Raw genomic sequence first — 144179 nt, forward strand, 5'->3', positions numbered from 1 at the left:
CATAACAAACTGTCCATGATAACCATGGCAACGTGACGCCAGTCAAGTGTAAACGATAGGACCAGAATGAGCGCACGTCATCAAGCGCCCGCATCCGGGTAGGCGCAACTCACAATGACTTGGTAACCATACCAACCCAATACACAATCACGCGTCATAGACCACACGCGATTGGGCCGGAGCAGGCACACGTCACCAGTGCGCCTACGTCCGGACATACACGCCAGTGGTAACTATGACAATAATATCCAACACATTAGAGGACACCGTCCGGGGGCTCGCTGGATAGGGAGCTCCCCGGTTGGACACCTTCTCCCGGCTGACTTCCGGGGGCGTATTATATTACTATAGGTATAAAAACCCTATGCTCACTCAGGTTGGTTGGCCCTGAGGAAGCTAAAATCTGCGAAGCGCGTGCCGGCTAGCGGTGCGCGGGCAGATGTTTGTAACTGTTTATTATTTTTCTTACTTATGCATTTTGATTATCTGTTGAATCGTGCTATGCCGCAATAGCCCTTCTAAGGGCGTTCACTGCAGTCAGCTACGGTCCACTTGGAGGCGACTCCATTGGACTAGCACAGTGAATAAATACCCAGCAGGCACTGAACTCCACCGTACTGACTCCTATACCAGGCAGATTGTAGCCGATAGGAGTTTTAGTTATTACCTAGTTCAGTGCCTCCATACTGGACCTATATCATTAGAAATAGTGACTCAGATAGTGACTCTCCCTAGGGAGTTGGAGTGATTTTCACCCATACACTGTGAGATTGCAAGGTGTATGCCGACTCACTTCTGATTGTCACCTATTAATCTAGAATAACGTGCCACACTCCAACTGACACGAGTGTATTTGCGGCAATCAGAACATCCACTATCAAAGGCATATTGCCTGTTTATACTGCTCACACTTGGTCTGTACAGTGATAACAGATCAAGAGCACACTGTTTTCAACAAAATCAGCACATATACTACAGTATATGACAGACATCTGCCCGCCACCTTAGTTTTTAACAATGTGTCACCCCACCCTTATCTATTATATGTATGTATTTATTTTATCTCGCAGTTCTTAAAAGAAAATAATAAAAGTTATGTTTTACTCTGCTTTGGTGCACCGACATAGGACATCTCTCCCTCTTTTTTCTTGTTCATCCTGTATATGTAGCAGAGCGCTGCAAATCTGAGTCACCAAAGAGTGACTTAGATTTTCAAACACTAAAGAAATAATTTGTTGGTCTCATATTTGACTCAAATTTGCATATATCGAAATACATGCTAATGTGTTATTAATACCAATTGTTGTCTCACCTTTCATTAAAGCTAGTTTTAAAAAAAATGGGTTCAATATGATTTGTCAACGGCTAGGATCCCGACAGTCAGTATATCAACATTGAAATCTCGGCCACCGGTATGCCAACAGGGGGAGTGCAGAAAATCCCCTGGCAGGCTTGCTGCACTCTCCACGCCCCTGTTTGTCAGGATCGTGCAGTACTGGCCCTAGGCATGTTCCATAGGAGCGGCCACGCTAGTTGCCACCCTTAAAAGGTGTGCCATTTTTATATGTAATGGGCATTGCAGTGTGTGGCATGTGTAATGAGCATCACAGTATGTGCCATAATGTGTAATGGGCATCACGGTGTGTGGCATATATGCCGCATTTGAGGGGGGGTGCTACAAATATTCTTGCTCAGGGTGCTAGTACACCTCAAGATGGCCCCGAATCACGACTGCCGGGGAGTTGAACAGTCAGGATTTCTGCTTTGGCATTGTGACCGCCAGAATCCTGACTTGGGAAATCAACTGCTACCCTGAAAAAACACCTTTTCGTCACCATACCCCTAGGTCAGGGGTTCCCAAACTTTTTTGAATCACGGCACCCTAGAGTTTCAGATTTTTTTTCACGGCACCCCTAGGCCAAAAATAAATTAATTAGATTGGGTTTATATGCGATTCTTAGGGTGAGTTATGTGGTAAATGGTAGGATTTGCCTCTGTTTGTACACATTTTATGATTGGCAGCCACCAGCACTGGTTTTGCTCATAAATAACTAACCATTAATAATTTGAGCTAGTCCTGGTCCACCAACCCAGGGCACCCCTGCATGAGCTAGTCCTGGTCCACCAACCCAGGGCACCCCTGCATGTGTCCTGAGGCACCCCAGGGAGCCACGGCACACAGTTTGGGAACCTCTGCCCTAGGTGATGATTCACTAATTTCTAAAACTTCCAACTTCCCCAGACTTGCATACTTGCTGCAGAGTTGGAGACTTTGGATTACATTTGGAAATGCCCCTCTAAAAATCCTTTGTTTTCCACTCGGGGGGGGGGGGGGGGGGGGGGGGGGGGAGCGCGGGGACACAAAATGGGTTCTCCTAACTTGACTTGAGGCAAAAAAAACAGAAAACATCCATCAGCCGGCAGAAACCATGGTTAAAACTGACGGTAAAACCAAACATTCCTAAAGACCGCCACAAATCATGGTGAGTAGCTACTCCTCAAGTTAGGGTTCACTGCCATCTTGAACTCTAATGTCCTCCAAACCTCTACTTGCCCAGTGCCCAGATGTTTTTATGGACCAATCTGCTTCAAATAAGCCTCTGCCAAAACCACAGAACAAATACTGTTGCCTGAGAAATGACCAATCAAAACCCAGCATCCTCTACCATCCATAACAGGCTTGGAGTGTTGCAGTTTGCACCATACACCATTCTGGCAAACAATAACATGGGATGCCAGCATAGGCAAAACTGCTCTCCTAGTAGTGGACATTAGTTTGCCCACCATGACATCCCAATGATAAGCCATAGCAAAAGCCAGCCTAAGCAAACAAGCTTCATAACGTGGCACATTAAACCCAAACAATTACTTTCTACATTTACATTTTCATATTGATAGGGTGCCAAATATACAGAGGAGTGGTTCCCAACCTCGATCCTCAGGACCCCCACACAGTGCATATTTTCCATGTTTCCACACAGAATCCCAAGTGAAATAATTAGCTCCACCTGTGAATCTTTTAAAATGTGTCAGTGAGTAATGAGTGCACGTTGGGTAACCTAGAAAAAGTGAAATGTGTATGGGTCTTGAGGACTGAGGTTGAGAACCACTGGGCTAGGGCATCTCTTGTCCAGCCCTTCAGGATTTGTGAAGGCAAAAAGGACTTTGTGACATCCTTTTCCCTGCGCAGGTGCAAAAAATATGAAATGCCTGCTAAAACTCTTTTCTTTGCCTCAGTTCTACCCACCGGTGTTCTATAAACACCAAACAAAGTCAAGATTTAAACTGTCTAAACCAGGGGTTCTCTAACTCGGTCCTCAGGACCCCCCACAGTTCATGTTTTCCAGGTCACCCAGCACGTGCACAGGTGCATTCATTACTTATTGACACATTTTAAAAGGATCCATAGGTGGAGCTAGATATATCAATTGTGATTCTGTGAGGAAACCAGCAAAACAGGCACTGTGTGTGGTCCTGAGGACCGAGTTTGAGAACCTGTGGTCTAAACTCTTACATATATCGCCTATGCGAATAAGAAGATTCCACTGCTCCCATGTGGACAGATAAGCTGAGTAAATTGCCGGTGACCAAAGATCGGTGCGGTTATCCCTCCATGGGGGCCAGATTACCTGCCATATAGAAAAAGGACAAGATTTACCAATGGCTTCAGCCTGCAGTGTCAGCTGTAGAAAACGCAACCAGTCAAAAAGATGAGAGGGCATCCGCAACCTCATTACTTAGCTTGTAATGAGATATAGAGGAATAACAAGCAATGGGGTAGCCCATTGTCGATTAATAGCGCATACTACCCCAAGATTGATCCACCAGAAAACCACATGCCAATTCGGAAGCAATCTGCACCATAGCTCCAAGGCAACTATTACCGGCAACAACTCTAACAACAACATGTTCCCCATCAAGCCCCCTTTGACCCATTCCACAAGTCATGGTGCTGCATACCTTCTCAAGGCACAATATGCACATAAACCTGAGGAACCAGCTGCATCTGTGAAAAGCTGCAGAACTGGTTTGGTGAATGATGATGCAATCCATTTGTGACTCCCATTAAAATGTACCAGAAAGTGTCCCAAACTATCAAATCTCTACAAATTTCCCTCAATAATCTTAAAAAATTATGAGGTTGTAAAATGACCATGGTTGCCCACATCCACGGGTTTAACAGAAGCCTCATGCACTACCTCCATGTCCTCCCTGCAGCTGGGTTGCAGCAGTATATCCATGACCCCAGCAGCTGACCCAAAGCCACATACCTGCACTGGAACAACCTCCCGCCACCCATCAGGCTATCTGATTCCCTTACCTCCTTCAAGCGCTCCCTCAAAACCCACTTTTTTCGACTAGCCTATCCCTCCTCCTAACCTCTTTTGATCCTCCTATCCTGCCTCCGTTCCCCTCCGTTCCTACTTATCCTATTGTATTTCGTTCGTCCACCCACCTATTTTTAGTATGTTAACTCTTATGAGCAGGGCCCTCCTTCCTCACGTACTCACCCTACCTCATTACCTCACCTGTGCTCCTGCCCTGTTCTTCCCTTCCTCTACTTCATCTTCAGTCTCCTCGACAATTTTGACACCTACTTCTGAACTGATGCTGATTTTAGTTCTACCAGCTATACCCCTACTTATACTGTATTTTTCAACACACCCTGTACGTTACCTTGTAATTAGTTTTTTTTTTGTTTGCTATGTACGGCGCTGCGGACACTTTGTGGCGCCTTATAAATAAACGTACTACTACTACTACATACCCCTGATAAACCTCGAGGCTTCATCTCCAGGTCATTGCAACCACAGACACAGCCGTAGTGGAAGCCCGACCATGAACAAAGGAGCCAGAGAGGCGCTAGATAGCAGCCCTATCACAAGGCTGCCCACGGCCTAACCAGACAGGACCATCCGACCTCCCACAGCATTTGGCCCACTTCCAAGAATGGCAATGGCCCTGTACCTCAGGGACTTTGCCGGGATTATCCCCAGGAATACCGTGTCCATTAATTAACCAGCTCAAAGAGCTGACCTGTGCATGATAACTCAGACAGGAAAAGGGGCACAATATGAATAGAAAAGCAAAAGGGTAGAGTAGAGAGGAAAGTAGATTTTGAAAGATATGGGTAACAAAAGAAAAGGAAGGAAAATAGGAAGGAATAAAGAAGGAATACAAAACACTGTAATTATAATATTCCCATAGTACTTCTCTGTCCAAAGACCAGAAGAAAGATACACCCTCTTTTCAGATTTTACCCCACAGCTACAAAAATAACCTTCATCAAATTAAAATCAGGTTATACTGTATTCAGGATTCCTCCCAACAAAATTCTGTAACTGCTGCATGGTGTAATTCGGGAGGGTTACAACACTACTGTCATATAGTAAAGCCATCTGTGTTCTTAAATTACACTTTTACATACAGTATTACACAAGATTGTTCTAGAACATTACAAAAATTTGGTTTAAACCATGTAAGGAAAGGTCTATCCATAGGAAAACTCTACAACCTTATTACATTTAGCCCCAAGTTTTGATTTAAGGAAATGTTCTTTTAAATGCAATCTGTGTCTAGTTTTGGATTGACGGCTACTCAGGAGGGATGCAGTTAAAATCCCGGCGGTCGGGATCCCGGCGTTCAGAATCCCGACGCCGGAATCCCGACCGCCGAAATCCCGACACTTTCTCCCTCAGTGGGTGTCCACGACACCCCTGGAGGGAGAATAAATAAGCGTGCCGAGCGTAGCGAGGCACCGGGCCCGCTGCGTGGTGAGCGCAGCGAGCCCGCAAGGGGAGGCGATCCACGTCCCCCCCTTGTCGGGATTTCGGCGGTCGGGATTCCGGCATCAGAATTTTGAACGCCGGGATCCCAACCGCCGGGATTTCATACTGAATCCACTCAAGAAATGCACAGGAAACAATGCAAACATTACATCTTACTACCATTTTGGATCACCTACAAATCACTTATATTTTCTAGTTTCTTCACCCAGAAACCTGTTTTTTTTTAACTTCATTTATAGTTTAAATGGAACACTAGACTGAGAAGATAACTTTTGTTAGATTGGGTAACTCTTAGGGACCATCGACCAACTAAGAAAGATTCTGGCATTAAGCAAGAAACCCCTAGCAATGAGCATGTAGTAAAGTGGCACAATGTGTTTCGGGCATCCTAATGTGGGCATCACGATATGTGGCAAAATGTGTAATGGGAATTACGGTGTGTGGCACAATGTGCAATAGGCATTATGGTGTGTGGCACAATGTATAATGGTGCAGTGTGTCTAAGGAGCTCTAGATGGCGCAGTGTGTCTAAGGGGCTCTAGCTGGAACAGTGTGGCTTAATGACTTTCTGTGACATACTGGGGGAAATTTACTAAAGGAAATTTGTAAAAAATAGGTGTATTTGTATCCAGAAATACACTTATTTTTGGCATTTACTATCTGGAAAATATGGCAATTCGTATTCGTACTGATAGCACATCAATATGAATATGAATTGCCGTATTTTCAGGATAGTAAATGCCAAAAATAAGTGTATTTCTGGATACAAATACACCTATTTTTTTTACAAATTTCCTTTAGTAAATTTCCCCCACTGTGTCTAAGGGGTGTAATAAGAATTTGTACTATTATGTGGCTATGCCATAAATTTTTGCCTATTTTTTTGTATTAAATGATACCATATTGTAGCTCCACCCACAATGTGAGGGGGCTAAAATCTATGGTTGCCTAACAAAAAAATTAGGATCGGCCTGGCCCTGGAGACACAGCAAAGAGAGAAAAGGTGGGCTGTGCTTAATAAAGGTTGAATTTACTATAACGTAGGATCTAAATTCAATTAGACTAATGGACCAAGCTGCTACCCTTACCCTAACTCTCCCCTCCCTCAGCTCAACTCTAACCACTCCCACCCCTATAGCCTTACCCTAAACCCTCTCTTCCTACAGTTTCATGCTAACCATGTCCTCTCTCAGCTGCACCCCAACAGATAAAGGATACCACAACCTACAGTAACTCTTCCCTTTACGCAGTCTAATCTTAACCCACTCCATCTACAGCCTAACCCTAACCACTCACCCCTCACAGACCAAGCCTTTACAGTCCCCTCTCACAGCCTAACCCTAAACATCTCCTCTCCCTGCTGTAGCTCAACTATCCCACCTTTGCAATGTAACCCTTACCATCCCTCTAACTGTTCCACCTCCTTGCACCCTAACCTAACATTACATTTTTGTTTCTCAAAACAACATTTTAAAAAAATATCTCAAATATAATAGGCCCCAAAACAGTCCCCATAATAGTAAATAGTTCCCAAAAATAGTAAATTTTGTTAATGATCACTTTTAATCACCCCTGTCTTGTTAAGGACATGCCCAATTTTGAGTGGCCACACCTACTTTTCCTGGGTACACTAAACGAGCACATCCTGAAGTGAACACAAAATGTTGAAAATATATGCTCACAAACTCTGTGCTCAACCACCAACTATCCATCCTCCGGGACTGGTACTCTGATTTCCGGTCACATTGCCTGAAGTGATGCGGCTTCCATCCCGGAGTCTGGATGGGCGTGCGTGGGACACTGCAACACAAAAAATACATCAAATCTATGGGGTTTATTCTAGTTCATTCTTTCTGACAAAATCCTTCTTAGATGGACAAAACCATGTGCACTGCAGGGGGGCAGATGTAACATGTGCAGAGAGAATTAGATTTGGGTGAGTTATTTTGTTTCTGTGCAGGGAAAATACTGACTGCATGATTTTACACTTCAATATAGATCTCACTTTGAAGAAAAACCCCACCCAAATCTAATTCTCTCTGCACAAGTTACATCTGCCCCACCCGCAGTGCACATGGTTTTGTCCATCTAAGAAGGATTTTGTCAGAAAGAATGGACTAGAATAACCCCCTATAAGACAGTGTTATCTAGTGATATCCAAGTGATCTAACATATAAATAGTGCCTGCAAATATGTACAACAACCATACTTTTATTAAGTGCACAAAAAAAATTAAGTAGTGCATGTGTATGAACACAAGATGTCCCTGTTGTGCGATCTTGCAGAATATTGACGTAAAAGGGAAAATATGTAAAAAGATATTAGAAAATGTTTTTTTTTTTTAAAAATAAATACAAACTAATACATAATAAGGTATTAACAATTTTACTATATATAATAAGTATTAATAAAATAAATACTGTATGATATAATAAATAATATTTGAACGTGTGTGTTTTGATTTTTTTATCTAGTTTTTTGTCTTATGCTATAAATAAATCATTATTGCTATAACTAAATAGTATAACATTAAGACAAAAAAAATACAGAAAAAAAATCTGAAAATATTGTAGACCGCATAAAGCTTTTTTTCACTTTATAGGACCTGGAGTTACACTTCTTTCTTGTCGTGTTTGTATGGGGAGATTTTGCTCTCTCAAGGAACGAGCACCCGGGCTAGGTAATATCAACCCCATTATTCAGAGGAGAGCCAGGTTGTGGAGAGTCGTGTACTGTATATTTATTTATTTTTTAACAGTTTCTTATATTGCGCATACATATTACGCAGCGCTTTACAGAGAATATTTGAACATTCACATCAGTCCATGCCCCAGTGGAGCTTACAATCTATATTCCCTACCACATGTACACGCACATGCAGACATTCTAGGGTTAATTTTTGTTGGAAGCCAATTAACCTATCTGTATATTTTTGGATTGTGGGAGGAAACCGGAGTACCCTGAGTAAACTTACGCAAGCACGTGGAGAATATACAAACTCCGCACAGTTAGAGCCATAGTGGGGATCGAACCCATTACCTCAGCGCTGTGAGGCAGTAATAATTTGATTTATAAAGCACTTTTTCTCCAATAGGACTCAAGGAGATTAACAGATACAGCAGAATGAATGTAATATATACATATATATATATATATATGAGTCACCAATGCTGTCTGTAGTACATAAAAGTTACCAACCAATGCGGTTTTTAGTATATGGGGATATGGATGCTGTTTGTATTATACAGGATCAGGATTACGATCAATCAAGTCGGGTTTAGCCTGCCACGGCGGGCACCACCGTCTATCTTGCCTCTGGGCATATGGTATGAACATACACCTCTGAATTTGATTAATAAATAAATGGTTTGGCTAGCAAATACGAAAGCAATGTCCTAATGTTCGATTTTTGCTCATATTCTATAGTTCATTTAAAAATTGTTATGTTGTGGTGTTCTATTACCATCTGCTGGTCAATTCTATGTATTAACTCTGGCTACAGACACTGCGCATCATTTCAGTGCTGCTGCCTGCAGTTACTTATGATGGAAACTGGCTGTCATAGCATTCATTTATTTCTGATGAAATCAGAAACTATGCGCCCAATTCATGTCTGTACACTATGCCAATTCTCACTGGGTCGATTATCAGCATACTGCACATGTTCTGTAATAGCCCTGCGCATGCACCAATTGAACCTTTGCATTAGTTTACATACATGAACTAGGCCCAGTACATACCTCCCATGACCTATGTAAAAGGGGCATGGTCTGTGGTCGTGGCATCCCCCATGGGGCCATGCCCCTCATTTTCATCACTACCGGGGGCATGACCATGTTCCCAGCCCCCCTGCTTTTCTTAATAGATGCTGTGACATCTATTCCTTCCATGGGACTGTCCCCAAAAAATGGGATGGCCCAGCAAAACGGGACAGTTGGGAGGTATCCCAGTATTTGAAAGTAAATTCCAGTTAATAAAGTATGTTATATTCAATTTATATTGAGAAATGATTCACATACAGAACAATCCACATATTTGTTTCACACATCTTCATTCATTAACCATTCAATTTAAGAGCACATCCTGGGCCTGATATACATGCGCATGCAAACCGCATGCAATCACCATGTTCATGTAGTTGAGCGATTATACTGCATGCAACTGGGCATGTGCAACAAATTGTGAAAACCTCCACCGTGCATGTGTTACACAGAGTAATAGAGGAATATAATTCTGTATTAGCACAGCACATACTCTATATACTTTCATATTATTACCACAGAAGTGACGGTACAGATGGAGCCGGGCTCTCCATCTGACTGAGACGCGCGTCTCAGTTTCCGTGCGGCGGGTGACGGGACCCTGTCCGTCTCCACTTCAGGGAGACGGACAGGGTTAGGGGGGGGGGGGGGTACGGGGAGGCGGTGGACAAGCCGGCGGGGACCCGGGGGAACTGTGCGAAAGGGGACGCGCGCGCGTCCCCTTTTGCAGATACAGATGGTGGGTGGCGGGGGATGGCGGCTGGCGTCACCGTCCATCTGTACTTCCTCATCTTTGCGGCCTCTCCTCTCCTTCAAACCACATAGTCAGCACCTCTCACAAACCTGCCATTTTCATCTCAAAAATATCTCAAAAATATTTACAGAATTAGACCTTTTCTCACTCAGGATGCCACTAAGACCATTATCCACTCTCTGATCATATCCAGGCTGGACTACTGCAATCTCCTCCTAACTGGTATCCCTGACAATTGCTTGTCTCCACTCCACTGTCTATCCTCAGTGCTGCAGCCCTGCTCATCTTCCTCACCAAACGCACTACTTCCACCTCCCCTCTTCTACAAGCCCTTCACTGACTTCCCTTCCCTTTCAGAATTCAATTCAAACTTCTCACACTCACTCACAAAGCCCTCACTCCTCTCCCATTTACATCTCTGACCTTATATCCCTTTACACTCCCACACGTCCCATTCGCTCTGCTAATGCCTGTCGGCTCTCCTGCCAACTTATTACCTTCTCCCACTCCTACCTCCAAGATTTTTTATGTGCTACTCCCTTACTCTGGAATTCTCCCCCTCAGACTCTACACTTCTCTACAGAACTTCAAATGGGCTCTTAAGACCAACTTCTTCACCAAACCCAGCAAACTGTCCTCCTAACTTTCTGTTCCTCACCCTGTCTACCGCTCCTGTGTCACCCCTGTCTGTCTGCCCCTCCTCTTTAGAATGTAAGCTCTCACAGGCAGGGACCTCTTACCTCATGTGCTTATCCTTTCTTACTTCAGTAGTCTTCAACTGCACCAAAGCATGCTGTTTTCTGCCACCTACTGTAGATACTTATGTTGCAGTAATCAGCTAATGTTTCTATAATCATTTACCCTGTACTTGTCCTGTATTGTCTTCGACTATAAGTCACTGTTTTCCTGTTTTGATTATGTGTACTTGTGTAATTGGGCACTGAGGACCCTTGTGGTGCCATGTAAATAAAGGATGATAATAATAATAATAATAATAATAATAATAATAATAAAGTTGTGGTGAGCGAAGTGAAGCAGAGCGAGGCACCAAGTCCGCGAGGGGACAATGGTGCTATTCTGAAAGCGGCTAACGTAACTGGCATAAGCTGTGGCTGCAAAGATGAGGAAGTACCGAAGTGACTTCTGGAACAGACATAAGAGCAGACACTGCAGAGTCCACCTCTGAATCTGGCAACCAAGTACATTTCTTAGTACATCTGGTACATCTTAGTACGTCTGGTGACTTGACAAAAAACTGTGGACTGACCCTGATTTGGAAAGTTTGGCACAATCTATGTCATCTGCACAATTATTGCTGTAAACACAGTGCTTTTATGCTTTTTACAGAAAATAGACATGGAACAGATCATGTGTCACAATCCGGGTAATTAAACAGACATTCTTACCATCTAAGTTCCTGTCCCGACTTTCTCTGCATCATAAACCTGGGTGTTATCGACAACCTGTGTGCAGTGTGGCTGTCCCATGATCTCCCCTATGTCTATCCAGCGCCACTGAATTAATTAATGGTGGCCAAGAAAAAATGGCTAATTATCTAAGTTCCACCCCACAACTGACATATGTAACCAAATATTCCCTAACAGCAAGCGGTATCCGCTCAGGCTTCTACATTGACTGCCCACCCATCCGGGTGGTGTCGCTGTCCCGGAGCGGGTGATCCAGCGAAGGCCTGTAGTCAACGAAGGTGAGCGCACCGAAAAACAGACCATGTACACAGAATCATCAGTTAATGAAGACCTAAATCAATTAACCTGTCATTCTTTCCTGCCAATCAGCCAACTCAATTAAACACCTACCCCCCATTAAGTCAAAAAGGGAGGGAGGGCAGGGAAATTTTCAGGAAAAAGAGAAAGACTCCTCCTTTTCCTGTCCCTGATATCTCAGCTAACTCTGCCATCTTCTGCATCCTCATTGGATCCAAGTCACATGCTTCCCTGGGTGCACACAGCCTTGGATGTTTAATCCACTACATGCCTATGGGAGACATTCCGTTATTCTTCTCTAGGCCACAAGTATGTTGCTCTCAAACGAACTTTCCCACCAGAGCCAAACATGAATGCTGTCATATTTGGTATAGTCACCTGTTTCCCCTGAGCCAATCGTGTGAGACCTGTTTCCCCAGGAATACTTCCTCAGCCAATCCCACATCCCAGTGGGTATAAGTATCATGGCAAACTCCGTTGAAATTGCTAGTGCTTCAGTTGTCTCCTACTGATACAGTTGTGTCTCTGCTGCTGTGTGTTTGCTTTCAGGTATTTCAGCTCCTGTGATCCTCTGCTCCTGAGATGGATACTTACCTTAACACCACTGGCGTAACTATGGAGGGTGCACGGCATGCAGATGCTATGGGACTCAGTGGCTTGGGAGCCACAAGGAAATCCCCTGCACCCTTTTGACTTATAGGGGGGTATTCAATGTGTAGGTCACGGTAGTCGAGCTTGCTCGACCGCCGTGACCCTGTCCCGTTCTCGGTCAGCTCGACCGAGAACATGCAGGCAAGATTCAATGTCCTGTCTGCAGTGGGATGAGAAGGGGGCGTGCACGCGAGTTGCGGCCGGGAAGAGGCGAGCTGCAGCAGGCAGCTCGTCACTTCCCGGCCGTTCTCGGCAAAACGAGCCTGATTGCTTGTGAAGTCGGGCTCGTTCTGCCGAGAAATCCTCGATCCCTTGAATATGGAGACCCGGCACAAGGCAGTGGAACCCTACACTGGCGCCATGTGCGGGGACAGGGAGACCCGGCACCGGGAAGAGGAACCCTGCCTTGCTGGGACAGCAATACCAGGTGCTGGGAAGAAAAAGCCCTGCATTGCTGGGGAGAGGGAGAACTGGAGACATACGCTGCTGGCAATGGGAAGAGGAAGCCCTGACAGAATAAGGTACACATTGAAAGTGTACCATCCTCTACCTCTCACCCTGTGGTCCACTATCATTCAACACCCTCTCCTTCTCTATCACACCTCTCATCCTCTACCCTCCTGTGGTACTCTACCACCGCTCTCATCATACAGATGGAGCAGCTCTCATTAGAGCTGCTCAGGGCGATTCTATCCCCAATTGCTGCTGTGCGTCATCCACCAGAAGGGGGCAGGCACATGAGATGCTCCCGCTCCCTGTTTTGACAGAGCCTGTCACCACCTGCAGCCCCCCGCAGCCTCCACTAACCCTGCCCATCTCCCTGAAGAGGAGACGGGCATGGAATCCGCTCCTCACTGCCAAGTGACTGGAGCGCATGAGCATATGAGATGTTCATGCGTCCCTGTCAGATGGAGCGCCTCTCTGCTAGCCTGCACCAGGTCAGGGAATCTGGTGAGAGGTGCTCCATCTATATATCGCCACTCTCATCCTCTATTGACCTCCTACTCACACCCTTGACCTCTCTCGACCTCTACTCCCCCGCACTGACCTCTATTTCACCATATCCTCCTCTACTCCCATTTCCTCGACCTCTTCTCTCCTCCCCACTCTTTGTCTCCTCCCCCTTTTTCCTCCTTTACTACCTGCCCCCACCTCCTCTACTCCCTCCCCACACTAGAATGGAGTGAAAAATCATAATTTTTCACTTTTTTAGAAATCAAAAATGCTTGGGTGTGTAAAATTTGTTGCTCCATGTACTTAGCATCGCCTAAAAATTTCATCAAAATCAGATGTCATCTTGAGGTGCCACAGAGTGTTTAATGTCTTGAAAAAAAGGTAAAAAAAAAATGCCTGTTTGCAAATGTAGACTGATATTACAGTGGTATTCAATAAAAATTACGTCCCAAACTGATTCACTTGAGGTGCCACAATACCATAAAATATACTGTTTTGAGCATTAAAATTGGTTATTTGGTTGTAACACTGGCATTTTTGCAGCTTGTCTAGAATACAGTATAATTTATTTTAGTTCATATAAACTGGCGGACAAAACCCAACCCGCAATTCGTTCCAAAGATGTCTGTAATGCCTGTCCCCAAATTAGCTTTAGAAAAGACAGTGAGGACAGAGTTAAAGTCAATATTATAGTTAAATTAAATGCAATTGCTTGTTTTTAATTTATTCATTCTCAATTTTTATTTGTTATGTCATTTATTCATGATTAAATGGTATAATAAAAGTATTGCTATTCATTCCTATCAATTTTAATACATATGAAAAGTCAATCCAATGGTATTTGAGTCTTTTATACTAAGCGCTGCCCCCTCCTTTTTTCTCTACATGTGTTTTTTCAGGTTTGACTAAACCTGTTATTTCTTGCATTGTTAAACAGCTCTTGCACACTGTGCCCCAATTGGCTTTCTTTCCATACTTCTCCATAAGGTGGAAAAGATATCCACCCATACAAATTCTGATTAACATGCTATAGCTAGTAGTCCATGTATGTTTCAATGTCGTATTGAGTCTTATTTTGACATAAGTATTTGTATTTTATATTGTTGTCTTATTTTCAGTGGTTTTAGCATGTGTTTTTGTATTTTTCCCTAAGGAAACTTAACTTACAGTAGTTATTGGTTAAAACTAGAAACTTGGGTGTGTCCTGAAAGTCCTATATAAGGCCCCAACATGCCCAAGCTCCTTGTGGGTTGTAGCTAGGAGTGGACTGTTTTATTGCGATTGCTGAGTGTGTATTGTGTTGTAAGTTGTCCTGTGGTTAGTGTTTGTGTAGTTACTTTATAAGTTTGTCTACATTTCTGTCTTCTGTGTATATTTTGTTTGTTAGTCTTCAGTCTTTGTTAGTGTGTGTGAGGGAAGGAGTGGGAGTGTGTTTTGTGTTTGTGTGTCTTTTTTTATTTCTAAGTGGTGTTTGTGCCGGAAGTATGTCTGCAAGTGAAGGTAGTGAGTTGTGGTTGGGGGATTTTCCTAAGACCTTCTCTGGTGAAGATGCTGATAGCCAGGAGACTCGGCCCAGTGGCAAGGAACACTGCATGGCTAAGTTCAGCCATGCAGAGAGTAGTGCCCTGGTGCGTGTCATCATGAAGTACCGACAGCGCCTCTTTGAGCGTGGTGATGACTTTGTGCACGTAAAATCCGCTATTTTGGACAAGGCTCTGTCTGCGGTGAATGTGGAGAGCAGCATTCATCGGTACTTACCCAGCAGCCCTCTGCCATTAATCCAACTTCAAAATTGTCATAGAGGTCTGATTGCCCAAGGATATGTGTCATGCAATGAGCCAGGATATCCTGCAAACAGATTCATGATCTTAAGGTTTGCATCACACCTGCACATTAGTACTTGTTCAACCATGATGGTTATAATAGGAACGGTGTGTATCCCGAGGTTGTCTCAGCAGAATGTGTGCGCAGTCAATCGCACCGAGGACATTAGGCATGACTGCGATGAGATGAAATGCTATCCTTTCATCATGCCACTCTCCTGGGTTGGGAAGCAGAAAGAGGCAGCAATGTGCGGCTCAATTCTAGCAAGCACCTGGGTATATACCTGGAAAGTGTGGACTGTGAGATGCCAATGCCTCTGCCAGTGACATGTTGAAAACTGCCAGTAGACAGAAAGTACAACACAGCCAGCAGTTTGTGCAGCCCGGGCACAGCGTGCGAGGGACCTGTTGGAGGATCTAGCTCTAGTCTAATAAGATCATACAGATGGAGAATGTTGGTACAATCGAGCCGGAACATCTGTATAACCACATCATGCGGCAATACGTCAATATAGGTTCAAATGCTCATTAAATAAATGAGGCCTACATGTTACCTGCTGTAGCTGCTGATCATGTTCAGTTTCATGACCATGGTGTCTACGTTGCTACACCTGGCAGGACACCAGGTATCCCACAGCCCACACTGCAATAACATCAAATATCAGATCTGCCATTTTTTCAACAAGCAGTAAAGTGTATGTGTGTGCTTAATGGCCTTTTATAAGGCACACATTTGTGCCTGGGATTATCTGTGGGCTAATATGTGATTGTTTGCACATGTTAAAAGTCCTATTTTGTGAAATACACCTGCAAATGAAGGTGTATTTTTTTGGAGTATTTTTTACAACTTGTACTAGAATACGCCTAGTATACGTTTGTATTTTGAAATACGACTTGATAGTAAATTAAAAAATTACATTTAATGTAAAATTCAAGATGTATTCTTTCCATGGCATTCACATTCGTATTCGTAAATACGAATATGAATGTGCCATGAATACAAATATGATTTGACGTATTTTCGGCATAAAAAATGGCAAAAATATGAATACGCCTTAAATAGGCGTATTTATTTATACGAATAGGCCTATTTTAGGCGTATTTTTATTAGTAAATTTCCCACAAACAGTTTTACTTAGGCTGAAAGTCAACACTGTTACAACCAGGTTCAGAACGGGGTATAAATTCAGTCATGGAAAAAGGAGGGGGGCTCCTTTTGACAAGGTAACTAGGCATGGTAGCAGCTTTTTGTATTCAGTCCAGGTGATCCCTTACGCTACTTTAGTTGAGCTGGCGCCTCAAGTTGAGGTGAGATGGGCAGATGGCCTTCTTTTGAGTTTCCATTAGATCCCCGTAAGAGCAGTGTGATCAGCTCTGTCCTTATGAGTCAAGTTAGGGTAAAGGATAGAAGCAGACTGTCCATCCTTGCCCATAAGGTTAGATGGCCCTAAGGTGATTTTACATTTTTGTGTTTTATTTTTGAGTGTCATTTACTAAAGTACAGTTCTTCTCCCCGCCACCATAGTTTAGAGGAGGAAAATGTTTAATTCAGTTTGATTCAAATAGGCCTTCCTTTTAAAAATAAAATGTGAACTCTTTTACCTCCAATACAGTTGGTTAACTGACCTTACTTGTAAAGTAAATAACACACATGAACATATATATGTGTGTGTGTATATAGTATGTATATATCGGGTGTTACATCAATGTTTCGTAGAAACCTGATGATGGGGTTTCTACGCCCAGAAACCTTGATGTAACACCCACATTTTTGCACCATAAACTACGTTTTGAACCAGTCTCCTGAGTGCCACCTCTATGTATCCTGTGTATGCGGTGTAGCTTGTTCCTCACCTGGGCTGGAGTAATTTGCTCTCCTTGGTATCCAACTCACAAGTGAGGAAGCGACCGTAAATACTATTTAGCACAATTTTAGAGGTTTTGTTGTTGGTTTATATATATATATATATATATTCACTTTGTATCCGCACTCCAAGCTATCTAAAAACAATGCAGGGTGCTCCTTATGGTAGCAGTCTCTGCTCCTTAACTATATAGAATGTCGGGCCACTTACGGGCCAATCAGGGCACTCTCCAAACTCAAATAGTCAAAAGGATTTTTATTTATACATAACCAAAGTTAAAGAGACCTCCGTCCCTTGTCGATGTTTCGAACGATTAAAGGCCTTTGTCAAGACGAATAGCAGCCAACATCCAAACAGCATACACACACCTGGCTTGTGTAACCATAACCATACTGTAACCGGGTTCACGGGGAGTGATGCCCCATCGTCCCACCACCACCAGAACCATCTGATCATCCAGCGACAGAACACCTGTCCTGTGGCCGACCCTCCTGGACTTCAGCCGGGATGAGTGTAAGAGGATCATACGGAAACTGGGTAATTACTCGCTCTTTAACCCCCGCTATTCTGGTGCAGTGGCACTTTTGTGTCTAGCCAGCGCTACTACACATGTGAAACAAGCAGGAAATCCCCTGTGGCATTGAGCATGTAATCACCCCATGGCAACTAGCAGAAAATACCCTGTGGCAATGAGCATGTAATCACTCCATGACAACAAGTAGGAAATCCCCACGTGGCAATGAGCACGTAAATGGGCATTAAGCTGTGGTGCATAATGTGTAATGGGCATTGCGCTGTGGGGCATAATGTGTAATGGGCATCTTAGTGTGGGGCATAATTATGGTGTGGGGCATAATGTGTAATGGGCATCATGGTGTGGGGCGTATTGTGTAATGGGCATTACAGGGTGTGGGGAGTATTGTGTAATTGCTTTCACAGTGTGGGATGTGATGGGCATCATGTTGTGCAGTGTAATGGCCATTATGGTGTGTGGCATAATGTGTAATGGGCATCATATTGTGGGATGTAATGGGCATCACGGTATGGGGTGAAATGTGTAACTGGCATCACGGTGTGTGGCATAATGCAGAATTGACATTACGGATAAACAGTGTATAATGATTTAAGTAGCCTGTCATTGTTTGGGCTTGATTTGTGAGGCATATTAGGTCACTGTGCGGGCCTTTATGTTTTTATGTGTGGCCTTCAGCCTGCCAACTTAAGTGTGGGAGGACAATGACCATTCCTGCGGTTACCAATGTTTGGTCATGCAGGTTGCAAAAGTGAGGTACCATATATACTCAAGTATAAGCCTACTTTTTCAGAACATTTTTTATGCTGAAAAAGCCCCCTCGGCTTATACTAGAGTGAGGGTCCCACTTGAGTAAGTGAGTTTTCCCAGTTTTTTTGTTGTATAATTAGGTGCCTCGGCTTATATTCGGGTCGACTTATACTCAAGTATACGGTAATTGTTTTACTGCTAGACCACACTCATTATAAGTAATGAGTTAATGCACATCTCAACCTAATAATTATCTCTAGAGTCTACCGTTTTTGATTGGTTGACTTGTTTGATAAATATTGGAGACCCATAGCTTTCTTTTCATTTCCTTCTGAAGAAACTGCTATATTCCTACAGCGGAGAAGTGCGTCAAGGATTTTATCTGGGCACATATCTTCTGCCTATTACCCACCCGGACTGTCTGCCACCTTTGAATTAACAGCCGGCACCTCCTCTAATCAGCTGCACATCGCCGGCACTAACTATCCACCTGATAATTACTGGAGCCACACACGGTGAACCTGCAATTAATCCCAGTCTGTGCAGCTCACTCCCTGCTTAATCATCAATATCGGCCCGCCGGCTCAACGCCGACCGCAGAGCGAGTGTAACTAGATCCGCACTCGCCACAGTTGTTGTACCATCTTCCGGCTGCCGTAGGAATTTGACACATCTCCAAAGAGGTATTGCCACTGTACATATTAAAAGGGCTAAGGATGACTCACCTAACCACGTAAGGTGGGCTAATTACTATACCACCATTTATCCATATTTGTCTCTCTAAATTACAGGATTCATAAGAACTGCCCATTCGTAATCACATTTTTATTTTATACTATATAACCAGAACAATTGACATATTCCTTTTTAATGCATCTCAGAGACTTCATCTATTAATTAATTTTCTCTGAAAACGTGCTACCACTCCGGAGTTGGTCTAGCAAAATATCATCAACTGCTAAATTTATTGATTCACTAAGATATGATATGCTGCATTGTTAACTTGAATTTACTATTGAGCTTTTATGTATTTTGCTTTTATATCTGTCATGCTTGGAGTACCTTGTGGATCTGTCTGAGGCCCGGAGAGTAGGGTGTCACAGTCTGGAGGAGACTGAATAGTAGCAGGTTTGATATAAGTCTTTCTCATAGAAGAAGCACCGGAAGATATGGCCAGCTAGGGAAGCTGCGGAGCAGGGGACCCAGCAGTACAACTGGGAAATGGGGGTAGAGTTCATAGACAACGAGAATGATAAATCCAGGAATCTTTACCAGGTGACTGGGCTGGACCGTGAAGAAGAAGAAGACTTGTCTGGGAACCTTTACCAGATGACTGGACCGGATCGTAAAGAAGAAGAAAAAGACTTGTCCGGGAACCTTTACCAGATGACTGGACCGGATCTTGAAGAAGAAGACTTGTCCGGGAACCTTTACCAGATGACTGTTGGCAGGCACAGATGACTGACAGCAGGTGTTGATGGCTGGCAGCAGATGCAGATGACTGCCAGCAGGTACTGATGGCTGACAGCAGGTGCTGATGGCTAACCGCAGATGCAGATGACTGTTAGCAGGTACTGATGGCTGGCAGGGGGTACAGATGGCTGGCAGCGGGTACAGATGGCTGGCAGCAGGTACTGATGGCTGGCAGCGGGTACAGATGGCTGACAGCAGGTGTAGATGACTGTCAGTGGGTACAGATGGTTGTCAAGAAATGAATGCTGAATACAAGTGCTGGACTCCAGGCAACAGGCGCTGAACTGCAGGGAATGAGCGCAGGATAAAAGTGCAGGATTCCAGGTAACAGGTGCTGAATTAGCAGGTAATACTTGCAGGATTCAGGTGCAGGATACCAGGTAACAAACGCTGGGAAACAGGAACACCAAAGAGCATAATCTGGAGCACAGGTTGAAGCTTCCTCCCAAGGGATTTACAACAAAGCACTGGCGTCTGTCTGCCCCAGAGAGCTCAGCTTTATCCCCCTGGGCAGATTCTGATTGGTGGGGCTGAATTGAAGACCGGTGCTATTGGCTGGCTACAACAACATGGCGGCGCCCGGGTTGGAGACAAACACCTACTGCTGGTTCCCCCGCCGGGAGCGCACACTGGAGACCCCAGGAAGATGGTCACGGCTGGGAGCGGTGAGCCCCAGTACCGGCCATGACAATGTCTTTATTTTTAAATAATTAAATTGGAATAAATAAATGCACTTATCTTATTCTTAATTTTTTTAGTGCACCATGCTGCTCTTTACGCTGCTGCCAGGCTGTGCATTATGGGGGGAATTTACTAAGAATATGAATACGATATTTCCTATTCGTTTTCTTAATATGAATGAATACGAATGCATACGGTTGTTTCAGCTGTATGAAAATTCATGTTCCGTAAACCAGCACCAGGCTGAAAGAGACGGGCTGGTATTAAAAAATCAGGAAACCATTCAAATAGGTGTTCCGCTGATTTTTTTTAAACCAGCCCCAGGCTCCAGGGCCGGGGCTGGTTCCCAAAATACAGTGGACAAAATGACTAGGGGCCCCCTGTATTTTATGAACCAGCCCCCGGCCCAACCAACCAGCAGGGTAATGCCACAGCTGAGGGGAGACTTTTTATACAAGTCCCCCCGGCCAAAGCATTCATTTCTACCGACCAGACAACCTGGCCAGGGGTCCTGGTGTAGAGAGGACCCCCCCAATAAAAGGGTCCACCCCTCCAGGACTTACCTGGCCAGGCTGAAACCTGGTGCTGTCCCTGGTACCCCTGGTTTGTGGGTACTGGGCTGATTGAAGTGTAAAAAATATAATTAACCATTGTCTAAAACTGTGGAACTATTGGCCGGCTTGCAGCCTAGCGGCTCCTGATTGGCCGCTAGGCCGCAAGCCAGCCAATAGCGGTATTCGGGGGCAGAGCTGCACGATGTAAGCAAAGACATTGTGCAGCTCCAGCTCACAACAAATATACTGTACTTGTGCATAAAACAAGGTTTGTGTACTATATCAGGCACTGACTTTGAATGCCAAGCAATCATTGTCTTGCACATATTTAGTGCCAGTTACATATCATGTCCTCAGTAGTGCTGTTACAGATGTCCCCAGTAGTGGTTTTAACAAAAAAAAATAGTTTTCACTTTCTGGAATGTAGGGTTTTCGGAATAATTTCGATAACGGATATTTGGATAAGGGATACGCAATATATACTGTATATATAGGAGCTGCACAACCTCTGCAAATAGAAATACAGTAATATATGCGGTGCCATCCATAGACCCCCAGCGTGGTTAAATACAGCAGATGGACGGCGGCACTCGACAAAAGTAAGGACAGGATACCAGCAGTTGAAATCAACGTTTTGAACCTCTTTTATTGGGTTCTTCTTCAGGATCCTGAAGAAGAACCCAATAAAAGAGGTTCAAAACGTTGATTTCAACTGCTGGTATCCTGTCAGGATACCAGCAGTTGAAATCAACGTTTTGAACCTCTTTTATTGGGTTCTTCTTCAGGATCCTGAAGAAGAACCCAATAAAAGAGGTTCAAAACGTTGATTTCAACTGCTGGTATCCTGTCCTTACTTTTGTCGAGTGCCGCCGTCCGTCTGCTACATATATATATATATATATATATATATATATATATATACGAATAGCTGGGGTCCGGCACACACGATAGCGCCTCAGCGCTGAACGAAGCAGTACTTCACTGGGTGCCCTCACTGGAGAATGTAGATAATTGTAGTTTTGGAGGTGCGGCACTCGCAGCAGGAAGAATAGGCTGTACGCTCAATCAAATTACAACGTTTCAATGTCGTTTATTTCGAAATTTTCGTCAGGTATACAAAAAGCTCAAACAGTACATACATTTATACCACCCCCGTGTGCGTGATCCAGCGTGTCTGCAGACGCCGGAAGATGACGTCAGACCCGTGGGTCTGCGTGCTCCCATCACCATGGTTACAATACATGTTTACAAAAAAGGAAAAGTGAAGACATACAATCAGCAATCAAGTCCACCGGCTGCATACTGTTATAATGGTATTCTATACAAAGAATTTAATAAGGCATCACTGGCAGATAAGATACATCGTGGTGTCAAAAATAAACAGCAATCATTGGCGATCGACAGGTGTCATCCTGTAGATAGAGCATAACATCAGTATACTTAAATGTAACTGCATAAAAAACCTTCAAGTACAATAAGTACATATATCAAACGGCACTAGAACCATCATAGAGAGAAGACCATACCATGGTCACATTGTTTATAAAATAATTCTCTGTCACAAAGTGCAGAGAAACAATGTAAGGACAATAAAGCAATAAGTATAATGATAATAGAAAAATAGAGATATGCTAGTCAAGTTTAAGAAAATACTACAGGAGTCAGGAAAATGGCAAAGAAAAATTCATACTAGCGCAGAGAGCATAGGCAGAATAAGTGGTTACAATACTATTTTCTGGTTAAACACCCAATACCCAGGAATTCATTTAAACCCCTGGGATAAATGGTGTCCAACCTGTGTATCCAACGGGTTTCACACTTGAGCAACTGTAACCCTCTGTTGCCACCCCGTATGTTTGGGGGCACATGATCTATCATTCGATATTTTAGCGATGGTAATGAATGTTTCATGGCTAAAAAATGTTTTGGAACAGGCAAGTCACATTTGCCACCAGCTAATGCCGCCCGTATTGTGGATCTATGGGTTGTGATCCTCTCTTTAAATGACCTTTCGGTCTTACCGATATATGATAAGCCACATGGGCATATTAATTGATACACCACGAAGCGAGATTCACAACTGAGTGTGTGCTTTATGGTGAATTTGGTGCCCCGTTGTGGGTGATAAAATAGCGGTCCTGGAATCATATAACTGCATACAGTGCAAGTGCACCTAATGCATCCTCTAGGCGTAGATTTCTTTTTTTGTGAAAATGCCGATATATCGGTTTTTACCAATATATCACGAAGGTTCGGGGCCCTTTGGTAACAAGACATAAGTCTAGAATTGGGGATGTTTATGTCCCTATCTGTAGCTACTATAGGCCAAAGCTTTTTGGAAACTTTATTGATGGTAGGGCTGGCATTTGAAAATTTTGTTACCCAGGGCATGATTTCTTGGGTAGGGCCAATGTTAGGGGATTTAGGAGTCAAAAGTTGTTGACGGGATACAAGAGCAACCCTATCTTTGGCTGCTTTAAGATCATGTAATTTATAACCCCTAGTAAGAAACTTCTTAATAAGGGTATTGATCTGGATATCTGCCTCAATAGGATCAGAAATGATAAACATCCCCAATTCTAGACTTATGTCTTGTTACCAAAGGGCCCCGAACCTTCGTGATATATTGGTAAAAACCGATATATCGGCATTTTCACAAAAAAGAAATCTACGCCTAGAGGATGCATTAGGTGCACTTGCACTGTATGCAGTTATATGATTCCAGGACCGCTATTTTATCACCCACAACGGGGCACCAAATTCACCATAAAGCACACACTCAGTTGTGAATCTCGCTTCGTGGTGTATCAATTAATATGCCCATGTGGCTTATCATATATCGGTAAGACCGAAAGGTCATTTAAAGAGAGGATCACAACCCATAGATCCACAATACGGGCGGCATTAGCTGGTGGCAAATGTGACTTGCCTGTTCCAAAACATTTTTTAGCCATGAAACATTCATTACCATCGCTAAAATATCGAATGATAGATCATGTGCCCCCAAACATACGGGGTGGCAACAGAGGGTTACAGTTGCTCAAGTGTGAAACCCGTTGGATACACAGGTTGGACACCATTTATCCCAGGGGTTTAAATGAATTCCTGGGTATTGGGTGTTTAACCAGAAAATAGTATTGTAACCACTTATTCTGCCTATGCTCTCTGCGCTAGTATGAATTTTTCTTTGCCATTTTCCTGACTCCTGTAGTATTTTCTTAAACTTGACTAGCATATCTCTATTTTTCTATTATCATTATACTTATTGCTTTATTGTCCTTACATTGTTTCTCTGCACTTTGTGACAGAGAATTATTTTATAAACAATGTGACCATGGTATGGTCTTCTCTCTATGATGGTTCTAGTGTCGTTTGATATATGTACTTATTGTACTTGAAGGTTTTTTATGCAGTTACATTTAAGTATACTGATGTTATGCTCTATCTACAGGATGACACCTGTCGATCGCCAATGATTGCTGTTTATTTTTGACACCACGATGTATCTTATCTGCCAGTGATGCCTTATTAAATTCTTTGTATAGAATACCATTATAACAGTATGCAGCCGGTGGACTTGATTGCTGATTGTATGTCTTCACTTTTCCTTTTTTGTAAACATGTATTGTAACCATGGTGATGGGAGCACGCAGACCCACGGGTCTAACGTCATCTTCCGGCGACTGCAGACACGCTGGATCACGCACACGGGGGTGGTATAAATGTATGTACTGTTTGCGCTTTTTGTATACCTGACGAAAATGTCGAAATAAACGACATTGAAACATTGTAATTTGATTGAGCGTACAGCCTATTCTTCCTGCTGCGAGTGCCGCACCTCCAAAACTACAATTATATATATATATATATATATATATATATATATATATACATACACAGGGCTTTAAAGCAAGGCCTGCTTGCTCTTTGGTAATATCTGTACATCACCTTTTAAATAAAGGGAATGTCTTAACCATATCCCAGTTAATCTCTGTGGAGATTTTTTTTATTTAATTGGTGATGCACAAAGTTTTCCCAAAGAGCAAGCAACCTTTATTTTTGCTAACAGGATACACTATAAAGCTAAATAAATTGCATGCAAAGAACACACCAAGATATACAATTACATGGGTGGAGAGCAGCTTATAGGTAAACCAAGATTTTTTTTTTAATCAGCTTAAAAAACTGAAATATGTATTTGCTTTACAGTAGTAGATCTAAGTACAGTGACAGGGGCTTTAGAATATGTTTGTGTGCATTCTATTTATAGTACCTGTATTCTATACTTGTCTACTTTGGAAAACTAGTTTCAGGGAGATTATAGTCGGCAATAGAAATTTGCACAGCATCCCATTAAGGGTGTGTGCCATGCTTCACCCAAAGGGCGTGGCTAGTTCCATATATGGGCATATATGTGCTTGCTTAAATGCTTGCTGCGAGATATTTCTTGATAACATTGTAACAATTATTGACTTGTAGTTCCAAGATACGGGGAACCCCTACTATTTTTGTCCCCTGTATTTTTGTAACTAGGACCGGTCCAAGAGCCTGATGCTGGTTTTTGAAATACAGGGGGACCCCAACACTTTTGTCCCTCGTATTTCTCAAACCAGGGCTGGCTCAAATGGCCCGGGACTGGGTATGCTCAGAGAAGGGGGGACCCCCACAGCATTTTTAGTTTAAATTTTGAGAAAGTACCATGCACAGTTCTCAATGATCTCTGCATGGTTCTTTTAAATACTCCTGCCAGAACCTAGTCTATTTTTGTGATGATTAAAACTCATACCCTATTACATTTGTTTATTTCATGTTTCAATGACAAAATATCTGAATACGATTTTTGAAGTGCGATTTTTGGTCAAGACAGAATGTGCGTTTTATACCACAAATTGCACACTATTAATGTGATTTTGTTGTGTTTTTACTAAAGAAATTGCACAATCTAAAAAAATTGCACTCTATTACACCTCACCCATAGTCCCTGGTGGCCCAGTGGTGACTAACCTGCTCCTGATGGCTGCAGTGGCTCCGGCACAGCTTCTGGGTCCCGGTGGTCACATCCTTGCTAAATCCAGGTCAGTCTTTCATTACACTAGTGCTTTGATATCTTCTATTCTTAAACCCTGATTCCCCCCTCTAGTGCCTAACCCCCCAACATTTACTGCCTAACCCCCATGCAATCTGGCCTATTGTCAACATGCTGACAGTGTTGATAAAGTATGTGCAGGAACAAGAACATCATAACAAAATTAATTTAAATACCTTTACCAGGGCGTTCGTGCCGCCAGTCGTCTCCCGCGGCGGGAAGCACGAAGGAGACCCGTGCATGCGTCGTTCCCTAGCAACCTGCAAACAATGCAGGTACTATGGTTACCGACCGTAAACAAATGTGCTCAAATAGACATATATGCAAACAATATGCTGCAGCCAATGAAGACAACATGCATAATAATACAAATATATAAACAAGAAAAAGAGAAAGCAAAAAGAACTGATAGGAAAAACCTCCAGCAACGGAACTACACAGTCATTAATTTCTTAACCTAAGTGTAAACTTCTAATCAATTAACATCATACAAGGGTTATAATATTTATATTTCTTCCCAAAATATATATATAATATTATTCAAACACCATCACTACTCGGTGTGAAAATATATATACATAATTAAAACCAGACTCGGTACTGAAAAACTAATGACTGTGTAAAAAACTGGTATTGGACTATGAACAGTGACCATACAAGTTTCTAAAACCAGATCATAGTAGCTATAGAAAACAAGAGAGTCCTACATTTTCATTAAGACCCCGTGGACTGAGGGTGTCATGGGTAAAAATCCATAGACTCTTCAGCCAGAGAAGTCGTACCGATCAGTCACCATGGGGCGGACATGATCGATTATGCGATATCTGAGAGTGGTGAGATTATGTCTGGCCTCGGCAAAGTGACAGACCACCGGCTGTTCACTATGCCCTGTCTGTATTGCCGATTTGATGGGTGAACGTGTGTGTTAAAAATACCATTAAAATAATTACTACAAAGAATAGGCTAAAATATATTATCTTTGTTACAATTCATATAAAAGAATCACATTTTATATGCAGCACTAGAATACAGTGACGCAAACACTACTATATTATTTGGTTGTAATTAGTACAGTATCTTAGCACTCCATGCATTTTTTACGTAGGTCTATAGTGCATAAAGTTGCCCATGGCTTAACATTTATTTAGCTCTACATTGATACAAAAATAAAGCTTCACACTCTAGACCAGGCATTCCCAACCATCGTCCTCAAGGCACACCAACAGTGCAGGTTTTAGTGATATCCAGGCTTCAGCACAGATGGTTTAATTGGAATCCCTCAGGTACTAATTAAGTCACCTGTGCTCAAGCCTGGATATCTACAAAACCTGCACTGTTGGTGTGCCTTGAGGACCGTGGTTGGGAATGCCTGCTCTAGCAAGTGTTTATACCCCAATTTAAATGTGGGGACATAAACATGTCCACCTCTCTAGCTACCTCATGTTCGGTTGTTTAAATACAGTATACGATTTGTAAAGCCACTGTTTTGTATTTTCGCTTTGGACACACTGACAGAAGTTATCTGTAGGTTGGGGTGGCCATTGACCATTCTGCTTAGCAACCATTGACAGTATGACCATATTGGCCCATGATTTATCCCTCATCTTCCATCCACCTCACACCATCATCCACTCTTTGCAGCCATTAACCCCTTCCCGACATTTGACGTATATATACGTCATGGCCGGGAAGTACTTCCCGACACATGACGTATATATATGTCATGACTTCAAACTGTCACTGCGTCTAGAGACGCAGTGACAGAGGGACGATGTCTGCTGTCCCTGACAGCAGACATGTCCCTGCATGCCCAGGGGGGGCTGCGATGCCGCCCCCCGTCGGTGATCGCTGTGATTGGCTGTTCAGTGTGAACAGCCATTCACAGCGTTTTCTGTGTCACCGGCGAATAACGTTCGCCGGTGACACGGGATCGGAGGTGATTGGTGCTGTAAAGTACAGCACCAATCACCGCGGGGTGTAAGGGTGACACTGGTGTCACTCCACCTCACCCCGCCCGCCCCCAAAGGCCGTGATTGGTTCGTCGGACCGACGGACCAATCACAGCCATGGAGGGGGGTTTAAACTAACGGTGACTGCACTGCAGACGCCATTCCGGTCTGGAATAGCGTGCAGTGCGGTCACCGTGCCCAGCTGCCGCCATATACTGACCAGAACCTTGCTAAATACTTACCTGATCACTGTCTAGAGACGCAGTGACAGAGGGACGATGTCTGCTGTCCCTGACAGCAGACATGTCCCTGCATGCCCAGGGGGGGCTGCGATGCCGCCCCCGTCGGTGATCGCTGTGATTGGCTGTTCAGTGTGAACAGCCATTCACAGCGTTTTCTGTGTCACCGGCGAATAACGTTCGCCGGTGACACGGGATCGGAGGTGATTGGTGCTGTAAAGTACAGCACCAATCACCGCGGGGTGTAAGGGTGACACTGGTGTCACTCCACCTCACCCCGCCCGCCCCCAAAGGCCGTGATTGGTTCGTCGGACCGACGGACCAATCACAGCCATGGAGGGGGGTTTAAACTAACGGTGACTGCACTGCAGACGCCATTCCGGTCTGGAATAGCGTGCAGTGCGGTCACCGTGCCCAGCTGCCGCCATATACTGACCAGAACCTTGCTAAATACTTACCTGATCACTGCCTGGATATTGCTTCTTCTTGTGACATCCTGTGCTGTGTTGTGCTGTGTTGTGCTGCTGCGAGTTATTAGATAGAGAGATAGAGAGAGAGAGATAGAGAGAGATAGAGAGGCCTAGTGACAGAGAGTGCTATATTTTGTGCTGCTGCAGTGTAATAGAGTTATAGATAGAGAGATAGAGAGAGAGAGATAGAGAGATAGTGACAAATTGTGCTATATATTTTTTATATAACTGACTGCTGCCCCCCCTTTTGTGCTGATCAGTATAAATTAACTGATCAGCAACTTTTTGGGGGCGCAGGGTTTTTTTTATATATATACAGTATATACCTGTCAGTGCTGCTGCTGCAGTGTCATAGAGTGATAGATAGTGAGAGATAGAGAGATAGAGAGATAGAGAGAGATAGTGACAGAGAGTGATAGAGACTGCTATATTTTGTGTCTGCTGCCCCCCTTTTGTGCACCCCCAGCAACTTTTTGGGGGTGCAGGGGTTATTTTTCATATATATAACTGTCAGTGCTGCTGCTGCAGTGTCATAGAGTGATAGATAGTGAGAGATAGAGAGATAGAGAGAGATAGTGACAGAGAGTGATAGAGAGTGCTAAATTTTGTGTCTGCTGCCCCCGCCTTTTGTGCTGATCACTATATCTGAGGTGATCAGCAACTTTTTGGGGGTGCAGAGGTTTTTTTTTTTATATATACCTGTCAGTTGCTGCCAGTTGCACTGTCAGTTGCACCAAATTTGTGCACCTGCTGCCCCTCACTGGTAATCAGTGTCGCATCACTGATCACCTTTTTTTTTTTTGTGGGTGCTGTGGGGTCTTTTTTTAATTTTTTTTTTACACACACTGTGATTTTGTGGGTGTCCTGTGGCCACTGTGCGCTGATCAGTGACGTACATCACTGATCAGCTTTTTCGGCACAGGGTTGATCTATTTTTTTTTTTTTTTATCAAATTCCTGTTGCCTTTGAGCGCTGTTCAGTGACGGACGTTACTGACCAACATCTGTGCTCAATTTTTGGCGCAGGACCTTTTTTTTTTTTTTTAACCCCTTCAATTTTTTTTTTTTTAACCCCTTCAATTTTTTTTTTTTTGTATAAAGTATTTTTTTTTTCTGCACTACATACACACTACACACTACATACCCCCCGGGTTGAAATAAAGTTTGTACCCCCCCTACACTATACACGTGTTGAAACATTTCACTACCAGTAACACAAAAATAAAAATGGCATCCCAAATGTCATCCCAGTCATCCAGAAGAATGTATTCAGCGGAGGAGGCATATGCCATGCTTGCCTCTGACTCTGACACAGCCAGTGATGCAAGCGGGGAATTTGAAGGATTCGCCTTAAGCTCCTCTTCTTCCTCTGGTGATGAGGGACCCCCTCAAAGACGCCCCCGTAGAGCAGCTGAGACCCCCCAATAATTGATCTCGTATGGACCCCACCACCAGACAATTTTGAGCCCCAGGTTCCTGAGTTTTTGGCCATGCCAGGAATCCAATTTGATTCCACAGGTCTCAGAGAAATTGACTTTTTCAAATTATTTTTCTCTGATGATTTTATAAATTTAATGGTGGACCAAACTAATTTATATGCCCAGCAGTTTATTGCTCAAAACCCCACGTCATCATTTGCTAGGTGGACCCCTGTAGATGCAGTAGAGATGATGACGTTTTGGGGTCTGGTGTTTCATATGGGCATAGTAAAAAAGCCAGAAATTAGGCAATATTGGAGTACAGATGTTCTGTACAGCACCCCATTTTACCCTATGGCCATGCCCCGGGCTCGATTTGAGACGATCCTTAAATTTTTGCATTACAACGATAATGCACAGTGCCCACCCAGAGATGATCCCACCTTTGACCGGCTATTCAAAGTCAGGCCGGTCATTGATCATTTCAGTGCCAAATTTGAAGAGATGTACATCCCAGATAAATTCATTTGCATAGACGAGTCCTTTATACATTTTAAAGGAAGGGTTAAATTCCGCCAGTACCTTCCCAGTAAGAGGGCAAGGTATGGCATAAAAATGTATAAGCTGTGTGAAAGCACCTCAGGGTACACTCACAGGTTTAGGGTATATGAAGGGAAGGATTCAAGAATTGAACCGCCAGAATGCCCCCCCTCCCTCGTAGGTGTTAGTGGAAAAATTGTCTGGGATTTAGTGCACCCCTTCCTGGATAAAGGTTATCACCTCTATGTGGATAACTTTTACACTAGCATCCCCCTGTTTAAGGCCCTTGGTTCAAGAGGTACAGCAGCTTGCGGTACTGTGCGCAAGAACCAAAGAGGCCTCCCAAAAACGCACATTGCCCAAGTAATGAGAAGGGGTGAAAGCAGGGCACAATCCACCGAAAATATGTTGTTGGTCAAATATAAGGACAAGAGGGATGTCCTTATACTGACAACAATTCACTGAGACAGTACCACCTCCGTCCCTGTACGAGGTACCAGTACCCACACCTCAAAACCTAATTGTATCCTGGATTACAATAAGTACATGGGCGGAGTGGATCTTTCAGATCAGGTACTGAAGCCGTACAGTGCCCTGCGGAAAACAAAAATCTGGTACAAGAAGCTGGCCGTGTATATCATCCAGATGGCACTGTATAACGCTTACGTGCTATTCCGTTCTACCAGCCAGAGGGGGACATTTATGCACTTTCAAGAGGAAGTCATAAAGGGCCTAATATTTGGGAACCAGCAGGCAGAGGGCCCCAGTACTTCTAGTACTGGCCCCCGTATTGTACCAGGGCAGCATTTTCCTGATGAAATCCCCTCCACTGGAAAAAAGGGCAGGACACAAAAAAGGTGCAAAGTTTGCTATAAAAAGGGAATAAGAAAGCAAACTATTTTCCAGTGTGACACTTGCCCCGACAAACCCGGCCTATGTATAAAGGAGTGTTTTAAAATATACCACACATCTATGGATTATTAGGTTCATAATTTCACCGTGCTTCGGGGGTCTTGCTAATGCCACATAGCACCCACCATTCATTCCACCAGAATCTGAGCCGCAAAATCCAAAAATCACTCCTTCCCTTCTGAGTCCTGCCATGCACCCAACTGGTATTTTTTGGTCACATGTGAGGCATTGCCATACTCGGGAGAAATTGGGGCACAGATTTTGGGGTGCTTTTTCTCCTTCATACCTTATTAAAATGAAAAATTTTGAGCCAGAACTGCATTTTTGTGTAAAAAAATGTAATTTTTCATTTGCACAGCCCAGTTGTATCAAAATTGGTGAAACCCCTGGGGGTTTGAAATGTACACTATACCCCTAGATGAATTCCCTGAGGGGTGTAGTTTGCAAAATGGGGTCACTTGTGGGGGGGGTTCCACTGTATTGGTGCTTTGGGGGTCTTGCTAATGCGACATAGCACCCACCAACATTCCACCAGAATCTGTGCTGCAAAATCCAAATATCACTCCTTCCCTTCTGAGTCCTGCCATTTTTTGGTCACACATGAAGCATTGCCGTACTCGGGAGAAATTGGGGCACAGATTTTGGGGTGCTTTGTCTCCTTCATTCCTTGTGAAAATGAAAAATTTTGAGCCAGAACTGCATTTTTGTGTAAAAAATTTAATTTTTCATTTTCACTGCCCATTTGTACCACAATTGGTGAAACCCCTGGGGGTTTGAAATGTACATTATACCCCTAGATGAATTCCCAGAGGGGTGTAGTTTGCAAAATGGGGTCACTTGTGGGGGGGCTTCCACTGTATTGGTGCTTCGGGGGTCTTGCTAATGCGACATAGCACCCACCAAAATTCCACCAGAATCTGAGCTGCAAAATCCAAAAATCACTCCTTCCCTTCTGAGTCCTGCCATGCACCCAACTGGTATTTTTTGGTCACATGTGAGGCATTGCCATACTCGGGAGAAATTGGTGCACAGATTTTGGGGTGCTTTTTCTCCTTCATACCTTATGAAAATGAAAAATTTTGAGCCAGAACTGCATTTTTGTGTAAAAAAAATGTAATTTTTCATTTGCACAGCCCAGTTGTATACAAAATTGGTGAAACCCCTGGGGGTTTGAAATGTACACTATACCCCTAGATGAATTCCCTGAGGGGTGTAGTTTGCAAAATGGGGTCACTTGTGGGGGGCTTCCACTGTATTGGTGCTTTGGGGGTCTTGCTAATGCGACATAGCACCCACCAAAATTCCACCAGAATCTGAGCTGCAAAATACAAAAATCACTCCTTCCCTTCTGAGTCCTGCCATGCACCCAAATGGTATTTTTTGGTCACATATGAGGCATTGCCGTACTCGGGAGAAATTGGGGCACAGATTTTGGGGTGCTTTGTCTCCTTCATTCCTTGTGAAAATGAAAAATTTTGAGCCAGAACTGCATTTTTGTGTAAAAAATTTAATTTTTCATTTTCACTGCCCAGTTGTACCACAATTGGTGAAACCCATGGGGGTTTTAAATGTACATTATACCCCTAGATGAATTCCCTGAGGGGTGTAGTTTGCAAAATGGGGTCACTTGTGGGGGGCTTCCACTGTATTGGTGGTTCGGGGGTCTTGCTAATGCGACATAGCACCCACCAAAATTCCACCAGAATCTGAGCTGCAAAATACAAAAATCACTCCTTCCCTTCTGAGTCCTGCCATGCACCCAAATGGTATTTTTTGGTCACATGTGAGGCATTGCCATACTCGGGAGATATTGGTGCACAGATTTTGGGGTGCTTTTTCTCCTTCATACCTTATGAAAATGAAAAATTTTGAGCCAGAACTGCATTTTTGTGTAAAAAAATGTAATTTTTCATTTGCACAGCCCAGTTGTATCAAAATTGGTGAAACCCCTGGGGGTTTGAAATGTACACTATACCCCTAGATGAATTCCCTGAGGGGTGTAGTTTGCAAAATGGGGTCACTTGTGGGGGGCTTTCACTGTATTGGTGCTTTGGGGGTCTTGCTAATGCGACATAGCACCCACTAAAATTCCACCAGAATCTGAGCTGCAAAATACAAAAATCACTCCTTCCCTTCTGAGTCCTGCCATGCACCCAAATGGTATTTTTTGGTCACATGTGAGGCATTGCCGTACTCGGGAGAAATTGGGGCACAGATTTTGGGGTGCTTTGTCTCCTTCATACCTTGTGAAAATGAAAAATTTTGAGCCAGAACTGCATTTTTGTGTAAAAAATTTAATTTTTCATTTTCACTGCCCAGTTGTACCACAATTGGTGAAACCCCTGGGGGTTTGAAATGTACATTATACCCCTAGATGAATTCCCAGAGGGGTGTAGTTTGCAAAATGGGGTCACTTGTGGGGGGGCTTCCACTGTATTGGTGCTTCGGGGGTCTTGCTAATGCAACATAGCACCCACCAAAATTCCACCAGAATCTGAGCTGCAAAATCCAAAAATCACTCCTTCCCTTCTGAGTCCTGCCATGCACCCAATTGGTATTTTTTGGTCACATGTGAGGCATTGCCATACTCGGGAGAAATTGGTGCACAGATTTTGGGGTGCTTTTTCTCCTTCATACCTTATGAAAATGAAAAATTTTGAGCCAGAACTGCATTTTTGTGTAAAAAAAATGTAATTTTTCATTTGCACAGCCCAGTTGTATACAAAATTGGTGAAACCCCTGGGGGTTTGAAATGTACACTATACCCCTAGATGAATTCCCTGAGGGGTGTAGTTTGCAAAATGGGGTCACTTGTGGGGGGCTTCCACTGTATTGGTGCTTTGGGGGTCTTGTTATGCGACATAGCACCCACCAAAATTCCACCAGAATCTGAGCTGCAAAATACAAAAATCACTCCTTCCCTTCTGAGTCCTGCCATGCACCCAAATGGTATTTTTTGGTCACATATGAGGCATTGCCGTACTTGGGAGAAATTGGGGCACAGATTTTGGGGTGCTTTGTCTCCTTCATTCCTTGTGAAAATGAAAAATTTTGAGCCAGAACTGCATTTTTGTGTAAAAAATTTAATTTTTCATTTTCACTGCCCAGTTGTACCACAATTGGTGAAACCCATGGGGGTTTGAAATGTACATTATACCCCTAGATGAATTCCCTGAGGGGTGTAGTTTGCAAAATGGGGTCACTTGTGGGGGGCTTCCACTGTATTGGTGCTTCGGGGGTCTTGCTAATGCGACATAGCACCCACCAAAATTCCACCAGAATCTGAGCTGCAAAATACAAAAATCACTCCTTCCCTTCTGAGTCCTGCCATGCACCCAAATGGTATTTTTTGGTCACATGTGAGGCATTGCCATACTCGGGAGAAATTGGTGCACAGATTTTGGGGTGCTTTTTCTCCTTCATACCTTATGAAAATGAAAAATTTTGAGCCAGAACTGCATTTTTGTGTAAAAAAAGTAATTTTTCATTTGCACAGCCCAGTTGTATCAAAATTGGTGAAACCCCTGGGGGTTTGAAATGTACACTATACCCCTAGATGAATTCCCTGAGGGGTGTAGTTTGCAAAATGGGGTCACTTGTGGGGGGCTTCCACTGTATTGGTGCTTTGGGGGTCTTGCTAATGCGACATAGCACCCACTAAAATTCCACCAGAATCTGAGCTGCAAAATACAAAAATCACTCCTTCCCTTCTGAGTCCTGCCATGCACCCAAATGGTATTTTTGGTCACATGTGAGGCATTGCCGTACTCGGGAGAAATTGGGGCACAGATTTTGGGGTGCTTTGTCTCCTTCATTCCTTGTGAAAATGAAAAATTTTGAGCCAGAACTGCATTTTTGTGTAAAGAAATGTAATTTTTCATTTTCACTGCCCAGTTGTACCACAATTGGTGAAACCCCTGGGGGTTTGAAATTTACATTATACCCCTAGATGAATTCCCTGAGGGGTGTAGTTTGCAAAATGGGGTCACTTGTGGGGGGCTTCCACTGTATTGGTGCTTCGGGGGTCTTGCTAATGCGACATAGCACCCACCAAAATTCCACCAGAATCTGAGCTGCAAAATACAAAAATCACTCCTTCCCTTCTGAGTCCTGCCATGCAACCAAATGGTATTTTTTGGTCACATGTGAGGCATTGACGTACTCGGGAGAAATCGGGGCACAGATTTTGGGGTGCTTTTTCTCCTTCATACCTTCTGAAAATGAAAAATTTTGAGCCAGAACTGCATTTTTGTGTAAAAAAATGTAATTTTTCATTTTCACTGCCCAGTTGTATCAAAATTGGTGAAACCCCTGGGGGTTTGAAATGTACACTATACCCCTAGATGAATTCCCTGAGGGGTGTAGTTTGCAAAATGGGGTCACTTGTGGGGGGGTTACACTGTATTGGTGCTTGGGGGGTCTTGCTAATGCAACATAGCACCCACCAACATTCCACCAGAATCTGAGCTGCAAAATCCAAAAATCACTCCTTCCTTTCTGAGTCCTGTCATGCACCCAAATGGTATTTTTTGGTCACATGTGAGGCTTTGCCGTACTCGGGAGAAATTGGGGCACAGATTTTGGGGTGCTTTTTCTCCTTCATACCTTTTGAAAATGAAAAATTTTGAGCCAGAACTGCATTTTTGTGTAAAAAATTTAATTTTTCATTTTCACTGACCAGTTGTACCACAATTGGTGAAACCCCTTGGGGTTTGAAATGTACACTATACCCCTAGATGAATTCCCTGAGGGGTGTAGTTTGCAAAATGGGGTCACTTGTGGGGGGGTTCCTAAATTTTAGCAACTTATGGTGCCTAGAAACCTACATGGTGCCTAAAAAATAATCTCATAAAAAGGAGGCTTCAAAATCAAGTAGGTGCTCCTTTTATTATGAAGCCTGTGGTTTGGTCAACGTGCACACTAGGGCCACATATAGGATATTTATGAAAACAAAAGAATTGGGGGAATCAATTTTTAGTCACATTTCTCTAGTAAAATGTACTGTGTTCCTTAGAAAAATGTATTAAAAATTGCAAATCTGCAAAAAAAATGAAATTTTGAAATTTCACCTACACTTTGTTTTAATTCCTTTGAAACACCTAAAGGGTTAACAAACTTCCAAAATGCTGTTTTGAATACTGTGAGGGGTGCAGTTTTTGAAATGGCATCATTTATGGGGGTGTCTCACATACAAGTCCCTCAAAGTCACATCAGAACTGAACTGGTCCCTAAAAAAATCAGTGTTTGAAATTTTCTTGAAAATTTGAGAATTTGCTATTCATGTTGTAAGCCTCCTAGTGTCCAAAAAAATTAAAAGGAAGTTGAAATAATGATGGAAACATAAAGTAGACATATGGTCTATGTTAGTTATTAACTATTTTGAGTGATATGATTATTTGTCTCACAAGCAGAAAATTTAACATTTTGCAAATTGCTAAATTTTCCATTTTTTTACGACATTTTGGTATTTTTCACAAAAAAACACAGACTGTATCGACCCAAATTTACCACTAATTTGAAGTACAATGTGTCACGAAAAAACAATCTCAAAATCACTGGGATAAGTAAAAGCAAAAAAAAGTTATCCCCACTTAAGTGATACATGTCAGATTTGAAAAAAAGGGCTCTGTCAGGAACGCAAAAACTGGCTCTGTCAGGAAGGGGTTAAATTCTCAACATCCTCTTACCACATGCACAATCATTAACCGCTTACTGTCTTGAACCACCTTGCATTGTCATCAATATTGTAGTTAACAGTTTTTTCCCCATTGCTCACAATCCTTAAAACCTCACTATTTTCTTTGCCTCAGCACCCCCCAGCCCATAACATCTTAAGTACATAATGGAATCCCATGTAATTTCTGCTCTTCGCTCCCTTTGTCCAAGGTCCGCCTGACTCATGCTCCCTGTACATCCTGTGCCCAGTATATAGTAGATACTGTAAGTTGCTAAGTTAGTGGCATTTCTTGTTGCCTAATACTATATATATATATATATATATATATATATATATATATATATATATATATATATATATAAAGGCTACATCCACATGCATTAATACCTTTTTAAGTGTATCATATGCTTGTTTTGTGTAAAAGTATAATCTGTTCAGTAAATATGTCACCGAAGGACAGAAGACTTATATAAAATGCTGATAATCTAAATGATCCCATAGTTGCTTTAAACCAGTATTTTTCTTTGTCCCTGTTCAACCTTATAAGTGCCTGCTGTGTTGCTGAGTCACTGTGAGTAGAGAAATTGCTTGGACTTTCCAGTAAAGACTGTCACGCTAGCAGACTGTAAAAGAATGAAAAAAAAAAGCATTTTTCTTTTCCTATACATGTCCTTTGTCCCATTTTCTTTTACAAAACTGCAGTTGTCCAGGTAATGAAACTTAGTAACAACATTTGTTTTATAGGACTATGACATTTTGAAATGATTGAAGTAAATGGGGCAGATTTCTTTTTTTAGCTTATTGCTGAGTATTAATCACAATTGGGGTCCAAAAAGCTGCATGTTAAATAAATGAAGCATATGCGTCACCAAATCTTTATGGTTGAGAAGTACGAACACGGTGAGATTCCCTTGCTATTCGACTTAAGATTCGAGTGCTATGCAATCTTTGCTATCTCCGAACTTTTTACATACACTTTTTACATACACTTCATACAATTGGGGCATCACGGATGGTGTAATGGTTAGCATTACTGCCTCGCAGCGCTGAGGTCATGGGTTCAATACCCACCATGGCCATAACTGTGCGGAGTTTGTATATTCTCCCCGTGTTTGCGTGGGTTTACTCCGGGCACTCTGGTTTCCTCCCACAATCCAAAAATATAATGGTAGGTTAATTGACTTCCAACCTAAATTAACACTAGAATATCTGTGTGCGTGTACATGTGGTAGGGAATATACTGTAGATTGTAAGCTCCACTGAGGCAGGGACTGATGTGAATGTTTAACTATACTCTGTAGAGCGCTGCATAATATGTATGCGCTATATAAGAAACTGTAAATAAATAAATAAATACAAGCTGCTTTAGATTTGCACTATATAGTCATTGCTGCCCTGTCTATCTGGGTTTCCATTTGTGCTGTCATGGGAGCGCGCATCGGGATTGCAAGGCAAAAAACCTGTGCGATCTGCATGCGATTTGCTTATGATCTGCATGCGATTTTGACTATATAGTCAAAATCTCATGTCAAATCTTACCGTGTGTACACAGCATTACAGTGGGGATGGTCATCAATGGCCATTGATGATCATTCTGCATGAGTACACACAACCAGGTCATACAGTAAGTACAAAAACAGTTTATTAACAATTGTTTTGCTAATGAAAATTTTTTTTCTATATACAGTAGTTACTATAGTTTCATTTAAATATATCTGATACAATATGGCTTATTAAGCACAAGTAAAGGCGAAACACTATATAAATGCACTCAATGAAGAAAGTAACTATCAGCTTCAGAGAGGACTTTGCATCAGTTAATCACAAGCATCTAGCTCATGGGTCCTCAAACTGCGGCCCTCCAGATGTTGTGAAACTACAAATCCCAGCATGCCTTGCCACGGTTTTAACACTCCCTTATAGCAAAACTGTGGCAAGGCATGCTGGGATTTGTAGTTTCACAACATCTGGAGGGCCGCAGTTTGAGGACCCATGATCTAGCTGGATTCAGTATTGAATCCCGGCGGTCGGGATCCCGGCGTTCAGAATTGCGACGCCGGAATCCCGACAGCCGAAATGCCGACAAGGGGGGGACGTGGATCGCCCCCCTTGCGGGCTAGCTGCGCTCGCCACGCAGCGGGCCCGGTGCCTCGCTACGCTCGGCACATTAATTTATTCTCCCTCCAGGGGTGTCGTGGACACCCCAGGAGGGAGAAAGTGTCGGCATTTCGGCGGTCGGGATTCCGGCGTCGGGATTCTGAATGCCGGGATCCCGACCGCCGGGATTGTAACTGCATCCCATCTAGCTAATGCTGGCAAGTGTCATCATCATCGTAAAGGTGCCCATACACGCACCGATTTTCCCGATGCGATGTATGCTATGAGATGCGCGCTCCCGCGGCATCTCATCACACAGTACAAAAAGTATGTGCTGCACATACTTTTTGTACTGTCTTTTGATCACATCGCATGCACAACGCATGCAATGCGATGTGATGCTATTTAGCACAAAAAGGCATGGCAAAATCGGTGCGTGTATGGGCACCTTAAGTGTATATTACACCAGCACACAGGCATGAGGATGGGGCAGCCAGATGGGAGGTGAGGAGGCTTTTTCTTCCTCTTCTTTACTAAACCTAATTGTTTTCCTACTTTTCTACTTTCTCTCAGCTCTTAAACTCTAAAGGCCCATACACACTGGGCGACTTTGAGCCGAAAGTCACTCAAAACAGCCTGTTTGAGTGGCTTTCCGCTCAAAGCCGCCCAGTGTGTATGCCCCGGCGATGAGTGGTGAGCATCATCGCCGGGAAAGCCACTCATCTGCTGGTTATACCAGCAAATGAGCGGCTTTAAGTACAGCTTTGCATAGCACTGTGCTATGCAAAGCCGTCCGTCCTCCTCTGTCGGCATCGGGCAGGGGGAAAGCGACTCAGTGTGTATGCACCCAGTGATGATAGCGAACATCGCTGTCCATACATCATACCTCCCAACATGACCCTCCAGGAGGGACACTCTACTCTGCTTCTGGCAGTGGCGTAGCTACATTTTGGGCGCCCCCCGCCGTTAGGGGGGGGCGCCCATACCCACCCGCCGCCCCGTCGAGCACCCCCCCCCGGCCGCCCCGTCGCCCCGCCGCCTATGCTAACCCCCTCCCCCGCAGTCTTACCTATCGCGCTGGTCCCGGCTGCTCCGTCCGTTCATCTGCTGAGGACCACCACAAAATGGCCGCCCCCGTACAGCAGACAGTTTCAGAGAACTGTTTGCTATATGGGGGCGGCCATTTTGTTGTGGTCCTCATCAGAAGAACGGAGCCGCCGGGACCAGCAAGATACGTAAGTCTGCGGGGGATTGGGGGGTAGGTAACTATAGCACCGCAGCCCCCGGCGCCCCCACATGCACAGCGCCCCCCTGCGGTGGCGGGGGCTGCGGTGCTATAGTTACGCCAGTGGCTTCTGGGCTTTCCTCTTAATTTAGGATTGCCATCACCTGTGGTGACACACCTTTCTTATTAGTAAATCTGTTCAAAAACAGGTGATGGCAATCATACATTAAGAGGGAAGTCCAGAAGCAGAGCATTGTGTCCCTCCTGGAGAGGGTCATGTTGGGAGGTATGATACATGCTGGGCAAAATCGCCCAGTGTATATGGACCGTAAGAGGTAAATTTACTAAAATGTGAGGTTTTAAAAGTGAGAGATGTTTTCCAAGGCAACCAAGCAGATTATATGTATCATTTGTCTAGCACCTTCTAGAATCTAGACAATAATAGGTAGCATCTGATTGGTTATTATTGGAAGCATCTCTCCCTTGTGAAAACTCACTAACTATTTAGTCAATTTACCCCTTACTTTCTATGTTTTTTCAGCCTCTGGGTTTTATTCCACACTCATGAATAATTGCTAGTCATAATCACAAGATGGTGAACAGCCTATGACTATCATCATAAATCTCATGTTGAAAGGCTAAGTGTACAGAAAGAAATAAAAAAAGGAAACCTTAAATAGTAAATTAATAATCCAGTTTAATACATATTTACAATTATATCTCACTGTACAATAATTACATTTTTATACATACTGTATGTTTTAAGTTTTAACAGATCATTACTATCCCAACATTAATGCAGATGTAGTAAGCCTGGGCAAGAGATAAACTGGAGATACAGTGGAGATAAAGTGAAAGGAGATAAAGCACCAGCCAATGAACTGTGTTTGAAAATTACAGTTGGGAGTTGATTGGCTGATGTGTTATCTTATTTTACCTTATCTCCACTTTTTCTCCAGTTTATCTCTTATCCAGGCTTAATACATCTGCCCCAATGTGCCATATAATTGTGTTTGTTTTCAGAACTTAATTACTGTACAACAATTTACAAAAGGTACAAGGCAGTATAGATTGTAAGCTTGTGAGCAGGGCTCTTCTACTTATGTTTGTTACTACTCAGATTGTTTTATGGCTGTTTTCTATTGTAAAGCACAACAGAGTTTGCTGTAAATAAATAAAACAAATCTAATAGCGTGTACAGATGGTAAGATATGGCTTCCGATGTTGCCGATATAGTGAACATCGGAAGCCATATCGCATGCAGATTGCATGCTTTTTTAGGGCTTGCGATCCCGATGCGGTGCCGATGCGCACTCCCGTGTGAGCGCAAATCGGCAGTGAAATAGAGAGGGCAGGCAAGACTATATAGTACAGATCTGCACTATATAGTCTAAATTGTGCCACTCCATGCATGCCGTGCGATGCGATCTGATCGCATCGGGACTCGCATAGCACGGCATATTGCCCCTGTGTGTACACACCATAAAATTCTATCAGAAATACAGGCCACAATGTATCAGAAGTAGATGTTCCAATAATATGCTACAGAGACACTGAAAACAACTTCTGTTTTCAGCCGATGCAGCAATGCAATCCATTGAAGTTGTGGGTTTACGCATGCGCAGCCACCGACTTTGTCCTTACACCAGAGTCAGTGCATGTCAGCTTCATTGTGCATGTGTCAGGACCCGGCTGGCGGCATGGGTTCTCCTCTTCTCTCCTCCAGAAAATGACATCACATCTCTTAAACAAAGGTAGGAGCCACCGTTGTTTTCGATAACTATACCATGTAAGAGACTTGACTTCAGGCTCACATTGACAAGACAGTGCTAATTCTTCCCCCCAAACACTGCTTTTAATAAATATACTGCAGTTAGAGTCTAAATGCAAGTTGTTGCTTTATATACTACTTTTCCTAAAATCAGTGTTTATGTCCATTTTTCAAGAGCAGCAATATTGTAATATCTCTAATAGATCACATCATAAAAATATAGGGTGAAATGTAATAGGATGAGAGATTCAGAAAGTGAGAGATTTGGTGAGAAATCTCCAGGGTTTTTTTAAAGCGGCAATCATTTACACTGCAAAAGCAGTTTGATTTTGCAGTGTAAATGATTGCCCCTTTAAAAAACTGCAGTTTTTTTTACCAAATCTCTAACTTTCTGATTCTCTCATCCTATTACATTTTCACCCATAAAGGCATTTATGGTACCGATTAAAGCAATGATGTTAACAGCATTTGAAACACTGATGAACCTCAAGGAACATATGCATTATAAATAAATAACAATACGCTCATATTATACAGTGAACTATATAAAGATTATGGTAACTCCTAATGTAAATGATATTGATATGGTTACTGAAAAAGAAAGTGCATTTTAATATCATTATAATCTGTGATACTTGTTACAAGTATAAAAGCACGGCTAGGCACAATTCCTAAGAATAAAACTCACAGCAGATAATAGGGAAAAGGATATGGTGGGCCTGATTCAAAGTCACGTGCAAAGCGACCACATCTCCGTAGTCAACTGAATCTCCACTTACACCTAAATGTGTGTAACTGGGTCATCATGTTGTGCACATAGCTGTGGGCATGAAGACAGATTCATGCAGCTGAGCATTTATTGATAGACTGTGCACACGCCAAGTTACTCTATTGTGCAGGGCCGGACTGGCCATCTGGCCCTAGGCCGATGGCCATAGGGGCCAAATTAGAGTCTTTTGAGTATTTTCTGAGGAGAGGACGGATGTGCTGGCCGGCCGGAGTACATGAGACAGCTTCTGCTGCTTCTCTCCTCTCAGCCAGTGTCACTGCTTACTGCAGTTTCGCTGGGTGCCTCTTGCTTTGTGCTCAGCTTGGAAGATGAAGATGGCGTGCACGCAGCAGCTCAGAGGCAGGAGCAGGCAGCAGCGTGGGGGAGAGACCTGAATCCAGACATCACATTCAAGAGCTGGGATCATACAGTAGAAGGTAGTATTGTTTTTGTGTAGTTTATTTACCCCCCCTCCCTCTCCTTCTCTCTCTCGGTTTGTGTCATGTCTGTCTCACTCTCTGTCCATCTGTCTTTCTATAGTCTCTTCTCTCCCAGCCCCACTCTCTGTCTTTGACCCCTCCACCCCCTCTCTCTTTCTCTCCCAGCCCCCTCTTCTCTGTCTCTCCCCCCCACCCACCCTCTTCTCTGTCTCTCCCTCCCCCACCCCCCTCTTCTCTGTCTCTCCTACCCCCCACCCCCCTCTTCTCTGTCTCTCCCACCCCCCACCCCCCCTCTTCTCTGTCTCTCCCACACCCCCACCCCCCTCTTCTCTGTCTCTCCCACCCTCATAATGTGTAATGCCTTCCTTTTCTGATGCCATGCCTACTTTCCATGAGACCATGCCCCCTTTTCGAAGCCGTGCGGCTTCGCCGCGCAAGGATCCCGCCTACTGCAGGTGGGCCTGTGTGCTCAAAATGCCAGGGCCGATTTCTGTTCCCAGTCCGGCCCTGTTATTGTGTATATAATGCTATGGATTATTTGAAGAGGGCCCCAAACTGGTATCTTGCCTAGGGCCACATGAGTTCTATATCCACCTCTGACCCTATGTGTCGTAAATATAGAGTGGCAAGAAGGTAACCTAGCAATACATATCTGTTGGCAGTGGAGGCTGGAAAGCGGAGTGCTTGCGGTCCAACTGGTCAGTGTCCTATCTGCCCGGACAGAACTAATATGGTGCCCCCTCCTTGGCCAGCATCCCTGGCCATCCTCTCCAAGGGGTAGATACTCCCCTGCTTGTAGATACTTCATTTGTACACAAGGATGGGTTAAATATCTCTTAAATAAGCTGTCCCCTCCCCCCTGCAGTTTCCACTAGCTGTAGGTGTTTTGTTCACTGGCAAATAAAGTTGACGGTACTTATGTATTATCTGGACTCCCATGTTAAATGCACCTCATTTTTTCATACCCCTACTATAAAACTACGCATGGAGTTGATTTTATATAGTGTGGTGAGCGCAGCGAGCCACCGTGCCCGAAGCGTGGCGAGCGGACGCGGTCTCATAAGAAAAACGGGAGTCCAGATATTACATAAGTACCAAGTTGACTCCAAATTTTTCTTTAAATCATATATAGGTTGAGTATCCCTTATCCGAAATGCTCGGGACCACGAGTATTCCGAATAAGGGATCTTTCCGGTTTTTGGAATATTCTTTTTTACATACTTACCTGTCCCCTGGTGGGTCCCCGATGGTCCCTCGGCGTCCATGGCAGGCCTTCAGCTTCATCTCCGACGCCTCCAGCGGTCCCAGGAGTGCATTGCGTGAGTTCCCAGATGCGCCGGTGACGTCACCGGTGCACCTGGGAACTCGCGCAATGAACTCCTGGGACCGCTGGAGACGCCGGAGTTGAAGCTGAAGGCCTGCCGTGGACATCGGGGGACTAGGTAAGTATAAAAAAGGGTCAAGGGGGGGGGGGGAGAAAAAAAATTGAACTATTCCAAAAATTATTATTGGAATTATTCGGATAACCGATATCCGGATACCGGATACTCAACCTGTATGTATGTATATATATATATATATATATATATATATGTAATGCTGGGGTCTGGCACTTCAATAAGGAAGATGCAGCTACCACGGTGCCCTCCTGGATGAATGTTATATGCAAGTAAGTATCAACCAATACAATGGGGCGGCACTCAAACCAGGTTTACAATAAAATAAATAACTGCAGACCAACAACTGCAGTTTCGGTCCATGTGAAACCGAAACACTGCCATCTGCTGGCAGCGAGTGAAACTACTTCTCTTACACACATAGAGAAACGCAGTGGCAATCACAAGGTAGCAGACTAGCTTTCAAAGCTTTTGCTTTGAGAAGGCTTAGCTAGTGTATCATATTTAAATGCATACAATAAATATACCATGATGTCACGTTAAATATGTGGATTATTCACATACTGGTCTTGCATGTATTAGACGTGTGCAAGCCTTTTAGAAAATAGAACTGTGCTGAAAGAATATTGAAACATATAAAACATATACCTCTCTGCTCCACTGATTTGGTAATCACAGATTTGCATTGTATACATTGGTCCTTATTCAGATCTGATCGCAGTACAAATTTGTTCTCAAAATGGGCAAAACCATGTGCACTGCAGGTGGGGCAGATGTAACATGTATAGAGAGAGTTAGATTTGTGTGAGTTATTTTCTTTCTGTGCAGGGAAAATACTGGCTGCATTATTTTTACACTGCAATTTAGATTTCAGTTTCAACACACCCTACCCAAATTTATCTCTCTCTGCAGATGTTACATTTGCCCCACCTGTAGTGCACATGGTTTTGCCCATTTTGAGAACAAATTTGTACTGCGATCAGATCTGAATAAGGGCCATTAACCATGGTGTAAATGTTTCATTACTTATGTTGCTACAAAATGGACAGCTAATGAATTTGGCATATTGACTTCCATAATTAAGCAATCAGTTTTCTTCAAAGTCCTTAAAGCTGTTGGGACATGGCTCCATGGTTACTGCTACACCCATGCCACTGCACCCTACTGGCATTTCTGTCACTTCTATCCACTCATTACTTTCTGGGCAGTAACATTCCACAGATGATAGAAATACTTCTGCATTGAAACCACCTGTGAAAACAAACACATACACATGAAAAATAGTGGCATTTTTATGAACTGTTTAGTTAGTATTGAGTTACATCTCTAACTGAAAAAGAATATATAAAATTCACAGTAACTTGATAGCATGATTTCACTAGCTACATTACTACATACACCTTTTTAGTTCCGGGTAGGACCCCCTTTTTTACCATTGATTCAACATGTTTCTGGTACTTTAGAGATACCAGGCCAGAATCAGGTTAGAACGCAGGGCTGCATGGTCTGGGTGTGCTGCCGAAAAACCAGGTGGATCCCAGCAATTGAGAGGGAGGGTGCTGACATCAGCAGCAGCCACGATCGCCCCACGGTCACCGCAGTACTAAGTCAGTTTTGACTTACGGTCATTGCCAGCACTGGCGAATGTAGAACTGTGCTAATGGGTGGTCCCAGATTCAACTAATGCTATAATAGGGCAGGGACTGCTGGCAAAAAGGGGTGTGGTCTCATAGAAAGGGGAGTAGCTAAGTGGGGATGCCGCTCCTGCAAGCCACTCCCCCGTTATACATGTAACAGTTTCCATTTCCTTGTTCCGCTGGGGATAAAACAAACCTGCTTAATTACATAAATGTACATGTATTGTAGAGATTGCATCATGTGCCATGAAAGACAGATGGCAGCTTTACTCCCGCCCACTTGCCGATCGGCTTCCGCTGGCTCTGCTGCGGCGCCGCGCTCCAGCTCATTTCAGTCAGCTGCACAGCAGCAGCAGGCAGCAGCACAGGCGGGGCAGGCAGCTGGCGGATGACTCCCTGGAGGGGCAGGAGAGCCATGTGGCCGCCATGTCCAGTGCAGTTGCACGGCTCGTCCCCCTGTAAAAATGTCCCTGTCCAGCCAGTGCAGTTGGTGCAGGCGGCTCAGCGCTCAAAAACATGAGCATAGCCACTTCTGCCATAGAGTGCCCCAATGTTAGCAGCCGGGTCTAATGGGTTGTCCATTGCACCCCCAGACCATCCCTTAGATTTGCCTATTATTGCCAGATGACTGGGATTCTCTGGTAGACCTGCCATGCTGATCTATGGTCCCAGGATTTCTGGCAACTGGGAATCAGGAAGGACGCAGTGTTTGGTGTTCCTGGCTATTTAAGCAGCTGGTATTTTGTGCTTATACGTGCAGATGCTATGCAGTGGTTGCTTTAAAATAACCATGGACTGGTCATTTTGCAGTAATGTGATTGGCCCATGTTTCTTTTATAAAGCGGTTAGTCCTGTGCTTCATTGTTGGTAATAATTTCCTCCTAGAGTTTATGACCAAGTTCCTGGCTGCTGATATGATGTCTTGTTGTTTATATCCTATCCATACTTTCAGCGTTATTCCTCTCAGCTAAGTGCCTACATCTATGTATACATTATACAGGGCTTGCCCAAAATAATATACTTTATTGCCGCTACTTTATTAGAGGTTGTCGTTTTTAATTGTATTCATTTCCCTTGCTTTGCTTTGTACAAGACAATTGGCCTGATTTGTATGTTCGCAGCCTTACGAACAGGTAAAAAGCCTGGGCGAATGTTTCCTCCTCCCTGGGACCCATATCTCATTGCTTGCATGTGAGAGGATGTGTTCCCTAACACATCTCCTCGCATGCGGCCAAATGGGAGGTAAATCATTCATGGTCGCACACCATCGGTGGTTCCCTCCCTTTCGGTAATAAAAGTCAGTCTAAACCGATTTTTATTCCGGCTGCAGATCGCTAAAAAGGGGGCAGGCGTTTCAACACTGGCTGTTCCCCTGCTTCTGTCTCCCTGCCTGCTCCCTCCTTGAGCGAACAGCTTGGCAAGTGGGAAACTCACAGAGCCGATGGCTTCTGACGTTTGAACATGTGCATAATTACGCCTGCACGTGCGTAAACCTCCCACACTAGGATACGGAGCCAAATTTGGGCCAGGATGTATGTATCTGAATCGCCCCACTATACATTATTAGTGCTGAATTGTATTTATTTCCCTGGTTGTGGAAGCTACCAATATTTTGAGAGAATCCTGTTATTCCTAAAAGGATTATTCCTCTGCCATATTGGAATAATCCTGCATAAATTCTCCAACAATATTCTGCAATCTCCAACCGATTATATATATACACCTACTGCCTGGAGGTTTAAGAACCGGTGGAATCCTAAGTGCCAGTGTGTGTATAAAACACTAAGGGAACAACAGGTGGTTGCTATAGGCATAAAACCTGTAAATGTATGTGATTGTTGTGATCCCCCCCCCCCACTCTGAGTGCCTATGTATGGATGCAAAACTAGATCATACAGAAATCTTAGATCTGAGCCTGGGAAATGTGAAGAGGAAGCTGGAAACCACCTTAATTAAGGAGAGTAAAATATGGTGGGAGACGGTAATCCTGGAACTAACAGAACCGTTTGAAGATCAATCTGATTATAAAGAGTATGAGGAAAGAATAGAGAAAAATCTTAAAAAGACAGAAAAAACCCTAATAGATCGGAAAATAAAAAAAATTGCTCGGGACAATAAGATAGAACACCAGGAGGACGAAATAGAAGATGAGGAAGAAAAGGTAACCTACACTCTACCTGCAATGGAAGAAATAGAACTCCAAAAAAGAGAAAGAAACAGGTAGGGAGAGGGAGGATGTGAAAAGATGATGAACTGAGAAAAATATGGAAATCAACAAGAAATTACCGAAATGAATATAGATATAATAACCAAGAAAGGAGAGAAGATGACGGAGATAGAAATAGAAGATGGAGAAGACAAAGAGCAAGAAGTCCAAACCCGTATATGCGAAGATGGCAACAAAAAGAGGATCAAAACAATAGGGAATACCATCGACAAAATAATGAAGCGAAAATATACTCCAGATGAGATCACCAATAGAAGAACATCCTGGTATAGAGAAAAATGGACTCCATTGAGAACATCAAATAGATATACACCCCTATCCAGAAATGAAGACAGAATTCATTTTTTAGGGAAAGGCAAGTACAACAGAAACAGAAGACTTCAGAATGCACAAAGAAAGGTATCACACAGAGGCGGTGCAAATAAGATAAAGGAAGAAAAGAACGAAACTCGAAAGAGTCAAAATATTCAACATCAGTACACACACTTTATCTACAACAGAAATATCTGTACTACAAAAGGGCCTGAAATATGCCCCAACTGCGAAAATTGACAAGCTGCAGACCGTTGATGTCCACAAATTCACACGAAAATTGTGTTTGAAAAAAATCTTTTTTCTCAGGGTAGACGAGATACAGATTATACCAGAGGATCTGGAAGTAACAAGATTCAGACCAAAATCCATCTTTTTTCCAACACACATTAAGGGCAACTTCATCGAAACATTTTGTAGGGTGGTTCAAGATGAAATCTGAAAGATTCCAGATAAAGGAGCCAAGTTTAATAAGATCTGTGACAGAATGAGAATGTTGTGATTAAACTGGCAGAAGGGGGGGGGGATCTTCATCATGGACAAATCCTGGTATGTAACAGAAACATTGAAACATCTAGAAGATGCTAACACCTACAGAAAATTACAAGTGAATCCAATGGAAAATATTCAGAAGAAACTATCAGGATTCCAGAATAGATATAAAGAAAAGAAAATCTTGGATAAAAAAACATACAAATTTATTTGCAACAAAGAACCAACCATCCCAGTAATTTATCTATTACTGAAGGTGCACAAAACTACATTACATCCACCAGGAAGACCAGTCATTGCCGGAATAAGTTCACCAACCGTGAACCTTTCAGAATTCATCGACCATTTCCTACAACCCTTGGTGGTCCAGAACAAGTCACATCTAAAGGATACGAAAGACCTTCTGAACCTTATACCTACCATTCCGTGGGAGAAAGAACACTTTATGGTCACCGCTGACGTAAAGTCTCTTTATACAATTATTGAACATGGTCTAGGAACAAATGCGGTTAAGAAATGTCTAGAAGATAGTGAATTAGAAAAAGGGCTAAAAAAATTTTGGTGGAGGGAGTTGACTTTATTTTACACAATAATCACTTCCTATTCAAAGGAAATTTTTACATACAGAAGGTAGTAACAGCCATGGGCACCAGATTCGCTCCAAGTTATGCCAATATCTTCATGGGGCAATGGGAAAAGGAGAATATTTGGAGTAACAACCCATTTGGAGTGAATCTGGTGTCCTGGTCCCGCTACATTGATGACATCCTCTTTTTCTGGAGCGGAGACAGAAGAACTAGAGAGGGTCTTCACCTACCTCAATAACAACAAAATGCAACATAGAACTAACCTTCAACATCAGTAAATTATGGGTAGATTTCCTGGATAAAAACATTTCAGAAACCAACTGACAGTCAATCATATATATTAAGGGATATTTGTCACCATGACCAGTGGCTACGTGCAATACCAGGAGGTCAGTTGAAGAGACTTAGGCAAAACTGTACAGCGAAGAACACCTTTATAGAGCAGGCCATCAATATGGCTGAGAAATTTATCGAGAGTGGGTATGACCCTGAAAACATCAAAGACCTAGTCAAAAAAACTAAGGAAATCGACCGAAAAGGAGCTTCTAATCGACAAAGAAGCAAAAAGTAACACAATACGAGACAACAAATTTGAATGATCATTTATAACAAGCTATAATATGCAACATAAAAATATAGAAAAAATCTTTAGGAAACATTGGTCAATCCTAAAAAAATCCCCAGTGTTGGGTGAACATTTGCAATCAGCCCCCAAATTCATCTAAAGATGAGTACAAACTATTGCGACAAAAATAGTAAAGAGTGCATTACCACAGAAAAAATCAATTCTAACAAAAGGCTTCTATAGATGCGGCCTATGTAAATTGCAGAGGAGTCCCAAGTAAAGGACAGAAGAAGAAAGATACTGTCAAAATAAATGGAGAAAGTCAGAAAATGGAAGACTTTATGACATGTAACTCCAAGAACGTAATTTACGCAATTGAGTGTTCATGTAATTTTTATTATATTGGTCGGACCTCTATACCGTAAAAAATAAGATTGGCAGAACATCTAAATAATATCACAAAAGGTTTGGAGTCCCATTCTTTATCTCAACATTTTAAACAGGTCCACAAATCATCCATTAACCATATTGAACAGTTTTTTGCCATGAAGAGTGTAAAAGGAAAAGAAAGGAATCTCCATCTCAGCTTTGGCTAAGGAAGAAATGAGACTCATACATAAATTTAACACTCTAAAACCCAAGGGTCTTAACACAGATTTCGAACTTAAATGGTTTTTATAAACATTCACTTTTTCAAAACAATACCACCTTTTTTACAAATATCACTCTTTTTAAACACAGCCTTTTTATTAAAGTAGCTTTCTGAATTGTATTTTATTGTTAATACGTATAAGTATTACATTTTAACATTTTATTTCTATCTTTTTGTTTTCACGGATCAAACCACCCCCCCCCCCCCCACTATACCTATTGAAGGAAAGAATGGGCAAACTTTGCCCTGAACAAAAATGGCGGCCAGAGAACCAAAACTTTGGAGTCTGTGATCCCCATATAATAGAGGAGCAATGTTATTAAGGAGCCGCCAAGCCTGGAGACAAAATTCCCCCAAAAGAAAGGTGCATTTTGACCAACCAGCGGCACTTGTAAAACTTCCCCATCTGCGCTTAACGGAAGTGGGGCATGCGGGACCAGAAGTTTGGTTACGGCAGTAGCCACACTTAGCTGGAAGAAGGGAGGGGAAAGGAAGTCTGCCGTAGAAGGCAGAAGGGGATAGGCTGAAGTGAGAGAACACCTGTATAGTTAGAAACCCTCAGATCGGGCATCTGAAGTATAAAACCTAGCTCCGGGACCAAAGACCTCAGTGGAGTTTGAAACGTGTTGGTGGGAGCCGGGGACACATGCTGCTACCAAGGTGGATGCAAGTAACATCTGGTGATCGAAGGAGGTATACCGGGACCTGCTGAGACCACCCACTGGACCCTTTAAGTGCCTAAACCCATCTCTTAGGGTAATTGTCCACCTTTATCCTGTATGCTACCTAGCTTTATTTCATTCTATTGTGTACATTTTAATCTTTTTCAATAAATTACTACACTATATTTGGATCCAACGGTGCTTTATCCCCTGTTGCTACCCCTGGTATACACACTTGGGAATGCACGCCCACATACAGGAGAATAAGTGGATCCAAGTACTAGTGACGAGGAGACATTTTATTGCTGACCCCCATGTTGAAAACTGAACCAGAAGTTCGGAGGCGGAGAAGAGGAGATGCTATCTGCTGAGTAGGGATGTATTGTTTTAATACTAACCACCTTTTGCGCCTGGTGGAAGGATCAGACCTTCTTGTGTATTTTATACACATAACCTCTACAGGCATAAAACCTTCCATAGTGGCTCTAGGAGTCTTACTGCAGTTGTGGAGGAGTTTCATAACAAGGCTTCATCAAGTTAAGCTGTCGGTGATGGTGGACTGCATTTATTAAATGTTGCAACAGTGACCTAACTGCATTAAGATCTGCACTTTGATCTGCACTATTAAGGACATGAAAATTATTGTTGTTAGGTCACACTAGTGTCTCTTCCAGGTCAAAACTCTTTTGTAGACAGCAACAGGGTTTCCACCAGAATATCTCTGCATTTTGCACAATCCATTATTCCTTGTGTATTTATAGTTTTTCTAATCCTTTTAGAAAAGCAAACCCTTAACATGATGACGCCTCCACCATGTTTCACACTAGGTATAGCATTTTCACTCTAATGTTCAATATTAGGTTTTTTTAAGCATATGATTTTAAAGTTAAATTCTGATATCTTCAGATCAAAGAATCTAACTGCACATGTTCATACTCATTAGAGCGGCTCCTGTTGATTCTATCGCCATGTGCCATCCCCCACACATTCGTCAGAATGAGGCGCACGCACCCCATTCTGTGGGAAGCCCCTGCAGCAATCTCCCGCGCTGCCCATCTCCCCGCTTGCTGCCAGCTCCCTGTCTCCCTGAAGCAGAGACAAGCATGGAAGCACCCGGTCCCCACTTCCTGTCGCCTTGCTGATGGGATGTGTGAATGAGTGAGCCACTCGCGTGTCCCCGTCCACTGGCCATGCCCCTGCCAGTGCTATGGATATGTCACACTGGTGGGCTGCCTGAAGCTGGCTCTATCTGTAGCTATCATATGCCACTGTGCAAACATTAGCAAGTCTTAGATGTGAGTTTATTTTCAACAAGGCCCTTCTTCTTGACACACTCCCATACAACCTCAATTTATAAAGAGTGCATTTTTATTGTCCCATGCACAATCACCGCCTTCATGGAAGATTATAATTCTTCTACTTTGTTTACAGCTCTTCTCACTTAGACGCTCATGCTCAGAGGACAGCGTGTTCTAGGGAAATTCACTGTTCTATATTTTCTCAGTTTATTTTTTAAATAATGGATTTAACCGTGCTTCAGGGTATATTCAATGCCTTGGAAAATATGCTTGTACCCTTTTATTTATTGATACATTGATAATGACCTTGTCCTGATCTGTTTAGAATGTTATTTTATCTTCATTCTATAAAAATTGCTGGGAAAGGCAATAACTATTCTAGGAAACTGGCAGAGGGCCGGTGTATTTATCTTGTGACACACCTTACTTGCACACAGGCTCCAATACACAATTTGTGACTAATGAAGAAAGTTGTTTACTTTACAGTAAATCTAGTATGGAAATAGGAAAGGGGTAAAAAACTACAGTAATAACTTATTTTCAGTTTTTGTTTCTAAATAATTTTGATTATTATTATATTCTTTTTGTTAGCACATTTTCTAGTACAACGTGTTAATTGGTGGGAATATTTGAAACTCATCATGAATCCATATTATAACACAGCAATGTAAATAAACCATAGGGGCACTAAATATATTGTAGCCATAGTTTATATTTTCCAGAATACAAAACATTCAAATAAATGCTAAAATTAAATAAAAAATTCTTACTTCAAGAGGGTGCCGGATGCCGCTCCGACAGTGGGGATCCCGACTGCCGGTGCTCCAACAGGGGGGATCACAACTCACAGGGGATATTCTCCCTTGTGGGGGTCCATGAACCCCACACAGGGAGAATAGATCCTGTTGCTAGCGTAGTGAGCCACCAGGCCCGCAGCTCGGCGAGTGCAGTGAGCTCGCAAGGGGCTTCTCTGTGCTCACCCCCCTGTCGGAGCACCGACAGTCGGGATCCCAACATAAGGATACGGACTGTCGAAAACCCACACTGACAGATGCGCATACCACACCCCTTCAAGAATGGCGATCTACTTTAGGCAGCATTAGCCAATCAGCATGAGCCAATGTCTTACTGTAATTTATGTTATCCATTCTTTATCTGGGCATTCTAAAAAACTTACCAAGTGCATAAATTTTCCCTTGGTGGAGAGCTAGGCCATGTGCACTCCTTTTATGTTTCATTGGTGCCAAAGACTCCCAGGAATCTCTGTTTATATTGTATCTTTCTACAGAGTTTAGCTGGTTAGTGCCATCATATCCTCCCACAGCATATATATAATTGTCTAAAGTGACAAATCCTGTGATGACAAATAAAGTTATTGTTATTATTATTTAATATTTATCTGTCAACATAAACATGTTAATAGTTCAAAAACCGACATTATACAAACCATGGCACTGACTATCAGATAGACTACTCAGAAAACTTGTGTAGGGATTTTTGAATCGGTGCTCAATTAATTTCGAAGTCAAGGATGTGAATTTCCATTCTGAGAGGACTAAGGTGGCACATGTAATTTCCCTACTGTACAGCTTCCTTGTTTTAGGAGAGAAAAGATTCACTAATCAATGACAGCAGCCTTCAGACAAGTTTCTGACAAATGGAAGCATGTCCTCCACAGAATCAGGTATTCTGCAACTGAGACAAGGCACCAAGTATGTGGGACAATATGTGGTGCAGTTCAGAACCATTGAGTATGAGCTACGCTGGAATAACAAAGCCCTTGATGACCTGATAACTTTATGTATATGGGTAAACCTATGCCATAGATATAGAGTGATGAGGTAACAGTAGCAACACTGTAGATTTAAGCTCATGCCACGTTTCCTGGCTCCTATTGTAGCTCCTGAAGAACCCATGTAGTTCAGGAAATCACTCCTCCTTTACAAATAGAAGTAAAGGAGGTTCAAGAATAAGCTATACTTATACTGTGGCATATCAGGTTACCTTGTTACTGGTTGCCCCAAGCATCTGGGAAACAACAGGGACTAACTGGTGGAGGGTTTTTGAGATCTGGTACATTTCAACACCAAAAGAAAATGATTCCTCACATTTTGTGATCAATATGCTTCTGCTTCTGGAAAATCTCTTTGAACCTCTCAAGGCCTTTTTGGGATTCTGGCACCTATGACAACTTCCTCATGGCAAAGAAAGTTCAGTAATTAAGAATTCCTAGTGTGCCTCTACAGCCATCAGACATTATATGGCTACCACTCGTAGACTTCAGAAGTTATATACAGGTTGATTCCCTCTAAAGGTAGTTAATTCCTTCTATATACTCACAACAGCTAAAAGTCTGACTATCCTAGGTCTTCCATGGCTAAGTAAGCACACTCCAAAATGACATTGGTGTAAACCACAAATCTTTTCAGGGGGGTCGAGTTGTTTAGATTTCGACCATCACCCAAGATGACCTTTACCAGCTCCATATCACCCTTCAGGGATGTGTTTATTAATAAGGCCACTGAAACACTACCCTCTCATCAGGAATGGGACTGCTCTTTTGACCAGTTACCTGGAAAATGCCTCGTTGTGGAAGAGTGTTGCTTGCAGAAACCCAGACCATGTCTGAATATATCAGACCTTAAAAGTGGGTTCATACATGAGTATGTCACACACAGGAGCTAGAATTTTCTTTAAGAAGGATGGGGGTTTAAGACCTTGCATTAATTACCAGTGTCTGAAGGCCATCGCCATTAAGGGTACCCTTACCCTTGGTCTTAAAACTTTTCAATTAGATAAAAGGGTTGAAGATTTTCACCAAGCTTGATCTTAGTGGGACCTACAATCTAATTAGGATCTGGTTTGGGGATAAGTGGAAGACGGCCTTCAAAACTCGTGATAGTCACTTATGAGTATTTGGTCATGCCTTTTGGATCACACACTTTCTGCTTTCTAAAAGAATATGAATAACATCTTTCAAGACCTTTTAAGTACGACCATGGTGGTGTATTTAAATGATATCCTGATATTCTCCAAGGATGTAATGAGTAATCGCCATCATGTACACAGCTGTTGTGGCTGCTATCATTGCACTCACCAAAAAGCTACCATGATAGAAGGGTGTGGCCTTCTTAGGCAGAAGTAGTGTTCACTCGACTGAAGCCATGTTTCAACTTGGTACTCATTCTAAGAAAATGGAACTGTGACCAGTCTTTCTTCCTCTACATTTGGGGTTGGAGCAGTACTTTTACAAAAATATTAAAAGGGTAAATTATACTCTTTAGGAACCTTTCCTCATACCATATGTTTTTGGCTCCAGAGAAAAATTGTGCTGAATTGTTAATAATCCAGCTGGCCTTGCAAGAGTGACAATACCATTTGGTGGGGGGAGATTCTCTGTGACAGTCTATAGCAACCACAGAAAAGCTTCTGCTCCTGATGTTTTCCAGGGAAACGCGTAGAGCCTGAGCCTTTTTATCTACACCCCTGACACCATTATACTCCTAAGGATAACTTCATTTATACAAGCTTCACTGGGAATGGGACTTTTACTCTCCATTTGGTCCACCTCAAGTATCACCAACAAAGAGGATCTGACCAGCGGCAACCACTCCAATTCATACCCAGGTTTACCGGACATGTGACCAGAATTCTTCTATGGTAACAACTTCTATTGGACATCGGCCACATGGTAATACAAATTGCTGCCTATTAATAGAGACATCCCACCCAGTGACCCTAAATATATTCTGGATATAGGAGTATTATGATTGTGTCTTCAGGGTACCATTTAATCTATGAGATTTTTAACTCGTATAATTTTTTATTGCTTAATCTTTATATCTGAATTGTTTAATAAATAATTTTATTGTAAATAAACCATCATCCATATTTTCAAATACTTTGAGAAACATAGCCAGCGCTGGTTCCCTTTATTTTTTTTCTGTTAATCAATGTTAAAGAACTGACAGTCCTTAAACCAGCAGCAGTTAGCAGCACACCTTAATACCACTTTTTAGTCTTCATTCTTTACAAATCTGAATCCTGCTTGCTTTGTACTGTAGTTTAACCATCAAGGTCAAGATTCCTCCAGGGAATTATTTGAGACCCTTGAACATCAAACAAAGTTACTCCACTGGGCACATTCTTCACACTTCCTCAGTCATGCAGGGAACCTAATCCTCAGGTATTAGTGGTGGTCCACTATACAGTACGTTGAGATATCAAGAATTTTGTGTCAGTCTGTTATATCTATGTTTAGCATAACATTTTACAGCACTCTCCCATGGATTCCCTGTTTCTACTACTGATGCCCGATCATTCTTGGAATCACACCCACCATGGACAGAATAGATTATCTAAAGCTGCTTACTTTTGCTCACAGTTTTTCGCATCACCGCCAAAATTGTCTTAAGTCATTATAAATGAGATATTCAGGTTGCACAGGTACCCTAGTGACATTGGTGTCAACTGAAAGATACAATTTACTTCTAAGTTCTGAAGGACTCTATGTAAAAGGTGTTAGGAGCAGCTCTGGTTGCGCGGCTCCGGTAATCCGTGGGCGACGCGCCCCGGCTGTTGCTAGGTGGCCGGGACGCCGTCGCGTCATTCCCTCTGTGCTTCCGCCGGATGCGGGTGCAAGTAGCGCTGCTCTGGCACTTCTGACTCCAAGCGCCCCGGCTGTTGCTAGGCAGCCGGGACGCCGCCGCGTCATCAGCCCCGCACTTCCGCCGGACGTTGACGCGCACTCAGCGGTGTTCTCACAACTCCTTCCGCCCCGGCCGCAACGGTTGCCTAGGCGGCGGGGGACGCCAGGCGGCCGCGGGAAGGCGGGGACAGTCTGCAGCTGATGTGCAGCAGCTGCGGGGGACGCCTTTTTGGCGCCCTATTTAAACTCCCGGACACCACTCTCTGACGCCGGTGATAGTTCTTCCTTGTTTGGTCAGAGTGCTCCCGGTTCCCTGGTTCCTGGTGGTCTTGGCTCCTGTCCTGCTTCTAGCATTCCAGTATCTGTTTCTGCGTTGCTGCTGAGGATTAACCCTTCCCGTTCCGTATCTACCTCTCTCAGATAAGTGGGGGCTATCCTCATCTCATTTGTTCCTGTTCATTCTAGTATTATTTTCATACCATCCTTGAGTATTGTTACTCCTGTATGCCATTTAGTGTTAAGTACCATCTTTTGAGTATTGTTACTCCTGTACATCTGTTATTGTTCTTATACCATCATTTGAGTATTGTTACTTCCACATATCGTTTATTGCTTCAATACCATCTCTGGAGTATTGTTACTCCCAGTGCCTTTAAGTGGCAAGTTCTATGATCTCCTAGTCTAGTGAGTCCTCGCCTGTGGTTATAGTTAGTAGTTCCCCTTGTCCTCCGTTGGCCTTGACGGGCGCGTTGTCACAAGTAAGACCTGGTGGCATCGGGGGCGGAGCCTGACTAACGGGCTCTGTCGAACGCGGCTATTATAGGTGAAGTCTTAGCCCTTGCACGTGTCCGTCAATTCTATCCGGAGGCAACGTAGTTAGGGTTGGCGGGGACTCTACGGATCCTAACAAAAGCTCTGATAGGAGTAACCTGCCTGACTTTGTACCAATTTCTTTCAACAAGAAATCTAATCCTAACTACCTAGTACATTATTTGCAAAATAAGAGGGGAATTCAATTAGCCGTGGTAATTCACCACATGCTAAATGACCACTCAGGGCTATTCAATTTAGCTTTGAAGGCAGTCCACACGCTGCAGTTATCAGGGATTTATCTGGGATTTTTTAGGCTCAAAATGAAATCCACAATAAATGGCTTATTTCGGGTACCATGGCCTTGGTAACACATAGATCCAGTAACTTTTCCTGGATGTATTATAGCACAGATAATTTACAGAGAGAGAATTTTTTTCAAATACTGGCAGGACGCTGATTGACCGGATCAGCATCCGCCCAATCTTTTCAAAATCAGCAGCGATTCGCATCCCGCCGCTTCCAGTCGCTGGTGCCCAGATCCCCACTGCCCACCACAGCAGCTTCCTGGGACAGTGCCGTCTTCCCCATTGGGGTGGGCCCCTAGAATCCTTGGGCCCCTGGTCATTTGCCCATTAAGCCCAATGATGCATGTTCAAGAAAAAGTATAGATCCCAACTGTCACAATTTTGGCATGGGACAAGGTAGACAAGGGTTTATTCTCAAGCTGTGCAGGGCAGGATTTCATTCTGGCTGGGTGGTGAGTATCTGATTGCAGATCTCTTCAAATAAGCAGTCCAGAGATTAGATCTGAATAACCCCCTTCAGCTCTATTGTTTAATGTTTATAGTGTGGCAGGCTCACCAAATAGTGAGCAGGAATCTCATTTGTTAAAAAATATCTGGATTCAGTACAAGCCTAATTTAAGTAGTACTGTACATGTGTAGCAGCATACTAGATCAGGACACATACCTGCACCGCTTCGTCTAGTTCTCATTGGTGCCCGGGGATGCCATCGGTCCTCATCAGGATAATAACACTCCACAGTGTTCAATCGGTTTTCTCCATCAAATCCACCAATTGCATACAAAAGCCCACAACAAGATGCTACTCCAGCACCAATTCGTGCAACTTGCATGGGAGCTACAGATGTCCACTGGTTAACTTCAGGATCGTACCTAAAGTATTGAACAGTGTGTATCACAAAAGAGCCAGGGCAGACATACAGTATACCAACTAAGTCTCTACACGTATTGCCAACTGATGTGCCCAGGAATGGAATCTATAGGATAGGAAACATTTACTTGGATCATTCAGGTGACTCTCAGCAGTCTTGAAGTAGAAATTCGGGTACATGTATATGGGGACAATGTTGAAGTACATTATCTATGAGACAGCACAAAATACTTTAAGTGGCCATATCACATTTTAATGCTCACTGATCATTTAATTCAGAAGCTTTCATCTAAATGTTTACTTGCAGTATCAGATGCTAATTTCCCCATGATAAACTTACAACGAAATGCCACTTTTATTCTTTAATCTGCTCCCTGATTGATAAGATGATAACATTTGATTGGCTTTTGTTTGTTTTTTTGCTGTAGTCTTTATTAAATATATGCATACTGTATATTGAATTTGTATCTATCCCATGTACTTGTAAATTACATGTTTACATTTGCTTATTCACTATATTACAACTTGTTGGGCATTCTCATAATTGTTACATCTCTCTGCAAAACAGTTATTGCATGTTAGGCTTAAGCATAAATTGTATATCTCATAATATTTAGTTTTCAGTAATATTCATTAATACCATTATTAGAGTGAGGTGTTGCCGCAAAAATGGCAACCATTCTGGGCTAGTTACACAGTAACAAGGAGATCATATGGACACATCCCAAGCCTGGCCGGCAGTATCCTCCTTCAAGGTGCGGAATAGCCCTGTGGCTCACTTTAACCGTTTGCTCAGTAAGTTAAAGTTAGAGAAAAAAAAAAAAACATTTTACTGTGTGAAACCACATGGCCTTTTGTAGTTCAACAAGGAAACTAATATCAAGTGAAGATATAGGGGGAAATTTACTAAAGGAAATTTGTAAAAAATAGGTGTATTTGTATTTAGAAATACACTTATTTTTGACATTTACTAGCCCGAAAATATGGCAAATCGTATTCGTATTGATAGCACATCAATACGAATACGAATTGCAATATTATCGGGATAGTAAATGTCAAAAATAAGTGTATTTCTAAATACAAATACACCATAACACTGACAACCCCCTCATTAGGCAGAGCCTAGACCAGTGCCAGAGAATTTGTGCCTTATCTCCCAAAAATGGATAATGGTCCCACAAGGAAGGCATCTGGTCACATAATTGTAACTCCAAATAAATTACAACACTCAGTAGCACAATGATATACACATTACACCGCATATAGTGCCCGTGATTCATATTAGATCACACAGTATTGCCTCTTATGCACATAATGCCCACAGTTGTGCTGCTTATATAAATCTGTTTCTGTTACCAGCAGCTCACGGCCCATGATCCTTAGCAGCTTCTTGCCGTGTGTCCCTCCAGCAGCTTCCCCACCTCTGAGTCCCTCCAGCAGCTTCCCCACCTCTGAGTCCCTCCAGCCCCATCACACCTTGTCTTCAGCATGCACAGAGCCTGCTCCTCTTAAGGTGCCAATACACATTGCGATGCGTTATGGGCTGGATTGCATCACAACACATGCGATTCGCATTGCACGCTGCTGTCGCAGAGTGTATGGGCACCTTTAGTGTCTCTTCTTCACTTCATTGGAGGTGACAACATGACATAACATATGCCATCTTAAGAAGAAGAAGCTGCTGGGACAGGCTTTACAGAATTACTGTTTAGGGCTGTGGTAGAGGTGGAACTCAGTTCCACCTACCATTAGAGGTTCAACCCTGTTCACCCTCACTTTAACCCCTGCCCGCAATGAATGTCATCCTTTCAGCTTTTGATCAATATGATAGATTTCAAAATAGTAAAGGAAATATTTTTGGCTGCTAAGAACATAAAGGAAATGTGGGCTACTGTATATACAAGACACTCTTTTCTTCAGCTGAGCAAAAGCAGAGAACTCACTTGTTACTGTATGTCACACTGACAATAAGATTCACCTGATATGTAACTTTGTGTGCAACAAATAATTCCTCCCACATGGCTCAATATCATGTTTTAAAATAAATGCACAACCAATATAACCAGTTTCCCACAACTGTATGATCATCTATCATAGAATTTACCTTTCGACACTTTTGTGATGGTTCGATCCACTGGAGCCTCCTAAAGCATAAATGACACCATCTAATACGTTTACTCCAACCCTGTTTCTAGCCACACTCATGTGTGCTCTTGCGGTCCACTGATTAATAATTGGATTGAAGCAAGCTACAGAGTTTGAGTCTTCATTTTCCGTAGAGGAATGGTTCCTCCCACCCACGGTATAAAACAGACCACTCACAATGCAAGCTCCCAGACCACTTCTTGGTTCCAGCATGTCGGCAAGTTTGATCCATTCCCCAGTCTGAGGATTATAGGCATCCATAGAGTTCAGAGAGCTATGCAGGTAGCCACCTGCCACATAAATAAGTTGGTTTCCTCGTACTTTGGCTGGTGGTAGAGGCTTGTGTAAGGACATATCTTGGAAAATCTTAGACAGAAACATCCTGCATGTGTTTTCTTTATTCAGGATGGGGCACTGCTTTAGCTGCACTGCTAGAAACTTAGGTGGCAGAGCATAAAGATGAACAGCATTTAATAATAAGGTAAAATACTGTTCTCTGTTGATCAAATCCCACTGCATCCACCTTAAACATGCATTGTATACCTCTGTCTCACAGAGGACATTTAGACTTTCCTGACTGACCAAGTCCAGGAGTTCACAATGATTGAGGTTTAAAAACTCCTCCTCTTTTGTAACCTGAAATTAAAAACAGACATTGCAGGAAAACATATTTCTACAAAAGTGTAACGCTACTGATACTGCTTTCACATTGCAGAAATGGGTAATGACACGGTATTCTTAAATGGGACTTTAAAACGGGTCAGAGCCTTGAGACCTTTCACATTGCAGGTGAAAACCGTTTTAAAAATCATTTAATACCATTCAAACATTCAACCCGTTTAACTCCCAAGGGACACGTTTAAAGCCATTGAAATAGAGCTGTAAAAACGGCTTTAAAACGTGTAGGACTCTGCTTTTTAACCGTGTTGAAATACCGGTTAACTTTAACCGGTAAATCAACTCTGGCACCTTCACACTGCAGCCTTAAACGTTTTAAAATGAAAAAAAAAAAGGCAATATACCGTTTTAAAAGTGCGATGTGAAAGGGGTATAATGCTATGAAGCAAATTTGTAAAATAAAATGATCCTTTAAATAAAGAGCATTCATAAAAACGATGCATGTAGAATAACACTCTCAGTTCCCCATAGTAATGGGAAAATATCTGTGCATATTACTGGAAATGCATAAAACAAGTCTTAATATTAATGCAAACAAGTAAAAGAAATGCATACATACCACAAAAACTGTCCCAGCAGAAAAGTCCCGGTTTTCGGGGACGTTCCCTAATCCTGCCCGGGGCCGGCAGTGTACCGCTGTGGGTGGAGCAGTTTGGAGTCTCCTCCTATCACTTCTTGAGCAGCGCTAAATAGACGTTGTGTGCATGCGCACACCAACTTTTCCCCCAGCCAGAGGGCTGGGGGCATGGCTAGAAGCTCACAAAGTCCCGCCCAAGGCTGGCAGTGTACCGCGGTGGGGAGGGCATTGGGAGTACCCCCCCGTCACTTCCTGAACATCGCAAAATATGCGCACAGCGTCTATTCCTGCAGCCAGAATGGATGGGGGCATGGCTAGAAGCTCACAGAGCCTCTGGGCCATGGCCCAACAGCATCAAAACAGTGTCCTCAAGGTATGACATGAATGATAGGCCAGACCCCCTTTTCAGCAGGCCATGCTCCCTCTGGATGTGTCTATTCAGAGGGGGGGGGGGGGGGGGATGGGTAAAAGCTCACAGAGTCCCGCTCAGGGCCGACAGTGTACCGCGGCGGATGGGGCAGTTGGGAATCCCCCCTGACACTCCGCGAGCATCGCTAAATACACACTGTGCACATGCGCACAGTCTATTCCTGCAGCCAGAGGGGCTGGGGGCATGGCTGGAAGCTCACAGAGTCCCGTCCGGGGCTGGCAGTGTACTGCGGGGGGGGGGAGGGGCAGTTGGGAGTCCCAACTGTCACTCCCTGAGCAGTGCTAAATAGATGCTGGGGGCATGGCTAGAAACCATGCCATGCCCCACAGCATCAAAATGGGATCGTGGCCTCATGGCATGACATGTATTATAGATCATGCCCCTAATTTCTGATGAGCACCTACGGTGCGTGAATATGTCCCTCTTCACGGTGGATGAAAGTTGGGAGCTATGTGCATATAATGCTGACCCCCAAATGCACTGAATGGATTTTATGATCCCTTCACTACAGTACTTTACAGAAGTGTGTGTGTGGTGCTTTATACTTACCCTCCCCTGGGCCGGCCACCGCGTCCATCATCCATCACGATCCCCGCTGACTCCCCGTGATCCACCGATGCACGGTCGTTCCCTGGCGGCAGTGTTCAGTCCCCCTCCTCCGGCACTCGCAGAGGACAATGTACACAATTAGCGTAGTGCCGCTGGGGGAGCAGGGAAACCATGTGATACATTGCTGGCACAGGAAGTGACTGCCGGAGGAGGGGGACTGAACGCTGTCACCAGGGAGTGACCGTGCATCAGTGGATCACGGGGAGTCAGCGGGGATCGTGATGGATGATGGATGCGGTGGCCGGCCCAGGGGAGGGTAAGTATAAAGCACCACACACACACAATCAACAACTGTATTATCACCGCGCCGGCTACGCTGACAGTGTACCTTAGACTTCGTATTCAGCTTAGCGTAGCCGGGCGCCGTGATAGTACACAAGTACCTAAAAATGGTTTCTGTACATCTTTACAAACAAAATTCCATTGATGTATAATTATAATATTTGGTTTCTAACTTAAACCGTTAAGCCTGAAGGCGTTGTATCTAGATTACTATGTGCACCTCGCCTTTACAAATAGAATATATCATAATATGGATATACTGTATAGAGCAGGCATGTCCAAAGTCAGGCCTGGGAGCCAATTGCGGCCTGTGCTGTCATTTCAAGCGGCCCGCAGCCTCCAGCTGGAAGCGGGCAGAGCATCAGATGTGGGAAGCACAGCACTGGACACTAAACGTGGGGCCTCGGCAAGCGCACCATTACCTTGCTGTCTGCTGCAATGAGGAGGTGCCGGTCGCCACAGTCAGATGTGTTTGGCATCCTACCCCTGTTGCTGCAATCGTATATCATCCTACTGCACAATCACAGTGACAGCAGTGTTTGGGGAGGGGGGCAGCAAGGGGGAAGTTTGCTCCCATAACATGCAGAGCGGAGGAGGGCAGCAGCCCAAGCATCTCCTGTCCTTGCAGTGCCTGCTTTGCCTCTCCTTCCTCTGGCTCACACAAGGGGCTGGGAAACATACAGAGAAGGGTGGGGGCAGGCAGGGGGACAGACAGTGAACTAGGGTCGGGCTGGGGGACATATAGTGAATGGAGGCAGTGATGGCCATTCAGAGAAGGGGGAGCAGGGGCAGGCTGGGGGACATACAGTGAATGGGAGTCATACAATGAAGGAGGGTCAGGCTTGGGGACATACAATGAATGGAGGCACTGATGGACATTAAGAGAAGTGGGACAGAGTGAATGGGTGCAGATTGGGGAACATACTGTACAGTGAATAGGGGACATACAGTGAAGGAGGAGCAGGCTGGGGGACATACAGTGAATGGGGGCAGGCTGGTAGACTTAGAGAGAATGGGGGACCATTCTGATGTGATTAATGATTCAAAGAAGGTCAGGCTGAATGGTCGACCCCCACACATTTACACTTCACCAAATCTGGCCCTCGTCGCAAAAAATTGGACACCCCTGGTACAGAGTAAGGATAACATGGCTATGTAGTGGACCAGTTAAACAGCTCTATACATGCCCTTACAGTTACTAAAATTATTATAAACAAAAGAATTACAAATAATAATACTTATACAGGTTGAGTATCCCGTATCCAAAATGCTCGGGACCAGGAGAATTTTGGATAACGGATTATTCCGTATTTCGGAATATTTTAATATTTCAATGATGTATTTTGAAGTATCTTGCATTTATGCTGTATAAACACATAATATACACACAAATATATTTTATTACCACATAAAATACACACAAACATATTTTAATTGTTCAAAAAACAAGGTTTCAAAACGTGAAACAAAATGTGTGTACTATCTCAGCACTGAATTTGAATGCCAAGCAATCATTGTCTTGCACATATATAGTGCCAGTTACATATCATGTCCCCAGTGATGCTGTTACATATGTCCCCAGTGAGTTTTTAGCAAAAAAAAAATTTTTTTTCACTTTCTGGAATGTCCGTATTTCGGAATAATTCGGATAACGGATATTTGGATACGGGATACTCGACCTGTAGTAAATTATGCAACTACAACCATTTTTTCTTTTTCACTGCTATTTGAGTTTTTAAACACCTGGGGTGAAATGTAATAGGGTTAGAGAATCAGAAAGTGAGAGATTTGGTAAGAAATCTCTCTTTTTTTTTTTTAAAGTAGCAATGATTTACACAGCAAAACCAGTTTGATTTTGCAGTGTAAATGATTGCCGCTTTAAAAAAAATGCTATCTGATTCTCTAACCCTATTACATTTCACCACAAGGACACTTATTTATCTATGTTCTCTCCTCCTTTCAAAAGCTTTCTACACCATTCACCACAGTAGGCCTATCTCGCGCAATTGACTGTATATCTCTGAGGAATCATATACTGTATATCTGAAGGGGCTATATATATCTATACACAAAATATCTATACAGTTAATGTATATATTTGTGAAGTGAATATACTGTATATTTGTGAAGTAAAAAAATATATTATAAGCAATAACAAATAATTACTGACAGGTCACCTTCATATGTTTGGTGTGACACGTTCTGTTCTAGAGTATACAGAAATACAGAAATGTTTTCAATGCTCAAAACTTTGAGTATCTGTTTATGGGTTTGATCATAAAGGTGTGTATAATGCATATTTACTATTAATATTAAAATAGTTACCTCACTGAAGTGCATATTGATATATTCTCTTCCTTTTTTATATAACTCTGTGCAGCCAATCTGTTTTGCAAAGTTAGAGATTCCAATGACATTGCTGGGATCCAGCTGTTTTAAAAGAAAGTCACTGCAAGCCTGTGCCACATCTTCCATCTGGTATCTCATTGCAGCCAAGAGTACATGCAATACACACTTTTCTCCAACGGTTATCCTTGACGTGTAGGCAAACTCTATCAGCCTCTGCATCACCAGAGGGCACATGTCTTTGATGGTGACTTCTTTGGCATAGCACTCACGGAAGTTGTTAGTAAACATAGCCCTAAAAAAGGAGCTGCAGGAAGCAAGTACAATCTTATGAACAGGGAAGTCTTCTTCTTTGCCATTGTGAGTAACTTTTATAAGGACATCACACAGCTGGTTGTTTCTTCTAAGCTCATCCATCTTCTCAAAAGCTTTGGAAGAGTGATTTTCAATTGTGTAATCAAGGTAACCATGACCTTTCATAGACGGAACAGCAAAAGTTGTAGATTCCTTTAAATTGGGTTTCTTCTTCCTTGAACATAACATTCTCAGGATTACAGCTCACTCAAGAAACGCTTAAAATACGGCATTATGCATCATGCCCACTGCGTCTTAACTGATTGTGCATGTATCAAAACCAAAACATCGGAGAACTCATTCTGTATTGTACAATGGCACCTTAATGATATATATGAACTGTGCCTCTTCAAGTCTGAAAGGTCATCTGGACTAGTTGGCTTCAGAACAAATGTGTAAAATGGGCATCGGTATTACGGTACTTGGCAAATCCTACAATCAAAGAACACAACAGAAAACAAACAGTTTTCTCATATTTAAATAATTCTAATAATTATCTATACACAGTATAAAATAAAACTACTATTACTGCAGTAATTTTGAGAACCAATCACTAGATTTTGATGTGGCTTTAACAATTCAACAGAGATTTGTTGAAGAATGTTTAGTTCTTTGAAACATTAATCTATGATATAAGCCGTGCAATAACAATAGTATAGTAATAAGAGTAAATTTGCTTATGGCAAATTAAAATAACACATTTTATCATCTAGGGGGCAATGAGGAATTATTACATTTACTGACATAAATCATACCTCCCAACATGACCCACTCCAGGAGGGAAGCCCTGCTCTGTTTCTGATCTTCCCTCTTTAAACAGGTTAATGGGTAAGAGAGTTATTTCCACACAGGTGATTGCAATCATAAATTAGGAGGGAAGTCCAGAAACAGAGCATTGTTTCCCTCCTGGAGAGGGGCATGTTGGGAGGTATGCATAAATACATGTTACAAGAAAAGCCACCAACATAATGGAACTACACTGTAATTTCTTCATCTCTACATAGAGGTGTTGCCACACTCATCAATCACACAATTCATAAGTGTTGCAGCATGGATGGAGCAGCTAGTGTGCCCACTTGTGCACATGAGCACGCCATTGACTTCTATGGAGTAGCATAGCGGACACCGCAGCTTGCCGGGATGTGTATGCCTTTGTGCATGCATCAAGGCAACAATGTCCTTGGCTACATCTGTATTATAAAAGAAAGTTCCCATTAGGCATTTGTCTGTTCGGGCTAATCTCGAGAACCACTTGACAGATTTTGATACATTTTTCACAATTATATACAGAATTGTTGAGGATTAGGTTTATGAAACATTGATCTATAAAGAATGGAAGCCCAGCTGTGCTGATTTTAGTGAAATGTATTTATTTGGGATTTTCTTCACTACTATGAATTAATTGATAAAACCGTGATTATTATTAATAATAATAATAATAATAATAATAACATAGTAGAAGAATAGTTACAGGAAGGTTAGTGTGGGAACACAGCATTTATATTTAGGTAAGGGGATATACTCAAGAGCCTTCTTTCATAGAGATGCTAAATGAGGATATGATGTGTTTTTTTATTTCACAATATCATTTTATTGCATGCATCATAATAAACAGGTGATAGAAACGTAGGATAACTACTTGGCCCATCTAGTCTGCCCATGTACCGTACACACTGATAATTATTAACAAGGTTGTTTTTTTTTGCTTTTCCAGGAGCCAATTAACCTACCAGTATTTGTTTGTAGTGTGGGAGGAAACTGAAGTACCCGGAAAAAGTGTAAGCACAGGAAGAATATACAAAATCTGCACAGTTTGGGCCATGGTGGGAATTGACCTCAGTGCTGCGAGGCAAAAACTATAGCCGTTACACTATCCATAGTGCCCCAGGTGCAAACATTTTCCAGAAATTCATCCTGCTCCTATAAAAATATGCAATCTATACTGGCTAAACTGCATACTATGCAAGATATGCTTTCAGATGACTATTAAATTAATAGGTCCTGGTATTTAAAAAGAAATAGAAAAATGTCAAGACTATGTAGACACTTACATACTGTAGATCTACAATGTACTGTGTATACAGTATATATATATATATATATATATATATATATATATATATAAAATAAATAATACTATGAAGACTAAATAGATACCTGGCATTATTAATCCTCACTCTAGAAGTGCTCAGATTGTCTTGGTTGGATTTTAGTTTAGTGTTCTCCATTTTCCCCAGCACGTTCTGCTTTTTTAAGTTTAAGCAATGGCTGCATCCCATTCAAAGCACGAAAAACTGAAGATCTTCACCAAGCAATATATCCAGTTACTCCCTGGGGTGACATACAAGTAAAGGAAAGTTTTCTTTGCGATTGAAACTCCAATAAAAGAAACATTGTGTAACAGATGTGTTTGTTTTGTTCATGTTACTCTTAAGGTTGCATTTTGAGCAGTCTCTCCACAACAAAAAAACTCCACAAACACACATACACTCCTCATGGCACAGCTATCCCAGAAGGATCTTGTGATTGTGTGGGGTCAAAAACCAACAGGTCTGGATTGCTCTGGGAATGTCTGTTCTCATATATTGATGCAATTTAGCCTCTAGTCCTCACAGTGCTTGTATAACTGCAATGTCATCCATACCAGACTAACTAACCAGTGAATCATTGCAATACAATGTTTCTAAGCAAAAGGGGAGTTTCCTCTTACCATATAACTCCTCTCTTGAACTTTAGAGACTTTGGGGCATATTGATCACAATCTGCATTTTTATTGTGAATGTGATCAACATGTTTCTCGTAAATTTACAAAGTGAAAATAAATATTTTAATGCAAATTTTCTAACAATACAGTAACTTTTGCTGGCATCTGGTTGATAGAACTGCAGTGTCTAGGTCGACAATCAAAAGGTTGGCATTGATATCCACATGGACTCCATTTGAATTGTGGATATATACACACACACACACACACACACACACACAATATAGCAGGGTTTTGGCCCAGGACCCATTCACACCAGCACTAGGCTGGTGTGAAAGGGGCCAACCCGGGTGTGCCCCAACATGATCCCGGTACCCAATTCCCTGGTAAGTCCCTGCATTTTCTGGTGTGAAAGGGGTATTACAGGTACACCACCGATTTTCCGGCAACCGTTGATCCGGAACCTCTTTTAATCCGGACAATTTTGCTCTGTCCGGATTAAAAGAGTTTAACGGACCTCTCTTAATCCGTACAAAACAAACTTGTCCGGATTAAGGGCCTTATTTTGGTTCATTCTTTCTGACAAAATCCTTCTTAGATGGACAAAACCATGTGCACTGCAGGTGGGGCAGATGTAACATGTGCAGAGAGAATTAGATTTGGGTGGGGTTTTACTTCAAAGTGAGATCTATATTGCAGTGTAAAAATAAAGCAGTCAGTATTTACCCTGCACAGAAACAAAATTACTCACCCAAATCTAATTCTCTCTGCACATGTTACATCTGCCCCCCCTGCAGTGCACATGGTTTTGTCCATCTAAGAAGGATTTTGTCAGAAAGAATGAACCAAAATAAGGCCCTAAAAGAGGTCCATTAAACTCTTTTAATCCGGACAGAGCAAAATTGTCCGGATTAAAAGAGGTCCGTTAAACTCTTTTAATCCGGAACACTTTCTGCGCATGGGCGTACCACGCAATAGCCGCAAGTTTCAGTGAGTACAGCTTCCGCGGACACTGCAGGTGACACAGGAAGCATTATGGCGTCTGAGGTGAAATCAAGTGACACAGCAGGCAGCAGTGGGGGTGATATGTCATCCAAGGTCCCGGCAAGTACCGCACATCGGCGGAACACACAATATGAGCAAGTTCCACTGGGTACAGCTTCCAATCACTCTGCAGGTGACACAGCAGGCAGCAGTGGGGGTGATATGGCGTCCAAGGCCCAGGCAAGTACCGCACATGGGCGGAACACACAACATGAGCAAGTTCCACTGGATACAGCTTCCAATAACTCTGCAGGTGACACAGCGGGCAGCAGTGGGGGTGATATGGCGTCCAAGGCCCAGGCAAGTACCGCACATGGGCGGAAGAGAAAGCATGTTCAAGTGCCACTGGGTACAGCTTCCAAGCACACTGCAGGTGACACAGCAGGCAGCAGTGGGGGTGATATGTTGTCCAAGGCCCAGGCAAGTACCGCACATGGGCGGAAGAGAAAGCATGTTCAAGTGCCACTGGGTACAGCTTCCAAGCACACTGCAGGTGACACAGCAGGCAGCAGTGGGGGTGATATGTTGTCCAAGGCCCAGGCAAGTACCGCACATGGGCGGAACACACAGCATGAGCAAGTGCCACTGGGTACAGCTTCCAAAAACACTGCAGGTGACACAGCAGGCAGCAGTGGGGGTGATATGGCGGCCAAGGTCCCAGCAAGTACCGCACATGGGCGGAACACACAGCATGAGTAAGTGCCACTGGGTACAGCTTCCAAAAACACTGCAGGTGACAAAGCAAGCAGCAGTGGGGCTGTTATGGCATCCGCAGACAGTTCAAGTGACAGTAATGCTGCTAGGCCTTCCAAGAACAGTCATGGTACAGGTATAAAGCGTTAAAACAAGTCTATATCGGTGCAGGCAAAAGTTGAGATATTACAAAAACTTGACCGTGGTGTGTCAGTGAAGAAGCTGTGTGATACATACAGTCTCGGTTCCTCAACAGTGTATGACATAAAAAAGCAAAGGGAGAAAATATTGCAGTTCTTTGCAGAAAGTGAATCAAAGAGGCAAATGAGCATTCGCAAAACTATGAAAACTGGTAAAAGCACTGAGCATGATCGAAGAAGCTGTGTGATACATACAGTCTCGGTTCCTCAACAGTGTATGACATAAAAAAGCAAAGGGAGAAAATATTGCAGTTCTTTGCAGAAAGTGAATCGAAGAAGCAAATGAGCATTCGCAAAACTATGAAAACTGGTAAAAGCACTGAGCTTGATCGAGTGTTGCTGGAATGGTTTCGACAACGTCGGAGTGATGGTGTAAACTTGTCGGGCATCATGGTACAGGAACAAGCTAAGTTGTTCCATAAAGCACTAAACCTTGCCTTTATCAATGGAGGATGAAGAAGCCCCCACAGGGTTTAAACAATCTAATCACAGAGTTACTGTCTTAGGCTGCTCCAATGCTGCCGAAACTCACCGATGTAAGCCACTAGTGATCGGAAAAAGTAAATGTCCTAGGGCTTTAAAAGGTGTTAAAGTGTATCCTGTAATTTATCGTGCAAATAAAAATGGATGGATTACCACTAAGTTAATGCTAGAGTGGTTTACAAAGTATTTTGTGGCAGAAGCCAGAGTACACTGCACATCTGTAGGCCTACCAGAGGACTGCAAAATTCTTCTTATCCTGGACAACTGTTCAGCTCACCCTAGTGCTGAATTGCTGCGCAAAAATAATGTTTTTACAGCATACTTACCACCAAACTGTACATAGCTTATCCAACCACAAGATCAAGGAATATTGCGCTTTATGAAGGCCAAGTATCGCACACTTTTCATGAAACACATGCTAGATGTGGTGAATTCAGGAAAGCCTATTCAGTCATTTATCAAAGACTTTAACATGAAAGATGTTCTTTGGTTTGTTGCTAGTGCCTGGGAGAATGTAAATTCATTAACACTAAAGAATGGATGGCATAAGCTATGGCCTGCCATGGTGTTTGAAAATGCACCTGATGAAGATCAAAGTATTGCCTTCACATGATTTCGTGGAGCAAATGATAAAGAATGTGTTCTTGATTTACTTGAATATGCAAAAAGATGTACAGGTACTGGAACTGCTGCCAACGATCTATCTAGTAGGCTGAACGTAGAAAACCTAGCAGAGTGGATGGAGGTTGACGTTAAAATACCTGTTGTACGTCACTGTACTGACTCTGAAATAATAGATATGGTTTTGAATCCTGAAAAAATCATTGAAAGTGATGATGGTGAGAATGAAGAAGATATAATTGAAATCCCCACTAGTATTGACAAACTGATTGAGATGACAAGTGAGCTAATCAAAGGACTAGAACAACGTAACTTTGTGACAGCACAAGAACTAATGCATTTTTAATTGATTAAAGAAAAACTGTACAGGGAAAGGTCAAAACTTATGAAACAACCTCAACTTGATGTCATGTTTATGAAGCTATGTAAGAATTTGCCTCAGAGCAGAACCAGTACTCTAGCATCTCCAATTCCTTCAACTTCTACAACAGGTCCCTATTCCCCAGGCATCCCAGATGCAACTGTCCCACCTGAAATACTTCAAGTCTAAGATGATGATTAGGTTGGAGGGGGATTTGGACTGTGGGAGGTTTCCAGTAAGTTATACGAATTGGGCTGTGGAAGATTTAGAGTTGGGCTGTGGAAGTTTTAGAGGTGGGCTGTGGAAGGTTTACAGTAAGTGATGAGAGGTGGGCTGTGGAAGGTTTAGAGTTGGGCTGTGGAAGGTTTAGAGGTGGGCTGTGGAAGGTTTAGAGTTGGGCTGTGGAAGGTTTACAGTAAGTGATAAGAGGTGGGCTGTAGAAGGTTTAGAGGTGGGCTGTGGAAGGTTTACAGTAAGTGGTAAGAGGTGGGCTGTGGAAGGTTTAGAGGTTTGCTGTGGAAGGTTTACAGTAAGTGTGGGAGGTTTACAGTAAGTGATAAGAGGTGGGCTGTGGAAGGTTTACAGTATGTGGTAAGAGGTGGGCTGTGGAAGGTTTAGAGGTGGCCTGTGGAAGGTTTAGAGGTGGGCTGTGGAAGGTTTAGAGGTGGGCTGTGGAAGGTTTACAGTAAGTGATAAGAGGTGGGCTGTGGAAGGTTTACAGTAAGTGGTAACAGGTGGGCTGTGGAAGGTTTAGAGGTGTGCTGTGGAAGGTTTAGAGGTGGGCTGTGGAAGGTTTAGAGTTGGGCTGTGGAAGGTTTACAGTAAGTGATAAGAGGTGGGCTGTGGAAGGTTTAGAGGTGGGCTGTGGAAGGTTTAGAGTTCAGCTGTGGAGGTACGTACATATGGCGTAGTGGGTGTTTGGCTGCAGGGGGGTTAGAGTTACTGTCATGCTGTAGGAGGTTTAGAGTACTGTACCTGTAGTGACTTTAATTCATACTGCACTTTGGGCCTTATTCTAGTTCACTCTTTCTGACAAAATCCTTCTTAGATGGACAGAACCATGTGCACTGCAGGTGGGGCAGATGTAACATGTGCATAGAGAATTAGATTTGGGTGAGGTTTTACTTCAATGTGAGATCTATATTGCATTGTAAAAATAAAGCAGTCAGTATCTTCCCTGCACAGAAACAAAATAACTCACCCAAATCTAATTCTCTATGCACATGTTACATCTGCCCCACCTGCAGTGCACATGGTTCTGTCCATCTAAGAAGGATTTTGTCAGAAAGAGTGAACTAGAATAAGGCCCTTACTGTTAATGTTTGTTCAAAATGTACCCGATACCTGATTTGGTTGTACAGCACGTACTACACTGTAATAAACAGTTTTGCATACTCTACTGTGTTTATTCATTTATTAATATTATGCTGTTGCATATACTTTACTAATTATTGCTTTAGAAATGTGATGAAGGTGTAAAATCACTAAAAAACTAGTCATCCATGAAACCTTCGATAATCCGGAAAAAAAACGATAATCGGTGGTGTACCTGTAGTTGCAAATTAATATGCAAAGCATTTGTGGCTATTTAGTATCATTCTTGCCTACATTTGAAAACTAGTTTCAGGGAGATTATAGTTGGTAGCAGAATTTTGCACAGTGCCCCATTGAGGGGGGCATATCATGCTCCACCCAAAGGGCGTGTCTAGTTCCATATATGGAGAGATTGTGAAATGAGATTGTGAACGTGGCACCTAGAAGTGAGGGTGTGTACTGCTACATCTGAGAGAAATCTTGTAAAATGACTTATATACAAATGTAGATGATCCATGCATGGATAACTACACAGGTTCCATTTGACAGTAATTACTGTAGGTCCACAGTTAATAGGTCAACCACTATTGGTTGACATGGTCAAAAGGTCAACATGGTCTAAACGTTGTCATGCAATAGGTCAACATTGCCAAAATGTTGACACAAGCAATAGGTCGATATGGCAATGGTTGAAACATGAAAAAAGTGTACATGAATTTTTCACACATTTTTTCACTCAGATAATTTGTTCATACTTTATAATCCACGTGGAATACAACTGGGAATGGTAAAGTGCACGAGTACGCATTTCACTAATTTGGAGTCCATGTCGACAGATGGCAACATAGACATCAAAAACCATGAAAAACTCATGTTGACTTTTTCATGTGTCTACCATATCCTTGTTGATCTTTTGTCACTCTCGACCTAATGCATACTAACCTATTTCCTGTGCACAAGTAACATCTGCCCCACCTGCAGTGCACATGATTTTGTCCATCTAAGAAGGATTTTGTCAGCAAGAGTGAACTAGAATAAGGCCCATTGTGAGGTGATCTACAGTAGGTTCAAAGCTCTCTTCAGTACAGTTAAACCACTTTCAGCCTGCTGATTGCAACTGCAGCAATGACTCAACAGTTTCTGGAACACGGGTGCAAATGTTTCTCACTGTTAATCTCCAAGCAACTGACAGAAAGTTAAAAAAAAACATTGAATTGTTCACAGCAGTATATTTGCTAAACATAGATATTCAAACAGTAAAGTATTTAAAAACTTTAAAAAGTATGCAAATGTTATTTACAATTTCACATAACTAGCCTACATTATAAAGAATCAGGGCGGGATGTTGTAACATCCACAGCCCTGTTCGCACCCCCTTCGCCGGCCACCGCATTAATAACGGCATATGTTCTAACATATGCCGTTATTAACGCAAGGGACAGCTCTTGCGATAAGAGCTGTCCCTTGCGATGCGGCGCCAGCACTGGACTTCCGGCCTCAGGGCATGCTGGGAGGGATCCGTGACAGATCCCTCAAACAGTGCTGCGGTAAGAAGCCTATAGGCTTCTGCAGGGAATCGCCAGCTTTTACTGGCGATTCCCTTTGCAGCACTGCCACTGCGGAGGGGGGTTAGAGCATACAGAAATGCGGTAAAAACACAGATAGTGGGATTTTTACCGCATTTCTGTCTTAGAGAATCGGCGCTAGGAATCGTTTTGACATCGTTTTGATCGGATGGCATCACATGCAACCAGATCGCATGCGATGCGAACGATGCGATCAAAACGATTTTTTAATAGTACAGGCACCCTGATGGGTGATTACTATGTTATATGCACCCCCACTTTATAAAATCAACTGCACGCCGACGTGGATAGTGGGGGTATGAAAAGGTCGGAGGACGAGTACCGCCACCCCTCGGGGGCTCGCTGCGCTCGCCACGCTTCGGGTTGGCGTTGATAGTGGGGGTGGCATTAACAATGGGGGTGCATATAACATAGTAATCACCCATCAGGGTGCCCGTACTATTAAAAAATCATTTGGTACTTGTTTCCTAGCACGGCCACAACGATCATGATCGTGGGCATCGTGAGTAAAAATCGGGGGCATCGCAGCCATCGCATGCACTAAAAAATCGGGTGCGATGGTACCGACGCGATGCCCGCGATTTCCTATAGGGAACAATGTTAAATGCCTCAATTTACCCGCGATGCCCCCGATTTCCCATAGGAAACAATGTTAAATGGCTCAATTTACCCAAATCATCATAGGGAACAATGGTAAATGGGCCAGAAACCCCCAAAAACACCCCTGAACAGTGAAATGTCCCCCCAAAAGTAGTTTACGCCACCCCACGATCAACGCAAACCCGAAGCGTGGCGAGGGGCGGCGGTACGCGTCCTCCGACCTTTTCATACCCCCACTATCCATGTCGGCGTGGAGTTGAGAATAGAATAGTGTGGCGAGCGCAGCGAGCCACCGAGCCCGAAGCGTGGCGAGCGGACGCGGATACCTGTGAAGGCCGCGAAGGAACGCGTTTACCTGTGAAGGTATCCGTGTGCGCTCGCCGCGCTTCGGGCTCGGTGGCTCGCTGCGCTCGCCACACTATTCTATTCTCAACTCCACGCCGACGTGGATAATGGGGGTATGAAAAGGTCGGAGGACGCGTACCGCCGCCCCTCGCGGGCTCGTTGTGCTCGCCACGCTTCGGGTTCGCGTTGATCATGGGGTGGCGTAAATTACTTTTGTGGGGACATTTCACTCTTCAGGGGTGTTTTCCCTGTAAATGGGTTTCTGCCCCATTTACCATTGTTCCCTATGATGATTTGGTGAAATTGAGGCATTTAACATTGTTTCCTATGGGAAATCGGGGCATCGCGGGTAAATTGAGGCATTTAACATTGTTTCCTATGGGAAATCGGGGGCATCGCGTCTGGACCATTTAAGCCTTTTTTAGCCGCATACGACGCGACCGACGCGATTTTGACTTTTTTCAATGCATTTCAATGGGAAAATCGGGGGCATCGCGTCGGTCGCGTCGCAGACCACTAAAAATTACACCCGATGCCCGCGATTGTGGCCGTGCTAGGAAACAAGTACCAATCATTTTGATCGCACATTTTGATCGACATTTTCATCTGCGACTATCTCTGGTCGCAGATGAAATCGGGACACTGAGCAATATGATTGCTGAGCATTATATTGTTTGCATTATATTGCCAGCAAACATATTGCCCCGTGTGTATGCACCTTCACACTGGTTTCTATCCTACCAGGCAACTCTACACACTGCTGGGTGCATTGCTGGAGTGTCCTTTGGATGCACCCAGCAGCACTTAAGCCATAATATCCTTCCCTCCTTGAGCTGCGGGGGTCTCTCAATTTTTGGGGCAAACTTGGAAGAGTAGGATTCTCACCCACATTCTGCCCACTTCCTAGTCACATGCCCTCATTCTGGTTCACTCGTAAAAAGGCAAGTTCTTGCTCAAATGGACAAAACCATGTGCACTGCAGGGGGGCTCAGATGTAACTTGTGCAGAGAGAATTAGATTTGGGTGTTTTTTTGTTTCTGTGCAGGGAAAATACTGACTGCTTTATCATACCTCCCAACTTTTCATATGAAGAAGTAGGGACCCGCGCGAGCGCCCGAAAAGGGGGCGTGGCGTATGCAAATGAGGGCGCGGCTTATGCTAATTAGCCGCGACCTCATTTTCATACGAGAATAGACGCTGTGCGCATGCGCACAGCGTCTATTCTACTACATTGGGGGGTCTCCCAACTGCCACCCCCCCGCAGCGGGACAATGCCTGCCGCGGGTGGGACGTCGGGACAGGACCCGAAAATCGGGACTGTCCCGACGGAATCGTGACAGTTGGGAGGTATGCTTTATTTTTACACTGTAATATTGATATCAGTTTGAAGTACAAACCTCACCCAAATCTAATTTTCTCTGCACATCCCCCCCTGCAGTGCACATGGTTTTGTCCATTTGAGAAGGAATTTGCTTTTGCAAGTGAACCAGAATAAGGGCCATTATATGTTACTTACCAGCAAACAAGGAAGCTACGGGAAGGGAGCAGGGACTAGACAACATCATTTAACTCACCACAGGATGCAGGGCCTTATGACGAGACCATTTGGCCCGCCCCCTGAAGTGTCCTACAGTTTCAATTCAATGGTCTTCTCCAACAGAGGAGACTTAAAAAGTTAGTAAGTATGACTTAATCTGCATTACTTGCTGCAGATGCCATTGCAAGCACCCTGCTAGCAAGATGCAGGGGTCGCTGGATATCATGTGCACCCACCCCTCCATTTGATTCTGTATTTTGCATTAGCAACTCCTAATGGGGTGTCAGGCACAGCAAGCAAAACACATTTGATTTTGACTATATAGTACAGATCTGTACTATATAGTCTTGCCTGCACAGTCTATTTTTCTATTACGCTCCGCATCGGGATTGAATCGGCATTAGATGTGGTCAGGGGCGGATTGGGGACCAAAAGTGGCCCTGGAAAATTTCTGGAAGCGGCCTCATGTGGGTGGCACCAAACCAAAATGGGCGTGTCCAGCATAACAGTAGGCGGGGTTACTACATCAGTATACCTGTCAAACTTGAAGCTGCACGTGTTTCTACCTAATCACTAGTGTTGCGCCGCCCAAGCAATTCAGCCATGGACACTGCAGGAAACAAGGCTGATTACTTTGAATACATACACTTAAAAAATATGTATATGAAGTTTTCAGCCCATGTATAATTCTGAATAATGGGAGGAGGGAGAGCACCTCTCAGGAAGGGGGAACATGTTCATGAGCTCACCTCCTAAAGCCCCTAAGGGGCGTACACATGGGGCGATTTCAGACCCTTTTCTAAGTGATCTGACTAGATCACCTTCACTTGCCACAACTTTTCTAAAGGTAATAGACACAGGAGGGTAGTGGCGTGGACCCAGGGTAGTGACATAGTACGCCTAGAGTCCTACGTAAGATCTGTAGCATAAGCTGTGGCCGCATATATGAGGACGAAATATATATGGCCGGCACTCCTTTTTTGACAGAAATCATGCCCCGGTGCCTTTCCCAGGCTGTTTGTCTGTTGAAAATAGTCAATATGGAGCAGGAAGCACTCAACCAGTTTGTCAGTAAATAAATAGACCAAACGGTACTTGTGTATTATCACGGAGCCCATCGCATTGCATACCTTAATTAGTGGTATGCGATGCAATGCGATTTTCGGGTCAAAACACCCGCACAGTACAATAAAATATTGCATAGCATCACATGCCGTTAAAATGGCACGCATCCTCCGACCTTTAAAATGGCACGCATCCTCCGACCTTTAAAATGGTACGCATCCTCCGACCTTTTTATACCCCCCACTATCCATGTCAGCGTGGAGATGATTTCAAATAGTGTGGCGAGCGCAGCGGGCCTGAAGCGTGGCGAGCGGACGCAGAATACATGTGAAGTAATCCACGCCCCTCGCCGGGCTCGCTGTGTTCGCCACGATTCGGGCTCGGTGGCTCGCCACACTATCTAAAATCAACTCCACGCCGACGTGGATAGTGGGGGTATGAAAAGGTCGGAGGATGCGTACCGCTGCGCTCGCCATGCTTCGGGTTGGCGTTGATAGTAGGGGTGGCGTTGACAATGGGGGTGCATTTAACATAGTAAGTACCCATCAGGGTGCTTGTTCAATAAAAAAATTGCATGCCATATCCATACAATTAAAAATCGGATCGCATCGCATGAGATGCCCTGCGATGAAAATCTTGGGCGCTGTGATAATACACAAGTACCGACCAAACTGTGGTAGATTCCAACGTTTCAAATCTTTATCAGATTTTTTGTCAGTAATAACAAAGTGTAAAAGCTGCTTTAAATAGGGCTTAAAACAGTGAAGATCACACTCACCTGGTGCAGCGTTTCGCCGATGTTGCGCCGATGTCCAGCCTGATGACGTCACTTCCGTCTCTACGGCTCAAGTCACTGGGACGCATAGTAACCAGAAGGATGCGTTCCATAGGTGGTTCCATGGAGAGCACTATACCCGGAAGTATGCGCTTCACTCAAGTTCCAAACCTCTGTATCATCATCCCTCCGTTATGTGTGGTTCTCAGAGTCCGGAGTGGGAGTTTTGGTCAATCAGGTTGATCGCTAGCTGCATCGGGTGTACAATCAAAGGTGGAATTGGTATATAAGCAATATGACATGGAGATGCTTATAAAAAGTTTCAATAAAGTGAAAAAAAAATTGTACCAGTATGCCCATTATACATTATGGCACACGTGGTAATGCCAATAACACATTATGTCACACATTACTGCCAATTTCACATTATGCCACATATTGTGATGTGCTTACAAGTTATGCCACACAACATAATGCCCATTACACTTTGTGCCACACACTATAATTCCCCTTACACAATATGCTGCACACTTTAATGCCCATATGACATTATGCTGTGCATAATGTCCCAAGTACTACTGCTTATACACATAATGCCACCAGTAGTTCCCCTTACACAATGCCCAGAGAAGTGCCCATTGCAGTATGCCTTCAGTACTGCTCACTGTGTAATCCAGTCCTGTCTAGCCCTGAGCCCAGCAGAGCCTGCAGAGGCACTGAATTGATTTTCAAATATGGCGCCAGGTTTTGAGCCAATCAGAGCTTTTGGTCCAACAGGCAATCAATAACTGCAGCTGCTGGACCACATGATGTACCCACAGTGCAAATGGGCAAGGCACCACTGGCACACACCTAGTTATTGCCCTTTACAGCACCTAGAGCCCCTTACTCACATTACGCTTCACAGTAGTGCCCATTACAAAAAATGTCCACAGTAGTTGCGCTGCTTATACATATTATGCCCAGAGTAGTAGAACCCTTACACACACACACACACACATATTATGTCCACAGTCACACATATTATGTCCACAGTAGTTGTGCCTCTTAAACATAATGCCCACTATTGGCCACAGTAGTAGTGTTGCTTATACATAATACCCACTGTTGCCCTCAGTAGTAGAGCTGACTATACGTAATGCCCACACCAGTTGCAGAAAGTATTAGGGCTGATTATACGTAATGCCCACAGCAGTTGCAGAAAGTATTAGGGCTGATTATACGTAATGCCCACACCAGTTGCTGACATTAGTAGCACTGCCTATACATATGCCCACACCAGTTGCCGACAGTAGTATCCATGCTTATACCCAATGCCCACTCCATTTGCTGACAGTAGTAGCGCTGCTTTTACTTAATGCCCACACCAGTTGCTGACAGTAGTAGCGCTTCTTATACCTAATGCCCACACGTTGCCGACAGTAGTAGCGCTGCTAAAGCTGCCCATACATGGTCCATTTAACAGATCCGTTCGGGACTTAAATAGTACAGGTCTCCTTACACTCCCAAGCCCGGTGAACAGTGCCTACTAGTGCCTGACCTGCCCTGTGAAGTGGCCCTGCCTCCTTCCACCCTCTGTCCTCTCTTGTTTAAAATATATTCCACCCTGTGAGTGACCCTGGTGGTGGCCTGGCCTGATTATAAACTAAAAAATATGAGAACAGTACCGCCAGGTCCTCGATCGGCGGCCGCCGACGCCGCACCCAGTGCACTAATATTGTCTGTGGCTTTGCCTCCTCCCGTCAGCTGTTCTCCAGGACTCAGAGCCACAGACATTATTAGTGCAAAGGGTGCGGCGTTGGCGGCCTCTGTTCTCATATTTGTATTTTAGTGATCAATGGCGATGGGCGGCGCAGAGGATCCTCAAGGAGGAGGGGCAATGGACGTCACACCATGCTTGCCTACTTTTGAAAACCAGTTTCAGGGAGATTCCAGGCGCTAGTAGAATTGCAGCACCAATGAGGCGGGAGTCTGCGCATGTGCAACCCCCCTGGTAGAATGCCTTCGCTGACTTTCACACTCGCTGGGGCGTTCGCTCCAGTATTGGAGGACACAGGGCACTAGCAGGGGAAAGCCCAGTGTTTTATGGGTGTGCCAATAAAACCGCTGGACGTAACCCTGTGAACGCAAGAGTGACTATGCCTGCTTCGGGCAGACGATTGACATCAGCTCTCGCCCTGAATTCGGCCAGGATGAGTCAGTCAGTAGAAGGGGAAAATAAATCATTTCATGGGGAGCGACCATCGAGGGATTTCTCTCCCACATGCGAGGTGATGTGTAAATGTACATATCCACTTTCATGCTAATGCGGGGATTCACACGCAGAGGGGGGGGGGGGGGGGTTGGCGTGATGTTGGATCGCGTCTACCTGCTCGCTAGGCTGCAAATATATGCAACCCAGTGAACAGGTCTGAATCAGGCCCATAGTCTATTATACACAGCCACGCCATATAACACACAGCACATTATTACATTATACACACCCCAATATTACATTATACACAGCTCAACCCATACTACATTATAAACAGTCCACTCTTTATTGCATTATACACAGCCCCCTCCCCCCACACAAACACATTACACAATACATTATACACAGCCCCCTCCCCCCACACAAACACATTACACAATACATTATACACAGCCCCCTCCCCCCACACAAACACATTACACAATACATTATACACAGCCCCCTCCCCCCACACAAACACATTACACAATACATTATACACAGCCCCCACACAAACACATTACATTATACACAGCCCCCTCCCCCCACACAAACACATTACACAATACATTATACACAGCCCCCTCCCCCCACACAAACACATTACATTATACACAGCCCCCTCCCCCCACACAAACACATTACACAATACATTATACACAGCCCCCTCCCCCCACACAAACACATTACATTATACACAGCCCCCTCCCCCCCCACAAACACATTACACAATACATTATACACAGCCCCCTCCCCCCACACAAACACATTACATTATACACAGCCCCCTCCCCCCACACAAACACATTACACAATACATTATACACAGCCCCCTCCCCCCACACAAACACATTACACAATACATTATATACACAGCCCACCCCCCACACAAACACATTACACCATGTGCTCACAGTTACTCACTCATATCACAGACCCACTCCCAAGCACTTGCCTGTGTTGCTCCTTCCATGGGAGTGCAGGGACCCTGCAGGGTGGTGGGAGCAGTCTGTGTGGTGGTGGGGGAAGCAGCCGGGTGACAGGACAGAGCAGGGAGAGCAGCAGGCTGATGCACGTTGCACGGAGTGTGGTGGGCGTGGCCAACCTCGAAAGCCCTGGCTGCTGCTGACTCCCCTGCTCCTCCCATCCACACACTTCCTGTCTCTGACTGGCAGCAGCTCCACAACCCTGCGGTGGCCGGCTGTGACGATTAGCGTGCAGGCCCCGCACTGAGCTCTGCTCAGCTGTAATTTGTGCTCAGTGCTGCCCCTGCTGGCTAATTCGGCCTCAGTAGCAGCGGCCTCCCGGGAAAGTTCCCGGTAAATATAATGGCCAATCCGCCCCTGGATGTGGTTGTGTTTTCGATTTCAATTTGATTTTGACCATATAGTCAGAACCGCACTGTGTGTATGAGGCATAAGACTTTTCATCTATTATGTGCTAGGATTCCCAGCAGTTGACATCCTAGAAATTAAACTGGTAATAATAATAATTATAATAATAATAATATTTATTATTATTATTATTATTATTATTTTTAAATATAGTGCTCTATCTCCAACAGGACTCAAAGAAATGTAAGTAGCATCTAGGCTATAGCACTTTGACACACATCTCAGCACAACATACACTTCTGGTCTTTCCTGGTTCCTTCAGAGGAGATAAAACAAGGAATATGTGTGGGATTCAGTACTGAATCCCGGAGGTCGGGATCCCGGCGTTCAGAATCCCGACGCCGGAATCCCGACAGCCAAAATCCCGACAAGGGGGGGACGTGGACGGCCCCCCCTTGCGGGCTCGCTGCACTCGCCACGCAGCGGGCCCGGTGCCTCGCTACGCCCGGCACACTAATTTATTCTCCCTCCGGGGGTGTCATGGACACCCCCGGAGGGAGAATGTGTCGGGATTTCGGCGGTCGGGATTCCGGCGTGGGGATTCTGAATGCTGGGATCCCGACCGCCGGGATTTTAACTGCATCCCTATGTGTGCGCTATATAAGAAACTGTTATAAATAAATAAATAATACATCTCCCCCTCAGTAAGAGATACAACATGGGAATGGAATGCCTGCTTTTGAAACAGTACATGGGGACCTGGGATTGAACCCTCAGCAGACGGGATGACATGGTATATTTTGCATACTTGCCTACTCTCCTGGATCAGCTGGGAGGCTACTGAAAATTGAATGGCACTCCTGGCCTCCCCAGAAGAGTAGGAAAATCTCTCATAAACAGCTTCAAACTCCCTCCCCGGAAGCCTCCTCTACCATCGCATCGAAACCACCCCTACTGTATAATTCCGGTACTTGAGTATTGAATAGAGGAGGATTTGGCCATGATGACGCAATCACACATCCACTCCCCATACTGTTTACCCATATTTAGGCAGAACACTCTGTTGTACAAACAAGATTCCCCCTCCTGCATGGTGCAGCTGGAAAGTCAGTAAGTAGGATATATCCTAGGATAGAGTGAGTTCAGATTGGGGAAATCCGGACATCCCCAGACACCCCCAATCTGAACCACTTTCCTAGCCTGTTCGTGATTTCTGGCCCAGGATCAGAGAGCGGGTCCTGGGACCTCACAGGATTCCGCTGTCCGATCTGGACCTGCCAATCCGGACCACACACACATATATATATATATATATATATATACTGCTGCAGTTCCAGTCCAGTGATAGTGCTGAGTCCAGTCCAGTGACACTTCTGCCGTTAATGTCCAGTCCAGTGATACTGCTGCATGCGTCCAGTCCAGTGATCCTGCCTTTACAGTCCAGTGATACTGCTGCCAATAATGTCCAGTCCAGTCCAGTGATACTGCTGTATATGTCCACTCCAGATATACTGCCATTAAAGTCTATTGATACTGCTACATTTCCAGTCCAGTTATAGTGTTGCAGTTTAGTCCAGCAGATATGCTGCAATTAAAGTCCAATGGTACTAGGGATGTGCACCGGCCACTTTTCGGGTTTTGGGTTCTGATTACCTTGGGGTTTTTGGGTTCTAATGGGTTTTGGAAAAACAACTCCTAAGTGTTTTGTGTTTGGATTTTTGGGATTTTTTTTTCTTTTGCTCCTACGCTATATTAACCTCAATAACATTCATTTCCACTCATTTCCAGTCTATTCTGAACACCTCACACCTCACAATATTGTTTTTAGGGCAAAAGGTTGCACCGAGGTAGCTGGATAACTATGCTAAGCCACACAAGTGTGCGGCACAAACACGTGGCTCATGTAAGAGTGGCATTGCAGCAGTAGATACGGCAGTACTAGGCACCAGACAGGTAGATACGGCAGTACTAGGCACCAGACAGGTAGATAAGACAGTACTAGGCACAAGACAGGTAGATACGTCAGCAATACTAGTATTGTGCACCAGCAGAATTTATAATAATTCATTTTATTATTAGGTACTGCTAAATTAAATTATATATAGCAGCCTAGTATGTAGTTGTACTACTAGGTAGGTACACTTAGGCAGTAACACTGCCAGTGGCAACAGTGGACTGAGTAAATAATACTGGCAACCTCTATTCACAGTATTCAGTGCAGGCAGCACCAGTGGACTATATATAATTCAATTAATTAAGTATTAATAATATAGCAGCCTAGTAGGTAGAGAAAATAAACTACCAGGTACGTAGGCAGGCAGGCAGGCAGTAGCACTGCCAGTGTTCACCACAAAAGGTAGTTATATTACATACCACCAGTAGCTTTATGCAGTGCACCAGCAGAATTTATAATAATTCATTTTATTATAGGTACTGCTTGGCAGTGGCACTCAGTGGCACACGTCAGTGCACCAGCAGCATGGAATTATTTTTTACAGTCCCACGTAGCACAAGTATTATTTTTTAATTAAATTATATATAGCAGCCTAGTATGTACTAGGTAGGTACACTAGGTAGGCAGTAGCACTGCCAGTGGCAACAGTGGACTGAGTAACTAAATAATACTGGCAGATTCAGTGCAGGCAGCACCAGTGGACTATATATAATATAATTAATTATTCATATAATATATATTACAGCACAGCACCAGAGGTAGGCCCCAGCACAGAGGAGATAGTAGTACTACAAGTACACAGTTAGACTGTCCTCCTTGCAGAGAGGAGAACAGAGTACACAGCAGCACTGAGGGAGACAGCCCCAGCAAATAAAATAATTACAGCACACCAGAGGTAGACCGCACAGAGGAGACAGTAGTACTACTAGTACACAGTTAGACTACACAGCAGCACTGAGAGACAGCCCCAGCAAATAAAATAATTACAGCACAGCACACCAGAGGTAGACCGCACAGAGGAGACAGTAGTACTACAAGTATACAGTTAGACTACACAGCAGCACTGAAAGACAGCCCCAGCGAATAAAAAATATTGCGTTCAAGGTCAAGCTCAGGTTTAAGCCCCAGCAGCAGCACCAACACACCCTCTCCCAACCCACTACTAGACTGGAGTGAAGATGGCGGGCGCAGCAGCCGCTATTTAAAGCCTCGCGAAATCCGGCACCGGGAGATGACGTTCTGACCACGCGGACGGACCCGAGTCAGGCGGGAATCTCAGAGCGCTGCTCAGAACCGGGCTTGGAATGATGACGTTCGTGGGGGCTCGGATCTCTGGAATCCGAGTCTGCACATCTCTAAATGGTACTGCCGTTATTTTCCAGTGGTACTGCTGTTATTTTCCTGTGGTAGTGCCGGTAAAGTCCGGTGATACTGCCATTAAAAAACAATTATACTGCCACCGTTAATGTCCAGTCCAGTGATCCTGCTGTATATAAGTCCACTCCAGAGATACTCCCTTTAAAGTTCAGTGATACTGTTGTTAAAGTCCAGTGATACTGCTAATAAAGTCCATTCATATTGCCATTAAAGTCCAATTATACTGCGACGGTTAATGTCCAGTCCAGTGATACTGCTTCTCTTAATGTCCAGTCCAGTGATACTGCTGTATACATTTATTCCAGTGATCCTACTGTATAAGTTCACTCCAGAGACTGTGGGTGAAATTTAATAAGTTGAGAGATTCAGAAAGTGAGAGATTTGGTAAGAAATCTACAGTTTTGTTAAAGCGGCAATCATTTACACTACAAAACCAGTTTGATTTTGCAGTGTAAATTATTGTCATTTGAGATTTCTTACCAAATATCTCACTTTCTGATTTCCAGTGATACTGCTGCAGTTCCAGTCCAGTGATAGTGCTATATACATGTCCAGTCCAGTGGTACTGCCATTAAAGTCCAGTGGTACTGCCGTTAAAGTCCAGTGGTACTGCTGCCATTAATGTCAAGTCGACTCCAGTGATCCTGCTGTATATAAGTCCACTCCAGAGATACTGGGGAAAATTACTAAGATATGTATTCTACTTCACATGTGATGTTACTATAGGCAACCAATCAGAATCTACTTTTTATTTATTTAGCACCCATTAGAGCAGGGCTGGGCAACACCGGCCCTCCAGATGTTAGTGAACTACACATCCCTGGATGCTTTGCATTAGTTTTGCTATGTGGCCATGCTGAAACTGATGCAAGGCAGGCTGGGATGTGTAGTTCATCAACATCTGGAGGGCCGGTGTTGCCCAGCCCTGCTCTAGAAGATAGTAGGCAGCATAGGCGTGCGCACTGGGGGTGCCAGGGGTGCACAGGCACCTCCTAATGACGCCCCCCTCACTGCTACCGCCTCCTTCACTTTTAAAAAGCCGGCCGGATGCTATCACCAGCTCTGCGCCTCCTCCCCCCCCCCCTTTGCCCGGCACCTCCTTCCCCCTCCGCCCGGCCGGCAGCAGCAGCCTTTTCCTACCTTTTCCGGGCAGAGGGAGGGCTGTCCCCCCTCCACCCGACGCCTCCTTCCCTCTTCTGCCTAACAGCGGCAGCTTACTCGCTCCCCGTGGCAGTGCTCTCCCCTCCCTCCGCAGGCTCAAGACAGCTCTGTCCCATATACATGCCACTCTGTATATGGGACAGGGCTGTGTATATAGCACTATGGGTGCATTACATTGCGTGGTAATATGGGGGCATTATGTGTGTGGCACTGGCACTACAGGGGGAATTATGCATGTGGCACTACAGGGGCATGATGTGTGTGTCACTATGGGGTGCAGTATGTCTATGGCACTATTGGGACATTGTTTGTGACATGAAAGGATTAACATTATGTGTGTGGCACTACAGGGGGCATTATGCATGTGGCACTATGGAGGGCATTATGCGTGTGGCACTACGGGGGCATTATGTCTATAGAACTGTAGAACTATAGAATATTCCCCCTGGGCAGCGAGCATGTAATCCCTCCTGGCAATGAGCATGCAACTACCACTGGCAACGAGCATGTAGTCCCTGTGGCAATGAGCATGCAACCCCCCCCCCACGGCCATGTCAAGGAGCACGTAAACCCTGCAAAGAATTATTTGAACCCTGGCATCGAACATGTTATTCCTGACAAGGAGCATGTAGGTAAGCGTACTTACTGTATATTCCATAATGTGTAAGGGGCATTATCGTGTGTGGAATAATGTGTAATGAGCAATATGGTGTATGATTATAATATGTAATGCATACATGTATACACCATATACATGTGGTATAATGTGTAATTGGTATTTTGGTGCATGGCATAATGTGTAATGGGCATTGCTGTGTGTGGAATAATGTGTAATGGGCATCACAGCATGTGGCATAATGTGTAATAGGTAATTCGGTGTGGGGCGTAATATGTAATTGGCATTACATTATGTGGCGTAATAGGTAACTGGCATTACAGTGTGGGGTGTAATAGGTAATTGGCATTAGTGTGTGGTCTAATAGGTAATTGGCATTACGGTGTGAGGCATAACGTGTAATGAGCATCACAATGTGAGGCGCAACATGTAATGGGCAGTACAGTGTATGGTATAACATGTAATGGGCATTAGGGCATGTGGTATACTATGTAATGGATGTGTGACATGTAATAGGCATTATGGTGTACATTTTTGGCTCATGCCTTCGGCACGTACTGTCACTATTGTCCCTATTTTACCAAAAAATTGGCAAGCCCTGGCATAATGTGTAATGGGCATTACAGTGTGTGGCATTATGTGAAATGGGCATTACTGTGTGTGGCATTATGTGTGATGGACATTACTGTGCGTGGCATTATGTGGAATGGGCATTACTGTGCGTGGCATTATGTGTAATGGGCATTACAGTGTGTGGCATGTGGAATGGGCATTACAGTTTACATTTTTACAGTGTGCCTGCGGCGCCCACTGACCCTGTGTCTGGTACGTTTGGCTGGAAAAGCCCATGTACATAAATAAGTCACCTTCTATTTAATTTGCATTTATGCCCAGTAGGCGGTGATGGACACGCCCAGTAGGCAGTAATGTACACACCCAGTAGGTGTGATGGACACGCCCCTCCAATGGTGCACCCCCTAAGAAAATGGGCTGCGCACGCCTATGGTAGGCAGGATCTGATTCGTTGCCCATAGCAACATCACATGTGAATTAGAATACAAATCTTAGTAAATTTCCCCCACTGTCTTTAAAGTCCAGTGATACTTCCCATAAAGTCCAGTGGTACTGCCATTAAAGTCCATTGATACTGCCATTAAAGTACAGTGGTACTGCAATTAATGTCCAGTCCAGTGATACTGCTGTATACTGTGCATCCATTCCAGTGATCCTGCCTTTAAAGCCCAGTGATACTGCTGCAGTTCCAGTCCAGTGATAGTGCTGAGTCCAGGCCAGTGATAGTGCTGCTGGTAATGTCCAGTCCAGTGTAGTCCAGTCCAGTGATACTGCTGTATAAGTCCACTCCAGAGATACTGCCATTAAAAAGTCCAGTGATACTGCTGCAGATCCAGACCAGTGATAGTGTCCAGTCTGGAAAAATGCTGTATATAAATCCACTCCAAAGATACTGCCATTAAAGACCAATGGGTACTTGTGTCGTTTCACGGCGCCGAGCTACTTCCGGGTTCTACGCTCAGCAAACTATCTAAAATAAAGTTACTTAACTCCATGCCAAAGTGGATAGTTCATACACCCACTATCCACGTTGGCATGGAGTTGATTTCGAGCGCAGCGAGCCATCGAGCAAGGGGCCACTTGTACTTGTGTGAAACTACACAAGTACCGACCAATGGTACTGCCTTTATTGTCCAGTGATACTGTCATTAAAGACCAGTGTTACTGCTTTTATTGTCCATTGATACTGTCGATAAAGTCCAGTGATACTGCAGTTAAAGTCCAGTGATACTGCAGTTAAAGTCCAGTCCAGTGATACTGCTCCCATTAATGTCCAGTCCAGTGATCCTGCTGTATATAAGTCCACTCTAGAGATACTCCCTTTAATGTCCAGTGATACTGCTGTTAAAGTCCAGTGGTACTGATATTAAAGTCCAGTGATACTGCCGTTAAAGTCCATTGATATGGCCATTAAATTCCAGTCCAGTGGTACTGCTGATGTTAATGTCCAGTGATTCTGCTGTATAAGTATACTCTAGAGCAGTGGTAGCCAACTCCAGTCCTCGAGAGCTACCAACAGTTCACATTTTCCAGACAACCTAGCTGCTGCACTGGTGCACTCATTACTCACTAACACATTTTAAAAGATCCACAGGTGGAGCTAATTACTTCACTTGTGATTCTGTCAGGAGATCTGGAAAACATTAACTGTTGGTAGCTCTCGATTACTGGAGTTGGCTACCCCAGCTCTAGAGATACTTCCTTTAAAGTCCAGTGATACTGCTGCAGTCCCAGTCCAGTGAAAGTGCCATATATAACTCCAGTTCAGTGGTACTGCCATTAAAGTCCAGTGGTACTGCTGCCGTTAATTTTCAGTCCAGTCCAGTGATCCTGCTGTATATAAGTTCACTCCAAAGATACTGGCTTTAAAGTCCAGTGATACTGCTGTTAATGTCCAGTGGTTCTGCCGGTAATGTCCAGTGGTAATGTCATTAAAGTCCAGTGGTATTGCCAATAAAATCCAGTGATACTGCTATTAAAGTCCATTGATACTGCTATTAAAGTCTAGTGATACTGTTCCAGCTAATGTCCAGACCAGTGATCAACTCTAGAGATACTCTCATTAAAGTCCAGTGATACTGCTGTTAAAGTCCAGTGATACTGCTGTTAAAGTCCAGTGATACTGCCGTTAAAGTCCAGCAATGCTGTAGTTAAAGTCAAGTGATACTGCTGCCATTAATGTCCAGTCCAGTCCAGTCCAGTGATTCTGGTTTTAAACCCCAGTGATATTGCTGCAGTTCCAGTAGAGTGATAGTCCTGAGTCCAGTCCAGTGATACTACTGACTTTAATGTCCAGTCCAGTGATACTGCTGCAAACATCCAGTCCAGTGATCAGCCGTATAAATCCACACCAGAGATACTGCCTTTAAAGTCCAGTGATACTGCTGCAGTTCCAGTCCAGTGATAGTGTAATATATATATATATATATATATATATATATATATATATATACACAAGTTCCAATGCAAGTCATTAGAGAGGGCACTCACCACTAGTTGCACACGAACAAATTTATTGTAGTTAATCGACTGGAGTCAGCATATTATGTCGACGTTTCGACCCCGGAGGGCCTTTTTCAAGACAGAGATCAGCACAAAGATGCGTCACCAAAGAGAGTCAAGTATAGACTGAGCCCTACCAAAGCTCTATATATACCACGGCCAATCAAATTGCTCAAGGCATTAACCAATCATGGTGTTAGAAATGTCAATCGGCCGTATTATACCACATACCAGTCTAGCCAACATTCACTCGTCTTGATATCTAAAAAGGTTATCTGAGGGCTTATCGTCACAGAACAAGCTAGAGTGCCCGCCACTAGTAAATTGTAAGACGCCGTTCCATCCACGCGTCTCCGGCTTGCGGGTCACTAGCGTGTCAATACATTATATCCGGGTCTGCTCCCGGACGTGTGCGGGTCAGCTGCGTTCCAGCTCCCGACCAATGTGCAGATACGTATATCAAAATTACTAAACTGGTGCCAAATGGTCCTGCATCCCCGAGGCTAACAGATGTCGACTGCTGCACCCGGGGGGGTCACATGTAGGCCACCTATCTCTACAGTGTACCTAAAACATAGGTCCTTGTTTCTGGTTCTGCCCGGCTCAAACCGAGTCCATGCCGTGATGTACGGTGGTGCCCGGGATCCATGGCAATATCAAACCAGACGTGGCGGTGTTAAATAATATTACTCTGTTACATTAGCGTGTTACAAGACCTCCGTGTGGCAGACTGTATATGCGTAGCATGTTAGACGTGCCGTGACTATGGTATACTATATAATTTATAAAGAAACACTTTTAGAATATATGCCAACGTATATAGAGACTCAGGTCTGGCTCCAATCAATTAATACATAATAAACACAAAAACACAAACAAAGCGTTAATTTAAAATAAGTGTCATCTGCGATGGAGCGCCCAGTCCATCTACTTGATCGAGATAGACGATACATCGCAGATGCCACCAACACCCATGGTCATAGACACACAACACCATTACTGTAAAAATATATTCAACGGATTGTTTTCATTCAATCCGAAGGGGTGAATCGTATTCAGGTTGTGTATCCATCTGGCTTCTTTTTTCTTCAGAATCAGTTCTCTATTTCCACCACGTATTGGCTTTGGAACGTGATCGATAAGCATACATCGTAATGAGGATACTTGATGTTTCGAGTTTAAAAAATGTCTGGCTACAGGTTTATCCGTTTTACCCGATGTTAATGCTGTTCTTATCGAAAGTCTATGGTTTGCCATACGTTCACGAAAATTTCTCGTAGTCATGCCTATGTAGTATAATCCACATGGACACACGAGAAAATATATCACGTGGTCCATTGTACACGTTAATTTATGATGAATCTTCATCTTTTTTCCGGACTGTGGATGTGGAAATGATGCCCCCGTAAGCATCGCACTACACGTAGTGCATGATGGACATTTAAAGCATCCTACCTTCCCGCTTCTTAACCAGGGCTCTGACGTGGTGACTGGTTGTGCCAGCGGTCGCATGAGGAGCTGTTTAATGTTTGGACCCCTCCTATATGCACACATCGGTGGAGGTGTGTGTGTGAGCTTCAATGCACGATCTGTCTTCAGGATTGGCCAATATCTCTTCATTACTTGGTTGGACCTCTTAGATGTATGATCAAATGTACTCACAAAGGTCATCCGATCCTTCTGGTCTTGTGCGTTGATTTGAGAAGTAGCATGTTTAGTCTGTGCTTTTGCCAAGCACCTGTCAATGCAAGTGGTAGAGTACCCTCTCTCCATGAACCTAGATCTCATCTCTTCAATCTGTGTAGCAGCTCGTTCTGGAGATGTATTGATCCGTAGCACTCGTAGAAATTGGGATACAGGTAAACTTTCCTTTAAAGTGGGGGGATGTTGACTGGAAGCCTGTAGTAGGGTATTCCGATCAGTCTCTTTTTTGTATAAGGTGGCCCCCAATTTATCGCCATCTTTGAATAGAGTGACATCCAGAAAGTTCATTTTTTCATGATCGATGTCAAACGTAAATTTAATAGGTTCATTCAATGCATTTAATTCAGAAACCATTAATACGAAATCATCCTTGGTACCAGACCACAGTATGAATATATCGTCAATAAATCTGAAGAATTTAACAATATTGGCCCCATATCGTGTATAAATGTATTTCTTTTCAAAGGCTGCCATAAAGATATTAGCATACGCCGGTGCGAGGTTGCTGCCCATCGCAGTCCCATTGCACTGGGCGTAGTACTTTGAATTGTACATAAAATAGTTCTTAGTTAGGATCACTTCGATAAGTGCAATCAGGAAACCAATGGGTGGAGAGGTCTGACCTAACTCGTGTAGAACATTGTGTACCTCTTGTATACCTGCTGCATGTGGAATCACAGTATACAATGATTGAACATCCATCGTAGCCAACAGGCTACTAGATGGTATGGAATCCAAGTCTGAGATTTTTGCTAAGAAATCCCCAGTGTCTCTCACATAGCTGGGGGTCTGTATTACAGCAGGTTGAAGATATTGATCAACAAAAATGGCTAGGGGCTGCAATAAGGACCCCCTAGCCGAAATTATTGGTCGGCCTGGTGGATGGTCAAGTCGCTTGTGTACCTTAGGTAGGGTATATAAAATCGGGGTGATTGGGTAATCAACCTTCAGATAATTGTAGGTTTTGTCATTGATCAACCCCGTAGTTACCGCTCCCATAAGGATTTCATCAATGGTTTTTTTTTATATTCAGTGTGGGATTGGAGTTCAATCTGGTGTAGGTCCCTGCATCAGATAATTGTCTCCGTATCTCAGTATCATAATCGGTCCAATCTTGAATCACTATGGCCCCGCCCTTATCTGCTGGGCGGACCACAATGTCAAGATTGTCCCGTAATGTCTGTAACGCTTGTCTCTGTTCCAGAGTAAGGTTATAAAACAGGGGTTTGTCACACATCGGGTCATTCATCTCGTACATGAACATCCGTGAAAATGTTTTAATACTCTCATTACGGGATGCAGGATCAAAGGTACTGGGTTTAGTACATTTAGAAGTGTTCATATCAGTTGTAGTCGGGGTAAAATGTTCCCTTAATCTCAGTTTCCTACAGAATCTATAATTGTCAACAGTCAGATCAAATTTATCGTGTCGGGATGTCGGTACAAATGACATTCCCAAAGCCAATACCGATGTTTCTGCTTCGGTAAAGATATGGGAAGATAAGTTAAAGATTAGATTTGATATTTCCGGGGCCGGCCTACTTTTCTTCCAACCGCCCCTCCTCTGATGGTTCCTAAACCTCTTCCTCTTTGGGAAGGTGGTCATCCTTGTTCTAAAAAATGTACCCCGTCTGATCTCTGTTCGAAGCTTTCCCCTTCTGAAGATGATGCATATGAGGATCTGTCAGTGTACGTGGGTTGTCAGCTATTCCTAGCCCTAATCGTACGTCGGTCCCTCCTGTCGGTTTGAGTACCACTCAACCAACGGTATACCTGATGATTCTTATAGTCGTTATTGACCGTATCCTGTTTTTTACGTTTAAATATGACTAATTCTTGGTGGTATGCTTCAACCTGGCCCTTCAGTTTATCTAACCAGGGTTCAGTCTTATCAGCTGTTAGTTTCTTAAGGTACTGGGTCTTGAAGTTTTCAATGTCAGTCCTCACCTGTTTTAACTCTATCCCCACCTCGGCTATCACCAGGAGCAAGAGATCGGCTGAACATTTATTTAGTACTCCGCACCATTTTGCACAAAACGCCGGGTTGGTGCGCCCTATTGTCGGGACATTGGCTACCCGAAAACCCCGTGGAATTTTCTTATTCCTGTGATAGTCACTTAGAAACTGCCCATGCAATAAGAGATCAGTTTCTCTTTTTTTAAGTCTCAGATATTTATAATATAAATCTGATGAAGTCTCAGCCGGGAGATCTTTAAATTCACATTGATCAAAGTAAATTTGATCAGCGTCGTCATCGGTTAGAGAGATTAGTGTGTTTTGGGCTGCAGCTAATAGTGTTTCGTCAAGTACACAAAAGCCAGGTTGTGACATTACCAATCACGTTAGGGCAAAGATTACCGCTGAAAATATTTTAGGAAAACAAGAGAGAGCTGTCTATAATGATCTGGTATCAAGGAGTATTATACTTAACAATTATAGCTCTAAACGTGTCAGACCCATGGGTGTATTGTTAAAAACCAATATATTCAAAGCATAGTATATGATCCTCAATGAGACACATCCAATGGCGTGCATTCAACTAATTAACCAACTTCAATACTATATTGAATTGTAGAAAGATCACATCCAATGGGTGCAGGATAAGAGACTATCACAATGTGTGTGGGCTCCAATGTACAGGTTGGGGGATCCGCACTCCAATCCAGGGGAAATCAGCAGGGGGGTGCTCCTTAAGGAATCTCAATTCCAGATATATACACAAGTTCCAATGCAAGTCATTAGAGAGGGCACTCACCACTAGTTGCACACGAACAAATTTATTGTAGTTAATCGACTGGAGTCAGCATATTATGTCGACGTTTCGACCCCGGAGGGCCTTTTTCAAGACAGAGATCAGCACAAAGATGCGTCACCAAAGAGAGTCAAGTATAGACTGAGCCCTACCAAAGCTCTATATATACCACGGCCAATCAAATTGCTCAAGGCATTAACCAATCATGGTGTTAGAAATGTCAATCGGCCGTATTATACCACATACCAGTCTAGCCAACATACACTCGTCTTGATATCTAAAAAGGTTATCTGAGGGCTTATCGTCACAGAACAAGCTAGAGTGCCCGCCACTAGTAAATTGTAAGATGCCGTTCCATCCACGCATCTCCGGCTTGCGGGTCACTAGCGTGTCAATACATTATATCCGGGTTTGCTCCCGGACGTGTGCGGGTCAGCTGCGTTCCAGCTCCCGACCAATGTGCAGATACGTATATCAAAATTACTAAACTGGTGCCAAATGGTCCTGCATCCCCGAGGCTAACAGATGTCGACTGCTGCACCCGGGGGGGTCACATGTAGGCCACCTATCTCTACAGTGTACCTAAAACATAGGTCCTTGTTTCTGGTTCTGCCCGGCTCAAACCGAGTCCATGCCGTGATGTACGGTGGTGCCCGGGATCCATGGCAATATCAAACCAGACGTGGCGGTGTTAAATAATATTACTCTGTTACATTAGCGTGTTACAAGACCTCCGTGTGGCAGACTGTATATGCGTAGCATGTTAGACGTGCCGTGACTATGGTATACTATATAATTTATAAAGAAACACTTTTAGAATATATGCCAACGTATATAGAGACTCAGGTCTGGCTCCAATCAATTAATACATAATAAACACAAAAACACAAACAAAGCGTTAATTTAAAATAAGTGTCATCTGCGATGGAGCGCCCAGTCCATCTACTTGATCGAGATAGACGATACATCGCAGATGCCACCAACACCCATGGTCATAGACACACAACACCATTACTGTAAAAATATATTCAACGGATTGTTTTCATTCAATCCGAAGGGGTGAATCGTATTCAGGTTGTGTATCCATCTGGCTTCTTTTTTCTTCAGAATCAGTTCTCTATTTCCACCACGTATTGGCTTTGGAACGTGATCGATAAGCATACATCGTAATGAGGATACTTGATGTTTCGAGTTTAAAAAATGTCTGGCTACAGGTTTATCCGTTTTACCCGATGTTAATGCTGTTCTTATCGAAAGTCTATGGTTTGCCATACGTTCACGAAAATTTCTCGTAGTCATGCCTATGTAGTATAATCCACATGGACACACGAGAAAATATATCACGTGGTCCATTGTACACGTTAATTTATGATGAATCTTCATCTTTTTTCCGGACTGTGGATGTGGAAATGATGCCCCCGTAAGCATCGCACTACACGTAGTGCATGATGGACATTTAAAGCATCCTACCTTCCCGCTTCTTAACCAGGGCTCTGACGTGAACGTATGGCAAACCATAGACTTTCGATAAGAACAGCATTAACATCGGGTAAAACGGATAAACCTGTAGCCAGACATTTTTTAAACTCGAAACATCAAGTATCCTCATTACGATGTATGCTTATCGATCACGTTCCAAAGCCAATACGTGGTGGAAATAGAGAACTGATTCTGAAGAAAAAAGAAGCCAGATGGATACACAACCTGAATACGATTCACCCCTTCGGATTGAATGAAAACAATCCGTTGAATATATTTTTACAGTAATGGTGTTGTGTGTCTATGACCATGGGTGTTGGTGGCATCTGCGATGTATCGTCTATCTCGATCAAGTAGATGGACTGGGCGCTCCATCGCAGATGACACTTATTTTAAATTAACGCTTTGTTTGTGTTTTTGTGTTTATTATGTATTAATTGATTGGAGCCAGACCTGAGTCTCTATATACGTTGGCATATATTCTAAAAGTGTTTCTTTATAAATTATATAGTATACCATAGTCACGGCACGTCTAACATGCTACGCATATACAGTCTGCCACACGGAGGTCTTGTAACACGCTAATGTAACAGAGTAATATTATTTAACACCGCCACGTCTGGTTTGATATTGCCATGGATCCCGGGCACCACCGTACATCACGGCATGGACTCGGTTTGAGCCGGGCAGAACCAGAAACAAGGACCTATGTTTTAGGTACACTGTAGAGATAGGTGGCCTACATGTGACCCCCCCGGGTGCAGCAGTCGACATCTGTTAGCCTCGGGGATGCAGGACCATTTGGCACCAGTTTAGTAATTTTGATATACGTATCTGCACATTGGTCGGGAGCTGGAACGCAGCTGACCCGCACACGTCCGGGAGCAAACCCGGATATAATGTATTGACACGCTAGTGACCCGCAAGCCGGAGACGCGTGGATGGAACGGCGTCTTACAATTTACTAGTGGCGGGCACTCTAGCTTGTTCTGTGACGATAAGCCCTCAGATAACCTTTTTAGATATCAAGACGAGTGTATGTTGGCTAGACTGGTATGTGGTATAATACGGCCGATTGACATTTCTAACACCATGATTGGTTAATGCCTTGAGCAATTTGATTGGCCGTGGTATATATAGAGCTTTGGTAGGGCTCAGTCTATACTTGACTCTCTTTGGTGACGCATCTTTGTGCTGATCTCTGTCTTGAAAAAGGCCCTCCGGGGTCGAAACGTCGACATAATATGCTGACTCCAGTCGATTAACTACAATAAATTTGTTCGTGTGCAACTAGTGGTGAGTGCCCTCTCTAATGACTTGCATTGGAACTTGTGTATATATCTGGAATTGAGATTCCTTAAGGAGCACCCCCCTGCTGATTTCCCCTGGATTGGAGTGCGGATCCCCCAACCTGTACATTGGAGCCCACACACATTGTGATAGTCTCTTATCCTGCACCCATTGGATGTGATCTTTCTACAATTCAATATAGTATTGAAGTTGGTTAATTAGTTGAATGCACGCCATTGGATGTGTCTCATTGAGGATCATATACTATGCATTGAATATATTGGTTTTTAACAATACACCCATGGGTCTGACACGTTTAGAGCTATAATTGTTAAGTATAATACTCCTTGATACCAGATCATTATAGACAGCTCTCTCTTGTTTTCCTAAAATATTTTCAGCGGTAATCTTTGCCCTAACGTGATTGGTAATGTCACAACCTGGCTTTTGTGTACTTGACGAAACACTATTAGCTGCAGCCCAAAACACACTAATCTCTCTAACCGATGACGACGCTGATCAAATTTACTTTGATCAATGTGAATTTAAAGATCTCCCGGCTGAGACTTCATCAGATTTATATTATAAATATCTGAGACTTAAAAAAAGAGAAACTGATCTCTTATTGCATGGGCAGTTTCTTAGTGACTATCACAGGAATAAGAAAATTCCACGGGGTTTTCGGGTAGCCAATGTCCCGACAATAGGGCGCACCAACCCGGCGTTTTGTGCAAAATGGTGCGGAGTACTAAATAAATTTTCAGCCGATCTCTTGCTCCTGGTGATAGCCGAGGTGGGGATAGAGTTAAAACAGGTGAGGACTGACATTGAAAACTTCAAGACCCAGTACCTTAAGAAACTAACAGCTGATAAGACTGAACCCTGGTTAGATAAACTGAAGGGCCAGGTTGAAGCATACCACCAAGAATTAGTCATATTTAAACGTAAAAAACAGGATACGGTCAATAACGACTATAAGAATCATCAGGTATACCGTTGGTTGAGTGGTACTCAAACCGACAGGAGGGACCGACGTACGATTAGCGATAGGAATAGCCGACAACCCACGTACACTGACAGATCCTCATATGCATCATCTTCAGAAGGGGAAAGCTTCGAACAGAGATCAGACGGGGTACATTTTTTAGAACAAGGACGACCACCTTCCCAAAGAGGAAGAGGTTTAGGAACCATCAGAGGAGGGGCGGTTGGAAGAAAAGTAGGCCGGCCCCGGAAATATCAAATCTAATCTTTAACTTATCTTCCCATATCTTAACCGAAGCAGAAACATCGGTATTGGCTTTGGGAATGTCATTTGTACCGACATCCCGACACGATAAATTTGATCTGACTGTTGACAATTATAGATTCTGTAGGAAACTGAGATTAAGGGAACATTTTACCCCGACTACAACTGATATGAACACTTCTAAATGTACTAAACCCAGTACCTTTGATCCTGCATCCCGTAATGAGAGTATTAAAACATTTTCACGGATGTTCATGTACGAGATGAACAGGGGCTGGCTGGCAACTTTTAGCCCAGGGGGCAAGTCCCGAGCACTGGCCCATAACCCCCCCCCCCCCCCAGGAAAAATAAAATATTGCCGAAAGTGGGCAGAGAATAAGAGGGCGAGGGCTGAGTTACGATCGCAATGCGTGATCAGCCCAAAAAAAAAAAAATCAAACATTTGCTCCATCAGAGGTGAGGGGGGTGGGGGCTGCTAAGGGCTGGGTAACCCCCACTCCCCCTGTATAATAATAATAATAATAATAATAATAATAACAGGACACCACAGGGTGCTCCCCTGCATAATACCAGGACACCACAGGCTGCTCCACCTGCATAATAACAAGACACCACAGGCTGCTCTTCCTGCATAATAAGAGGACACCACAGGCTGCTCCCCCTGCATAATACCAGGACAACACAGGCTGCTCCCCCTGCATAACATCAAGACACCACAGGCTGCTCCCCCTGCATATTAACAGGAGGACACCACAGGATGTATATGGCAGACATATTATATGACCACTGTCAGCATCACACAGGATGGAGCCGCGCTCACACTCTTCCTCTGCGGAGTGTTACACAGCACCCAGACTCAAAGCAACAGCAGCCCCCCAACCACTCCTGGGCCTGCCTCCCCAGCACAGTCCCCACTCTCCACCAGTCCCCGCTCTCCTATCCACAGCCTTACCTATCGCTATCAGCCTCCTCCGCATCCAGCACTCACTGGCTAGGGACAGCCCCTTTGCGGTGGCTGTCCGGCTGTAGTGCTTCATTTCTCCCCAGTCACCTCCTCCTCGCCGGCTCCCGCTTCTCTGCCTTTTCCTGCGCCCGCCCCGACTCCTAAACTCCACTCGTCAGACGCAGGGGTGGACAGACTAAATGTCATGTGCACTGAGGACATGTCCTCAGTGCCGGGGGCCGGCGGCCATTTTCTCATAGCCGCGGCCATGTTCTTATAGCCGCGGCCAGCGCTGGACGGCTGGAGGAGGAGGTAAACAATGTGCAGGATCACCAGATGGTGATCCAGCACGTCGGCCCGCAGCTAGCAATTGGTTAAGCGGCCCGGGGGGCACATGGCACCCTGCCCCCCGGCCCAGCCCGCCTCTGGAGATGAATGACCCGATGTGTGACAAACCCCTGTTTTATAACCTTACTCTGGAACAGAGACAAGCGTTACAGACATTACGGGACAATCTTGACATTGTGGTCCGCCCAGCAGATAAGGGTGGGGCCATAGTGATTCAAGATTGGACCGATTATGATACTGAGATACGGAGACAATTATCTGATGCAGGGACCTACACCAGATTGAACTCCAATCCCACACTGAATATAAAAAAAAACCATTGATGAAATCCTTATGGGAGCGGTAACTACGGGGTTGATCAATGACAAAACCTACAATTATCTGAAGGTTGATTACCCAATCACCCCGATTTTATATACCCTACCTAAGGTACACAAGCGACTTGACCATCCACCAGGCCGACCAATAATTTCGGCTAGGGGGTCCTTATTGCAGCCCCTAGCCATTTTTGTTGATCAATATCTTCAACCTGCTGTAATACAGACCCCCAGCTATGTGAGAGACACTGAGGATTTCTTAGCAAAAATCTCAGACTTGGATTCCATACCATCTAGTAGCCTGTTGGCTACGATGGATGTTCAATCATTGTATACTGTGATTCCACATGCAGCAGGTATACAAGAGGTACACAATGTTCTACACGAGTTAGGTCAGACCTCTCCACCCATTGGTTTCCTGATTGCACTTATCGAAGTGATCCTAACTAAGAACTATTTTATGTACAATTCAAAGTACTACGCCCAGTGCAATGGGACTGCGATGGGCAGCAACCTCGCACCGGCGTATGCTAATATCTTTATGGCAGCCTTTGAAAAGAAATACATTTATACACGATATGGGGCCAATATTGTTAAATTCTTCAGATTTATTGACGATATATTCATACTGTGGTCTGGTACCAAGGATGATTTCGTATTAATGGTTTCTGAATTAAATGCATTGAATGAACCTATTAAATTTACGTTTGACATCGATCATGAAAAAATGAACTTTCTGGATGTCACTCTATTCAAAGATGGCGATAAATTGGGGGCCACCTTATACAAAAAAGAGACTGATCGGAATACCCTACTACAGGCTTCCAGTCAACATCCCCCCACTTTAAAGGAAAGTTTACCTGTATCCCAATTTCTACGAGTGCTACGGATCAATACATCTCCAGAACGAGCTGCTACACAGATTGAAGAGATGAGATCTAGGTTCATGGAGAGAGGGTACTCTACCACTTGCATTGACAGGTGCTTGGCAAAAGCACAGACTAAACATGCTACTTCTCAAATCAACGCACAAGACCAGAAGGATCGGATGACCGTTGTGAGTACATTTGATCATACATCTAAGAGGTCCAACCAAGTAATGAAGAGATATTGGCCAATCCTGAAGACAGATCGTGCATTGAAGCTCACACACACACCTCCACCGATGTGTGCATATAGGAGGGGTCCAAACATTAAACAGCTCCTCATGCGACCGCTGGCACAACCAGTCACCACGTCAGAGCCCTGGTTAAGAAGCGGGAAGGTAGGATGCTTTAAATGTCCATCATGCACTACGTGTAGTGCGATGCTTACGGGGGCATCATTTCCACATCCACAGTCCGGAAAAAAGATGAAGATTCATCATAAATTAACGTGTACAATGGACCACGTGATATATTTTCTCGTGTGTCCATGTGGATTATACTACATAGGCATGACTACGAGAAATTTTCGTGAACGTATGGCAAACCATAGACTTTCGATAAGAACAGCATTAACATCGGGTAAAACGGATAAACCTGTAGCCAGACATTTTTTAAACTCGAAACATCAAGTATCCTCATTACGATGTATGCTTATCGATCACGTTCCAAAGCCAATACGTGGTGGAAATAGAGAACTGATTCTGAAGAAAAAAGAAGCCAGATGGATACACAACCTGAATACGATTCACCCCTTCGGATTGAATGAAAACAATCCGTTGAATATATTTTTACAGTAATGGTGTTGTGTGTCTATGACCATGGGTGTTGGTGGCATCTGCGATGTATCGTCTATCTCGATCAAGTAGATGGACTGGGCGCTCCATCGCAGATGACACTTATTTTAAATTAACGCTTTGTTTGTGTTTTTGTGTTTATTATGTATTAATTGATTGGAGCCAGACCTGAGTCTCTATATACGTTGGCATATATTCTAAAAGTGTTTCTTTATAAATTATATAGTATACCATAGTCACGGCACGTCTAACATGCTACGCATATACAGTCTGCCACACGGAGGTCTTGTAACACGCTAATGTAACAGAGTAATATTATTTAACACCGCCACGTCTGGTTTGATATTGCCATGGATCCCGGGCACCACCGTACATCACGGCATGGACTCGGTTTGAGCCGGGCAGAACCAGAAACAAGGACCTATGTTTTAGGTACACTGTAGAGATAGGTGGCCTACATGTGACCCCCCCGGGTGCAGCAGTCGACATCTGTTAGCCTCGGGGATGCAGGACCATTTGGCACCAGTTTAGTAATTTTGATATACGTATCTGCACATTGGTCGGGAGCTGGAACGCAGCTGACCCGCACACGTCCGGGAGCAAACCCGGATATAATGTATTGACACGCTAGTGACCCGCAAGCCGGAGACGCGTGGATGGAACGGCGTCTTACAATTTACTAGTGGCGGGCACTCTAGCTTGTTCTGTGACGATAAGCCCTCAGATAACCTTTTTAGATATCAAGACGAGTGTATGTTGGCTAGACTGGTATGTGGTATAATACGGCCGATTGACATTTCTAACACCATGATTGGTTAATGCCTTGAGCAATTTGATTGGCCGTGGTATATATAGAGCTTTGGTAGGGCTCAGTCTATACTTGACTCCAGGGGCGGATTGGCCATTATATTTACCGGGAACTTTCCCGGGAGGCCGCTGCTACTGAGGCCGAATTAGCCAGCAGGGGCAGCACTGAGCACAAATTACAGCTGAGCAGAGCTCAGTGCGGGGCCTGCACGCTAATCGTCACAGCCGGCCACCGCAGGGTTGTGGAGCTGCTGCCAGTCAGAGACAGGAAGTGTGTGGATGGGAGGAGCAGGGGAGTCAGCAGCAGCCAGGGCTTTCGAGGTTGGCCACGCCCACCACACTCCGTGCAACGTGCATCAGCCTGCTGCTCTCCCTGCTCTGTCCTGTCACCCGGCTGCTTCCCCCACCACCACACAGACTGCTCCCACCACCCTGCAGGGTCCCTGCACTCCCATGGAAGGAGCAACACAGGCAAGTGCTTGGGAGTGGGTCTGTGATATGAGTGAGTAACTGTGAGCACATGGTGTAATGTGTTTGTGTGGGGGGTGGGCTGTGTATATAATGTATTGTGTAATGTGTTTGTGTGGGGGGAGGGGGCTGTGTATAATGTATTGTGTAATGTGTTTGTGTGGGGGGAGGGGGCTGTGTATAATGTAATGTGTTTGTGTGGGGGGAGGGGGCTGTGTATAATGTATTGTGTAATGTGTTTGTGGGGGGGGAGGGGGCTGTGTATAATGTAATGTGTTTGTGTGGGGGGAGGGGGCTGTGTATAATGTATTGTGTAATGTGTTTGTGTGGGGGGAGGGGGCTGTGTATAATGTAATGTGTTTGTGTGGGGGGAGGGGGCTGTGTATAATGTATTGTGTAATGTGTTTGTGTGGGGGGAGGGGGCTGTGTATAATGTAATGTGTTTGTGTGGGGGCTGTGTATAATGTATTGTGTAATGTGTTTGTGTGGGGGGAGGGGGCTGTGTATAATGTATTGTGTAATGTGTTTGTGTGGGGGGAGGGGGCTGTGTATAATGTATTGTGTAATGTGTTTGTGTGGGGGGAGGGGGCTGTGTATAATGTATTGTGTAATGTGTTTGTGTGGGGGGAGGGGGCTGTGTATAATGCAATAAAGAGTGGACTGTTTATAATGTAGTATGGGTTGAGCTGTGTATAATGTAATATTGGGGTGTGTATAATGTAATAATGTGCTGTGTGTTATATGGCGTGGCTGTGTATAATAGACTATGGGCCTGATTCAGACCTGTTCACTGGGTTGCATATATTTGCAGCCTAGCGAGCAGGTAGACGCGATCCAACATCACGCCAACCCCCCCCCCCCTCTGCGTGTGAATCCCCGCATTAGCATGAAAGTGGATATGTACATTTACACATCACCTCGCATGTGGGAGAGAAATCCCTCGATGGTCGCTCCCCATGAAATGATTTATTTTCCCCTTCTACTGACTGACTCATCCTGGCCGAATTCAGGGCGAGAGCTGATGTCAATCGTCTGCCCGAAGCAGGCATAGTCACTCTTGCGTTCACAGGGTTACGTCCAGCGGTTTTATTGGCACACCCATAAAACACTGGGCTTTCCCCTGCTAGTGCCCTGTGTCCTCCAATACTGGAGCGAACGCCCCAGCGAGTGTGAAAGTCAGCGAAGGCATTCTACCAGGGGGGTTGCACATGCGCAGACTCCCGCCTCATTGGTGCTGCAATTCTACTAGCGCCTGGAATCTCCCTGAAACTGGTTTTCAAAAGTAGGCAAGCATGGTGTGACGTCCATTGCCCCTCCTCCTTGAGGATCCTCTGCGCCGCCCATCGCCATTGATCACTAAAATACAAATATGAGAACAGAGGCCGCCAACGCCGCACCCTTTGCACTAATAATGTCTGTGGCTCTGAGTCCTGGAGAACAGCTGACGGGAGGAGGCAAAGCCACAGACAATATTAGTGCACTGGGTGCGGCGTCGGCGGCCGCCGATCGAGGACCTGGCGGTACTGTTCTCATATTTTTTAGTTTATAATCAGGCCAGGCCACCACCAGGGTCACTCACAGGGTGGAATATATTTTAAACAAGAGAGGACAGAGGGTGGAAGGAGGCAGGGCCACTTCACAGGGCAGGTCAGGCACTAGTAGGCACTGTTCACCGGGCTTGGGAGTGTAAGGAGACCTGTACTATTTAAGTCCCGAACGGATCTGTTAAATGGACCATGTATGGGCAGCTTTAGCAGCGCTACTACTGTCGGCAACGTGTGGGCATTAGGTATAAGAAGCGCTACTACTGTCAGCAACTGGTGTGGGCATTAAGTAAAAGCAGCGCTACTACTGTCAGCAAATGGAGTGGGCATTGGGTATAAGCATGGATACTACTGTCGGCAACTGGTGTGGGCATATGTATAGGCAGTGCTACTAATGTCAGCAACTGGTGTGGGCATTACGTATAATCAGCCCTAATACTTTCTGCAACTGCTGTGGGCATTACGTATAATCAGCCCTAATACTTTCTGCAACTGGTGTGGGCATTACGTATAGTCAGCTCTACTACTGAGGGCAACAGTGGGTATTATGTATAAGCAACACTACTACTGTGGCCAATAGTGGGCATTATGTTTAAGAGGCACAACTACTGTGGACATAATATGTGTGACTGTGGACATAATATGTGTGTGTGTGTGTGTGTAAGGGTTCTACTACTCTGGGCATAATATGTATAAGCAGCGCAACTACTGTGGACATTTTTTGTAATGGGCACTACTGTGAAGCGTAATGTGAGTAAGGGGCTCTAGGTGCTGTAAAGGGCAATAACTAGGTGTGTGCCAGTGGTGCCTTGCCCATTTGCACTGTGGGTACATCATGTGGTCCAGCAGCTGCAGTTATTGATTGCCTGTTGGACCAAAAGCTCTGATTGGCTCAAAACCTGGCGCCATATTTGAAAATCAATTCAGTGCCTCTGCAGGCTCTGCTGGGCTCAGGGCTAGACAGGACTGGATTACACAGTGAGCAGTACTGAAGGCATACTGCAATGGGCACTTCTCTGGGCATTGTGTAAGGGGAACTACTGGTGGCATTATGTGTATAAGCAGTAGTACTTGGGACATTATGCACAGCATAATGTCATATGGGCATTAAAGTGTGCAGCATATTGTGTAAGGGGAATTATAGTGTGTGGCACAAAGTGTAATGGGCATTATGTTGTGTGGCATAACTTGTAAGCACATCACAATATGTGGCATAATGTGAAATTGGCAGTAATGTGTGACATAATGTGTTATTGGCATTACCACGTGTGCCATAATGTATAATGGGCATACTGGTACAATTTTTTTTTCACTTTATTGAAACTTTTTATAAGCATCTCCATGTCATATTGCTTATATACCAATTCCACCTTTGATTGTACACCCGATGCAGCTAGCGATCAACCTGATTGACCAAAACTCCCACTCCGGACTCTGAGAACCACACATAACGGAGGGATGATGATACAGAGGTTTGGAACTTGAGTGAAGCGCATACTTCCGGGTATAGTGCTCTCCATGGAACCACCTATGGAACGCATCCTTCTGGTTACTATGCGTCCCAGTGACTTGAGCCGTAGAGACGGAAGTGACGTCATCAGGCTGGACATCGGCGCAACATCGGCGAAACGCTGCACCAGGTGAGTGTGATCTTCACTGTTTTAAGCCCTATTTAAAGCAGCTTTTACACTTTGTTATTACTGACAAAAAATCTGATAAAGATTTGAAACGTTGGAATCTACCACAGTTTGGTCGGTACTTGTGTATTATCACAGCGCCCAAGATTTTCATCGCAGGGCATCTCATGCGATGCGATCCGATTTTTAATTGTATGGATATGGCATGCAATTTTTTTATTGAACAAGCACCCTGATGGGTACTTACTATGTTAAATGCACCCCCATTGTCAACGCCACCCCTACTATCAACGCCAACCCGAAGCATGGCGAGCGCAGCGGTACGCATCCTCCGACCTTTTCATACCCCCACTATCCACGTCGGCGTGGAGTTGATTTTAGATAGTGTGGCGAGCCACCGAGCCCGAATCGTGGTGAACACAGCGAGCCCGGCGAGGGGCGTGGATTACTTCACATGTATTCTGCGTCCGCTCGCCACGCTTCAGGCCCGCTGCGCTCGCCACACTATTTGAAATCATCTCCACGCTGACATGGATAGTGGGGGGTATAAAAAGGTCGGAGGATGCGTACCATTTTAAAGGTCGGAGGATGCGTGCCATTTTAAAGGTCGGAGGATGCGTGCCATTTTAACGGCATGTGATGCTATGCAATATTTTATTGTACTGTGCGGGTGTTTTGACCCGAAAATCGCATTGCATCGCATACCACTAATTAAGGTATGCAATGCGATGGGCTCCGTGATAATACACAAGTACCGTTTGGTCTATTTATTTACTGACAAACTGGTTGAGTGCTTCCTGCTCCATATTGACTATTTTCAACAGACAAACAGCCTGGGAAAGGCACCGGGGCATGATTTCTGTCAAAAAAGGAGTGCCGGCCATATATATTTCGTCCTCATATATGCGGCCACAGCTTATGCTACAGATCTTACGTAGGACTCTAGGCGTACTATGTCACTACCCTGGGTCCACGCCACTACCCTCCTGTGTCTATTACCTTTAGAAAAGTTGTGGCAAGTGAAGGTGATCTAGTCAGATCACTTAGAAAAGGGTCTGAAATCGCCCCATGTGTACGCCCCTTAGGGGCTTTAGGAGGTGAGCTCATGAACATGTTCCCCCTTCCTGAGAGGTGCTCTCCCTCCTCCCATTATTCAGAATTATACATGGGCTGAAAACTTCATATACATATTTTTTAAGTGTATGTATTCAAAGTAATCAGCCTTGTTTCCTGCAGTGTCCATGGCTGAATTGCTTGGGCGGCGCAACACTAGTGATTAGGTAGAAACACGTGCAGCTTCAAGTTTGACAGGTATACTGATGTAGTAACCCCGCCTACTGTTATGCTGGACACGCCCATTTTGGTTTGGTGCCACCCACATGAGGCCGCTTCCAGAAATTTTCCAGGGCCACTTTTGGTCCCCAATCCGCCCCTGCTTGACTCTCTTTGGTGACGCATCTTTGTGCTGATCTCTGTCTTGAAAAAGGCCCTTCGGGGTCGAAACGTCGACATAATATGCTGACTCCAGTCGATTAACTACAATAAATTTGTTCGTGTGCAACTAGTGGTGAGTGCCCTCTCTAATGACTTGCATTGGAACTTGTGTATATATCTGGAATTGAGATTCCTTAAGGAGCACCCCCCTGCTGATTTCCCCTGGATTGGAGTGCGGATCCCCCAACCTGTATATACATATATATATATATATATATATATATATATATATATATATATATATATATATATATGTCCAGTCCAGTGGTACTGCCATTAAAGTCCAGTAATGCTGACATTAAAGTCCACTGATATTGCCTTTAAAGTCCAGTGATGCTGCTGCAGTTGCAGTCCAAAGATAGTGCTATATACTGTTTAAGTCCAGTCCAGTGGTACTGCCATTAAAGTCCAATGAGACTGCCATTAAAGTACAGTGGTAATGCTGTTAAATTCCAGGCCAGTGATACTGCTGTTAAAGTCCAGTGGTACTGCCGTTAAAGTTCAGTGATACTGCCATCAAAGTCCAGTTATACTGATTCATAAATTCAGTCCAGTGGTACTACCGATAAAGTCCATTGGTACTGCCATTCAAGTGGGGGATTGGAGGGTCTGTTGCACAAGATTAGGAGACTCAAAATATTAGATATGGTTGGCCCCCTATGATGTGATTAATTGAGACATGTCAGTAGATCACAGGGGTGTACTACCATGGACAAAAAAATGTTAACAATTTATTGTTAGGAAAGAAAAAGGTTTGTCTTTAATGGTGCACCAGTTTACAGGAAAAAAGTAATAAAAAATACCTTTTATTGTTTTAATTAAAAAAACTGTGAAATATGACAAACAACATATAACATAGTACATAGTTACATACAGATGGGGCCGGGCTCTTCTTTGCTGGCGAATCGCCAGAACGTCACCACTGGTGATCCACCAGCAGCATCGGCCCGCCATCTGACTGAGAAGTGCGTGCGTCTCATGCGCACGCGCGTTTCACTCTCCGTCGGCGGGGCGACGGGAACCCTGTCCGTCTCCACTTCAGGGAGACGGACAGGGTTGGGGGGGGGGGGTGTGGGCAGGCGGCGGGGACCCAGGGTGACAAGCCGGCGGTCACCCGGGGGGAAGCGCTGGAAGCGGGACGCACACGCCTCTCGTGCGCGCGCGTCCCCTCTGCAAAGATGAGCCATGCCCCATCTGTAGTTACATAGTAGGTGAGGCTGAATAAAGACTTGCGTCCATCTAGTTCAACATATGTTTATAGTAGCTTATCCCTTGTTGTATAGTATGTTCTGATATTTTAAAGACCTGTTATTTATTCGTACCCATGGATGTTTTTAACCAATAAATGTTTATCCAACCTTATTTTAAACGTATTGATAGTGTCTGCCGACACCACTTCTCCAGGAAGAGAGTTCCAAAGTTTGACTGCTCTGACTGCAAAGAAATTTTTTCTTCTAGATCAGCGGTTCCCAACCCATGGTACGCGTACCACCGGGGGTACGCGCTGTTCTTTTAGGGGGTAGGCAATGCAGATGCTGGTAATGGCGGCTGCGTGACCCGGCACATGCGCAGGACGCCGGGTCACGCCGCCGCGGCTGGAAGGATGGATGGCAGTAGTCAGACGGGTTGCTGGGGGTATGGGGCGCTCGCTTCTGAGCCTGAGGGGAGGAGAGTGCATTGCGCTGTAATTTTTTCCTGATATATGGATTAAAAACCCTTTGCTGGAAAGATTGAAGCCCTGGTGAGTGCCATTTCTTCTATTTGGACTATATATATATATATATATATATATATATATATATATATACACGTGGGTACAGAATGAGGCCACTCTCCAGACTGAAGACATTTTCAAATACTGCTTTTTATTTATTTACGCGGCCACACCATTTGGTCAACGTTTCGGCTCTTGGTTTGAGCCTTTGTCAAGACTTGTGAACAGCCATCAGTGCATACATCTCATGAAATAGACACCTATAGTGGTATACATAAAAATACAAATATATAAGTATCAGTCATCAAGGGATATGATAAATAAATAACTTATTCAGTTACTACAAATAGGCAGACAAGATTCATAACAGGGAGATCCATAATAGAGTCTACCCCTTTCAAAAGCTTAATATTAGCATTACATATAAATCAATGGAGTATTCAGAGTATTCAGAGCTAAATAGGTCCTATAGCAAACACACATTATCCCTGTTCAACTATCCATAGCCAATAAAGTGCAGTGCATATCAAGTATAACAAAAGGACAATGTGAAACATAAATAGGCCTCATAAATCGGTCAGAGCTAGAGGCTTACCTTGAGATGAGAAGTGACAAGGTGTACGCCATTTGCCGCGTGTTGGAAGTGGCGTGTGTGCTGACAAACAGCCTTCTGTATTTGTTTGCACAGGTGGAACGCATCGCGCTCCCTCTGTGAAACGCATAGTCCTATTTCCGTCTAGAACTTCCTGTCACGCGGACACAACTCCGGTCACGTGACTTCTCTACGCTTTTGGTGCTCTCGTTAAACACCTAGATAACTAAGCGGTTGTCTAGATTCCTAGGTATTTTGCATCCGATGGTGTGGGGTACTTAACATATGTTCCCTTGATTTGTTAATTTTGGTGATTGAAGAAGTTTGCACGGAGTTAGCAAAAATAAGAAATGAAATTCAAATGTATAATACTGAGCATTTAGCTGCACTGAAGAATTATAAAAAGGAGGACTGGTTACCAAGACTACAGACCCAGATTGACAAATTTTAAGCTGAGTTAATTTTGTTTAAACAAAAAAAACTTGAGAGTGTAGACATGGATTACAAACACCACGGGGTCTACCGATGGTTATCCGGTGAAACAGTACGACCTAGTTTCACTGGTAATAGGCGACAGGGTCGCACTAGAGGTGATCAATCTGGTTCTGGCAGTCGGTACTCGTCATCCTCTGATAGAGATTTTTCTGGTAGTGAGAAACCACCGTCTGGGGCTTTTTTAGGCGCAGGCACAAGATCAAGGATAAATGCAATAGGAGACCCCACCCAAGAAAGGGGAGGATTGCAAGGAAAGAACAAAAACAAAAAGGGACCAAAAGGGAATTGATATTTAATTTATCTGCTCACCAGCTTTCTGAGGCTGAGGAATCCCTTCTGTCAAAGGGTATGTCTTTCATACCAACAAATAAAATGGACCCATTTAAATGGTCTGTTGACCTACATAAAATTGGGAGAAAACTAAGATTGAGAGAATTCTTTGACAATAGGGATTCCCATCCTCCAATTTCACCTAATACTTTATTCAAGAATAGAAGCACGTTTGACCCTCCATCAAATAACATCAGTATTAAAAATTTCCTGAGAATGGTTAATCATGAAGTCTTGGGGGAGAATGATAAGAATGTATCGTATGATAATTTGACTAGGGCCGAAAGAATAGCTCTGCGTGACTTAAAAAACAATACGGCGATTACTATACGTAATGCCGATAAGGGTGGTGCAGTGGTTCTTTTAGATTCGATAAAATACGACGCAGAAGTCAGAAAACAGCTATCTGACTCTCATACTTATTTGAATCTGGGTTTTAATCCTATGCCTAGAATCAAAAGAGAAGTTGATGCGGTAATTAAGATAGGACATACACAGTCCTGGATAGATGATAACATTCGTGATTCTCTAACTGTCGAATACCCATTGTGCCCTTTAATTTACTTGTTGCCAAAAGTGCACAAATCGTTGGTTGACCCTCCGGGGCGACCAATAATTTCTGCAAGAGGATCTACACTACAGCCTATAGCCCAGTTTCTTGATTATTTTTTGCAGCCTTTTGTTACCGAAGACAGAAGTTATCTCCGTGATACAGGCCACCTCTTGAAAGATATTGGAGAACTAATCGATATCCCAGATACTTGTAAATTGGCATCACTTGATGTCTGTTCGTTGTATACAGTTAATCCCCATGATATGGGGATTCAGGCTGTTGAAGAAAAAATGCTGAAAGGCCCCTATAGCGGCCCGCCAGTTGGATTTATGATGGAATTATTGAGCATGGTATTGAAAATGAGAACATTTTGTCCAGATATGAATCCCAGATTTTATACTATAAGAGGTTTATCGATGATATACTTTTGCTATGGAGGGGGAGTGATCAATCCTTCCATGATATGGTTGGGCACTTGAACGCCCTGGAACACCCAATCAGATTTACATCTGAAATTAATAATTCATCGTTAAACTTCTTAGATGTTACTTTATTCAAAAAAGATGGTAAACTTGGTTATACATTGTATCAGAAACCCACAGACCGAAACACCATGCAGTGGGCAACAAGCCACCACCCAGAAACTCTTAAATCTAAATTGCCCATATCTCAATTTTTGCGTATATTACGGAACAATTCAGATCCTACAAAAGCTGAAGAACAAATAGTGGAATGCCAACAGAGATTTAAAGAACGTGGGTACAGGAGGCAGGACGTTGACAATTGCCTGAAGAAAGCTAGGAAGAAATTTTGACTTCAAAATGTCAAGGGTATTCAAAAAAGGAGCACGCCCAGTATGGTATTGAGTGCCCCATGTGATACAGCTTTGAAAAAAGTCCAAAAAGGCATCAAGAAAAATTGGCATATTTTTGCTTCCGATCCTGCTTTTTCAAGAATGGATAAAAGACCTCCATTATTGAGTGTCAGACGGGGTCATAACCTCAAGGATTACCTCCTGCGACCTAATATGCCCATATCTCCAGTAAAATCTAAACCAACTTGGCTATCTCAGCAGGTTGGTTGCTTCAAATGTTTGGGGTGTACAACCTGCAGAGCCCTGATTACAGGCCGATCTTTCAATCATCCACATAGTGGCAAAAAAAATTCCATTATGTCATCGTTTAACATGCATGATGGATCATGTCATTTACTTCTAAAGTGCCCATGCGGATATTTATAAAAACGAAAAACGATTAGAACTTTCCGTGAGATAGTGACGCAACACAGATCTTCAATAAGATTAGCTTACAAAACTGGAGCATCTGATAAGCCTGTGGCAGTCCATTTTGTTAAAGAAAACCATCAGATATCAGCTTTACAATACATGATTATTGACTGGGAACCCCCATCTGAAAGGGGGGGTGACCGTGGACGGGCCCTCCTCCAGAGGGAGGGCTAGGTGGATTGCTAAACTCGACACAATAGCACCAAAAGGCTTGAATGAAAGCAAATTCACTTGCAGTGTTTCTGTGATCATATCTGTTTAATTGTGACATAAATTATACAATGTTACAGATAAAATTGACTGGGTAAACCAAGCGGCCACACACCTGATGTTTTGTTATATGTCTTTAAATGTATCCTCAAATTTTTTATATTAATGTATGTATTATATGTATGTATTTGTTTTAATAGGTATCTAGTCAAAAAGATTGATGTATTTTGCGGATAATGTGAAACATACCTTGGGTTCCTATAATTGTGTCAGACATGCCAGAGTGATAACGTCATATGAAGTTTTTTATTTTTAATCAAAGTAATATGAACTTATGTGAATATCCAATAGTCCCCACCTAAAGTATATATGTCGCTATGACTCGCCCTTTTATTAAATATATGTATAACATGAATAAGACATACTACCTAGGAATCTAGACAACCGCTTAGTTATCTAGGTGTTTAACGAGAGCACCAATAGCATCTAAGCGTAGAGAAGTCACGTGACCGGAGTTGTGTCCGCGTGACAGGAAGTTCTAGACGGAAATAGGACTATGCGTTTCACAGAGGGAGCGCGATGCGTTCCACCTGTGCAAACAAATACGGAAGGCTGTTTGTCAGCACACACGCCGCTTCCAACACGCGGTAAATGGCGTACACCTTGTCACTTCTCATCTTAAGGTAAGCCTCTGGCTCTGACCGATTTATGAGGCCTATTTATGTTTCACATTGGCCTTTTGTTATACTTGATATGCACTGCACTTTATTGGCTATGGATAGTTGGACAGGGATAACGTGTGTTTGCTATAGGACCTATTTGGCTCTGAATACTCTGAATACTCCATTGATTTATATGTAATGCTAATATTAAGCTTTTGAAAGGGGTAGACTCTATTATGGATCTCCCTGTTATGAATCTTGTCTGCCTATTTGTAGTAACTGAATAAGTTATTCATTTATCATATCCCTTCATGACTGATACTTATATATTTGTATTTTTATGTATATCACTATAGGTGTCTATTTCATGAGATGTATGCACTGATGGCTGTTCACAAGTCTTGACAAAGGCTCAAACCAAGAGCCGAAACGTTGACCAAATGGTGTGGCAGCGTAAATAAATAAAAAGCAGTATTTGAAAATTTCTTCAGTCTGGAGAGTGGCCTCATTCTGTACCCAAGTATATAAATTGTCTTTCTTTTGAGAGGATAACTGAGTGTACACCCCAGCTTTAATGGACTCAGCAGTGAGTGTCACCCGCAACCCCCGAATATATATATATATATATATATATATATATATATATAGGCAGGTAAGTATCAGAGATACAACGGGGCGCCACTTGAACGGAATTATATATATCCTGTGTACTTGCTAACACACGCCCTCCCGAACCGGCTCCGTAATTGGATTCACTGTTGCCATGACACCATGATACAGCAGACTGTTGTAACCAACTAGCAGTTCTGCTGTTTAAACACCGGTCTCTGATTGTCAGAGGCAGTGTTTACTGGGTACCTGGCAACAATACTGACGCTTCCCGCTGATGTCATCTTACGGTGCGGTGTTCAGGTGAGTTCTGACGCTGTGCTGATTGGGTAAGGGGCGTGTGGATGCACTGCCAGGTAACCTATTTAAGGTGTATCTTGTGTATTGTTCATTTGTATGTGTTCCTCCTGATGACGGGGAGACTGATCCCTGAAACGTTGAGGTAATAAAATTCGCTACCTTTTAAGAAGTCCTTGCAGTGCCGTTTTTGGAACCACGCCAGTGGAACCCAGGGCTTTATATATATATATATATATATATATATATACACAGTATATATATATATATATATATACACACACACACACACACACACATATATATATAAAAGAACAGACCAGAAGACACTCAAAAGGAACTTTAAAATAAAAATTAACTTAAAAAATTTATGAAAAGTACATTTTGTTCCAGGACAGGTTCAGGAACCCAGTTTGATTATGATTATGTCATATGTAATGAGAGATTAAGCAACTGAGTTCCTACTGTAAAATAACACTGCTACATTCCTCCCAACTTTCAAAGCAACCCCGGTGGGACCATCGCAATTTAGGGTCATGGCCTCGCAGAAAGGGGGCGTGACCTTCAAATCATGTCACTCCCACAAGATCATGCCCCCATTATGCTGCTGCAGCCCCTCTGCCTGAGGGAATAGATGCTGCGCGCATGCGTACAGCGTTTATTCACCGCTGCCCAGCGGGTGGGAGCGAGGACTCCCAACTGCCCCCTCCCGCCGCAGGACACTGCCAGCCTTCAGTGGGATGCGGGAGCATGCCGAAAAAATGTGACATTCCCTCGGAAAGGGCAAAAGTTGGGAGGTATGCTAATCCTCACATATAAGGCAATATTGTATTCTTAATCCAATATATTCTGCTACTTTACATGAATCCATCCCTCCTGCTGTCAGCTGCCCATTGTGTGTACAGTATCTGAAAGTAGGTGTGGGTAAAGGCGGCCATCCACTAGTGCGATATGGTTACTATTTATGTGATTCTGAAGCATTGCCACGATGGATTACATAAAGAGTGACACATCGCATGTCATGAACCTGCGATTGTGATGTGAGGTGCATTCCCGTGCACCTCGCATCTCAGTTGCAGATCCTATGGGCTGCCATGAATATTCAAGGTAGTCCAAAATACTTGCTAAAATCGCATAAGATACATTGTGTGCAAAAGGACTGCATACAATGGGCCAGATGCACTAAGCTTCAAAAGTGAGAAAATGGAGAGTGATAAAAAGCTAGCCAATCAGCTCCCACCTGCCATGTCACAGGCTGTGTTTGAAAAATGTCAGCTGGTTTATTGTTCATCACTCTCTATTTTATCACTTTTGTAGCTTAGTGCATCTGGCCCAATGTATGTTATGCGATCGTGTCACCTGGCAACTGCCGGGAGAGTTGGTGGGGTATTGCATGCAAGATATCGCATGTGATACCTCGCTCTAGTGGATGGGGAGTTAAAGGTCATGGATAATCAGGGTTTGACTGCTGAGAGTGAAAACTGGACTGACACGTAACTACTATGTACACAATGTGTACATACTATGTGTACAATGTTAGAGACCATCTATCAGCACTGCTGATGCATAAATCCTGGTCATATACCATTTTATAGACACCACTTTCAAATGCTTGTAAATTAATTTACAGTGTGTGGGTTGAGACGATTAAGGAGCGCTTGGTATACTGCATGCAGGCATCCTAAGGGAACAAGAATTGTTACATACCTTCAGTAGCATACTTGTGCTGCAGGCACTGGGTGCAATGAAGGAAGGAGGACTTTGTGCAGGAGATTCACATGTATTTAAAGTACAGCAATGCATAGTAACAAGTGCAGATGTGTAACCAGTTTCCAAGTAGAAAGACAGCACATTCCCCAGGTACTTTTCAGGCTCCTCAGTGAGCTCTCTTCAGCAAACATGATAATAGTGCTGCTCAGTCAGATGTACGGTTACACAGGCACTGGGAAAGAATTCCGGCCTCTTATCCAGTCACAATGACTCATCCAAAATTCATTACACAGTAAGAAGTGAGAGACTGCAATAACCCAACAAGCAGCAGCAAATATTATGCTGATACATGTCATGATTCATTCATTTAATTATCAGTAGGGATGTGCGAGATTGAATTGGGGGAATCCGAACTCCCCCACACCGAACTTGCTCTCTGAGCCTGTTTGGGTATTCCCATCCAGAGTGCGGGTCTCCGGACCTCGCGAGATCCCACCACTAGATCTCGTGAGTTCCGGACCCTATAAAGGGGCGGTTGGCCAGTAGCCATCTTCACTTCATTCTAGGAGAATGAAGAGGCAGTGTGTGTCTCTAAAAAAATAAAGATTTATTTTAATCCGTCTAATTTTTTCAATCTTTACCATGTGTGTGTGTGTGTGTGTGTGTGTGTGTGTGTGTGGTACACTGACCTGTGCAGCCCGCATATAATAAATACAGAGGTGTAGCGTGGAGTTATGGCACCCAGAGCAATCTCATGCCATGGCGCCCCATATATATATAGATAGATAGATAGATAGATATCTATATCTATCTATATATATAGTACACTTACCACCCCCCCACCCCCCCCCCCCCCCGGAGAAGGATGAAGACCAGCACTCAGACATTTTAAAGATGAAGAAAAAGGTGATTTATTCCATGTGCATGATAAAGCAACAATGGCTGTCCCGACAGCCGTTTCAACTGGGCTTTAGTAAATAGACAGTAATTGCGCCAAAAACAATGTAAATGAGGACCATTTGACCTCACTTAGTCAGATCTGACGTCACTGGTGCCCTGTCAGGTGGGGGGGCGGGTGGCACTGGAGTGAGTGACAGCGGGATTCCCCATGCTGGCAGCCAGTGGTTGGCTCGCTGCGGGGAACCCGTCATCAGCTGTGTGTATGCCGGACGTTGCTAGGGAACAGGCGCGCTATCAGTGGCAATAGGCGTCTAGATTGTGCGTATGATGAGACAAGTGGGGGATTGCCCAAGGAATGTCCATAAAGTCAGGCGTCCCTGATTAGGAATCGCGGGTGACAGGCACACAAGGTGCTCAGTGCATACGCTAGATCTGACCACAGCAACAATGTGAACAAAAGCAATGTAAACAAAATAAATATACGGTAACAATGTCAAGTGCTCCGCCCACGGCGGGGAAGGAGTGAAACCATATGTCTGATGGTATAAAGGACACATAAATGTGACACACGGCGGTCCTATATATATATATATGGCAAGAAACGGCTAAGGCTCTGGCCTATGTTAATGACTAGTTGTTCAGCTTCACACGGTGAACAAAACCCTCCTCCTCCTCCCCCTGCTTGAAATTTTAAGAAAGCAAACAACTGTGCCTTCCAAAGACATGGTATCACAAATCCTTAAGGAGAGTCCAAGGGTGTTGGTGGTTGCGATGCCTGACCTTCCCATCACTGTACGGGAAGAGGTGGCTCCTTCCACCATCTGCAGCACGCCCTCTGCATATGTTGGAAGATAACCCACAGTACAGTTCCTGATTTTGATATTGAAGGTGTCAATGTTGTACACCAGGAAGAGGATATTGATATAGCTGGCGCTGAGGAGGAAGTTGATGAGGATGCTGCTGATGGTGATGTGGTTTGCTTAAATTAGGCACTGGGTGAAATAGTTGTTGTCCGTGGCATGCAAAAGGCTGTTGCCATGCCTGGGCAGAAGACCAAAAAATCCACCTCTTTGGTCTGGAATTATTTTTATCCAGATCCGGACACCAATTGTTTTGCCATATAAAGCTTATGTAATGCTGCAATAAGCAGGGGTAAGACCTTTGGCCACCTAGGGACATCCTCACTTATGCATCTTCTGAAGTTTGTTCATAAGTCACTGTTTAGTTTAGAATCTGTGGCTAGGACTGTAAGCAGTCCAGGGACCCCTAACTCCCTTGATCCTGTTGTATCCAAGCATCTGAAAACCACACCAGCAAGTCACTCCTCGTGAATTTCCTCCTGGATCCAGATCAGAGGTAGTCCTGCAGACAATGTCACTGGCATGACTGACTCCTCTTCTATCCAGAATTCCTCCGGTGGATCCTGCAGCACTACACCTACTGCTGCTGCTGGAAGTCGTTCATCATCCCAGAGGGGAAGTCGGAACACCGCTATGTCTTTCACTAAGCAATTGACTGTCCAACAGTCATTTGCGATGAGGATGAAATACTGAACGACAGCGGCTTTCTATGGCAAAGTGGATAACTGTGGCCTTGACAGCTACTGTATGTTGTGTTAGACGTGTGTCCGGTGTTCGCCATGAGTGGAGTGGGATTTAGATTATGGGAGGTATTGTGTACCTGGTACCAAACCCCATCTAGATTCCACTTCACTAGGAAGGAAATACCCAAAATGTACAGAGATGTCCAAATAAGTGTCCTCAGTGCCCTGACAAATGCAGTTATACCCACTGTCCACTTAAACACGGACATGTGGACAAGTGGTTCAGTGAAAACTAAGGACAACCCACTGGGTAGATGCATCCCCTTCCGCAGCAACAGTAGCAACAACATCTCTGAAACGCCAGCTCCTTCAATGGCAAGCTATGCTGTGTATCACCGGTTTCAGTAAGAGGCACAATGCCCACAACCTCTAAGAGAAACTGAGGAAAATCATCTTGCAGTGGCTTACCCCACTTAGACTCTCCTGGAGATTTGTGGTATTGGACAATGCCAGTAACATTGTGTGGCATTACATATATGCAATTTCCAACATATGCCATGTTTTGCCCACACAGTAAATCTGGTGGTGCAGCATTTCCTAAAAAGTCACAGAAGCGTGCAGAAGATGCTTGCAGTGGCCCGCAAAATTGCTGGAGACTTACGCCATTCTGCCACTGCCGGCCAAAGGCTAAAGCAACATCAAAAGCTCCTGAACCTGTCCTGCCAGCACCTCAAAGAAGAGGTTGTGACTCACTTGAACTCCACCCTCTGTATGCTGCAGAGTATGGACGAGCAGCAAAAGGCCATTCGAGCCTACAAAGCCACCTGGCAAAAGAGCAAGGATGCACCTGACTCAAGTACAGTGGAGACTAATTTCCATGTTGTGCAAGGTTTTCCAGCCGTTTGAACTTGCCACACTTGAAGTCAGTTTCGACAGTGCCAGCTTAAGTCAGGTCATTGCCCTGATCAGGCTGTTGCAGGAGCACCTGGAGAAAGTGAAGGAGGAGCTAAAGCGTTGTGATTCTGCAAAGCATGTTGTTTTTGTGGATGAAGCCCTTCATATGCTTTGCCAGGATACAAGGGTGGTCAGTCTATTAAAGTCAGAGGAATTCTGTCCACCGCGCTTAATCGAGAGCCGAACAGTTTTCCGACAGTCGGGATCCTGACAGTCATTACCCTGACGTTGGGATCCCGACGTCCACCGGCTATAGAGGGAGAATAGAATAGGTGGCGAGCATAGCGAGCCACCGTGCCCGCAGCCTGGCGAGCGCAGCGAGCCCACAAGTGGCTTTGTTGCGCATGCCATGCTGTCTGAGTCCGGCCAGTCGGGATACCGACGTCGGGCTAATGACTGTCGGGATCCCGACTGTCAGGACCATATGCCGCACTCGCTCAATCCTCGGGTTTAAAGCATATATTCTGTCTTTGTTTCTGGTGGACACAATGACATACTTGGAGCTACAGGTTAATGGCCATTTGATTTCATGATTTTTTACCAGTATGTGGGTGCAAGATATAACTGCCTGTCGCCAAATAGTTGCACATCTTGCATCCGAGGCATGAGAAGCAGACGTTTTTACACCTCAAAAAGTGTGTTGCTTCTGTCTTTTTAAGAATGTCATTTATGCAATCATGTGGGCTCTATTACATCGGTAAGACAGAGTATCAGCTGACTGTATAAAGAGGGTCATTGCCTAGCAGCCTGGAATCACAAAGAACGATACACATGAAGTGCGGCAGCGTCATTAAGAGAAAAGGCCGTTGGGATATGAAGTCCATCTTATCCCGCAGTGATGTAAAAGCCGGAAGTGATGTAGAGGCCGGAAGTGATGTAGCGGCACCCGGCACTCTGCTGCGTCAGCGAGCCGAAGTTGCCGAGGTTACCCTGAACGCTGCCATCGGGCGGCGGCAGGAAGTCCCGGCATCTCAACAAAGGACTGTGGGACATGTAGTCTTTTGGAATTAGAGTCCAGCTGAGACGCGGGAAGGATTAGGTATTTAAATGGACCATATACAGAGTTTCAGTACTCCTTGAAAAAGTCCTCTGTTAGAGGAAGAAACGCGTTGGTGATACTGTATATGGATTGATGAAACAGACTGGAATCCGGGGAGAAAGGCAGGACAAGAAGCCCAGTGGCATACCTGTGTAGGAATGCTTAAACAAACTTGTATAGATACCTATACCCCACTCTGTTGCTAGTAGATCCTGATACTGTTTGGGGGGGAGTGGCGAGTCTGTGGCGCTCAGACGTACCTTCAGTCACCTCACCAGAAATTCTGACTAGACATTTAGAGAAACAATGAAAATCCTACAATCGGCCATGCTACAAGAGGTACACCTAAAGACCCTGAATAGGGCATATATCTCACAGGCACAACGAAAACACTATGTACCAGGGGAGTTGGGTCTGTGTCTGAAATACAGGGGCACTGCCTCCACCTTCTTCCATAGTATGTGGGATTGTGGTAAGATATGCAGATATTGGGATAAGGTTATGGGATTTATCAATGAGATCTGAAATTTACATCTCGAGAAGGACCCCTTGGCTATGTTAGTGCCAAATTTAGCCAATGGAACCTAGAGGGAAGGAAAAGAGTGCTCATCCCGCTTCTAAAAATGATATTAACGGTGGCGAGGAAAATAGTACTGCGCTCTTGGACATCCCCCTCGGCGCCAATGTTGGCCTCGGTCAAATCAGAGTTAAATAAGCTACTTTATTTTGAGCCTGATATTGAGAATGGAGTGAAAAGGTTCCATAGAAAGTGGGGAGTATATGTTGACTCATTAGACCCAACCATGAAATCGCAGAGTTAGATATAAGAAGAAATGTATAAGGTGTGTGGGAGCACCACACATTGTGTTATTATTTTTGACCAGACTACAAAATCTTCATTTATTCTTGTATGATATGCTTTATATTTATTCATTCTTTGGTATCTTGAAGTTGGATTTTGAATTGTAACCAAAAAACACAAAATAAGCAATTTGTGAAATCTGTTTTTTTGACAAATAGATATAACGGCTGGACTGTAATGAACAATGTCTATTCACTATTGCTCAAAAAACACTGTTTAAAAAAAAAAACTTGTATGGAACTGCTCGCGTATAAGTTCCTCTACATCCGGTAATCCTCAGTCTCTATTTTACCTAGGATTTTTTGCTTGTGCACTTTAAACAGTGCTGTGTGTGTATTGTGGATATTTTATGTATTTTATGCTATTTTTATCTGAAGTCTATTAAATGAAGTTATTGTGAAAAACGTACTTCACTGTTATATGCATTTATCTTTCACTTTTATGTGAATACCACTGGAGGGATCCTCGTGGAATCAAGACTCAGAGCGCCTGATAAGTTGTATTCCTATTTCTGTTTACTACAGCTGAAAGTTCGGATGGCACAACATTGGACAGCTATACAGACAGCAATACAAACATGGTGTTAGGCGCTGGTCCCGGCGCTGCTGCATCCCTGTGCGACTGTCAGCTGTCACGCTGCGGGCGCAGGGACAGCAGCTGCGCTCAGGCATTCCCCACACTGATCGTGGTGGAGGTGTCAGGTGGTTGCAATGCCCCGAACTTCCGCCTCTCGCACGACAGCAGGGGGATGCTATGGTGCACACGGCGTCACTTCTCCTGGGGGAGGCGGTAATTTTGAATAAAGGATGGCTCTGTCTGTGGGTTGACGCCGGTTATAGCGTCCCTGGACCCTGCCTTGCCTGTGTCTACAGTTGTGTTCCTGGCTTCCCTTCAGAGCACCTTGCCTGTCAGTTCCTGTGCCTGTGTTGCAGCTGGAGACTTCATCTGTGGTCTAGCCATCTCCCAAATAAGTCAGGGGTTCTTCCTGCATTTGCTTCTTTTGTTCATTTATATACCACCTTTTGTGCATTGTTGCATCCACAGTTATTTATATTCCACCCTTGTGCATTGTTGCATTTGCATTTTTGTATTTTCCACCTTGGTGCATTGTTGCATGTGCATTTATTTTTATTACACCTCTGTGCATTGTTGCATTAGCATTTATTTATATCACACCTATGTGCATTGTTGCATTTGTATATATTCATATACCACCTCTGTTGGTACTTGCAGTTACATTGAGTTTACACTGCCACTGTGTTTGACTGTCACTGGTAGTTGTTACCAGGGGTGTATCCAGGAGAAAATCACAGGGGGGGGGCACCATGATAGGAGAGGGTTTGGGAGGGGGAGGGTGTTAGTGGTGCCAGTGTACATGTTAAGGGAGCGGCGAGAGAGGGGGCGGGAATGGGATTAAAAATAGGCCCTGGCGTTTAAAGTACACAGGCCCACCTTGGCGTCAAAAGTGAAGGATGTAGTTGTGCGCATGCCGAAGGGGGTGAGGACACTCAAAAGGGGGCATGTCTCTGAGTGTAGTGTACCACACCATATACAACTTCTCGTTTAACCGGCTATATCTTTTGAACCAACTGACCCATTTACATGAGTATCATATTGAAGAACTTTTAAGTGGGCTTCAAATTATTTTGGCCACGTGAAACTGGGGTGATTGGTTCCAGAGTAATCTGCTCTGAAAAGCCATGAAATTACATTCCAGAAATGAAAAACTCGGAATACCCACAATGTTTCCGTAACCAATTGACCCATATAGACCTGCCTGGTAGGGACTATGTAAAAACCGAACCCGGATTAGACGCCGGACCGGACATCAAAATCTGCAGTCTGGAGCTTGTAGTGTCCGGTCCAGGGGGTGTCCTGTCCGGGGGTGTCTTGTCCAGGGGGGGGGTCCCCCTGTGATAACTAACACCATGTACATGGGGAAGGGGTGACTACAGGCTTCCCGTGTGGTCATACAGGGAGGCTTTATTCTCCTCCACTCCCTATTGACAGGTGTCACAGACAGCCCCCCCGGACAAGACACCCGAAGCTCCGGACTGCAGATTTTGATGTCCGGGGGTCTTGTCCTGGTCCGGTTTTTACCCATACCCTGCCTGGTATAAAATTGAAGACGCAAGCAATTTGGGTTTGAATGAGATCAACCACAAGTTTCAGAACCGGGTGGGGGGTCAGAATTATCGGGTCCTATGTTATCCACTACCATGGATCCCACTTCAGGGGCTGCATCACAGGTCCGCCTTCTCACCCAGGAAATGGTTGAGCTTTCCCTATGAGTTGAAAATCAAGAGGAGGTCAGGAGGGTTCCCATTGCTAGTCCGGTCTTTGTTAAGGAACCCAAGATGATTTTGCCTGATCGCTTTTCTGGCAATCGTAAGCTATTTTACAATTTCCGGGAGAGTTGCAAACTCTATTTCAAGCTCCGCCCGGTATCTTCAGGGTCAGAGACTCAGAGAGTGGGGCTGGTGATCTCTCTACTTCAGGGAGACCCACAAACCTGGGCCTTTGGCCTGGGGTCAGATTGTCCTGAGCTCCGGACAGTTGACGCCCTTTTCCAGGCCCTGGGCATTTTGTACGATGACCCGGATAAAGCGGCCTCAGCTAAGGCTCATCTCAGGGCTCTCAAACAGGGTCGGTGGACTGCGGAAGTGTACTGCTCTGAGTTTTGTAGGTACGCCAACGACTCTGCTTGGAATGATCCGGCTCTGCAAAGTCAATTCCGCCTTGGCCTCACAGACCAGATTAAAGACTTTCTTGTGCAGTACCCGCATCAGCCTCCCTGGATGAATTAATGCAGCTGGTAATTCTCATTGATAGGCATATCCAAGAAAGACGCTATGAATGAGAAGTACCTTCATCACCTTTTCCTGGGGCGATTGGAGACTCCCAGGTTGAAGGTGAGGAGCCCATGCAAATTGGGGTAACTCGCCTGTCAAACCAGTAGAAGGCTCGCAGAAACTCCCAGGGTCTCTGTTTATATTGCAGAGGCAAGGGTCATTTGGTGGGTACTTGCCCAGAGCGTCTGGGAAATGCCAAGGCCTAGAGGATAAGAGGGGAATTCTCTTGGGCCATTCTTGTATATCTCCCAATAGCTCTCTATTAATTGTAGTTTTGTTGGGTCTAGGAGCACTGGGACTCATGTGCTGGGAATCACGTGCTTTTGTTGACAGTGGGGCCGCGGGTAATTTCATTGACATACACTGTCCCGAAAATACAGCAATTCGTATTGATAGCACATCAATCCGAATACGAATTGCCGTATTTTCGGGATAGTAAATGTCAAAAATAAGTGTATTTCTGGATACAAATACACCTATTTTTTTTACAAATTTCCTTTAGTAAATTTCCCCCACAATTTGTAAAAGATAATCAGATACCTCTAGTTACTCTGCCTTCGCCCTTGTCAGTTTTCGGTCTGGATGGGAGCTATTTGCCAAAAGGGGTGATTTCCCATTGCACTGTGTCTCTGGATCTAGAGATTGTGTTTTCTCATTTTGAGCAAATTTTGTCATACATAGTCCTTTGTCTCTGGCTTAAAAAAGACACAATCCTCATTTTGACTGGCAGACAGGAGAATCATTGCAGTGGGGCAAGAACTGCTCGTCTTTCTGTCTCCACCTGCCCGTACCGGTTTCAAAGATATGTGATCCTCTCCTTCCGGTCCAATACTCTGCCTTTTCTGATGTCTTCTCAAAAGGGGAGGCTGATACTCTACCATCGCATCGCTCCTATGATTGTGCCATTTCACTCTTTCCCGAGGCCGAGTTACCCAAGGGTCGTCTTTATTCTTTATCTTTACCCGAAGCCAAGGCTATGGAGGACTACACCGAGGAAAATTTAAGGAAAGGGTTTATTCGGCCTTCCAAGTCCCCAGTTGGGGCGAGGTTTTCCTTTGTCACCAAAAAGGATGGGTCTTTGCGACCTTGCATTGACTATCAACAGTTAAATCTCGTTACCATCAAAAACTCTTATCCCTTACCTTTGATTTCTGATCAGCTTCGCTCAGCCACCATCTTTTCCAAGATTGACCTTTGGGGTGCTTACAATTTAATTTGAATAAAGGAAGGGGATGAATGGAAAACTGCCTTTAATACCCACACAGGACATTATGAATATTTGGTGATGCCCATTGGTCTGGCCAATGCTCCCACAGTGTTCCAAGATCTCATCAATGATGCCCTTCGGGATTTCCTAGGTATCTTTGTAGTGGTGTATTTAGATGACATTTTAATTTTTTCCTCTTCATTGGAACAACACAGAGAGCATGTCAGGGCGGTTCTCCAGAAGCTCCGGGATAATAATCTCTATGCCAAGTTTGAAAAGTGTGAATTTTAGGTTCAAAAGATTTTGTTTCTTGGTTAAGTTAAGGTCCGGGCCATTCTGGAATGGGTACAGCCCACGAGCCTCAAGGCAGTCAAGAGGTTCCTGGGCTTTGCCAATTACTATCATAGGTTTATTCCTACATTTTCTGCCATTTTTGCCCCATCGTGGCTCTTACCAAGAAAGGGGCAGATCCCTCTTCTTGGTCCCCAGAGGCCTTAAAAGCTTTTGAAGAATTGAAACAGGCGTTTGTCCGCTGGTTTCCTTAGACATCCCAATCCGGATTTACCTTTTATTTTAGAGTTAGATGCCTCGGAGGTTGACATTGGGGCGGTCTTGTCTCAAGTGGATGCCAAGGATGGACTAATTCATCCATGTGCCTCCTATTCCCGGAAGTTCTCCCCTGCGGAGGGGAATTATGATGTGGGCAATCGAGAACTCCTTGCCATCAAGTGTGCCCTTGAAGAGTGGAGACACTGGTTGGAGGGAGCCAGGTTCCAGGTTGTCATCCTCACTGACCATAAGAACCTTTTTGATCTACAGATGGCTAAGAGACTCAATGCCAGACAAACGAGATGGGCTTTGTTCTTTGCTCGCTTTAATTTTGTTATTACTTTCAGACCAGGCTCGAAGAATATTAAAGCGGATACATTATCCAGAAGTTTTTCAGCAGTCCAAGAGATCGTTGTCTGTCAGGAACCCATTATTCCACCATCTTCCATCTGTGTGGGTGTTACACAGGGTCTTTTTGATAACGTTTTACTGGCACAATCTGAAGCGCCCAAGGACATTCCTTCTGGTAAATTGTTTGTTCCCTTCAGACTCCGTAAGAAATGTTTTTTTTTTTAATTCCACTCAGTCAAGACAGCGGGTCATCCTGGTACTTCTAAGATGTTGGAATTATTGTCCCGCTCAGTATGGTGACCAGCTATGGGTTGTGACGTGAAAATTATCTTCGATGAGCCAGGCCGACTTAGCTCAGCTGCAACTGAAATCCTTTGCCTACGTCAAGGTACTCGAACAGTAGGACAGTATCTAATACAATTCAAGATTCTGGCAGCTGAACTGGCCTGGAATGAGGAAGCATTTCTTGCGGCCTTCATGAATGGCCTCTCAAGGATGAGCTTGCAGCAAGAGATTTACCTCCTAGACTTGAGGATTTGATATCACTTTGCACAAAAATTGATTTAAGGCTCAGAGAGAGGGCTCAGGAGAAAAGTCGAGCTAATACTAGTTCATCCCTTAATATTCCTAGACCTCCACCACCACCAGCGGAGGAACCTATGCAGGTTAACCATTTCAAGTTGACTCCTGATGAACACAAGCGTCGTCGTACTGAACGGCTCTGTCTCTACTGTGCCGATCCTCATCACGCCATGGATTCTTGTCCCAAGAAACCGGTAAACGCCAGAACCTAACCTGTAAGAGAGAGGACAGGTTAGGGGTTGTTGTTACCTCTCCAAATAATAAAGACTGTTTTCTTCAAGTGTCTTTGCAAGTCAAACATCAGTTCAGACAATTGCCGGCTCTGCTACATTCAGGAGCTGCAGAAAGTTTCATCACCACCGATGTTGTCAAGCGTTGGCACCTACCTACCGTACCTCTCTAGCACCCGGTTTATCTCACCACTGTAGACGGTAGCCGTATTCTAGGTGAGACTGTCACTCTTCAAACCCAACCACTAACTTTGCAAATCTGACTTTTACATTCTGAAAAAATTCAGTTCTTCGTCATTCCTAAGTCCTCCTACCCAATCGTATTGGGTCTCCCTTGGTTACGTGCCCATAATCCCAGTATCAATTGGGTAACGTCCCAGGTCCAAGCCTGGGTGACACTTGCACTAAGTCGTGTCTTAAGTCTGTGGCACCTGCACGTCAAGTCTCTTTTCAAGTTCCTGAAGGGGTACCTACTCCATATCAAGATTTCTCTGATGTTTTCTGTAAAAAAGCTACTGACAAGTTGCCTCCTCATCGTCCTTGGGACTGCTCAATTGACTTAATGCCTGGAAAGAGTCCTCCTCGTGGTCGCACTTACCCTTTGTCCTTACCTGAAACACAAGTTATGTCTGAATATATACAAGAGAACCTAGCCAAAGGGTTTATCTGCCCCTCTTCCTCTCCTGCTGGAGCCAGCTTATTTTTCATCAAGAAAAGGATGGAGGGTTACGGCCTTGCATAGACTATCGAGGGTTAAACGAAATCACCATCAAAAATCGTTACCCATTGCCTCTTATCACAGAACTGTATGACAGGATCAAGGGGACTACCACCTTTTCAAAACTAGATCTTCGAGGAGCTTATAACCTCATTCGCATTCGTGAAGGAGACGAGTGAAAGACCACTTTTAATACCAGAGATGGACATTATGAATATCTCGTCATGCCATTCGGTCTGAGTAATGCACCAGCAGTTTTTCAATCCTATATGAATGAACTCTTTCGTGATCTTCTTTACAAACATGTCGTAGTATACCTCGACGATATCCTGATTTTTGCCAATAGTCTTCAGAAACATCGAGAGATTGTCAGAGAGGTGCTTTCTCGCCTCAGGAAGAACCTTCTTTTCTGCAAACTAGAAAAATTAATTTTTGAGGTCTCATCCATACCCTTCTTGGGGTATATTGTATCAGGCTCCGGTCTGAAGATGGATCCAGTTAAAGTTGAAGCAATCCAGACATGGCCTCCTCCTCACACCCTCCGAGGGGTTCAAAGATTCCTCGGATTTGCAAACTATTATAGAAAGTTCATCAAAGGCTTTTCTACTATTGTAGCTCCAATAACTGCTCTCACTCATAAGGGTGCTAAACCTTCCAACTGGGCTCCAGATGCCTCCGAAGCTTTTGCTCTGCTCAAGGAAAAGTTAATCTCAGCTCCATTTCTGGCCCGACCAGACATCAGTTTACCCTTCACTCTGGAAGTCGACGCCTCTGCTATTGGCGTGGGGGCTGTACTCTCCCAGACCAACTCTGACAGACAGTTACATCCTTGCGGCTTCTTTTCCAAGAAGTTTTCCCCAGCTGAACAAAACTATGCCATTGGGGACCAGGAACTGCTAGCTATTAAGATGGCTTTAGAAGAGTGGTGATATCTACTCGAGGGGGCAGCCAATATCATTAACATCATCATTGATCATAAGAACTTGCTATATTTAAAGAATGCTCATTGTCTCAATCCTCGACAAGCCAGATGGGCGTTATTCTTTTCTAGATTCAATTTTAAATTGTCTTTCTGTCCTGGAGTAAAAAATCGCAAGACAGATGCTCTGTCCAGATCATAAGAGACTGAAGAGGAATCCAAATCGTTTGAGGGAAGTCCTATTATTGATCCTCTCGCTTTTGCTGCAACAACTATACAGGCGTCAATTCCCCCAGGTAAAACCTTTGTCAAACCAAGTTCAAGGAAAGAAATATTACGTTGGGCTCATGATTCCAAATTCTCCGGTCATCCGGGGATTCAGAAGACCTACGAATTTCTCTCCCGAAGGTACTGGTGGCCTGCTTTGAAAAAAAATGTTAAAGAGTATATTGCTTCCTGTCCTCATTGTGCTCAACACAAGTCCTCCCATTTAGCTCCAGTTGGTCCATTGATGCCACTCTCCATCCCTCAGGGTCCTTGGACTCCTATATCGATGGACTTCATTACCGACCTTCCATCATCTGATGGTTATACCACCATATGGGTGGTCATAGATCGATTTTCTAAAATGGCTCATTTCATACCGCTTCGTGGGTTACCATCAGCTCCAAAGTTTCTTTTCATCAAAGAGATCTTCAGAACCCACTGACTTCCCAAAGAAATAGTCTCAGATCGTGGGGTACAGTCTGTTGCAAAATTCTGGTGAGCCTTATGTAAAGTTCTCAAGTTTTAACTCAACTTCAGCACAGCCTACCATCCACAATCTAATGGCCAAACGGAGAGAGTCAATCAAGATGTAGAGACTTTCTTACGTTTACATGTCTCATCCTCTCAGGACGATTGGGTCGAGGTGTTACCATGGGCCGAGTTTGGTCACAACAATCAATACCACTCATCCTCTTCTTCTACACCATTCTTTATTAATTATGGCTTCCATCCTAGGGTTTCTGACTTCCAACATCTACCTTCGATATCTGTTCCAGTGGTAGCGTTGACTCTTCGCCAGCTTCGTCAGCATTGGAAGAAAATCAGGAGTTCTTTATCGAAATCTTTGCAGAAATATAAGAGATTTGCCGATAGAAGAAGATCTATTCCCACATTGAGAGTGGGTGATAAGGTATGGCTGTCCACTCGTAATATTCGTCTTCGTGTACCATCGATGAAGTTTGCACCCCGTTTTATCGGTCCCTTTCCGATAATACAGATCATCAATCCAGTTGCCTACAAATTAAAATTACCGTATTTTTTAAGGATTCTGAACTCTTTTCACATTTCCTTACTTAAACCTCTAGTGCTGAACAAATTCCATACTGCACTTCCCAAATCTCCCAAAGTTTTCACGCATGGGGCATTGAATATTAGGTGGCCTGAATTCTGGACTATTGTATTAGGTACAAGCGTTTACAGTACTTGATTGATTGGAAAGGCTATGGGCCTGAAGAGAGATCCTGGACCAATTCGTCTGAAGTACACGCCCCCAGAATGATTCAGGACTTTCATAGCAAATTTCCAGCTAAACCCAAAGAGTGTACTGGGGTCACTCGTAAAGGAGGGGGTGCTGTCACGACCACCATCTCAGCTACCCTGGCTCCCTGTGCTGTCCCAGTCCCACAGACCTCTGGCGCTGTACCCTCTGTCGGCACTCACCTCCGCTGCTGATGCCAATGCCGACGGCGTACATTCTGTCACTCTGTCACCCAGGCTCCATGTTCATCTGCCAGGTGTCAGCTGTGGTGTGCGGTGTCCTGGCATGCTGGCTCAGAGTAGTGTGAGGCACGATCCGCCATGATGGTGTCCGCATCATTCTAGGCCTCAGGCTGGGAAGCGCCGGCTGCAGCGCCTCCGCATAGTAAACTCCGCCAGCTGGTTTCTGTCTCCACAACAGGCGGCGGCAATCTTCCTGGTTTCTACAGCCTATTCTGCACGGCTCCAATCGTGATGTCACTTGCACAGCCAATCACCTCTCAGCTCAACCCTTAAATACTGACTAACCGGGCCAGACCAGCAGTCAGTACAATGTTGTCCATTCATTAGCAGCATTGTGCATCCTGGCTACTCCTGCAGTATCTGCTGCAGGCTGACTCCTCATCTTCCTGGGTAAAGTCTATCCTGATCTTTCTGCTGGTCGTCTACTGCTTCACCATATACGTCCACGGAGATCCTCTGCCGCCAATTAGGACAAGGACAAGGTTAACCCCCCAAAGGGTGTCATCTTCCTCCCAGCTTCCTGATGGTTACTATCCGTGGTCAGCATCCCTGGTCCTGGCAGCAACGACCTCATTCAGCGCAAGATTCCAATTGGACTTCATGCCATGTCCATTCCTTCTTTATCCAATCATCCAATCTTTCAATCATCCAATCATCCAATCCTCAAATCCTCCAATCATCCAATCTTCAAATCATCTTCAAGCTTCTTCAATAAGTATTATTTATTATTGTCTTCTTCCATTCTAACCAATATCTACAGTATTTCATTGTGCCTTCATTCATATCTTTGTACCGCAGTATCTTCATTAAAAAGGGTTTAATTTTATTAAATTGCTTTACTCCAGTGTCTGTTGTCCATGCAACAGCCCTATATTAAAGCACCCAGCCTCCGTTACACTCCGGCTGGTGCTTCAGCCAGCTCACGGAACGTGTAACTACATCTAGCTTTGGAAGCATTTGCTTTGAGCTTGCTTACTAGTATATGTATATATATATATATATATATATATATATATATATATACAGATCCACAAAGCCTGCACTCGCACTTGCATCAAAAAAGACAATGGGTGGGGTGCCTTAATGGAATACAGGTTCTTAGCCTGTGACCAAAATGTACAAACAAAAAAGTCTCACTGTGAGGTGAGACAAAAGCACTCTCCACAGTGGAGAGTGCTTTTGTCTCACCTCACAGTGAGACTTTTTTATTTATATATAGATATATATATATATATAGATATATATATATATCTATATATATATCTATATATAGATATATATATATAGATATATACTGTATATATATACCTCTATCTATCTATCTATATATACACACTACACTACACTACAGTATAATGGCAGCATACAGTACTGTATAGTCAATGAAAGTCGTCCCTGACAGCACCTTTCTGACATTCCATTCCATGGAATTGATTATTGTACAGTAGTACCATGCACCTACTGTAATCAATCAAGAGGGGCATAGCACAGTACAGTATAGTTCATGGTCTTAAAAACTTGAGGGGACAATTTGTGAATGATACTGTACAGTACAGTGTGCAGTAAAGTTATGGTACTGTACAGTATCGCAACAGTACAGTATTTCACTGATTACAGTAAGTCCAGGGTGTTAGACAGAACCAGAGCCGGCCCTAGCCTAAATGACACCCTAGCAGTGGCGTAACTATAGTGAGTGCAGGGGGTGCACTTGCTATGGGGCCCTACCCCCTGCACCATTCAGATTTTTTATATATATGTATATAATTTTCTTGTGGCCTAGAGCAGTGCGGGCCGGGGCTGGCTCCTGTTTGACCGGCAGTCACTGTCCCTGTGCGCACACTGCAGGGGGCAGGAGACCGCTGATGCAGGCAGCAGCCGGCAGGGGTTTCCGGGAGTCCACAACACTGATCAGGCAACGGCTGTCAGAGAGGGGATGTCCGGTGAGTCCGGGTAGCGGCGACCGGGGGGGATGTCCAGGTGACCGCAGATGTCTGGCACTGGCCAGCGGGGTGAGCCGTGGGACACCTGGTAGTGGCGCAAGGGGGGGAAGGCAGGTGTCCGTTCCTGGCCAGCAGAGCTTCATGGCCACCTCTACTTAAGCGGCAAATAGGGGACTTGACCACGGCCCAGCCAGGACACGCAGTGACCGAAAATGGCAGACTGGTGGTAATTATCTCCTGGTCTGCCAGCATGACCAGAGAGTCGAGAGAGCCTCTCTATAGTGGCAGCCTGTCAGCCAGGAGATTTACGAGGAGCAGCTGCAGGCAGTCTGAGGTAAGGAAATGTTTGTGTTTATGTCTATGTAAATGTGATTACCCCACTTGTATGTATAATGTAAAATAATTTATTATATGTAGATATGTAATTGGTGATTATTGGTGTTGTTTACTGCTGTCCAGCGTCTCACTATTCCAGCCCCTTCCTATCCCCCAGTGTCTTTCTCCCCACCAGCTAGCGTCTCTCTATCCGCTCTCCACCACCTAACATCTCTGTATTCCCTCCCCACCGCCTAGCATCTCTCTATGCCCTCCCCACCGCCCATCGTCTCACTGTCACCTCCCTACTGCCCTGCGTCTCACTGTCACCTCCCTACTGCCCTGCGTCTCACTGTCACCTCTCTACTGCCCTGCGTCTCACTGTCACCTCCCTACTGCCCTGTGTCTCACTGTCACCTCCCTACTGCCCTGTGTTTCACTGTCACCTCCCTACCACCTACCACCTACTGTCTATCTGACCTCTCCCTACCACCTTTCATCTATCTCCTCCCTTTTGCCCTGAATATACCTGTCCCCTCCAGCAGATGAAAACTTGTACTGTACCACATTATGCTGGTAAAGGGGTTAGCCTGCAGTGCGGAGTATGTTTTTTTAAATTTATTTGGAGGCCAATGTGTTTTTTTCATGGGGAGGGGGGGGAACCCTTTCAAGATTTTTGCTATGGGGCCCACAAAGCTGTAGTTACGCCCCTGCACCCTAGGCAAGATTTTGGCTGGTGCCCCCTAGCACCGCCACTAGTTCCGTCTCTGAACCTCCTCCCCTTTCCCAGCACCATCAACCCTCATCATAGCAGTCATCATTTTGGTTCTCCTACCCACAGTATTTTAAATAGAAACAGTGCACACATTTGGTGCACAGCCCAAACAAGGGTGTGTTCTTGCTGGGAAGGGGCATGGCCACCCAATAGTACCCCCAATTCAAATTATGCCACATAGTAGTGCAACTTTATACACATTATTATATCATGTGATGGTGTCCCTTATTCACGTAATATCACACAGTAGTACCACTTTACCTTATATACATTACTCTGCACATCCTCACATTTTTCACATTATACCCTTAGAAAAAAATCCTGAGAAATATTGTATTTTAAGCATCTCCATGGCCACACTGCAACCCAGCACAAAGCAGTGTGTGCTGGGCAGAGGATAAGAGCTGCAGCTGCTGCTGTCACTTAAGGAAAGGGAGCCCGGGGCCCCCACTGGGCCCTTCCATCAGGCTTTGGCCTGGGTAATTGTACCCCCTACCCCTTTCTCTCGGCACCCCTAATAATACCACACAGTAATGCCCCTTACACATGACACACATTATTAATGTCCTTATAAATATAATGCCCCTTATACATTATGCCAACCTTTATTAAGGCCCTTCATACACATAATGACACACATAATGCCCCTTACACATAAGTTGCACATTATTAATGCAGTTATACACATGAGACACATAATGCCCATTACACATATGTTGCACATTATTAATGCCCTTATACGCATGACACACATAATGCCTGTTACACATATGCCGAACACTATTGCACAACCAACCCAACCACAGACAGCACTCGCACAGCCGCTAACACTGTGACCTCTGCCTCTGCTTGGATACAGATGTTTCCTCATACATCTTGACTCAATAAGCCATGCATCTCCTGGCCAGTTCTGCTAACGTTGGGTGCCTTTTTTGCTTATTTGCATTGTTATGTGACCAGGACACACAAGGAGCTTCCGATGATTAAAATGATATGTGGCATGAATATGTTCTGTGTGCGACTGTGGCTGTACCTGCATACGGAATGCTATGTTACAGTGATTTCCATGAATACACTATTTCATATGCAGATACAGCCTCACTCACACACAGAATATAGGCATGTTGCATGTCATTTTAATCAGCAGAAGCTGCTGATGCCCCTAGGCATTCCAAATGCCCTAGGCAATTGCCTAGTTTGCCTATGCCTAAAGCCGGCTCTGGACAGAACACAACATTTTTTATAATTGTGACACACATTAGCAGGGCCATCACCAATGACACACATCAACATGTGCACCCCCACCATTTACCATATAAGTACTGCACATTACTGTATGAAATGATTCCAAACCAGATTATATGACACTCACCGGAATCCATCTTCTTTAAGTATTCACCCTGCTTCACAGTAGTGCAGCATATTCATGTCACTTTAAAGTACTCATAGGCAAACGTAGAGGGGGGGGGGGGGGGGGGAGGGTTCTGGTTGCCTGGAAATCTCCCTCCTTTTGGCAAGTGCCTTAAAGTGTGACAATAATAGCACTGGTATATAGTATAATCAATAGAGCTGCCACCACATCATGCAGTGTAACGGACAGAGCAGAGCTGCTGCACATGCCCAGTAGTAGCAGCTTCTTCTACCACATGTCTTGTATGTGTGGATTTGAGCCCTCAAACATTGCAGTGGACCAGAGAGCAGCTGCCAGGAGGAAGGGACAGGAGCTTTACCATAGTGGGAGATTGTGAGCGTAGAAAATGCAGTACTGTTTCTATTATTTTTGTGTATTTATTTATATTATGTTTAACATTTTCCTGACCACTTATTTTATTTAAATGTTTGATACAGCCTTTACTATAGACCATATGTACTGTTAAATATCAATACAGTATCCAGTGTAAAAAAAGACCAATTTTCGGGGATTTTACCGCTTCCGCAGACTTCTATACTTACTCCCATGGGAGATTTGGGATCACTTTTGGAAACCCCCCTCTAGAAATCCTGCGGTTGCCACTGGTATGGGCCTTGATTCACAATGTGTCAGAGAGTAGAAAGTACAGAATGATTACTCGCAGGTGGTTGAGAAATCCGACGACACAAAACTATTGTGGTCGTGAGCCAGCACATAGGAATTGGATGCTCAGAGTACGTTTCTCCAGTACGTGTCTTTTTACACCCCCCCCCCCCCCGGGGAGACAGAGCATTTCGGCCCGAGGGTCTCTGTGTGAGCCTGTAGCAGTGTTCCTGGATACCTATCTACCACCTTGTGGTAAAGGGGACCTTTATGCACTTGAAAGATTCTAATATGCTGCTACAGAAATTGTCATTGTTGCACAACATCCTTAAGGGGACTGCACTTGTCACTTTAGATATCACCAGCCTATATACAAGTATACCTCATGAGGGAGGCTTAGAGGCCGTGAGATGTCGGATTATGGGCAATGTGCAATGTGATGGACCAGATCTATCTTTTTTCATTGATTTATTACAGTTTACTTTAATACACAATCATTTTTTGTTTAATGGTCAATTCTTTAAACAATTGAAAGGCTGTGCAATGGGATCACCAGTGGCACTTTCCTTTGCCAATTGCAGCATGTGGGATGTGGAGAGGGTTGTGTTTTTTGGTGATCCTGTGGTGGCACAGAATTGATGGTTTACTACTAGTACGTACACAATCTGTTGATGTTTTGGGTAGGGGACATGAGTGATCTGTGGTCACTTATAGAACAGCATAATAAGTCAGAGAGTCCCATAAAATTTACCATGACAGAGGACATGCACTCTACATGTTACTGTGAATTTAAAGTTTCCCTGATAGATGATCATATTAACACCTGTTTATTCATTTAGTTTTCATTTAGTGGCAACCACAAAATGACTTCAAACTCACAGTTCTTAAGAGTATGTAGATCTGACCTGATATATGTTTAAAACAACTGAACGATATTTGTAACAAATTTAAGGAAAGGGGATATCCCATGCAAGAATTACAGAAGGCCCTAGACAAGGATTGACAAGATCTGATAAATAACAGGAGAGAAAGAAAAAAAGTCTAAAAAATTCCCTTTGTTATGGAATCCAACACAAAAAGTGTGGAATACAGCACAAAAAGCAAAAAAGTAAAAATTCAACCAAACAGGTAAAATATTCATGGAAAGTGGATAAAACAGACCCAGATTTAAAATGCTTTCATAAAAAGGATATTATACTTAGATTTACAAGAGGCCGGAAAATAAAAAAACATGGTAGGAAAAACTGTCCGTTTTTTTAACAAGAGGCAATGACAATTTTAAATGCATTGGGTGTACCACATGCTCTTATTTAATACGAGGTGACAGTTTTAACCATCCATACTCTGGGAAAAAGATCATGATAAGATGGCCACGAACATGTTCCACTAATTTTGTAATATATACCATTTTATGCCCATGTGGCCTTTTTATACATCGGGATGGTGAAATGTTCTTTTAAAAAAAAGGATGGCCCAACATCAGTTTGCCATCAGAGCAGCATGGAAGACTGGGAGGAGCGATAAACCGGTAAGTCGCCACTATATAGTAAAGAAACACAAGAGACACACTCAAGTACAGAAGGATCCACTATGTACCATGGTCTATCAGATGGGGCAACAGAGGCAAGGTGGATATGTCGGTTGGACACCATCTCACCTCAAGGATTTAATAAATAGTCAGCCTCATCAATTTTTTATAATTAAATAATGTTGTACCAGAACATATTGTGTATATTGTAGGTTTATTCATGATCTTGTGTGGAGCTGACATGTGGGTAAGATGGATCATGTTCAAGATGGCCTGTTATGTTTCTAGAGAATTATAAACATAGTATACAGTAGGAGCTAGTTTCATCTTTGTTCCTTTGGCCATGGCTCACCATGGCTAGCCATGGCTATTCTATTGTTCTCAGCTAATACAAAAGGAGGTGTTTCACACACAGCGCTCAATGTGTAGCCTTAATAAAAAAAGGATCACATATCACCATGTAATTCCAACTGATTTCTTAGGTGAAGGTGACTTGATACCTAGAATGACATCCACCAAGCCTCACAATTTATGTGGGCAGGTAGAAAGATAAAAAGCAAATATAGTGCAGGTTATCCTTTTATATGCAGAGTAATTTTATTTTCAGTCCGCACTTACTCAGTGAAGACTTTTTAGACAGCGTAGAATATCAATACCCAGGCAAAGGCAGCTCACACTCAGATGAATACAGCCTATCAAGGCTAACAGCCAGATGGTGGGATTCAATCAGGTAAATTTAAGTACCTAAAAAGATATCCACCCAATCTCACAATCCATGTGAGTAGGTGGAATAAGACACAATATAGTGCAAATTACCCATTTTTTTAAAAAGACATTTAATACAAGTCCACACTTACACAATGTAGACTGATAAAAGGCATAAGGAGTAAACCAAGGCAAAGCTGCTACAGATCAGATGGTATAAGACAAAACAATCGCAGGTCCATATACCCGTCCGGAGCTTGGGGAATGGAGACCACAGTTTGTTAGTCGGATCGTAGGCTGGCAGCTTCTTCCTGGCGGGGTCCTTATCCAGACACTCAACGCGTTTCGGGATACCTTCTTCAGGAGTGTATGGTTCCCTGAGTTCAAGGATGTGTATTTATAGTTATAAATCCTTTATTGCATACCCAATTCAGGTGCGTTACGCAAAACAGCGTACCGGATGTCCGGGATCAAGTCCCCGGATACACGTCATATTCTGCGTGTCAAAGGCAATAAGGAAAATAAAAAAGATGGCGGTGCGTGTCACCGTTCCGTAGCTTGGAACGCAACGCTACTGACTGGCTGTTTTAGAGCGTGCATCCTAAATTGGATGACAGCGAGCTGGTATATTCCTGCTTATTAAAGCAAGGAAGTAAGTGTTGCGTGTCACAGGTTTTAAACTATGGAACGCACATAGAGTTTACGAATAATCTAAATGTGGGATTCTAAACTTAAGGTTAAAAACGAATTGTTCAAGACAGCCATCTTTTTATATAGAAAAATATATATACAGTACAATACAATTTAATATTTATGTGTATCTAAGAATGTGGCTGATATAAAAAACATAGCATAAAAAACAGCCATCTTCCTACATACTTACAACAATTTGACAATATTACAATAGAGTAGCAATACAATTGGGGTAATACTCTTCTTGGAATGATCTATAAGAGAAAAAATGATCAATATACAAATATTGCACACATTATTTAAAATACATCGACCCATAGAGCCAGAATGGGGAAAATATACAAAGAGAGAGCAAGAAAGAGAATGTTGAACAAGCTAGATTCAAATGAGGAAGGGTTTCAGTTCGAATTCACCGTTGAGGCCCTGTGGAACCAGGGTCCTCAAACGGTGAATCCACCTCATTTCTGTTTGGGAGAGTTTTATGTCTATTTCACAGGATCGCCAGTTGGCTGAAACTTGTTCAATCCCCCAGAAATTAATTAATTTGCCTGGATTACAATTATGGTGGGTCTTAAAGTGGGCAGACACCGTGTGATTCAATAGACCTTTTTTAATATTGTATGTGTGTTCTGCGAGGCGGATTTTCAGCTGTCGTGATGTTTTGCCGACATACATTAATCCGCACTCACATTGCAGCACATATATCACATTTTTTGTGTGGCAAGTGATAAATTGTTTTATTTGGTAGGTTTTACCATTATTCACAAATTCAGTAAATTTTCTAGTGTTTGTTTTCACAGTTTTACACATCGTGCAATCTCCGCAACGATGAAAGCCAATAGTTCTTATGCTTTTCCTAGTTGTTAATTCGGAGGAACTTTTCACTAGATGGTTCCGAAGGGAAGGTGCTCTTCTATAAATGAATTTAGGTTCACTTGGTAATACATTTCCGATTACTGGGTCTTTAATTAGGAGTTTCCAGTTTAACCGAAAGATTCTTTCTATCTCTTTGTATCTCGAGTTGTATTGGCTAATAAAGGCCCATTTTAGATCACCATTATCGGATTTTTCTGCTATTTTATTTTTTAGAAGGTCATTCCGTTCCACTTCATTTATTCTTAATCTTGATTTGTGTAGAACATCCTGTGGATATCCTTTGGCACTTAAACGTTCTGTTAACTCATCAAGTTGTGTTTCACAAATCTGTTTATCTGTGCAATTTCGCTTGATTCGCGAAAATTGGCCGAATGCTGTTTGAGTCTGTTGTTTTACGGTATGTTTTTGTTTTTAAAATATTGTTCTGAATATAAATTTCCAAATCAAGAAATGAAACTGATATTCTACTTGAACAGAAACTAAGTTTAATAGACAATAAATTAATATTTAAATCGCCGCCAGCCGCCCCTCGGGCCAGATCTTATGTTCCTCCCAATACGACATAAAAAGATTGGCGTAGCTGGGGGCGAACCTGGTGCTCATAGCAGTACCGACAACCTGCAAATAATAATCACCTTCATGATAGAAAAAATTATTTGTTAAAATAAATGAAATACTGGATAGAATGAATTCTTTCAATGGTTCATTTAAATCACTTTTATTTAAAAAGTATGTGACTGCTGTAAGGCCATTCTCCTTGGTGATAATTGTGTACAGCGTACTTACGTCCGCCGTACATAGTATATCTGTATCATGCCAGTTCACCTCATTCAATTTCCGCAAAATGTCTCCAGTATCCTTCAGATACGCTCTGGTTTGGCAAACCAGAGGTTGTAAAAAATAGTCTACCATGGCTGATAGATTACTTGTAATACTGTTACAGCCTGAAATAATCGGGCGGCCCGGGGGATTTAGAGGATCCTTATGGATTTTAGGTAAAACGTAAATGCAAGGGGTTGATGGATTTGGGATATTAAGAAAGTTATGTTCTTTTTCATTAATAACCTTATTTTTTAGGGCCTCATTAGTTAGATCAAGTAAGGCTTTTTTAATTTTTAGAGATGGATCGGTTTTTAGTTTTTTATACGTATTGCCCAAGCTCAATTGTTTATTTATTTCTCCCAAATAAGCATCTCTTGTCATAATTACGACCCCACCCCCTTTATCCGCCGGTTTTATAACAAGCGAGGTGTCTTTTTTTAATGTCTTAAGGGCTAAAAATTCTTTTTTGTTTAAGTTCAGCCTCTTATTAGTAGTTTTACTTTTTTCAAGAATTTTCTCTATCTCTTCGCAAACTACTTTGTTGAAGACATCCAAATAGGGTCCTCTACAGTGGGTGGGGTTAAAGGTAGATGGGGGTTTAAATTTTGTTCTCTCATTGTCCCTATAAACTTCTTCACTATTTTCTATAGGCCCCATTTCAGAGGTTTTTGCAAAAAAACGTTTTAATGCTAATTTTCGGATGTACTTTTGTACATCCAGAAAAATATTGAAGGAGTTCTGTTGGAAGGATGGGGCGAATTTTAGGCCCTTCATAAGAATATTAAGTTCTTCAGTACTAAGTTCTCTATCTGTTAAGTTGAAAACTTTACTTTTATTAGTTTCATCTATTTCTAGGTGTTTATGGGCAGGTTTCTTTTTTGTTATTTTCTTTTTAGGATGTTTTGATTTCCCTCCTCTCTTTCCTCTCCTTGTTCTATTCATTAATACCGGTCCCACCTGGGGT

The 144179-nt window shown here is 43.8% G+C and overlaps 1 protein-coding gene across 2 annotated transcripts; it reads right to left on the minus strand.

Annotated features, from left to right (window-relative positions):
- Positions 1 to 46264: 46264 nt before the first annotated feature.
- On the minus strand, positions 46265 to 119288 carry LOC146027522 (kelch-like ECH-associated protein 1A). 2 transcript variants are annotated; one of them, XM_083158267.1, is made up of 7 exons: positions 119072 to 119288; positions 69945 to 70118; positions 67413 to 68219; positions 62471 to 63147; positions 60163 to 60368; positions 54910 to 55086; positions 46265 to 46551 (listed from the first exon to the last, which is right to left on the minus strand). In XM_083158267.1, the coding sequence occupies exons 3-7, from the start codon at positions 67974 to 67976 to the stop codon at positions 46388 to 46390; spliced, it is 1788 nt and encodes a 595-aa protein (XP_083014393.1). In that variant the 5' UTR covers positions 67977 to 68219; positions 69945 to 70118; positions 119072 to 119288; the 3' UTR covers positions 46265 to 46387. The 2 variants fall into 2 exon arrangements, with proteins under 2 accessions (XP_083014393.1, XP_083014394.1); XM_083158268.1 differs by lacking the exon at positions 69945 to 70118.
- Positions 119289 to 144179: the final 24891 nt, after the last annotated feature.

The sequence above is a fragment of the Crinia signifera genome, chromosome 1 (assembly GCF_055691185.1).
Source record: "Crinia signifera chromosome 1, ASM5569118v1, whole genome shotgun sequence".
NCBI lineage: Eukaryota > Metazoa > Chordata > Amphibia > Anura > Myobatrachidae > Crinia > Crinia signifera.

Excerpts from the sequence above, each read along its gene's own strand:
- LOC146027522 (XM_083158268.1), bottom strand. The coding sequence starts at position 67,976 with ATGTTATGTTCAAGGAAGAAGAAACCCAATTTAAAGGAATCTACAACT. Across the intron at positions 55,087-60,162 it reads AACTAGACGAAGCGGTGCAG|GATTTGTCACTTTAGACAAT; the intron begins GTATGTGTCCTG and ends TTGTCATCACAG. Across the intron at positions 46,552-54,909 it reads AGGGAAAATTTATGCACTTG|GTGGTTTCAATGCAGAAGTA; the intron begins GTAAGTTTTTTA and ends TTGTTTTCACAG.